Source organism: Salvelinus namaycush, chromosome 2, assembly GCF_016432855.1.
Source record: "Salvelinus namaycush isolate Seneca chromosome 2, SaNama_1.0, whole genome shotgun sequence".
In the NCBI taxonomy this organism is placed as follows: Eukaryota; Metazoa; Chordata; class Actinopteri; order Salmoniformes; family Salmonidae; genus Salvelinus; species Salvelinus namaycush.
In genome coordinates this window covers 5,139,756-5,271,554 of record NC_052308.1, presented here as the reverse complement: position 1 = coordinate 5,271,554, position 131,799 = coordinate 5,139,756, and the positions used below count along the sequence as shown (strand labels likewise).

Sequence of the window (131,799 nt, the reverse complement as noted above, 5' to 3'; positions counted from 1 at the left end):
AAAACCTAAAGACTCATCTTCAGTTAGATAGGAGGGAAACGTAGAAGATAGAAACCAAAGACTCATCTTCAGTTAGGTAGGAGGGAAACGAGACATAGAAACCTAAAGACTCATCTTCAGTTAGATAGGAGGGAAACGTAGAAAACCAAAGACTCATCTTCAGTTTAGATAGGAGGGAAACGTAGAAACCTAAAGACTCATCTTCAGTTTAGTAGGAGGGAAACGTAGAAACCTAAAGACTCATCTTCAGTTTAGATAGGAGGGAAACGTAGAAACCTAAAGACTCATCTTCAGTTTAGATAGGAGGGAAACGTAGAAACCTAAAGACTCATCTTCAGTTAGTAGGAGGGAAACGTAGAAACCTAAAGACTCATCTTCAGTTCAGGTAGGAGGGAAACGTAGAAACCTAAAGACTCATTCTCAGTTTAGATAGGAGGGAAACGTAGAAAACCTAAAGACTCATCTTCAGTTTAGGTAGGAGGGAACGTAGAAACCTAAAGACTCATCTTCAGTTTAGATAGGAGGGAAACTGTAGAAACCTAAAGACTCATCTTCAGTTTAGATAGGAGGGAAACGTAGAAACCTAAAGACTCATCTTCAGTTTAGATAGGAGGGAAACGTAGAGAAACCTAAAGACTCATCTTCAGTTTAGATAGGAGGGAAAACGTAGAAACCTAAAGACTCATCTTCAGTTTAGATAGGAGGGAAAGTAGAAACCTAAAGACTCATCTTCAGTTTAGGTAGGAGGAAACGTAGAAAACCTAAAGAATCATCTTCAGTTTAGAGAGGAGGGAAACGTAGAAAAACCAAAAAGACTCATCTTCAGTTTAGATAGGAGAGGAAACGTAGAAACCTAAAGACTCATCTTCAGTTTAGATAGGAGGGAAACGTAGAAACCTAAAGACTCATCTTCAGTTAGATAGGAGGGAAACGTAGAAACCTAAAGACTCATCTTCAGTTTAGATAGGAGGGAAACGTAGAAACCTAAAGAACTCATCTTCAGTTAGTGTAGGAGGGAAACGTAGAAACCTAAAGACTCATCTTCAGTTTAGGTAGGAGGGAAACTAGAAACCTAAAAAAATATCTTCAGTTTAGATAGGAGGGAAACGTAGAAACCTAAAGACTCATCTTCAGTTTAGATAGGAGGGAAACGTGAAGAAACCTAAAGACTCATCTTCAGTTAAGTAGGAGGGAAACGTAAAAACCTAAAGACTCATCTTCAGTTTAGATAGGAGGGAGGAAACATAGAAACCTAAAGACTCATCTTCAGTTTAGATAGGAGGAAAAGTAGAAACCTAAAGACTCCTCTTCAGTTTAGATAGGAGGGAAAAAGTAGAAACCTAAAGACTCATCTTCAGTTTAGGTAGGAGGGAAAAACGTAGAAACCTAAAGACTCATCTTAGATATGAGGGAAACGTAGAAAACTTAGAAACCGTAGAAACCTAAAGACTCATCTTCAGTTTAGATAGGAGGGAAACGTAGAAACCTAAAGACTCATCTTCAGTTTAGATAGGAGGGAAACGTAGAAACCTAAAGACTCATCTTCAGTTTAGATAGGAGGGAAACGTAGAAACCTAAAGACTCATCTTCAGTTTAGATAGGAGGGAAACGTAGAAACCTAAAGACTCATCTTCAGTTTAGATAGGAGGGAAACGTAGAAACCTAAAGACTCATCTTCAGTTTAGGTAGGAGGGAAACGTAGAAACCTAAAGACTCATCTTCAGTTTAGATAGGAGGGAAACGTAGAAACCTAAAGACTCATCTTCAGTTCAGGTAGGAGGGAAACGTAGAAACCTAAAGACTCATCTTCAGTTTAGATAGGAGGGAAACGTAGAAACCTAAAGACTCATCTTCAGTTTAGATAGGAGGGAAACGTAGAAACCTAAAGACTCATCTTCAGTTTAGATAGGAGGGAAACGTAGAAACCTAAAGACTCATCTTCAGTTTAGATAGGAGGGAAACGTAGAAACCTAAAGACTCATCTTCAGTTTAGATAGGAGGGAAACGAAACCTAAAGACTCATCTTCAGTTTAGATAGGAGGGAAACGTAGAAACCTAAAGACTCATCTTCAGTTTAGATAGGAGGGAAACGTAGAAACCTAAAGACTCATCTTCAGTTTAGGATAGGAGGGAAACGTAGAAACCTAAAGACTCATCTTCAGTTTAGATAGGAGGGAAACGTAGAAACCTAAAGACTCATCTTCAGTTTAGATAGGAGGGAAACGTAGAAACCTAAAGACTCATCTTCAGTTTAGATAGGAGGGAAACGTAGAAACCTAAAGACTCATCTTCAGTTTAGATAGGAGGGAAACGTAGAAACCTAAAGACTCATCTTCAGTTTAGATAGGAGGGAAACGTAGAAACCTAAAGACTCATCTTCAGTTTAGATAGGAGGGAAACGTAGAAACCTAAAGACTCATCTTCAGTTTAGATAGGAGGGAAACGTAGAAACCTAAAGACTCATCTTCAGTTTAGATAGGAGGGAAACGTAGAAACCTAAAGACTCATCTTCAGTTTAGATAGGAGGGAAACGTAGAAACCTAAAGACTCATCTTCAGTTTAGATAGGAGGGAAACGTAGAAACCTAAAGACTCATCTTCAGTTTAGATAGGAGGGAAACGTAGAAACCTAAAGACTCATCTTCAGTTTAGATAGGAGGGAAACGTAGAAACCTAAAGACTCATCTTCAGTTTAGATAGGAGGGAAACGTAGAAACCTAAAGACTCATCTTCAGTTTAGATAGGAGGGAAACGTAGAAACCTAAAGACTCATCTTCAGTTTAGATAGGAGGGAAACGTAGAAACCTAAAGACTCATCTTCAGTTTAGATAGGAGGGAAACGTAGAAACCTAAAGACTCATCTTCAGTTTAGATAGGAGGGAAACGTAGAAACCTAAAGACTCATCTTCAGTTTAGATAGGAGGGAAACGTAGAAACCTAAAGACTCATCTTCAGTTTAGATAGGAGGGAAACGTAGAAACCTAAAGACTCATCTTCAGTTCAGGTAGGAGGGAAACGTAGAAACCTAAAGACTCATCTTCAGTTTAGGTAGGAGGGAAACGTAGAAACCTAAAGACTCATCTTCAGTTTAGATAGGAGGGAAACGTAGAAACCTAAAGACTCATCTTCAGTTTAGATAGGAGGGAAACGTAGAAACCTAAAGACTCATCTTCAGTTTAGATAGGAGGGAAACGTAGAAACCTAAAGACTCATCTTCAGTTCAGGTAGGAGGGAAACGTAGAAACCTAAAGACTCATCTTCAGTTTAGATAGGAGGGAAACGTAGAAACCTAAAGACTCATCTTCAGTTTAGGTAGGAGGGAAACGTAGAAACCTAAAGACTCATCTTCAGTTTAGGTAGGAGGGAAACGTAGAAACCTAAAGACTCATCTTCAGTTTAGGTAGGAGGGAAACGTAGAAACCTAAAGACTCATCTTCAGTTTAGGTAGGAGGGAAACGTAGAAACCTAAAGACTCATCTTCAGTTTAGATAGGAGGGAAACGTAGAAACCTAAAGACTCATCTTCAGTTTAGATAGGAGGGAAACGTAGAAACCTAAAGACTCATCTTCAGTTTAGATAGGAGGGAAACGTAGAAACCTAAAGACTCATCTTCAGTTTAGATAGGAGGGAAACGTAGAAACCTAAAGACTCATCTTCAGTTTAGGTAGGAGGGAAACGTAGAAACCTAAAGACTCATCTTCAGTTTAGATAGGAGGGAAACGTAGAAACCTAAAGACTCATCTTCAGTTCAGGTAGGAGGGAAACGTAGAAACCTAAAGACTCATCTTCAGTTCAGGTAGGAGGGAAACGTAGAAACCTAAAGACTCATCTTCAGTTTAGGTAGGAGGGAAACGTAGAAACCTAAAGACTCATCTTCAGTTCAGGTAGGAGGGAAACGTAGAAACCTAAAGACTCATCTTCAGTTTAGGTAGGAGGGAAACGTAGAAACCTAAAGACTCATCTTCAGTTTAGATAGGAGGGAAACGTAGAAACCTAAAGACTCATCTTCAGTTTAGATAGGAGGGAAACGTAGAAACCTAAAGACTCATCTTCAGTTTAGGTAGGAGGGAAACGTAGAAACCTAAAGACTCATCTTCAGTTTAGGATAGGAGGGAAACGTAGAAACCTAAAGACTCATCTTCAGTTTAGATAGGAGGGAAACGTAGAAACCTAAAGACTCATCTTCAGTTTAGATAGGAGGGAAACGTAGAAACCTAAAGACTCATCTTCAGTTTAGATAGGAGGGAAACGTAGAAACCTAAAGACTCATCTTCAGTTTAGATAGGAGGGAAACGTAGAAACCTAAAGACTCATCTTCAGTTTAGATAGGAGGGAAACGTAGAAACCTAAAGACTCATCTTCAGTTTAGATAGGAGGGAAACGTAGAAACCTAAAGACTCATCTTCAGTTTAGATAGGAGGGAAACGTAGAAACCTAAAGACTCATCTTCAGTTTAGATAGGAGGGAAACGTAGAAACCTAAAGACTCATCTTCAGTTTAGATAGGAGGGAAACGTAGAAACCTAAAGACTCATCTTCAGTTTAGATAGGAGGGAAACGTAGAAACCTAAAGACTCATCTTCAGTTTAGATAGGAGGGAAACGTAGAAACCTAAAGACTCATCTTCAGTTTAGATAGGAGGGAAACGTAGAAACCTAAAGACTCATCTTCAGTTTAGGTAGGAGGGAAACGTAGAAACCTAAAGACTCATCTTCAGTTTAGATAGGAGGGAAACGTAGAAACCTAAAGACTCATCTTCAGTTTAGATAGGAGGGAAACGTAGAAACCTAAAGACTCATCTTCAGTTTAGATAGGAGGGAAACGTAGAAACCTAAAGACTCATCTTCAGTTTAGATAGGAGGGAAACGTAGAAACCTAAAGACTCATCTTCAGTTTAGATAGGAGGGAAACGTAGAAACCTAAAGACTCATCTTCAGTTTAGATAGGAGGGAAACGTAGAAACCTAAAGACTCATCTTCAGTTTAGATAGGAGGGAAACGTAGAAACCTAAAGACTCATCTTCAGTTTAGATAGGAGGGAAACGTAGAAACCTAAAGACTCATCTTCAGTTCAGGTAGGAGGGAAACGTAGAAACCTAAAGACTCATCTTCAGTTTAGATAGGAGGGAAACGTAGAAACCTAAAGACTCATCTTCAGTTTAGATAGGAGGGAAACGTAGAAACCTAAAGACTCATCTTCAGTTTAGATAGGAGGGAAACGTAGAAACCTAAAGACTCATCTTCAGTTTAGATAGGAGGGAAACGTAGAAACCTAAAGACTCATCTTCAGTTTAGATAGGAGGGAAACGTAGAAACCTAAAGACTCATCTTCAGTTTAGATAGGAGGGAAACGTAGAAACCTAAAGACTCATCTTCAGTTTAGATAGGAGGGAAACATAGAAACCTAAAGACTCATCTTCAGTTCAGGTAGGAGGGAAACGTAGAAACCTAAAGACTCATCTTCAGTTTAGATAGGAGGGAAACGTAGAAACCTAAAGACTCATCTTCAGTTCAGGTAGGAGGGAAACGTAGAAACCTAAAGACTCATCTTCAGTTTAGGTAGGAGGGAAACGTAGAAACCTAAAGACTCATCTTCAGTTTAGATAGGAGGGAAACGTAGAAACCTAAAGACTCATCTTCAGTTTAGATAGGAGGGAAACATAGAAACCTAAAGACTCATCTTCAGTTCAGGTAGGAGGGAAAGAGTGGAAATGAGGTAAGATAAGGGAGGTAAGACAATAAATAGGCCATAGTGGCGAAATAATTACAATTTAGCAATTAAACACTGGAGTGATAGATGTACAGAAGATGAATGTGCAAGTAAAGTTACTGGGGTGCAAAGGAGCAATTTTTTTTTATAACAATATGGGGATGAGATAGTTGGATGGGCTATTTACAGATGGGCTATGTACAGGTGCAGTGATCTGTGAGCTGCTCTGACAGCTGGTGCTTAAAATTAGTGAGGGAGATATGAGTCTCCAGCGTCAGTGATTTTTGCAATTCGTTCCAGTCATTGGCAGCAGAGAACTGGATGGAAAGGCGGCCAAAAAAGGAATTGGCTTTGGGGGTGACCATTGAAATATACCTGCTGGAGCGCGTGCTACGGGTGAGTGCTGCTATGGTAACCAGTGAGCTGGGCTTTACCTATCAGAGACTTGTAGATGACCTGGAGCCAGTGGGTTTGGCGACGAATATGAAGCAAGGGCCAGCCAACGAGAGCATACAGGTCGCAGTGGTGGGTAGTACATGGGGCTTTGGTGACAAAACGGATGGCACTGTGATAGACTGCATCCAATTTGCTGAGTAGAGTGTTGGAGGCTATTTTGTAAATGACATCGCTGAAGTCAAGGATCGGCAGGATAATCAGTTTTACGAGAGTATGTTTGGCAGCATGAGTGAAGGATGCTTTGTTGCGAAATAGGAAGCCAATTCTTGGATTTTGGATTGGAGATGCTGGACGGGCGAACAGGTGCGGGCAGTGATCAGTTGAAGAGCATGCATTTAGTTTTACTTGCATTTAAGAGCAGTTGGAGGCCACGGAAGGAGAGTTGTATGGCATTGAAGCTCGTCTGGAGGGTTTTTAACACAGTGTCCAAAGAAGGGCCAGAAGTATACAGAATGGCGTTGTTTGCGTAGAGGTGGATCAGAGAATCACCAGCAGCAAGAGCGACATCATTGATGTATACAGAGAAAAGAGTCGACCGAGAATTGAACCCTGTGGCACCCCCATAGAGACTGCCAGAGGCCCGGACAACAGGCCCTCCGATTTGACACACTGAACTCTATCTGAGAAGTAGTTGGTGAACCAGGCGAGGCAGTCATTTGAGAAACCAAGGCTGTTGAGTCTGCCGATAAGAATGTGGTGATTGACAGAGTCGGAAGCCTTGGCCAGGTCGATGAATACAACTGCACAGTATTGTTTCTTATCGATGGCGGTTAAGATATCGTTTAGGACCTTGAGCGTGGCTGAGGTGCACCCATGACCAGCTCTGAAACCAGATTGCATAGCGGAGAAGGTATGGTGGGATTCAAAATGGTCGGTGATCTGTTTGTTAACTTGGCTTTCGAAAAACCTTAGAAAGGCAGGGTAGGATAGATATAGAGTTGAAGTCAGAAGTTTACATACATTTAGGTTGGAGTCATTAAAACTCATTTTTCAACCACTCCACAAATGTCTTGTTAACAAACTATAGTTTTGGCAAGTCGGTTAGGACATCTACTTTGTGTATGACGCAAGTATTTTTTCCAACAATTGTTTACAGACAGATTATTTCACTTATAATTCACTATCACAATTCCAGTGGGTCAAAAGTTTACATACACTAAGTTGACTGTGCCTTTAAACAGCTTGGAAAATTCCAGAAAATGATGTCATGGCTTTAGAAGCTTCTGATAGGCTAATTGACATCATTTGAGTCAATTGGAGGTGTAACTGTGGATGTATTTCAAAACCCACCTTCAAACTCAGTGCCACTTTGCTTGACATCATGGGAAAATCTAAAGAAATCAGCCTAGACCTGTAGACCTCCACAAGTTTGGTTCATCCTTGGGAGCAGTTTCCAAATGCCTGAAGGTACCACATTCATCTGTACAAACAATAGTATGCAAGTATAAACACCATGGGACCACGCAGCCGTCATACCGCAGGAAGGAAGGAGACGCGTTTTGTCTCCTAGAGATGAATGTACTTTGATGGGAAAAATGCAAATCAATCGAAGAACAACAGCAAAGGACCTTGTGAAGATGCTGGAGGAAACAGGAACAAAAGTATCTATATCCACAGTAAAACGAGTCCTATATCGACATAACCTGAAAGGCCGCTCAGCAAGGAAGAAGCCACTGCTCCAAAACCGCCATAAAAAAAAGCCAGACTACAGTTTGCAACTGTACATGGGGACAAAGATTGTACTTTTTGGAGAATTGTCCACTGGTCTGATGAAACAAAAATAGAACTGTTTGGCCATAATGACCATTGTTATGTTTGGAGGAAAAAGGGGGACGCTTGCAAGCTGAAGAACACCATCCCAACCGTGAAGCATGGGGTTGGCAGCATCATGTTGTGGGGGTGCTTTGCTGCAGGAGGGACTGGTGCACTTCACAAAATAGATGGCAGGAAAATGATGTGGATATATTGAAGCAACATCTCAAGACATCAGTCAGGAAGTTAAAGCTTGGTCGCAAATGGGTCTTCCAAATGGACAATGACCCCAAGCATACTTCCAAAGTTGTGGAAAAATGGCTTAAGGACAACAAAGTCAAGGTATTGGAGTGGCCATCACAAAGCCCTGACCTCAATCCTATAGAAAATGTGTGGGCAGAACTAAAAAAGTGTGTGCGAGCAAGGAGGCCTACAAACCTGACTCAGTTACACCAGCTCTGTCAGGAGGAATGGGCCAAAATTCACCCAAGTTATTTTGGGAAGCTTGTGGATGGCTACCCAAAACGTTTGACCCAAGTTAAACAATTTAAAGGCAATGCTACCAAATACTAATTGAGTGTATGTAAACTTATGACCCACTGGGAATGTGATGAAAGAAATAAAAGCTGAAATAAATAATTTTCTCTACTATTATTCTGACATTTCAATTAAAAATCAATAAAGTGGTGATCCTAACTGACCTAAGACAGGTTATTTTTACAAAGATTAAATGTCAGGAATTGTGAGAACTGAGTTTAAATGTTATTGGCTAAGGTGTATGTAAACTTCCGATTTCAACTGTAGGTCTGTAGTAGTTTGGGTCTAGAGAGTCTCCCCCTTTGAAGAGGGGGATGACCGTGGCAGCTTTTCAATCTTTGGGGATCTCAGACGATACGAAAGAGAGGTTGAACAGGCTAGTAATAGGGGTTGCAACAATTTTGGCGGATAATTTTAGAAAGAGAGGGTCCAGAATGTCTAGCCCGGCTGATTTGTAGGGGTCCAGATTTTGCAGCTCTTTCAGAACATCGGCTATTTGGATTTGGGTGAAGGAGAAATGGGGGAGGCTTGGGCAAGTTGCTGTGGGGGGTGCAGGGCTGTTGACCGGGGTAGGGGTAGCCAGGTGGAAAGCATGACCAGCTGTAGAAAAATGCTCATTGAAATTCTCAATTATCGTGGATTTATCAGTGGTGACAGTGTTTCCAAGCCTCAGTGCAGTGGGCAGCTGGGAGGAGTTGCTCTTATTCTCCATGGACTTTACAGTGTCCTAGACGTTGACATGACCAATCCATTCGAAGCTACGGTTGGTATATCTTGATTTGACGTCATTTTATCTGTGGCCAATAACCTTGAGTCTTCTTGGATGGGCACTTCTAATGTAACTCTATGGCAGCACCCAAGGGGCTTGAATTGTCAAGCTCTACCTGTAGATTATGCGGTGACCTAGTGTGCCCATTCATGACAGAACACTGAGCCAATCACAGCGCGACTAGAGAACATTCCTCAATGCTCCATATTTTCCGCTGGCTGCCTCACCACCACAGAAAGCACTGAGCTAGTCTGAAACACCTGCATTTTGGAGCTGCCTTACTCAACACAGCAAAAAAGAGACCATGTTTGTTTGCAGCTTTATTAACTCAATCATTATGTTTTTTATTTTTTACATTGTTTGCAAACTGATACTGACACCTATTAATGCCAAAATAACATGCAAAACAGGCAAAAATAAATACAATTACACTAAACAGGTGGGGCTTAAACTCTGCCCCTTTTTACACTTCTTGCATTGCATTGGGTTTTGCACGAATGCTCTGACGTGTATCTTTTATATCCCAACTTTATAGAGTGATTAATACTCATCAAACATCAGCAATACAGATACACTTTGCTCCCTTTCCCATACGGGTCATTAGACGTGCATTAACTACTTCTGGAATTTTTTGCCTATGATATTGATTATCACTGTCCAACAGGACTCCAGTGATAACACCATACACCTCCTGGTTACTTTGTCTGCATCCACTTTTCCCAACGCCTTCTTCACCATCCTCGTGACTTCAAACGGGTTTTCCCAAATAAATCCATTCTAAGACTTCACTGTTGTCCACGCATCTTTCTCGCTAACGGTACTGGACGTGCTTTCAGCGTTTCGCTTCTAACGACACTTCTGCTTCAGCCATTTCCCCGGCGACCAGTCTGCCTAATACGTGCCCGGAACCTTAACATCGGAACCTTATTTTAATTGATTCTGGGGGTTCATAGGCGGGTGTTTCGGATTGCACTCAAACGTGACAACGATAACATAAATACTGTTGCGCCAATGTTATTGATGAACAAAAATGAGCACGAAGCAAGTCACCTGCAGGTGACTAATGGTTTTACTATTCCTTGAGTACGTTTCTTGCCTTGAGCTGTGTGATGTTTCCGGTCTTGCAACTAGGAAACGTTCGCTAGCTTCTTAGCTAGCTGGCTGGCTGGCTAGCCAACATTAGCTAACTCTTTGCCGTTGCTAGTTAGCTTCCTAACGTTAGCTTTGAAGCTGAGACCAGTCTGGTGCGATATATGAGAACATGCGGTAGTGTGTTGCTCAGATTGAACAAGTCCATGGATCACGCGATTGGTGCTTTTGTTTGCTAGTTAGCACTAAAGTGTAGCCTAGGCAGACGATAGTGGGCGCTAGATCTGCACTATAATGACCAGGATTGATGACGCCCGGTCGCCGGTTTTTATATAAATAGGCTGGACACATGACATTTTTAACAAAGCTTTTCACATAACTAGTTCATTGCATCCGCCGTGGAGCCCGGTTTCATAATATGACCATAATTCTCAGCTGTTTGCCGTACTTTTGAAGTAATCACGAAAAACAGGCCTTATTTTAGGGCATTTTCACCCTACCAGCTCCTATTAGTTATATTGAGCACCATGACACCAACTCTCCTTCTGAATGTACTATTCCCAGCCCATTGTTCTATGTCACAATGCCTGCTTCGCTATTGTTCGCAATCATGCTGACCACACCGCTCGCATCCACGAGCATTGCAAAATAAATTTAAACATGCATGTTATTCAATTATTGCGCCAATGAGCTCTGCTTTGCCAAGCACTAAAATAGAAGTCAGTTCTATTTGTGACGCTGAACTTGGTGCAAGTCCTGCCTCTCCCATCTCCTCATTGGTTTGTAGAAGCAGATACCCATGTGCCATCTCCTCATTGGTTATACCCACGTGGGTGATTGAAAGATGAACTAAGTTAGGTCGGTTGTCGTGGTAACTATGAAAGTTAGATGCCAATCGTCATATAAAGTCCAAAGAAGAAAAAGCCTTGAAGGAGGAATGATGACTAGAAACGATTCGGTTGTCCGTTTTATGTGTGGCTTAATTGTCGGAGTGGAGGACCTTGTGCATTTCAGGTAAAATAACAACTCAACGTTTATATCCCAGGACAAATTAGCTAGCAACAGCAAGCTAGCTAAATGGGACAAATTAGCTAGCAACAGCAAGCTAGCTAGCTAAATTGCCATACATTTTTAATGCTCTTCGACCTGTCCCCAAATTAATATAATTGGTTCAGAGTTTGTTTTGATATTTCAACCTGTGTGTCGTGATTGCGTTTGGTGTGGGGACAAAATCAATTTGCGAATGATGGCGCGTGACCGGATGTTGATTTTGTACCCCCACACCAGACATGATCAGGACATGCAGCTGTAAATATCAAAACAAACTGAACCAATTATATTCATTTGGGGAGAAGTAAAAAAGCATTAAACATTTATGGTAATTTAGCTAGCTAGCTTGCTGTTGCTAGCTAATTTGTCCTGGGATATAAACATTGGGTTGTTATTTTACCTGAAATTTGTTATTTTACCTAAAATGCACAAGGTCCTCTACTCCAACAATTCATCCACAGATAAAACGGTAAACCAAATTCCTTTCTTGTCATCTCTCCTCCTTTCTCAGGCTTTGGCAACCAACTTTACTAGAGGTCGACCGATTATGATTTTTCGATACCGATTTATTGGAGGACCAAAAAAAGCCGATACCGATTAATCGGACGTTTTATTTATTTATTTATATATATATATATATATATATATATATATATATATATATATATATATATATATATATATATATATATATAGTTGAAGTTGTAAGTTTACATTCACCTTAGCCAAATACATTTAAGATCCGTTTTTTCACAATTCCTGACATTTAATCCGAGTAAAAATTCCCTGTCTTAGGTCAGTTAGGATCACCACTTTATTTTAAGAATGTGAAATGTCAGAATAATAGGAGAGAGAATGAATGATAAATTGTTTAACTTGGGTCAAACGTTTCAGGTAGCCTTCCACAAGCTCCCCACAATAAGTTGGGTGAATTTTGGCCCATTCCTCCTGACAGAGCTGGTGTAACGGAGTCAGGTTTGTAGGCCTCCTTGCTCGCACACGCTTTTTCAGTTCTGCCCACAAATTTTCTATAGGATTGAGGTCAGGGCTTTGTGATGGCCACTCCAATACCTTAACTTTGTTATCCTTAAGCCGTTTTACCACAACTTTGGAAGTATGCTTGGGGTCATTGTCCATTTGGAAAATCCATTTGCAACCAAGCTTTAACTTCCTGACTGATGTCTTGAGATGTTGCTTCAATATATCCACATCATTTTCCATCCCCATGAGGCCATCTATTTTGTAAAAGTGCACCAGTCCCTCCTGCAGCAAAGCACCCCCACAACATGATGCTGCCACCCCCGTGCTTCACGGTTGGGATGGTGTTCTTTGGCTTGCAAGCCTCCCCCTTTTCCTCCAAACATAACGATGGTCATTATGGCCAAACAGTTCTATTTTTGTTTCATCAGACCAGAGGACATTTCTTCAAAAATTACGATTTTTGTCCCCATGTGCAGTTGCAAACCGTAGTCGTTTTTTTATGGCGGTTTTGGAGCAGTGGTTTCTTCCTTGCTGAGTGGCCTTTCAGGTTATGTCGATTATAGGACTCATTTTACTGTGGATACAGATACTTTTGTACCTGTTTCCTCCAGCATCTTCACAAGATCCTTTGCTGTTCTAGGATTGATTTGCACTTTTCTCACCAAAGTACATTCATCTCTAGGAGACAGAACGCGTCTCCTTCCTGAGCGGTATGACGGCTGCGTGGTCCCATGGTGTTTATACTTGCGTACTGTTGTTTGTACAGATGAACGTGGTACCTTCAGGCATCTGGAAATTGCTCCCAAGGATGAACCAGACTTGTGTAGATCTACAAAGTTTTTCCTGAGATCTTGGCTCATTTCTTTTGATTTTCCCATGATGACAAGCAAGGAGGCTCTGAGTTTGAAGGTAGGCCTTCAAATACATCCACAGGTACACCTCCAATTGACTCAAATGATGTCAGAAGCTTCTAAAGCCATGACATCATTTTCTGGAAATTTCCAAGCTGTTTAAAGGCAGTCAATTTAGTGTATGTAAACTTCTGACCCACTGGAATTGTGATACAGTGAAATAATCTGTCTATAAACTATTGTTGGAAAAATTACTTGTGTGATGCACAAAGTAGATGTCCTAACCGACTTGCCAAGACTATAGTTTGTTATCAAGAAATTTGTGGAGTGGTTGAAAAACGAGTTTTAATGACTCCAACCTAAGTGGCTGTAAACTTCCGACTTCAACTGTAGATGGCCGGGCGGGGGGGCGGGGGGGTTGTGGAGCCAGAGACAGCAGGGGTTCAAACTGTAGGTGTAAATCATTCTCTCTACTATTATTCTGACATTTCACAATCTTAAAATAAAGTGGTGATCCTAACTGACCTAAGACAGGATTTTTACTAGGATTAAATGTCAGGTATTGTGAAAAACGGATCTTAAACGTATTTGGCTAAGGTGTATGTAAACTTCTGACCACAACTGTGTGTATATATACAGTGGGGAGAAGAAGTATTTGATACACTGCCGATTTTGCAGGTTTTCCTACTTACAAAGCATGTAGAGGTCTGTAATTTTTATCATAGGTACACTTCAACTGTGAGAGACGAAAATCACATTGTATGATTTTTAAGTAATTAATTTGCATTTTATTTCATGACATAAGTATTTGATACATCAGAAAAGCAGAACTTAATATTTGGTACGGAACCTTTGTTTGCAATTACAGAGATCATACGTTTCCTGTAGTTCTTGACCAGGTTTGCACACACTGCAGCAGGGATTTTGGCCCACTCCTCCATACAGACCATCTCCAGATCCTTCAGGCTAGGCCACTCCAGGACCTTGAGATGCTTCTTACGGAGCCACTCCTTAGTTGCCCTGGCTGTGTGTTTCTGGTCGTTGTCATGCTGGAAGACCCAGCCACGACCCAATGCTCTTACTGAGGGAAGGAGGTTGTTGGCCAAGATCTCGCGATACATGGCCTCATCCATCCTCCCCTTAATACGGTGCAGTCGTCCTGTCCCCTTTGCAGAAAAGCATCCCCAAAGAATGGTGTTTCCACCTCCATGCTTCACGGTTGGGATGGTGTTCTTGGGGTTGTACTCATCCTTCTTCCTCCAAACACGGCGAGTGGAGTTTAGACCAAAAAGCTCTATTTTTGTCTCATCAGACCACATGACCTTCTCCCATTCCTCCTCTGGATCATCCAGATGGTCATTGGCAAACTTCAGACGGGCCTGGACATGTGCTGGCTTGAGCAGGGGGACCTTGCGTGCGCTGCAGGATTTTAATCCATGACGGCGTAGTGTGTTACTAATGGTTTTCTTCGAGACTGTGGTCCCAGCTCTCTTCAGGTCATTGACCAGGTCCTGCTGTGTAGTTCTGGGCTGATCCCTCACCTTCCTCATGATCATTGATGCCCCACGAGGTGAGATCTTGCATGGAGCCCCAGACCGAGGGTGATTGACCGTCATCTTGAACTTCTTCCATTTTCTAATAATTGCGCCAACAGTTGTTGCCTTCTCACCAAGCTGCTTGCCTATTGTCCTGTAGGCCATCCCAGCCTTGTGCAGGTCTACAATTTTATCCCTGATGTCCTTACACAGCTCTCTGGTCTTGGCCATTGTGGAGAGGTTGGAGTCTGTTTGATTGAGTGTGTGGACAGGTGTCTTTTATACAGGCAACGAGTTCAAACAGGTGCAGTTAATACAGGTAATGAGTGGAGAACAGGAGGGTCTCAATTAAACCGTGCCTATACGACCTGTTTGTCTGACTCTTGCCGTTTGATCATTCCAGTGACGCTGTCGGGTTCCAGAAAACATTCATATTTGGACATGAGAGAACGAAGAACAAATAATATAGCTATTTGATCATGTGCATTTTCAATCTGTCCTTGTCCTAGTCTGTAATCCCAACATGTTTCAAGCTGACCATCATTGTCCCTGTTCCTCAGAGCTCCAAGGTAACCTGCCTAAATGACTGTTGCCCTGTAGCACTCACATCTGTAATTATGAAGTGCTTTGAACGGCTGATCATGACACACATCAACAGCATCATCCCAGACACCCTAGACCCACTCCGATTTGCATTCCAAAGATGATGCAACCGCAGGTGCCCTTCACACTGCCCTCTCCCACCTGGACGAGGGGACAACTATGTGAGAATGCTGTTCATAGACTACAGTTCAACACTATGGTCCCTTCCCAGCTCATTACCAAGCTAGGAACCCTGGGACTGACCCATCCCTCTGTAACTGGATCCTGGACTTCCTGACGGGCCGGCCCCCGGTGGTGAGGGTAGGCAGCTACGCCATGTTGACCCTCAACACGGGGGCCCCTCAGGGGTGTGTGCCTAGTCACTTCCTGTACTCCCTGTTCACCCACAACTGTCTGGCCACTCAGGGCTCCAACACCATCATTTAAGTTTGCTGACGACACAACAGTGGTAGGCCTGATCACCGACGGCAATGATTCAGCCTACAGGGAGGAGGTCAGAGATTTAGCAGTTCCAGGACAACAACCTCTCCCTCAACGTCAGTAAGAGCAAGGAGCTGATGGTGGAGAGAGGAGAAAGAGGGGAGAGCCCGCCCCCATACACATCGATGGGGTAGTTGTGGAGCAGGTCGAGTGCTTTGAGTTTCTTGGCGTCCACATCACTAACGAACTAACATGGTACACACACACCCGCACCGTCGTGAAGAGGGCATGGCAGCGCCGCTTCCACCTCAGGAGGCTAAAAGAATGTGTCATGGGCCCTCGCGCCATTGAGAGCATCTTGACTGGCTTCATCACCGCTTGGATATGGCAAATGCATCATCCTTGACCGCAAAGAGAGGCAGGTAGCCTAGTGGTTAGAGCGTTGGACTAGTAACAGGAAGGTTGCAAGATCGAATCCCCGAGCTGACATGGTCAAAATCTGTCATTATTTTTTTGTGTGTCACTGGCCTACACTGGCACCACAATTTCAAAGTGTGTGTGTAGGGTTTGTATTTATTTTGACTATTTTCTACATTGTAGAAACAGTGAAGACATCAAAACTACGAAATTACACATGGAATCATGTGGAATTCTGTTATCTCCACCCGGCACAGCCAGAAGAGGACTGGCCACCCCTCAGCCTGGTTCCTCTCTAGGTTTCTTCCTAGGTTTTGGCCTTTCTAGGGAGTTTTTCCTAGCCACCGTGCTTCTACACCTGCATTGCTTGCTGTTTGGGGTTTTAGGCTGGGTTTCTGTACAGCACTTTGAGATATCAGCTGATGTACGAGGGCTATATAAATACATTTGATTTGATGTAGTAACAAAAAAGTGTTAAACAAATCAACATTTGTTTTATATTTGAGATTCTTCAAAGTAACCACCCTTTGCCTTGATGACAGCTTTGCACACGCTTGGCATTCTCTCAACCAGCTTCATGAGGTAGTCACCTGGAATGCATTTCAATTAACAGGTATGCCTTGTGAGTATAGAGACTAAGTGGAGTCGCAATTCAACAGCTTAGACACGAGACGTATGTGGCAGGGTCTTCAGACAATCACGGACTACAAAAGGAAAACCAGCCACGTCGCGGACACCGACATCTTGCGTCCGGCCAAGCTAAACACCTTCTTTGCCCGCTTTGAGGATAACACAGTTCCACCACGTCCACCGACGTGCCCCCACCGACGGGGCACGCTACCAAGGACTGTGAGCTCTCCTTCTCCCTGGCCGATGTGAATAAGAAGTTTAAACGTGTTAACTCTCGCAAGGCTGCCGGCCCAGAAGGCATTCCTAGCCACGTTCTCAGAGCATGCGCAGACCAGCTGGCTGGTGTGTTTTCTGACATATTCAATCTCTCCCTATCCCAGTCTGCTGTCCTCACATGCTTCAAGATGGCCACCATTGTTCCTGTACTCAAGAATGCAAAGGTAACTGAAATAAATGACTATCGCCCCGTAGCACTCACTTCTGTCATCATGAAGTGTTTTGAGATACTAGTCAAGGATCATATCACCTCCATCTTACTTGTCACTCTAGACCCACTTCAATTTGCTTACCGCCCCAACAGGTCCACAGACCATGCAATCGCCATCACACTGCCCTATCCCATCTGGATGAGGAATGCTGCTCATCATTAAGCTTGAGACCCTGTGTCTGAACCCCGCTCTGTGCAATTGGGTCCTGAACTTCCTGACGGGCCAACCCCAGGTGGTGAGGGTAGGTAACAACATCTCCACCCCGCTGATCTTCAACACTGGGGTCCCACAAGGGTGCGTTCTGAGCCCTCTCCTGTACTCCCTGTTCACCCATGACTGCGTGGCCAAGCACACCTCCAACTCAATCATCAAGTTTGCAGACGACACAACAGTGGTGGGCTTCATTACCAGCAACGACGAGACGACCAACAGGGAGGAGGTGAGGGCTCTGGGAGTGTGGTGTCAGGAAAATAACCTCTCACTCAACGTCAACAAAGGAAATGATCGTGGACTTCAGAAACAGCAGAGGGTGCACCCCCCTATCCACATCGACGGGACAGTAGTGGAGAAGGTGGAAAGCTTCAAGTTCCTTGGCATACACATCACTGACAAATGGAAATGGTCCACCCACACAGACAGTGTGGTGAAGAAGGCACAACAACGCCTCTTCAACCTCAGGAGGCTGAAGAAATTTGGCTTGTCACCTAAAACCCTCACTAACTTTTACAGATGCACAATTGAGAGTATCCTGTCGGGCTGTATCACTGCCTGGTACGCCAACTGCACAGCCCTCAACTGCAGGGTTCTCCAGAGGGTGGTACGGTCTGCACAACGCATCACCGGGGGCAAACTACCTGCTCGCCAGGACACCTACAGCACCCGATGTCACAGGAAGGCCAAAAAGGTCATCAAGGACAACAACCACATGCTACTGCCTGTTCACCCCGCTACCATCCAGAAGGCGAGGTCAGTAAAGGTGCATCAAAGCTGGGACCGAAAGACTGTTAAACAGCTTCTATCTCAAGGCATTCAGACTGTTAACCTGTTTGGGCTGCAGGGGCAGTATTGAGTAGCCAGATAAAAGGTGCCCATTTCAAACGGCCTCGTACTCAATTCTTGCTCGTACAATATGCATATTATTATTACTATTGGATAGAAAACACTCTCTAGTTTCTAAAACCGTTTGAATTATATCTGTGAGTAAAACAGAACTCATTTGGCACAAACTTCCTGACCAGGAAGTGGAAATTCTGAAAACTATGCTCTCTCTAGGTCCTGCCTATAAATGGGAATGATACGTATTAGTATACATGCACGTCATACACCTTCCCCTGGATGTCAAGAGGTGGTGAGAGAAGAAATGGGGTGTTTATGTTGGTCTGAAGTGGAATAACAGCTCTTGTAATGACGTGTCACCCATTTCCTGTTTTCAGGAAGGCGCGAGAAGGAACCTGGATTTGCCTTCTGATAAGCTGCCGTTATGGACGACTAATATCTCCGGCTTTGATTTTATTTGATACATGTGACCATATCATCGTAAAGTATGTTTTTTCAATATAGTTTAATCAGATTATTGAAATTTTTTCGGGAGTTTTGCCGTGTTCCGTTCTCTTCCGTTTGTTGACATGGAGAGCTTCGTGCCACTTGGCTAGTGTGCTTGCTAAATCGAGAGGGAAAGAGGCCGTTCTAAATCCAAACAACGATTGTTCTTGACAAAGGACCCCTTGTACAACATTCTGATGGAAGATCAGCAAAAGTAAGAAACATTTTATGATGCTATTTCATATATCTGTCGTACATGTGAACTAGTCGTTTGCGCCCAGCTTTTGGGTACTCTAGCTATACCGAAGCTGTATGTCGAAATGAAGTTATTTTTAGAATTCTAACACGGCGATTGCATTAAGAACTAGTGGATCTATCATTTCCTATACAACATGTATTTTTTAGTTATGTTTATGAATAGCTATTTGGTCAGAATATGTGTGTCAGAAAAAGTGTCAGAAAAAAATCCGGACGTTGTGGGAAAAAGTAGCTAAGTTAGCACAATGTATAACCATTGATTTCAGCTCTAAATATGCACATTTTCGAACAAAACATAAGTGTATGTATAACCTGATGTTATAGGACTGTCATCTGATGAAGAATATCAAGGTTAGTCAAAAATTATATATCTTTTACTGGTTTGTTACGATCGCTAACTTTTACTGCTGGGAAATGGCTTGTGTTTTTGGCTATTGTGGTAAGCTAATATAACGCTATATTGTGTTTTCGCTGTAAAACACTTAATAAATCGGAAATATTGTCTGGAATCACAAGATGCCTGTCTTTCATTTGCTGTACGTATTTTTCAGAAATGTTTTATGATGAGTATTTAGGTATTTGGCATTGGTGTCTGTAATTATTCTGTCTGCTTTCGGTGCAATTTCTGATTGTAGCTGCAATGTAAACTATGATTTATACCTGAAATATGCACATTTTTCGAACAAAACATAGATTTATTGAATAACATGTTATAAGACTGTCATCTGATGAAGTTGTTTCTTGGTTAGTTTGGTTGGTTCTTGGTTAGTTAGGTTGGCTTTGTGCATTATACCTGTGCTGTGAAAATGTCTGTCCTTTTTTGTATTTGGTGGTGAGCTAACATAAATATACGTGCTGTTTTCGCTGTAAAACATTTTACAAATTGGACATGTTGGCTGGATTCACAAGATGTGTACCTTTCATTTGCTGTATTGGACTTGTTAATGTGTGAAAGTTAAATATTTCTAAAAAATATATTTTGAATTTCGCGCCCTGCACTTGAAGTGGCTGTTGTCATATTGTGGGCGGCCTCGGGCTTGCAGCCAGAAGACGTTAAACAGCCACCACTAGCACAGAGAGGCTGCTTCTCGTCTACACAGACTTGAAATCATTGGCCACTTTAATAAATTGAACACTAGTCACTTTAATAATATCTCCACACCATCACTGCAGTCCCTGGTTCGAATCCAGGCTGCATCACATCCGGCCGTGATTGGGAGTCCCAATTGGCCCAGTGTCGGCTGTGGTAGGCCATCATTGTAAATAAGAATTTGTTCTTTAACTGACATGCCTAGTTAAATAAAGGTGTAAAAAAATATATACATAATTACTCATCTCATGCATTACTCATCTCATGTGTATATACTGTATTCTATACTATACTATTCTACTGTATCTTAGTCTATGCCACTCTGACATTGCTCATCCATATATTTATATATTCTTATTCCATTCCTTACTTAGATTTGTGTGTATTAGGTATTTGTTGTGAAATTGTTAGATATTTCTGCACAGTCGGAACTAGAAGCACAAGCATTTCGCTACAACCGCAATAACATCTGCTAGCCATGTGTATGTGACCAATAAAATTTGATTTGTTAAAAGTTAATTTGTGAAAAAAAATATTTTTATGCATGTGAGCCAATCAGTAGTGTTGTGTGACAAGGTAGGGGTGGAAGGTATACAGAAGATATAACTATTTGGTTAATGACTAAGTCCATATTATAGCAAGAACAGCTGAAATAAGCAAAGAGAAATGACATTCCATCATTACTTTAGGACATGAAGGTCAGTCCATCATTACTTTAGGACATGAAGGTCAGTCCATCATTACTTTAGGACATGAAGGTCAGTCCATCATTACTTTAGGACATGAAGGTCAGTCCATCATTACATTAAGACATGAAGGTCAGTCCATCATTACATTAAGACATGAAGGTCAGTCCATCATTACATTAAGACATGAAGGTCAGTCCATCATTACTTTAGGACATGAAGGTCAGTCCATCATTACATTAAGACATGAAGGTCAGTCCATCATTACTTTAAGACATGAAGGTCAGTCCATCATTACATTAAGACATGAAGGTCAGTCCATCATTACATTAAGACATGAAGGTCAGTCCATCATTACATTAAGACATGAAGGTCAGTCCATCATTACATTAAGACATGAAGGTCAGTCCATCATTACATTAAGACATGAAGGTCAGTCCATCATTACTTTAGGACATGAAGGTCAGTCCATCATTACATTAAGACATGAAGGTCAGTCCATCATTACTTTAAGACATGAAGGTCAGTCCATCATTACATTAAGACATGAAGGTCAGTCCATCATTACTTTAGGACATGAAGGTCAGTCCATCATTACATTAAGACATGAAGGTCAGTCCATCATTACTTTAAGACATGAAGGTCAGTCCATCATTACATTAAGACATGAAGGTCAGTCCATCATTACATTAAGACATGAAGGTCAGTCCATCATTACATTAAGACATGAAGGTCAGTCCATCATTACTTTAAGACATGAAGGTCAGTCCATCATTACTTTAGGACATGAAGGTCAGTCCATCATTACATTAAGACATGAAGGTCAGTCCATCATTACATTAAGACATGAAGGTCAGTCCATCATTACTTTAAGACATGAAGGTCAGTCCATCATTACATTAAGACATGAAGGTCAGTCCATCATTACTTTAAGACATGAAGGTCAGTCCATCATTACTTTAGGACATGAAGGTCAGTCCATCATTACTTTAGGACATGAAGGTCAGTCCATCATTACTTTAGGACATGAAGGTCAGTCCATCATTACTTTAAGACATGAAGGTCAGTCCATCATTACTTTAGGACATGAAGGTCAGTCCATCATTACTTTAAGACATGAAGGTCAGTCCATCATTACTTTAAGACATGGAGGTCAGTCCATCATTACATTAAGACATGAAGGTCAGTCCATCATTACTTTAAGACATGAAGGTCAGTCCATCATTACTTTAGGACATGAAGGTCAGTCCATCATTACTTTAAGACATGAAGGTCAGTCCATCATTACATTAAGACATGAAGGTCAGTCCATCATTACTTTAGGACATGAAGGTCAGTCCATCATTACTTTAAGACATGAAGGTCAGTCCATCATTACTTTAGGACATGAAGGTCAGTCCATCATTACTTTAAGACATGAAGGTCAGTCCATCATTACTTTAAGACATGAAGGTCAGTCCACCATTACATTAAGACATGAAGGTCAGTCCATCATTACTTTAGGACATGAAGGTCAGTCCATCATTACATTAAGACATGAAGGTCAGTCCATCATTACTTTAGGACATGAAGGTCAGTCCATCATTACTTTAAGACATGAAGGTCAGTCCATCATTACTTTAGGACATGAAGGTCAGTCCATCATTACTTTAAGACATGAAGGTCAGTCCATCATTACTTTAGGACATGAAGGTCAGTCCATCATTACTTTAGGACATGAAGGTCAGTCCATCATTACTTTAGGACATGAAGGTCAGTCCATCATTACATTAAGACATGAAGGTCAGTCCATCATTACATTAAGACATGAAGGTCAGTCCATCATTACTTTAGGACGTGAAGGTCAGTCCATCATTACTTTAGGACATGAAGGTCAGTCCATCATTACTTTAAGACATGAAGGTCAGTCCATCATTACTTAAGGACATGAAGGTCAGTCCATCATTACTTTAAGACATGAAGGTCAGTCCATCATTACTTTAGGACATGAAGGTCAGTCCATCATTACTTTAGGACATGAAGGTCAGTCCATCATTACATTAAGACATGAAGTCCGGTCCATCATTACATTAAGACATGAAGGTCAGTCCATCATTACTTTAGGACGTGAAGGTCAGTCCATCATTACTTTAGGACGTGAAGGTCAGTCCATCATTACATTAAGACATGAAGGTCAGTCCATCATTACATTAAGACATGAAGGTCAGTCCATCATTACATTAAGACATGAAGGTCAGTCCATCATTACTTTAGGACATGAAGGTCAGTCCATCATTACTTTAGGACGTGAAGGTCAGTCCATCATTACTTTAGGACATGAAGGTCAGTCCATCATTACTTTAGGACATGAAGGTCAGTCCATCATTACATTAAGACATGAAGGTCAGTCCATCATTACATTAAGACATGAAGGTCAGTCCATCATTACTTTAGGACATGAAGGTCAGTCCATCATTACATTAAGACATGAAGGTCAGTCCATCATTACTTTAAGACATGAAGGTCAGTCCATCATTACATTAAGACATGAAGGTCAGTCCATCATTACATTAAGACATGAAGGTCAGTCCATCATTACATTAAGACATGAAGGTCAGTCCATCATTACTTTAAGACATGAAGGTCAGTCCATCATTACATTAAGACATGAAGGTCAGTCCATCATTACTTTAAGGCATGAAGGTCAGTCCATCATTACTTTAGGACATGAAGGTCAGTCCATCATTACTTTAGGACATGAAGGTCAGTCCATCATTACTTTAGGACATGAAGGTCAGTCCATCATTACTTTAGGACATGAAGGTCAGTCAATCCGGAACAGTTAAAGTTCTTGAAGTGCAGTCGCAACAACCATCAAGCGTTATGATGAAACTGGCTCTCATGTGGACCGCCACAGGAAAGGAAGACCCAGAGTTACCTCTGCTGCAGAGGATACGTTCATTAGTTAACTGCACCTCATATTGCAGCCCAAATAAATACTTCACAGAGTTCAAGTAACAGACACATCTCAACAGAAACTGTTCAGAGGAGACTGTGTGAATCAGGCATTATTGGTCGAATTGCTGCAAAGAAACCACTACTAAAGGACACCAATAAGAAGAGACTTGCTTGGGCCAAGAAACACGAGCAATGGACATTTAGACCTGTGGAAAATCTGTCCTTTGGTCTGATGAGTCCAAATTTGAGATTTTTGGATCCAACCGTTGTGTCTTTGTTAGATACCGAGTTGGTGAACGGATGATCTCCGCATGTGTGGATCCCACCGTGAAGCATGGAGAAGGAGGTGTGATGGTGTGGGGGTGCTTTGCTGGTGACACTGATTTATTTAGATTTCAAGGCACCCTTAACCAGCATGGCTACCACAGCATTCTGCAGCGACACGACATCCCATCTGGTTTGCGTTTAGTGGGACTATCATTTTGTTTTTTAAACAGGACAATGATCCAAAACACACCTCCAGGCTGTGTAAGAGCTATTTCACCAAGGAGAGTGACGGAGTGCTGCATTAGATGACCTGACCTCCACAATCACCAGACCTCAACCCAATTGAGATGGTTTGGGATGAGTTGGACCGCAGAGCAAAGGAAAAGGAGCCAAGTCCTCAGCATATGTGGGAACTCCTTCAAGACTGCTGGAAAAGCATTCCAGGTGAAGCTGGTTGAGAGAATGCTAAGAGTGTGCAAAACTGTCATTAAGGCAAAGGGTGACTACTTTGAAGAATCTCAAATATAAGTCATATTTGATTAGTTTAACACTTTTTTTTGGTTACTACATGATTCCATATGTTATTTCATAGTTTTGATGTCTTCACTATTATTCTACAATGTAGAAAATAGTAAAAATAAAGAAAAACCCTTGAATGAGTAGGCGTGTCCACACTTGACGTGTGTGTGTGTGTATACACACACACTCACACGTTCAAGTTTGGGGTCACTTAGAAACGTCCTTGTTTTGGAAAGAAAAACAAATATTTGTCCATTTAAAATAACAGCAAATTGATCAGAAATATGGTGTAGAAATTGTCAATGTTGTAAATGACTATTGTAGCTGGAAACAGCAGATTTTTAATTGAATATCTACATTTATCAGCAACCATCACTCCTGTGTTCCAATGGCACGTTTATCATTTTAAAAGACTATTTGATCATTAGAAAACCCTTTTGCAGTTATGTTAGCACAGCTGAAAACTGTGGTGCTGGTAAAGAAGCAATAAAACCGTCCTTCTTTAGACTAGTTGAGTATCTGGAGCATCAGCATTTTTGGGTTCGATTGCAGGCTCAAAATGGCCCGAAACAAAACTTTCTTCTGAAACTTGTCAGTCTATTCTTGTTCTGAGAAATGAAGGCTATTCTATGCGAGACATTGCCAAGAAACTGAAGATCTCGTACAACGCTGTGTACTACTCCCTTCAAAGAACATCGCAAACTGGCTATAACCAGAATAGAAAGAGTGGGAGACCCTGGTGCACAACTGAGCAAGAGGAAAAGTACATTAGAGTATCTAGTTTGAGAAACAGATAACTCACAAGTCCTCAAATGGCAGCTTCATTAAATAGTACCCGCAAAACACCAGTCTCAACGGCAACTGTGAAGAGGTGACTCAGGGATGCTGGCCTTCTAGGCAGAGTTGCAAAGAAAAAGCCATATCTCAGACTGGCCAATAAAAATAAAGATTAAAATGGGCAAAAGAACACAGGCACTGGACAAAGGAACTCTGCCTAGAAGGCCAGCATCCTGGAGTCGCCTCTTCACTGTTGACGTTATAAGGAAATCCGTCAATGGAAATAGATTAATTAGGACCTGATCTATCGATTTCAAATCATTGGGAATACAGATACAGTTGAAGTAGGAAGTGTAAATACACTTAGGTTGGAGTCATTAAAACTTGTTTTTCAACCACTCCACACATTTCTTGGTAATAACTATAGTTTTGGCAAGTCGGTTAGGACATCTACTTTGTGCATGACACAAGTACTTTTTCCAATAATTGTTTACAGGCAGATTGTCACTTATAATTCACTGTATCACAATTCCAGTGGGTCAGAAGTTTACATACACTAAGTTGACTGTGCCCTTTATCAGTCTTTTATACTGATAACAAGTTCAAACAGGTGCCATTAATACAGGTAACGAGTGGAGGACAGAGGAGCCTCTTAAAGGAGGCTTACAGGTCTGTGAGAGCCAGAAATCTTGCTTGTTTGTAGGTGACCAAATACTTATTTTCCACCATAATTTGCAAATAAATTCATTAAAAATCCTACAATGTGATTTTCTGGATTTTTTTCCCTCATTTTGTCTGTCATAGTTGAAGTGTACCTATGATGAAAATTACAGGCCTCTCTCATCTTTTTAAGTGGGAGAACTTGCACAATTGGTGGCTGACTAAATACTTTTTTGCCCCACTGTAAATAGTGAAGAGAACAGGTCCCAAAATGGACTCCTGTGGTACACCTTTATGTAGTTGAAGAAATTCAGACTTTTGACTGAGATAACCAAGAACAAAATAGAATGACAAGCTTTTGACAGGTCCACAAACACAGCAGGACATTTCATTTTGGTATCTAAAGCATTGACAAGATCATTAAAGTGGTTGCTATATTAGTGCTTTGTCCAGGACTAAACCCTGATTGGTTTACATTCAAAATACAGTTTCCAGTACTGGCCGGTGGAAAGCCAGGTGGGTGGCAAGTGCTACACCGGGCCGCGGGAGAGTCCAAAAGAGTACATCCAAGGGGAGTTCAAGTTTGGCAGTAGTCCAAAAACATCCAAGACACAAAGTGGAAGGATGAAAGCAACAGTAGGCAGGCGTCTGCTCAGATAATGCCCCAGTGCAGGGTAAGGTGCCCAGGTATATTCACGTAGGCCTCGAGTTTCATAGACCTGTTTTGTATTTTTTATTTTATTTCACCTTTATTTAACCAGGTAGACCAGTTGAGAACAAGTTCTCATTTACAACTGCGACCTGGCCAAGATAAAGCAAAGCAATTCGACACAAACAACAACACAGAGTTACACATGGAATAAACAAAACATAGTCAATAATACAATAGAACAAAAGAAAACAAAAAGTCTATATACAGTGACTGCAAATGGGGAAAGTTAAGGGAGGTAAGGCAATAAATAGGCCATGGTGGCGAAGTAATTACAATATAGCAATTAAACACTGGAATGGTAGATGTGCAGAAGATGAATGTGCAAGTAGAGATACTGGGGTGCAAAGGAGCAAGATAAATAAATAAATACAGTATGGGGATGAGGTAGTTGGATGGGCTTTTTACAGATGGGCTATGTACAGGTGCAGTGATCTGTGAGCTGCTCTGACAGCTGGTGCTTAAAGCTAGTGAGGGAGATATGAGTCTCCAGCTTCAGAGATTTTTGCAGGTCGTTCCAGTCATTGGCAGCAGAGAACTGGAAGGAGAGGCGACCAAAGGAGGAATTGTCTTTGGGGGTGACCAGTGAGATATACCTGCTGGAGCGTGTGCTACGAGTGGGTGCTGCTATGGTGACCAGTGACCTGAGATAAGGCGGGGCTTTACCTAGCAGAGACTTGTAGATAACCTGTAGCCAGTGGGTTTGGCGATGAGTATGAAGCGAGGGCCAACCAACGAAAGCGTACAGGTCGCAATGGTGGGTAGTACATGGGGCTTTGGTGACAAAACGGATAGCACTGTGATAGACTGCATCCAGTTTGTTGAGTAGAGTGTTGGAGGCTATTTTATAGATGACATCACCGAAGTCGTGGATCGGTAGGATGGTCAGTTTTACGAGGGTATGTTTGGCAGCATGAGTGAAGGATGCTTTGTTGCGATATAGGAAGCCAATTCTAGATTTAATTTTGGATTGGAGATGCTTAATGTGAGTCTGGAAGGAGAGTTTACAGTCTAACCAGACACCTAGATATTTGTAGTTGTCCACGTATGCTAAGTCAGAGCCGTCCAGAGTAGAGGTCGACCGATTATGATTTTTCAACGCCGATACCGATTATTGGAGGACAAAAAAAGCCGATACCGATTAATCGGACGATTTTATTTAAAAAAAAAATATTGTTTTATATATATCATAAACACACACACACACATTTTTGTAATAATGACAACTGCAACAATACTGAATGAACAATGAACACTTTTATTTTAACTTTATATAATAGATAAATACACACACACACACACAGCTCTGAAGTGACAATGATACTGAAGAGTCTGCTTAGGAGACAAATACTCTCAACTGTTTGAATAAAAATAGAGTTTAAGTTACCTGTGATGAATGTTGAAAACAAAAACTGTCATTTCTATGTGCAGGAAATCCTATTTTAATAATGGGCATGGTAAGAATTGACGATCAAAGTGCGAGTCATAATTCCCATGACACCTTCTAGCAAAATCTGAAAAGCGGTTCCTTCATTTATTCCTTAGGATATTTTTAAATTCACTTCAAATAAGGTCTGTGTTTCGTGTAGGCTTACACCACCTTGCCAATTTTATAACTGTGTAGATATCCATAGGACAAGGTAACTCTGATCAATATTGGCTAAATATAAGCGAAGATCATTTTTTTTGTAGAGTGGATTTATGAAAATATGTTGACAAACGTTACCTTACCTGAGATTTACACGGGTATCAAAACGTCGAGGCGGTTTAAGCACGAAACACAGACCTTATTTGAAGTAGATCAAGACATTCTCTATGGAAGACATGAACGGTAAAATAACGAAGAAACCCCTGTCAAGTTCAGCCGCAAGTTATTACAGGAATTATAACGCATCGACTATTTCTCTCTAAACCATATACCTTTGACTAATCCGGAAACTATCACCTCGAAAACAAAACGTTTATTCCGTTCCGTATTTTATCTAACGGGTGGCATCCATGAGTCTAAATATTCCTGTTACATTGCACAACCTTCAATGTTATGTCATAATTACGTAAAATTCTGGCAAATTAGTTTGCAAAGAGCCAGGCGGCCCAACATGTTGCATATACACTGACTCTGCGTGCAATGAACGCAAGAGAAATGACACAATTTCACCTGGTTAATATTGCCTGCTTACCTGGATTTCTTTTAGCTAAATATGCAGGTTTAAAAATATATACTTGTGTATTGATTTTAAGAAAGGCATTGATGTTTATGGTTAAGTACATATTGGAGCAATGACAGTCATTGATTGATTGTTTTTTATAAGATAAGTTTAATGCTAGCTAGCAATTCACCTTAGCTTACTGCGTTCGCGTAACAGGCAGGCTCCTCGTGGAGTGCAATGTAATCAGTGTTAGAGCATTGGACTAGTTAACTGTAAGGTTAAGATTGGATCCCCCAAGATTGGATCCCCCGAGCTGACAAGGTTAAAAATCTGTCGTTTTGCCTCGTTCAGGGGTTCCTAGGCCGTCATTGAAAATAAGAATGTGTTGTTAACTGACTTGCCTCGTTAAATAAAGATTAAATAAAGGTGTAAAAAAAAATCGGCAAATCGGCGCCCAAAAATACCGATTTCCGATTGTTATGAAAACTTGAAATCGGCCATTCCGATTAATCGGTCGACCTCTAGTCCAGAGTAGTGATGCTGGACGGGCGGGCAGGTGCGGGCAGTGATCGGTTGAATAGCATGCATTTAGTTTTACTTGCGTTTAAGAGCAGTTGGAGGCCACGGAAGGAGAGTTGTATGGCATTGAAGCTCGTCTGGAGGGTTTTTAACACAGTGTCCAAAGAAGGGCCAGAAGTATACAGAATGGTGTCGTCTGCGTAGAGGTGTACCAGAGAATCACCAGCAGCAAGAGCAACATCATTGATGTATACAGAGAAGAGAGTCGGCCCGAGGATTAAACCCTGTGGCACCCCCATAGAGACTGCCAGAGGTCCGGACAACAGGCCCTCCGATTTGACACACAAATGTCTCCTTAAACTCTGTATGCAATATTGCACTATTTTCCAGCTACATGAAACAAAGGTAAACGGAGACCACAAAAAGCTTTTCAGCTACAAACACAGATCAAACAAAGACATGCTTGTCTCCATCTTGAAATGGGAGTGTGTATGAACCTAATCAGACTATATATCAGTTCTCAGAACATCCGGCCTGAATAAGCAGAAACCAAGGTATCATGACTAATCCACACGCTAGCTAGCTTGCTTATTCTGCTGTTTGTTTGTGTGTTGCTATGCAGGTATTTTCTCCATGGTGTCTGCCGAGAGGGGAATAGGTGCATGTTCTCTCATGACCTGACCACCAGTAAACCTTCAACCATCTGTAAGTTCTTCCAGAGAGGTGTGTGTGCCTACGGAGACCGCTGCAGGTAAGATCCAACATACTGACCACACTGATGGGCTGGAATGTACAGTTACTGTATGAGTTTTATGCTCATCTATAGTGTTCAATAAATGTGTTTATTATCATTGTGTGTGTTTTGACTGTCTGTGTTGTAGGTATGACCACATCAAGCCATCTGGAGGAGGAGGAGGAGGAGGAGGAGGGAGAGGTGTGCCCATGGACCTCCCTAACAGAAACCCCATCACTGCTGGGGCCTTCATCCCCCCTGGGGTGCCTAGACCTCTCGCCCCCACTGCACCCCAAGCCAGGCATCAGGGAGGGAAGAAACCGCTGGTGCTGAGAGATAGAGGTATGCACGGTGGAATCTCACTGCCACATTTACATGCAAACCAATATCCCATTATTATTCTGTTTTTTGAGTTGACGCTAGGACTGGGCGATATATCAAATGAATTTGATTCATTCAAATGTATGTTTTTGCGCGATATTCTAAATGCCTGTACCAAGAATCTAGGTTTTGTTCTTTTTCAGTTTTATGAACGTTTGTCCTCTTGTTCTCATGTTGTCTTTTTGGTCTTGTCTCGTTCGCTCCTTCTGTGCTGTGCATCTTCCCATTTACCCCAGAGATCTGTATATAATGACGAGATGCTCATGTCTCCGTTCTATCAATGGGAGTCGTCCCAAAGGCAGGACAAAATAAGCCCATAGAAAAGCATTGGCCTTATTTTGGACAGATTTTATCAAGAGTGAGACCTCTCGCTTTGCACCTTCCTCTATGGTTTACACACACCAAGCCCCTCCCCTTCCTCTCATGCCAACAAAGTTGAGAGATCACATCTTCCCCTCTGACAAAGCGGTTTCAACTCGCTAGTTGCATTTGAGGTTTGGTCCAACAGAATCAGCCATATCAGTCAACTTCTCCTCTAGTACAGCAAAATTTACTTTTCAACCCTTTTTGTCTCAACTACTCAAAATGCACGCAGAGCAGATACTCTTGTTTTAGTAGTATCAATGAACATTGATTATTACAAATTAATGCTCAGTTTGTCGCCCACAGCGTTGGGGTACCACTGTAATACTAGCTGCCTAGTCTGCAATAAGCATAAAACATAATTATATATATATTTTTATTGCTTTTTTTCCTGCATTATTTAACTTATTTTGTACATAATGTTGCTGCCACCGTCTCTTATGACTGAAAAGATCTTCTGGAAATCAGAACAGTGATTACTCACCTCCAACTGGATGAAGATTTCTTTCTTTTAAGTCCGACGCGAAGGAGCATTCGTCGGCGAGTGGGTAACCCGCCTCTACCATCCATTCTATTGGCCAACGTGCAATCACTGGAGAATAAACTGGATGATCTCCGCTTGAGACTATCCTACCAACGGACATAAAAAATGTAATATTTTATGTTTCACCAGTCGTGGCTGAACGGCGAACGGATAATATTATTTTGGTTTCCTGTGCATCGGCAGGACGGAACAGCTATGTCTGGTAGGACGAGGGGTGGGTGTGAAACTATTTGTCAATAACAGCTAGTCTACCAAGTGTTTTCCACACTATCTACCAAGAGTTTTCATCTATATTTTTCGTAGGTCGTTTATTTACCACCACAAACCGATGCTGGCACTAAGACCACACTCAATGAGCTGTGTAAGGCCATAAGCAAACAAGAAAATGCTTATCCAGAAGCGGCGCTCCTAGTGGCCAGGGACTTTAATGCAGGGGAACTTAAATCAGTTTTACCTCATTTCTACCAGCATGTTACATGTGTAACCAGAGGTAAAAAAAATCTAGACCACCTTTACTCTACACACAGAGACGCATACAAATCTGACCATAATTCTATCCTCCTGATTCCTGCTTACAAGCGAAAACTAAAGCAGGAGGTACCAGGGACTCGTCAGATGACGCGGATGCTACGCTACAGGACTGTTTTGTGGGCACAGACTGGAATATGTTCCAGGATTCATCCAATGGCATTGAGGAGTATAGCACATCAGTCATCGGCTTCATCAATAAGTGCATCGACGACGTCGTCCCCACAGTGACCGTACGCACATATCCCAACCAGAAGCCATGTATTACAGGCAACAGAGCTGCCACTTTCAAGGAGGGGGACACTAATCCAGACGCTTGTAAGAAATCCCACTATGCCCTCAGACGAACCATCAAACAGGCAAAGTGTCAATACAGGACTAAGATTGAATCCTACTACTGGTTCTGACGCTCGTCGGATGTGGCAGGGATTGTACACTATTACGGACTCCAAAGGGAAACGGACACAAAAACAACAAACCTTTCTGAACGTGATAATACCTTGACAAAGTTGTTAAATAGCATGTTAGTACATATTCTTTCAATATTTCGAATGTTTTAGAAAGTTCTGTTACGTACCTGTAATAGTAGAAAGAACGTACACAAGTTTACGTCTGCATAGGTCTGGCTTTTTCCTTTATTCTGAAGAATGGAGCGCATGCTTGGCCAGAACTTGCTGTTTCTCCTACTGCCACAGTGCAACAGCGCCATCTATTGGCCTGATGGACTAAAGCATGTTCTAAAGCATAATGACTAAAGCATGGACAAAAGCATAATGCTAAAGCATGTGGAATATACAATTTAGATTAAGACAAATACATACACAAATTAGTTAAAAATAATAAGGGGTGTCTGTTTATAGTGACTTTGTTTTCAACCTATTGCACCCACAAAGCTCATCACTAAGCTAAGGACCCTGGGACTGAATCCGCTCCCTCTGCAACTGGATCCTGGACTTCCTGACGGACCGCCCCCCAGGTGGTAAGGGTAGACGGCATCATTTCTGCCACACTGATCCTTAACACGGGGCCCCTCAGGGGTGTGTGCTTAGTCCCCTCCTGTACTCCCTGTTCACCCATGACTGCGTGGCCAAACACGACTCCAACACCATCATTAAGTTTGCTGGTGACACAACAGTGGTAGGCCTGATCACCAACAACGATGAGACAGCCTATAGCGAGGAGGTCAGAGACCTGGCCGTGTGGTGCCAGGACAACAACCTCTCCCTCAACGTGATCAAGACAAAGGAGATGATTGTGGACTACAGGAAAAGGAGGACAGAGCACGCCCCCATTCTCATCGACGGGGCTGTAGTGGAGCAGGTTGAGAGCTTCAAGTTCCTTGGTGTCCACATCACCAACACACTATCATGGTCCAAACATACCAAGACAGTCATGACGAGGACACGACAACACCTTTTCCCCCTCAGGAGACTGAAAAGATTTGGCATGGGTCCTCAAAACGTTATACGGCTGCACAATAGAGAGCATCCTTACCGGTTGCATCACCGCCTGGTATGGCAATTCCTCGGCATCCGACAATAAGGCGCTACAGAGGGTAATGCGTACAGCTCAGTACATCATAGGGGCCAAGCTTCCTGCCATCCAGGACCTACAGTTGAAGTCGGAAGTTCACATACACTTAGGTTGGAGTCATTAAAACTCGTTTTTCAACCACTCCACAAATTTCTTGTTAACAAAATATAGTTTTGGCAAGTCGGTTAGGACATCTACTTTGTGCATGACACAAGTCATTTTTCCAACAATTGTTTGCAGGCAGATTATTTCCCTTTCACTGTATTACAATTCCAGTGGGTCAGAGGTTTACATACACTAAGTTGACTGTGCCTTTAAACAGCTTGGAAAATTCCAGAAAATGATGTCATGGCTTTAGAAGGCTTCTGATAGGCTAATTGACATCATTCGAGTCAATTGGAGGTGTACCTGTGGATGTATTTGAAGGCCTACCTTCAAATTCAGTCCCTCTTTACTTGACATCATGGGAAAATCAAAATAAATCAGCCAAAACCTCCACAAGACCTCCACAAGTCTGGTTCGTCCTTAGGACAATCCAAATGCCTGAAGGTGCCACGTTCATCTGTTCAAACAATAGTACGTAAGTATAAACACTTTGGGACCACGCAGCCGTCATACCGCTCAGGAAGGAGACGCATTCTGTCTCCTAGAGATGAACGTACTTTGGTGCGAAAAGTGCAAATCAATCCCAGAACAACAGCAAAGGACCTTGTGAAGATGCTGGAGGAAACAGGTACAAAAGTATCTATATCCACAGTAAAACTAGTCCTATATCGACATAACCTGGAAGTCCTCTCAGCAAGGAAGAAGCCACTGCTCCAAAACCGCCATAAAAAGCCAGACTACGGTTTGCAACTGCACATGGAGACAAAGATCATACTTTTTGGAGAAATGTCCTCTGGTCTGATGAAACAAAAATAGAACTGTTTGGCCATAATGACCATCGTTATGTTTGGAGGAAAAAGGGGGAGCCAAAGAACACCATCCCAACCGTGAAGCTAACCAACCGTGAAGCAGGGTAGTTCAGGGTGGCAGCATCATGTTGTGGGGGTGCTTTGCTGCAGGAGGGACTGGGGCACTTCACAAAATAGATGGCATCATGAGGGTGGAAAATTATGTGGATATATTAAAGCAACATCTCAAGACATCAGTCAGGAAGTTAAAGCTTGGTCGCAAATGGGTCTTCCAAATGGACAATGACCCCAAGCATACTTCCAGAGTTGTGGCAAAATTGCTTAAGGACAACAAAGTTAAGGTTTTGGAGTGTCCATCACAAAGCCCTGACCTCAATCTCATAGAAAATTTGTGGGCAGAAGTGAATAAGCGTGTGCGAGCAAGGAGGCCTACAAACCTGACTCGGTTACACCAGCTCTGTCAGGAGGAATGGGCCAATATTCACCCAACTTATTGTGGGAAGGTTGTGGAAGGCTACCCGAAACGTTTGACCCAAGTTAAACTATTTAAAGGCAATGCAACCAAGTACTAATTGAGTGTATGTAAACTTCTGACTCACTGGGAATGTGATGAAAGAAATAAAAGCTGAAATAAATAATTCTCTCTACTATTATTCTGACATTTCACATTCTTAAAATAAAATGTTGATCCTAACTGACATAAGACAGGGGAATTTTACTCGGATTAAATGTCAGGAATTGTGAAAAATTTAGTTTAAATGCATTTGGCTTAGGTGTATGTAAACCTCTGACTTCAACTGTATCAATGATGTCGCTCTTGCTGCTGGTGATTCTCTGATCCACCTCTACGCAGACGACACCATTCTGTATAGTTCAGGCCTTTTGGACACTGTGCTAACAAACCTCCAAACGTGCTTCAACGCCATACAACACTCCTCCCGTTGCCTCCAACTGCTTTTAAATGCTAGTGAAACTAAATGTATGCTCTTCAACCAATTGCTGCCCGTTCTGACCTCGAATATGTGGACAACAACAAATACCTAGGTGTCTGGTTAGACTGTAAACTCTCCTTCCAGACTCACATTAAGCATCTCCAATCAAAAATTAAGTCTAGAATCGGTTTCCTATTTCGCAACAAAGCCTCCTTCACTCATGCTGCCAAACATACCCTCGTAAAACTGACCATCCTACCGATCCTTGACTTTGGCGATGTAATTTACAAAATAGCACCCAACACTCTACTCAGCAAACTGGATGCAGTCTATCACAGTGCCATCCGTTTTGTCACCAAAGCCCCATATTCTACCCACCACTGTGACCTGTATGCTCTCGTTGGCTGGCCCTCACTACATATCCGTCGCCAAACCCACTGGCTCCAGGTCATCTAAGTCTTTGCTAGGTAAATTCCCTGCCCTATCTCAGCTCACTGGTCACTATAGCAACACCCACCCATAGCACGCGCTCCAGCAGGTACATTGCACTGGTCATCCCCAAAGCCAACACTTACTTTGGCTGCCTTTCCTTGCAGTTCTCTGCAGCAATGAATGGAACGATTGCAAAAAATCTCTGAAGTTGGAGTCTTATATCTCCCTCTCTAATTTTAAGCATCAGCTGTCAGAGCAGCTTACCTATCATTGTACCTGTACACAGCCAATGTGTAAATAGCACACCCTACTACCTCATCCCCATATTGTTACTGTTGGGCTTCTTTTCTTGGGCTTCTATTTAATAATGAATTCTCAATGTGCACTTATAAATCATATCAATTTTAATCAAAATACAGCTGTAGACAGAAGTCAAGGATCAAACATACAAATTATTTCTCTTCTGAGTTCTGCAAAATAGGAAAAGTTGCTTTTAGTCAACCCCTAGTGATGTAACTGCCTACTTCAAAACCTTCTACTCATGAGACCAAGCCCATGCATATCAAATTAAAGTTTATTTGTCACGTGCTCCGAATACAACAGGTGTAGACCTTTCAGTGAAATGCTTACTTACAGGCTCTAACCAACAGTGCAAAAAAGGTATTAGGTGGACAATAGGTAAGTAGAAAAATTAAAACAACAGTAAAAAAGACAGTGAAAAGTAACAGTAGTGAGGCTATATATAGTAGAGGCTATATACAGTTTTATAAACTTGCAGGAGAGAACAATAGTTCCAGTGTTTTCTAAGGGCTCAGCAGTAATTTTCCACTCCCCAAGTTGCTTTTTAGTGGTATGTCTGACTAGTCTCTTATCTCTTTCACTCCCCTGCAGGGTCCTGTGTCTATGAATCTCTTTTATCCTTGAGGCGCTTTCTCACAGACACCCTGTTTTGACTGCAATAACTCACACATCTCTCAGACCATTTGTTATAAGAAGCAGAGACTAGAAAATAACTGTGGAACAATGTTACACCTTATAATGCATATATATATATATATATATTGCTAATCTGTAGTCCAGGACCCTATAAATGTAGTGGAGGAGGGGTCTTATAGCCCTTCCCCTTCTATTAATACAACATAAGCATAATCAGGGACTGCGGTTGAAAATTAGCCGGCTGGCTAAAACCGGCACTTTTACTGAAGCGTTGGTTAATGTGCACTGTCCCTGTAAAAATAAACTCAAACTCAATCAATTATTATAATACATCAAACATTTGGTGCAGCCCCTATCATGACCCCAAGGTGAGCCCATCATTACTTACCCTCTTGCTCTTTTTCACCCCAGTATCTCTGCTTGCACATCATCATCTGCACATCTATCACTCCATTATTAATGCTAAATTGTAATTATTTCGCCTCTAAGGGCTATTTATTGCCTACCTCCCGACTCTTCTACATTTGCACACACTGTTCATAGATTTTTCTATTTTTCTTTTCTATTGTGTTATGGACTGTACGTTTATTTATGTGTAATTCTGTGTTTTTGTCGCACTGCTTTGCTTTATCTCGGACAGGTCTCAGTTATAAATGAGAACTTGTTCTCAACTGGCCTACCTGGTTAAATGGCGTTGTGTGATGTTTTCATCTGATTGTTTTTAGCAGTTGATGTTCTTCTTTAATAACACAGAAAATCGGGGGAGGAAAACAGGTTTATTCAAATAGGACAAATCATTCTTGGAAGTAGATGGTAATTCTCCCCTGTCCTCAGTGATGCTCTCCAGTGATTCTCTCGTGTGGTTCTCTCCAGTGGTTCTCCCCTGTGGTTCTCTCCTGTGGTTCTCTCCTGTGGTTCTCCCCTGTGATTATCTCCACAGATCAAAGGGACAGGATCTAGTTTTATAACCCAGCCCTAGCCTGTGGGTGACCAATTAGAAGTCCTTGCAGTACAACTGAGTCAATGGCCAAATAACAAGTATCCTATTTCAGGCTCACTGTATAGACAAATTCCTCCCATGCTCTGACCCATTTGATAAATGATTCCCTATTACAGAAAAACCATTATTTCCAAATAATCGTTGAGTCTATTGACTTCTCGTCCTCTTGACCCCTCGTACTCTGTCTCTACGTTGTGTATTTATCTTCGAAATATTCTTCTATTTTCAAACAGATCACTTCAGAAAGTAGGCTACCTGTGCAGTTTGATCCACCATAGTAATTTAGCCTACTATCATTAATTTACTATAATTTAAATTAAGTTTCTGCTTATAATTTCCAACATTTGGTTGGCCATTTGTTTGTCAACTATAGTTAGATACATAGAAGAGAAGCTCTGTCTTGTTGCCTAGAAGACTAAATAAATGAGTCTTCACCAGATTGTCTTACATTGATCTAATGAATGTGTTTAGTAATCTAGTTAACACCTGTGAAGTTGACTTGTTTCCTTTAGGGACCGGGGAGAAAAAGCATTAACTCCAAAACAGTGGAAAGATTGTTCCTGTACAAAATGTCCCAATATCATCAGTTTGACCGGTTTTAAGGAAATGAAAAGCTGAGAACTAAGAAACACATTTCTGATAAGACTTCACACAGCCATGCAATCTTCATAGACAAACATTGGCAGTAGAATGGCCTAACTTAAGAGCTTAGTGACATGGCACCGTTATAGGATGCCACCTTTCCAACAAGTCAGTTCATAAAATTTCTGCCCTGCTTGAGCTGCCCCGGTCAACTGTAAGTGCTGTTATTGTGAAGTGGAAACGTCTAGGAGCTTCAACGGCTCAGCCGCGAAGTGTTAGGCCACACGAGCTCACAGAACGGGACCGCAGAGTGCTGTAGCTCGTTAAAATCGTATGTCCTCGGTTGTAACACTCAGTACCAAGTTCCAAACAGCCTCTGGAAGCAACGTCAGCACAAGAACTGTTCGTCGGGAGCTTCATGAAATTAGTTTCCATCGCCGAGCAGCCTAAGATCACCGTGTGCAATGCCAAACGTTGGATGGAGTTGTGTAAAGCTCGCTGCTATTGGACTCTGGAGCAGTGGAAACGCGTTCTCTGGAGTGATGAATCACGCTTCACCACCTTGCAGTATGACGGACAAATCTGGGTTGGTGGATGCCAGGAGAACACTACCTGCCCCAATGCATAGTGCCAACTGTAAAGTTTGGAGGATGAATAATGATCTGGGGCTGTTTTTCATGATTCAGGCCCCTTAGTTCCAGTGAAAGGACATCTTAATGCTCCAGCGTACAATGACATTCTAGATGATTCTGTGCTTCCAACTTTGTGGAAACAGTTTAGGGAAGGCCCTTTCCCCCATGCGTAAAGTGAGGTCCATATAGAAATGGTTTATTGAGATCGGTGTAGAAGAACTTGACTGGCCTGCACAGAGCCCTGACCTAAACCCCATTGAACACCTTTGGGATGAATTGGAACGCAGACTGAATTGGAACGCCGATGCTGTTGTGGCTGAATGGAAGCAGGTCCCCACAGCAATCTTTTTAATTGATTGAACTTTAATTTAACTTGGCAAGTCAGTTAAGAAGTCTTTATTTACAATGACGGCCTACCCCGGCCAAACCTTAACCCGGACGACGCTGGGCCAATTGTGCGCTGCCCTACGGGACTCCCAATCACGTCCGGTTGTGATACAGCCTGGAATCGAACCAGGGTCTGTAGTGACGCCTCTAGCACTGAGATGCAGTGCCTTAGACCGCTGCGCCACTCGGGAGCGATGTTCCAACATCTACAGTGGCTTGCGAAAGTATTCACCACCTTGGCATTTTTCCTATTTTGTTGCCTGGAATTAAAAATTATTTTTGGGGGGTTTGTATCATTTCATTTACACAACATGCCTACCACTTTGAAGATGCAAAATATTTTTAATTGTGAAACAAACAAGAAATAAGACAAAAAAACTGAACTTGAGTGTGCATAACATTTCACCACCCCAAAGTCAATACTTTGTAGAGCCACATTTTGCAGCAATTACAGTTGCAAGTCTCTTGGGGTATGTCTCTATAAGCTTGGCACATCTAGCCACTGGGATTTTTGCCCATTCTTCAAGGCAAAACTGCTCTAGCTCCTTCAAGTTGGATGGGTTCCACTGATGTACAGCAATCTTTAAGTTATACCACAGATTCTCAATTGGATTGAGGTCTGGGCTTTGACTTGGCCATTCCAAGACATTTGAATGTTTCCCCTTAAACCACTCAAGTGTTGCTTTAGCAGTATGCATAAGGTCATTGTCCTGCTGGAAGGTGAACCTCCGTCCCAGTCTCAAATCTCTGGAAGACTGAAACAGGTTTCCCTCAAGAATTTCCTTGTATTTAGCGCCATCCATCATTCCTTCAATTCTGACTAGTTTCCCAGTCCCTGCCGATGGAAAAACATCCCCACAGCATGATGCTGCAACCGCCATGCGATTGTGTTCTGTAGGGGTGGTGTTCTCGGGGTGATGAGAGGTGTTGGGTTTGCACCAGACATAGCGTTTTCCTTGATGGCCAAAAAGCTCAATTTTAGTCTCATCTGACCAGAGTACCTTCTTCCATATGTTTGGGGAGTCTCCCACATGCCTTTTGGCGAACACCAACCGTGTTTGCTTATTTTTCTTCTTTAAGCAATGATTTTTTTTCTGGTCACACTTCCGTAAAGCCCAGCTCTGTGGAGTGTACAGCTTAAAGTGGTCCTATGGACCGATACTCCAATCTCCGCTGTGGAGCTTTGCAGCTCATTCAGGGTTATCTTTGGTCTCTTTGTTGGCTCTCTGATTAATGCCCTCCTTGCCTGGTCCGTGAGTTTTGGTGGGCGGCCCTCTCTAGGCAGGTTTGTTGTGGTGCCATATTCTTTCCATTTTCTAATAATGGATATAATGGTGTTCCGTGGGATGTTCAAAGTTTTTTTTATAACCCAACCCTGATCTGTACTTCTCCACAACTCTGTCCGTGACCTGTTTGGAGAGCACCTTGGTCTTCATGGTGCTGCTTGCTTGGTGGTGTTGCAGACTCTGGGGCCTTTCAGACACGTGTGTGTATATGTATATATATATATATATATATATACACTGAGATCATGTGACACTTAGATTGCACACAGGTAGACTTTATTTAACTAATTATGTGACTTCTGAAGGTAATTGGTTGCACCAGATCTTATTTAGGGGCTTCATAGCAAAGGGGGTGAATACATATGCACGCACCACTTTTCCATTTTTAATTTATTTTTTGAAACAAGTAATTTTTTTAAATTTCACTTCACCAATTTGGACTATTTTGTGTATGTCCATTACATGAAATCCAAAAAAAAAAAAAAATTAAATTACAGGATGTAATAAACAAAATAGGAAAAAAAAAAAACGCCAAGGCGGATGAATATTTTTGCAAGGCACTGCAGGACACTTCCCAGAAGAGTGGAGGCATTTATAGCAGCAAAGGGGGGACCGACTCCATATTAATGCCCATGATTTTGGAATGAGATGTTTGACGAGCAGGCGTCCACATACATTTGGTCATGTAGAGTACTTTCTGCTTGCATAATAAGCCTCCTTGCTCGCACACGCTTATTCACTTCTGCCCACAAATTTTCTATGAGATTGAGGTCAGGGCTTTGTCATGGCCACCCCAATACCTTGACTTTGTTGTCCTTAAGCCATTTTGCCACAACTTTGGAAGTATGCTTGGGGTCATTGTCCATTTGGAAGACCCATTTGCGACCAAGCTTTAACTTCTTGACTGAGGTCTTGAGATGTTGCTTTAATATATCCACATCATTTTCCATCCCCATGAGCCATCTATTTTGTGAAGTGCCCCAGTCCCTCCTGCATCAAAGCCCCCCCACAATGTGATGCTGCCACCCCTGTGCTTCACGGTTGGAATGGTGTTCTTTGGCTTGCAAGCATCCTCCTTTTTCCATAACGATGGTCATTATAGCCAAACAGTTCTATTTTTGTTTCATCTTGCCAGAGGACATTTCTCCAAAAAGTACGATCTTTGTCCCCATGTACAGTTGCAAACCATAGTCTGGCTTTATTATGGCTGTTTTGGAGCAGTGGCTTCTTCCTTCCTCAGCAGCATTTCAGGTTATGTCGATATAGGACTCATTTTACTGTGGATATAGATACTTTTGTACCTGTTTCCTCCAGCATCTTCACAAGGTCCTTTGCTGTTTTTCTGGGATTGATTTGCACTTTTCTCACCAAAGTACGTTCATCTCTAGGAGACAGAATGCGGTATGACTGCTGTGTGGTCCCATGGTGTTTATACTTGCATACTATTGTTTGTACAGATGAACATGGTTCCTTCAGGTGTTTGGAAATTGTCCCAAGGATGAACCAGACTTGTGGAGGTCTACAATTTATTTTCTGAGGTCTTGGCTGATTTCTTTTGATTTTCCCATGATGTCAAGCAAAGAGGCACTGAGTTTGAAGGTTGGCCTTCAAATACATCCACAGGTACACCTCCAAATACATCCACAGGTACACCTCCAATTGACTCAAATGATGTCTATTAGCCTATCAGAAGCTTCTAAAGCCATGACATCATTTCCTGGAATTTTCCAAGCTGTTTAAAGGCACAGTCAACTTAGTGTATGTAAACCTCTGACCCACTGGAATTGTGATAAAGTGCATTTTGAAGTGAAATAATCTCTGTTAACAATTGTTGGAAAAATTACCTGTCATGCACAAAGTAGATGTCCTAACCGACTTGCCAAAACTATAGTTTGTTAACAAGCAATTTGTGGAGTGGTTGTAAAACAAGTTTTAATGACTCCAACCTAAGTGTATGTGAACTTCTGACTTCAACTGTATAGTTGTGTCTCAGATTTAAACCAATGGTTTTAGTATGTAGTTTGTCACTAGGAGGTGTCCATGTGATGCAGCCAGTAGTATGAATGGTGAATCCAGTATTCTGTGGCCTTGACTTGAAATGTCTCTCTCTGTTTGTGCTTGTGTGTTCCAGCCCTGGGGTGTGACAGTACAATGATGCCCTTCGGTGGGGGTGGCTCAGAGGCGGACTGTTGGACGGAGTACCATGACAACAGTGCCCATGCCAAACCTCCACACTCCTACCTGGATGCCATCAGGACCGGTCTGGAGTGTTCTGCCACGGCCGGCCCCTACCATGTCCCTGGCCCCCAGCCACAGCTCTGTCCCTACGCCGCTGCAGGACAGTGTAACTACGGAAACACCTGTCCCTATCTCCACGGTGATATGTGTGACATCTGCCGTCTGCAGGTGCTCCACCCACACAACCCTGAGCAGAGGAGAGCTCACGAGAAGGTAGGACCCATACTTTAACCCTAACCGTCACATGACCTCGATCAGAGGAGAGCTTACGAGAAGGTATGAGGCCACATGCTTCTGTAGTCTCTAATTACATGCATCTTTATGTTGATAGAAGTGTGTCCTATGTGGAGGACAATGGACAAGTCAAACAAAACTGTTGGCTGAAGAGGATACTGTTTTGGATATTAATAGGTACATGTATCACCCGCCTCTGTCAGATGTGTATGTTGGTGTTTGAGGCGGACATGGAGAAGGCGTTTGCAGCGCAGCACAGCCAGGACAAGGTGTGTTCTATCTGTATGGAGGTGGTTTATGAGAAAGCTGCTGCCTCAGAGAGACGCTTCGGGATCCTCTCTTCTTGCTGCCACACATACTGCCTCTCCTGCATCCGCCAGTGGCGCTGCGCCAAGCAGTTTGAGAACAAGTGAGTTGATAACTACTATAAACACCAAGCAGTTTGAGAACAAGTGAGTTGATAACTACTATAAACACCAAGCAGTTTGAGAACAAGTGAGTTGATAACTACTATAAACACCAAGCAGTTTGAGAACAAGTGAGTTGATAACTACTATAAACACCAAGCAGTTTGAAAACAAGATCATCAAGTGTTGATGGTTGCTAATATACACTGCTCAAAAAAATAAAGGGAACACTTAAACAACACAATGTAACTCCAAGTCAATCACACTTCTGTGAAATCAAACTGTCCACTTAGGAAGCAACACTGATTGACAATAAATTTCACATGCTGTTGTGCAAATGGAATAGACAAAAGGTGGAAATTATAGGCAATTAGCAAGACACCCCCAAAAAAGGAGTGATTCTGCAGGTGGTGACCACAGACCACTTCTCAGTTCCTATGCTTCCTGGCTGATGTTTTGGTCACTTTTGAATGATGGCGGTGCTTTCACTCTAGTGGTAGCATGAGACGGAGTCTACAACCCACACAAGTGGCTCAGGTAGTTCAGCTCATCCAGGATGGCACATCAATGCGAGCTGTGGCAAGAAGGTTTGCTGTGTCTGTCAGCGTAGTGTCCAGAGCATGGAGGCGCTACCAGGAGACAGGCCAGTACATCAGGAGACGTGGAGGAGGCCGTAGGAGGGCAACAACACAGCAGCAGGACCGCTACCTCCGCCTTTGTGCAAGGAGGAGCAGGAGGAGCACTGCCAGAGCCCTGCAAAATGACCTCCAGCAGGCCACAAATGTGCATGTGTCTGCTCAAACGGTCAGAAACAGACTCCATGAGGGTGGTATGAGGGCCCGACGTCCACAGGTGGGGGTTGTGCTTACAGCCCAACACCGTGCAGGACGTTTGGCATTTGCCAGAGAACACCAAGATTGGCAAATTCGCCACTGGCGCCCTGTGCTCTTCACAGATGAAAGCAGGTTCACACTGAGCACATGAGCACATGTGACAGACGTGACAGAGTCTGGAGACGCCGTGGAGAACGTTCTGCTGCCTGCAACATCCTCCAGCATGACCGGTTTGGCGGTGGGTCAGTCATGGTGTGGGGTGGCATTTCTTTGTGGGGCCGCACAGCCCTCCATGTGCTCGCCAGAGGTAGCCTGACTGCCATTAGGTACCGAGATGAGATCCTCAGACCCCTTGTGAGACCATATGCTGGTGCGGTTGGCCCTGGGTTCCTCCTAATGCAAGACAATGCTAGACCTCATGTGCCTGGAGTGTGTCAGCAGTTCCTGCAAGAGGAAGGCATTGATGCTATGGACTGGCCCGCCCGTTCCCCAGACCGGAATCCAATTGAGCACATCTGGGACATCATGTCTCGCTCCATCCACCAACGCCACGTTGCACCACAGACTGTCCAGGAGTTGGCGGATGCTTTAGTCCAGGTCTGGGAGGAGATCCCTCAGGAGACCATCCGCCACCTCATCAGGAGCATGCCCAGGCGTTGTAGGGAGGTCATACAGGCACGTGGAGGCCACACACACTACTGAGCCTCATTTTGACTTGTTTTAAGGACATTACATCAAAGTTGGATCAGCCTGTAGTGTGGTTTTCCACTTTAATTTTGTGTGACTCCAAATCCAGACCTCCATGGGGTTGATAAATTTGATTTCCATCGATCATTTTTGTGTGATTTTGTTGTCAGCACATTCAACTATGTAAAGAAAAAAGTATTTAATAAGAATATTTCATTCATTCAGATCTAGGATGTGTTATTTTAGTGTTCCCTTTATTTTTTTGAGCAGTGTACTATGGTAGTAGAGCTTCTACATAATAGTGAGGATGTGATAGTTGATTTACCACAGTATCCACCAGGGGGCTAATATAAAGGCTCACCTCCTGTTATTACTGTGTAATACTCTATCAGTTAATCATGTAACCCTGATCACTTCACAGAGTTTCAACAGGATGCCACTGTAGTTGCATTGTGGTACTCAGCAGTTATGAAGTAGCACAGAATGACTGGACATAGTATACAATGCTGTGGTTAACTGTGTGTCTCTGTCTGTGGTCAGGTCCTGTCCTGAGTGCAGAGTGGTGTCTGAGTTTGTCATCCCCAGTGGTTACTGGGTGGAGGACCAGGATGAGAAGAACAGACTGATAGAGGACTTCAAGTCTGGAGTCAGGTGTGTGTTATTCTATATATAGTACTGATGGACTTTTGACTGGTACACACACATATGCATGTATGTATGTATATATGTGTGTATGTATGTATGTATGTATGTGTATATATATATATATATGTGTGTGTGTGTACCAGTCAAAAGTTTGGACACACCTACTCATGAGTTTGAGTTTATTTTTACAGGGACAGTGCACATTAATCAGCGTTTCAGTAAAAGTGCCGGTTTTAGCCAACCGGCTAATTTTCAACCGCAGTCCCTGGGCAGGTTATTAAAAACAATTACAATACAGACAATCATTGAGCAGTGAGCACACGCAGAGCAACATAGAACAAGCAAGACATAGCATGCAGTCAGAGCAACATAGAACAAAAAGCATTAAGACAAAATTCATAAAAGCAACAAAGTGTTTCCACACCTCACAAGCTACAGACAACAGACAACATGGAAAGCAGCAATACACAGCTAGGGATTATGGTCACAAATATGATTGACCTTTAGCCATGTCTTCATGCATTTTGTGAAAGTGTGATAGGTGGTGCAGTTACGTGTGTCTGATGGCAGTGTATTCCAGACATGGGAAGCTCTCACAGAGAAATCAGATTGACTAAAGGTGCTTTTCCTTAGGGGAACTATACAGTCACCTCTCATGGCAGACCTTGTGGATCTGCTGCCATATGTTTGGGTTTTCTGTTTAACAAAAATACTGAGTGGAGGGGGAGCCAAGCCATTTAGGATCTTGAATACAAAACATGAGTCGGTGTATTGCACAAGATTTTCCCAACTCAGGAGCTCATGCTTTCTGAGGATGTAACAGTGATGATGGCTATTGGGCTTCCTATCAAGCACTTTGAAAGCCTGTTTGTAGACAGACTGAATAGGTCTTACTGTTGTACAGCAAGCTTGGGCCCAACTAGTCAAGCAGTATGTTAAGTGGGGGAGTATCACAGATTTGAAGTACAGTTTTTTTTACATCTGTAGTCAAACAATTTCGTATAAATCAGAAATTAGCTAGGTTGAATTTGGTTATTTGAATAACCTTTTTCACCTGCTTTTTAAAAGAGAGGTTGGAATCAAGTATGATGCCAAGGTGATGCCAAGGTACTTAAAATCAGATACCACCTGGAGCTTCTCCCCTGACACATAGACATCTGGCTCAGTAGCATCAGATACCACCTGGAGCTTCTCCCCTGACACATAGACATCTGGCTCAGTAGCATCTGATACCAGCTGGAGCTTCTCCCCTGACACACAGACATCTGGCTCAGTAGCATCAGATACCACCTGGAGCTTCTCCCCTGACACACAGACATCTGGCTCAGTAGCATCAGATACCACCTGGAGCTTCTCCCCTGACACACAGACATCTGGCTCAGTAGCATCAGATACCACCTGGAGCTTCTCCCCTGACACACAGACATCTGGCTCAGTAGCATCAGATACCACCTGGAGCTTCTCCCCTGACACACAGACATCTGGCTCAGTAGCATCAGATACCACCTGGAGCTTCTCCCCTGACACACAGACATCTGGCTCAGTAGCATCTGTTGCCCTCTTTGTGAAGAACATGCAAACAGTTTTTTTCACATTGAGATGCAAACACGAGTCACTGAGCCACTTTGTAACCTGGACCATTACAGTAGTGAGTCACTGAGCCACTTTGTAACCTGGACCATTACAGTAGTGAGCCACTTTAACCTGGACCATTACAGTAGTGAGTCACTGAGCCACTATGTAACCTGGACCATTACAGTAGTGAGTCACTGAGCCACTTTGTAACCTGGACCATTACAGTAGTGAGTCACTGAGCCACTATGTAACCTGGACCATTACAGTAGTGAGTCACTGAGCCACTATGTAACCTGGACCATTACAGTAGTGAGTCACTTTGTAACCTGGACCATTACAGTAGTGAGTCACTGAGCCACTTTGTAACCTGGACCATTACAGTAGTGAGTCACTGAGTCACTTTGTAACCTGGACCATTACAGTAGTGAGTCACTGAGCCACTTTGTAACCTGGACCATTACAGTAGTGAGTCACTGAGTCCCTTTGTAACCTGGACCATTACAGTAGTGAGTCACTGAGCCACTATGTAACCTGGACCATTACAGTAGTGAGTCACTGAGCCACTTTGTAACCTGGACCATTACAGTAGTGAGTCACTGAGCCACTTTGTAACCTGGACCATTACAGTAGTGAGTCACTGAGCCACTTTGTAACCTGGACCATTACAGTAGTGAGTCACTGAGCCACTTTGTAACCTGGACCATTACAGTAGTGAGTCACTGAGCCACTTTGTAACCTGGACCATTACAGTAGTGAGTCACTGAGCCACTTTGTAACCTGGACCATTACAGTAGTGAGTCACTGAGCCACTTTGTAACCTGGACCATTACAGTAGTGAGTCACTGAGTCACTTTGTAACCTGGTCCATTACAGTAGTGAGTCACTGAGCCACTTTGTAACCTGGACCATTACAGTAGTGAGTCACTTTGTAACCTGGACCATTACAGTAGTGAGTCACTTTGTAACCTGGACCATTACAGTAGTGAGTCACTGAGCCACTTTGTAACCTGGACCATTACAGTAGTGAGTCACTGAGCCACTTTGTAACCTGGACCATTACAGTAGTGAGTCACTGAGCCACTTTGTAACCTGGACCATTACAGTAGTGAGTCACTGAGCCACTTTGTAACCTGGACCATTACAGTAGTGAGTCACTGAGCCACTTTGTAACCTGGTCCATTACAGTAGTGAGTCACTGAGCCACTTTGTAACCTGGACCATTACAGTAGTGAGTCACTGAGTCACTTTGTAACCTGGACCATTACAGTAGTGAGTCACTGAGCCACTTTGTAACCTGGACCATTACAGTAGTGAGTCACTGAGCCACTTTGTAACCTGGACCATTACAGTAGTGAGTCACTGAGCCACTTTGTAACCTGGACCATTACAGTAGTGAGTCACTGAGTCACTTTGTAACCTGGTCCATTACAGTAGTGAGTCACTGAGCCACTTTGTAACCTGGACCATTACAGTAGTGAGTCACTGAGCCACTTTGTAACCTGGTCCATTAGTAGTGAGTCACTGAGCCACTTTGTAACCTGGACCATTACAGTAGTGAGTTACTGAGCCACTTTGTAACCTGGACCATTACAGTAGTGAGTCACTGAGCCACTTTGTAACCTGGACCATTACAGTAGTGAGTCACTTTGTAACCTGGACCATTACAGTAGTGAGTCACTTTGTAACCTGGACCATTACAGTAGTGAGTCACTGAGCCACTATGTAACCTGGACCATTACAGTAGTGAGTCACTGAGCCACTATGTAACCTGGACCATTACAGTAGTGAGTCACTTTGTAACCTGGACCATTACAGTAGTGAGTCACTGAGCCACTTTGTAACCTGGACCATTACAGTAGTGAGTCACTGAGTCACTTTGTAACCTGGACCATTACAGTAGTGAGTCACTGAGCCACTTTGTAACCTGGACCATTACAGTAGTGAGTCACTGAGTCCCTTTGTAACCTGGACCATTACAGTAGTGAGTCACTGAGCCACTATGTAACCTGGACCATTACAGTAGTGAGTCACTGAGCCACTTTGTAACCTGGACCATTACAGTAGTGAGTCACTGAGCCACTTTGTAACCTGGACCATTACAGTAGTGAGTCACTGAGCCACTTTGTAACCTGGACCATTACAGTAGTGAGTCACTGAGCCACTTTGTAACCTGGACCATTACAGTAGTGAGTCACTGAGCCACTTTGTAACCTGGACCATTACAGTAGTGAGTCACTGAGCCACTTTGTAACCTGGACCATTACAGTAGTGAGTCACTGAGCCACTTTGTAACCTGGACCATTACAGTAGTGAGTCACTGAGTCACTTTGTAACCTGGTCCATTACAGTAGTGAGTCACTGAGCCACTTTGTAACCTGGACCATTACAGTAGTGAGTCACTTTGTAACCTGGACCATTACAGTAGTGAGTCACTTTGTAACCTGGACCATTACAGTAGTGAGTCACTGAGCCACTTTGTAACCTGGACCATTACAGTAGTGAGTCACTGAGCCACTTTGTAACCTGGACCATTACAGTAGTGAGTCACTGAGCCACTTTGTAACCTGGACCATTACAGTAGTGAGTCACTGAGCCACTTTGTAACCTGGACCATTACAGTAGTGAGTCACTGAGCCACTTTGTAACCTGGTCCATTACAGTAGTGAGTCACTGAGCCACTTTGTAACCTGGACCATTACAGTAGTGAGTCACTGAGTCACTTTGTAACCTGGACCATTACAGTAGTGAGTCACTGAGCCACTTTGTAACCTGGACCATTACAGTAGTGAGTCACTGAGCCACTTTGTAACCTGGACCATTACAGTAGTGAGTCACTGAGCCACTTTGTAACCTGGACCATTACAGTAGTGAGTCACTGAGTCACTTTGTAACCTGGTCCATTACAGTAGTGAGTCACTGAGCCACTTTGTAACCTGGACCATTACAGTAGTGAGTCACTGAGCCACTTTGTAACCTGGTCCATTAGTAGTGAGTCACTGAGCCACTTTGTAACCTGGACCATTACAGTAGTGAGTTACTGAGCCACTTTGTAACCTGGACCATTACAGTAGTGAGTCACTGAGCCACTTTGTAACCTGGACCATTACAGTAGTGAGTCACTTTGTAACCTGGACCATTACAGTAGTGAGTCACTTTGTAACCTGGACCATTACAGTAGTGAGTCACTGAGCCACTTTGTAACCTGGACCATTACAGTAGTGAGCCACTGAGCCACTTTGTAACCTGGACCATTACAGTAGTGAGTCACTGAGCCACTTTGTAACCTGGACCATTACAGTAGTGATCCACTTTGTAACCTGGACCATTACAGTAGTGATCCACTTTGTAACCTGGACCATTACAGTAGTGAGTCACTTTGTAACCTGGACCATTACAGTAGTGAGTCACTTTGTAACCTGGACCATTACAGTAGTGAGTCACTGAGCCACTTTGTAACCTGGACCATTACAGTAGTGAGTCACTGAGCCACTTTGTAACCTGGACCATTACAGTAGTGAGTCACTGAGCCACTTTGTAACCTGGACCATTACAGTAGTGAGTCACTGAGCCACTTTGTAACCTGGACCATTACAGTAGTGAGTCACTGAGCCACTTTGTAACCTGGACCATTACAGTAGTGAGTCACTGAGCCACTTTGTAACCTGGACCATTACAGTAGTGAGTCACTGAGCCACTTTGCAACCTGGACCATTACAGTAGTGAGTCACTGAGTCCCTTTGTAACCTGGACCATTACAGTAGTGAGTCACTGAGCCACTTTGCAACCTGGACCATTACAGTAGTGAGTCACTGAGCCACTTTGTAACCTGGACCATTACAGTAGTGAGCCTCATTACAGTAGTGAGCCACTTTGAACAACCAGCTAACCTCATAGTAGAACAACATAATGCCAGCTAACCTCATAGTAGAACAACATAATGCCAGCTAACCTCATAGTAGAACAACATAATACCAGCTAACCTCATAGTGGAACAACATAATACCAGCTAACCTCATAGTAGAACAACATAATGCCAGCTAACCTCATAGTGGAACAACATAATGCCAGCTAACCTCATAGTGGAACAACATAATGCCAGCTAACCTCATAGTGGAACAACATAATGCCAGCTAACCTCATAGTAGAACAACATAATACCAGCTAACCTCATAGTGGAACAACATAATGCCAGCTAACCTCATAGTAGAACAACATAATTCCAGCTAACCTCATAACAACATAATACCAGCTAACCTCATAGTAGAACAACATAATGCCAGCTAACCTCATAGTGGAACAACATAATACCAGCTAACCTCAGAACAACATAATGCCAGCTAACCTCATAGTGGAACAACATAATGCCAGCTAACCTCATAGTAGAACAACATAATGCCAGCTAACCTCATAGTAGAACAACATAATACCAGCTAACCTCATAGTGGAACAACATAATACCAGCTAACCTCAGAACAACATGATGCCAGCTAACCTCATAGTGGAACAACATAATACCAGCTAACCTCAGAACAACATAATACCAGCTAACCTCATAGTGGAACAACATAATGCCAGCTAACCTCATAGTAGAACAACATAATGCCAGCTAACCTCATAGTAGAACAACATAATGCCAGCTAACCTCATAGTGGAACAACATAATGCCAGCTAACCTCATAGTAGAACAACATAATGCCAGCTAACCTCATAGTAGAACAACATAATGCCAGCTAACCTCATAGTGGAACAACATAATGCCAGCTAACCTCATAGTGGAACAACATAATGCCAGCTAACCTCATAGTAGAACAACATAATGCCAGCTAACCTCATAGTAGAACAACATAATGCCAGCTAACCTCATAGTAGAACAACATAATGCCAGCTAACCTCATAACAACATAATGCCAGCTAACCTCATAACAACATAATACCAGCTAACCTCATAGTGGAACAACATAATGCCAGCTAACCTCATAGTGGAACAACATGATACCAGCTAACCTCATAGTAGAACAACATAATGCCAGCTAACCTCATAACAACATGATACCAGCTAACCTCATAGTAGAACAACATAATACCAGCTAACCTCATAGTGGAACAACATAATACCAGCTAACCTCAGAACAACATAATGCCAGCTAACCTCATAGTGGAACAACATAATACCAGCTGACCTCATAGTGGAACAACATAATACCAGCTAACCTCATAGTAGAACAACATAATACCAGCTAACCTCATAGTGGAACAACATAATACCAGCTAACCTCATAACAACATAATACCAGCTAACCTCATAACAACATAATACCAGCTAACCTCATAACAACATAATACCAGCTAACCTCATAACAACATAATACCAGCTAACCTCATAGTGGAACAACATAATACCAGCTAACCTCATAACAACATAATACCAGCTAACCTCATAGTGGAAGAACATAATACCAGCTAAACTCATAGTGGAACAACATAATACCAGCTAACCTCATAGTGGAACAACATAATACCAGCTAACCTCATAGTAGAACAACATAATGCCAGCTAACCTCATAGTAGAACAACATAATACCAGCTAACCTCATAGTGGAACAACATAATACCAGCTAACCTCATAGTAGAACAACATAATGCCAGCTAACCTCATAGTGGAACAACATAATACCAGCTAACCTCATAGTGGAACAACATAATGCCAGCTAACCTCATAGTAGAACAACATAATGCCAGCTAACCTCATAGTAGAACAACATAATGCCAGCTAACCTCATAGTAGAACAACATGATACCAGCTAACCTCATAGTAGAACAACATGATACCAGCTAACCTCATAGTAGAACAACATAATGCCAGCTAACCTCATAGTGGAACAACATAATGCCAGCTAACCTCATAACAACATAATACCAGCTAACCTCATAGTAGAACAACATAATACCAGCTAACCTCATAGTGGAACAACATAATACCAGCTAACCTCATAGTAGAACAACATAATACCAGCTAACCTCATAACAACATAATGCCAGCTAACCTCATAGTAGAACAACATAATGCCAGCTAACCTCATAACAACATAATGCCAGCTAACCTCAGAACAACATAATGCCAGCTAACCTCATAACAACATAATACCAGCTAACCTCATAGTAGAACAACATAATGCCAGCTAACCTCATAACAACATAATACCAGCTAACCTCATAGTGGAACAACATAATGCCAGCTAAACTCATAGTAGAACAACATAATACCAGCTAACCTCATAGTGGAACAACATAATACCAGCTAACCTCATAGTAGAACAACATAATGCCAGCTAACCTCATAGTGGAACAACATAATACCAGCTAACCTCATAGTGGAACAACATAATGCCAGCTAACCTCAGAACAACATAATGCCAGCTAACCTCATAGTGGAACAACATAATGCCAGCTAACCTCATAGTAGAACAACATAATGCCAGCTAACCTCATAGTAGAACAACATAATACCAGCTAACCTCATAACAACATAATGCCAGCTAACCTCATAGTAGAACAACATAATACCAGCTAACCTCATAGTAGAACAACATAATACCAGCTAACCTCATAGTGGAACAACATAATACCAGCTAACCTCATAGTAGAACAACATAATACCAGCTAACCTCATAGTGGAACAACATAATACCAGCTAACCTCAGAACAACATAATACCAGCTAACCTCATAACAACATAATGCCAGCTAACCTCATAGTGGAACAACATAATACCAGCTAACCTCATAACAACATAATGCCAGCTAACCTCATAGTGGAACAACATAATGCCAGCTAACCTCATAGTAGAACAACATAATACCAGCTAACCTCAGAACAACATAATACCAGCTAACCTCATAGTAGAACAACATAATACCAGCTAACCTCAGAACAACATAATACCAGCTAACCTCATAGTGGAACAACATAATACCAGCTAACCTCATAGTGGAACAACATAATGCCAGCTAACCTCATAGTGGAACAAAATAATACCAGCTAACCTCATAGTAGAACAACATAATGCCAGCTAACCTCATAGTAGAACAACATAATGCCAGCTAACCTCATAGTGGAACAACATAATACCAGCTAACCTCATAGTAGAACAACATAATGCCAGCTAACCTCATAGTAGAACAACATAATGCCAGCTAACCTCATAGTAGAACAACATAATGCCAGCTAACCTCAGAACAACATAATGCCAGCTAACCTCATAGTGGAACAACATGATGCCAGCTAACCTCATAACAACATAATGCCAGCTAACCTCATAGTTGAACAACATAATGCCAGCTAACCTCATAGTGAAACAACATGATACCAGCTAACCTCATAGTGGAACAACATAATGCCAGCTAACCTCATAGTGGAACAACATAATACCAGCTAACCTCATAGTAGAACAACATAATGCCAGCTAACCTCAGAACAACATAATGCCAGCTAACCTCATAGTAGAACAACATAATGCCAGCTAACCTCAGAACAACATAATGCCAGCTAACCTCAGAACAACATAATACCAGCTAACCTCATAGTAGAACAACATAATGCCAGCTAACCTCATAGTGGAACAACATAATACCAGCTAACCTCATAGTAGAACAACATAATGCCAGCTAACCTCAGAACAACATAATGCCAGCTAACCTCATAGTGGAACAACATAATGCCAGCTAACCTCATAGTAGAACAACATAATGCCAGCTAACCTCATAGTAGAACAACATAATACCAGCTAACCTCATAACAACATAATGCCAGCTAACCTCATAGTAGAACAACATAATACCAGCTAACCTCATAGTAGAACAACATAATACCAGCTAACCTCATAGTGGAACAACATAATACCAGCTAACCTCAGAACAACATAATGCCAGCTAACCTCATAGTGGAACAACATAATGCCAGCTAACCTCATAGTAGAACAACATAATACCAGGCTAACCTCAGAACAACATAATACCAGCTAACCTCATAGTAGAACAACATAATACCAGCTAACCTCAGAACAACATAATGCCAGCTAACCTCAGAACAACATAATACCAGCTAACCTCATAGTAGAACAACATAATACCAGCTAACCTCATAGTGGAACAACATAATGCCAGCTAACCTCATAGTAGAACAACATAATGCCAGCTAACCTCATAGTGGAACAACATAATACCAGCTAACCTCATAGTAGAACAACATAATGCCAGCTAACCTCATAGTAGAACAACATAATGCCAGCTAACCTCATAGTGGAACAACATAATACCAGCTAACCTCATAGTAGAACAACATAATGCCAGCTAACCTCATAGTAGAACAACATAATACCAGCTAACCTCATAGTGGAACAACATAATGCCAGCTAACCTCATAACAACATAATACCAGCTAACCTCATAGTAGAACAACATAATGCCAGCTAACCTCATAGTAGAACAACATAATGCCAGCTAACCTCATAGTGGAACAACATAATGCCAGCTAAACTCATAACAACATAATACCAGCTAACCTCATAGTGGAACAACATAATGCCAGCTAACCTCATAGTGGAACAACATAATACCAGCTAACCTCATAGTGGAACAACATAATGCCAGCTAACCTCATAGTAGAACAACATAATGCCAGCTAACCTCATAGTAGAACAACATAATGCCAGCTAACCTCATAGTGGAACAACATAATACCAGCTAACCTCATAGTGGAACAACATAATGCCAGCTAACCTCATAGTGGAACAACATAATACCAGCTAACCTCATAGTGGAACAACATAATGCCAGCTAACCTCATAGTGGAACAACATAATGCCAGCTAACCTCATAGTGGAACAACATAATGCCAGCTAACCTCATAACAACATAATGCCAGCTAACCTCAGAACGACATAATGCCAGCTAACCGCATAGTGGAACAACATAATGCCAGCTAACCTCATAGTGGAACAACATAATACCAGCTAACCTCATAACAACATAATGCCAGCTAACCTCATAGTGGAACAACATAATACCAGCTAACCTCAGAACGACATAATGCCAGCTAACCTCATAGTAGAACGACATAATGCCAGCTAACCTCATAGTGGAAGAACATAATACCAGCTAAACTCATAGTGGAACAACATAATACCAGCTAACCTCATAGTGGAACAACATAATACCAGCTAACCTCATAGTAGAACAACATAATGCCAGCTAACCTCATAGTAGAACAACATAATACCAGCTAACCTCATAGTGGAACAACATAATACCAGCTAACCTCATAGTGGAACAACATAATGCCAGCTAACCTCATAGTGGAACAACATAATACCAGCTAACCTCATAGTGGAACAACATAATGCCAGCTAACCTCATAGTAGAACAACATAATGCCAGCTAACCTCATAGTAGAACAACATAATGCCAGCTAACCTCATAGTAGAACAACATGATACCAGCTAACCTCATAGTAGAACAACATGATACCAGCTAACCTCATAGTAGAACAACATAATGCCAGCTAACCTCATAGTGGAACAACATAATGCCAGCTAACCTCATAACAACATAATACCAGCTAACCTCATAGTAGAACAACATAATACCAGCTAACCTCATAGTGGAACAACATAATACCAGCTAACCTCATAGTAGAACAACATAATACCAGCTAACCTCATAACAACATAATGCCAGCTAACCTCATAGTAGAACAACATAATGCCAGCTAACCTCATAACAACATAATGCCAGCTAACCTCATAACAACATAATACCAGCTAACCTCATAGTGGAACAACATAATGCCAGCTAACCTCATAACAACATAATACCAGCTAACCTCATAGTGGAACAACATAATGCCAGCTAACCTCATAGTAGAACAACATAATACCAGCTAACCTCATAGTGGAACAACATAATACCAGCTAACCTCATAGTAGAACAACATAATGCCAGCTAACCTCATAGTGGAACAACATAATACCAGCTAACCTCATAGTGGAACAACATAATGCCAGCTAACCTCAGAACAACATAATGCCAGCTAACCTCATAGTGGAACAACATAATGCCAGCTAACCTCATAGTAGAACAACATAATGCCAGCTAACCTCATAGTAGAACAACATAATACCAGCTAACCTCATAACAACATAATGCCAGCTAACCTCATAGTAGAACAACATAATACCAGCTAACCTCATAGTAGAACAACATAATACCAGCTAACCTCATAGTGGAACAACATAATACCAGCTAACCTCATAGTAGAACAACATAATACCAGCTAACCTCATAGTGGAACAACATAATACCAGCTAACCTCAGAACAACATAATACCAGCTAACCTCATAACAACATAATGCCAGCTAACCTCATAGTGGAACAACATAATACCAGCTAACCTCATAACAACATAATGCCAGCTAACCTCATAGTGGAACAACATAATGCCAGCTAACCTCATAGTAGAACAACATAATACCAGCTAACCTCAGAACAACATAATACCAGCTAACCTCATAGTAGAACAACATAATACCAGCTAACCTCAGAACAACATAATACCAGCTAACCTCATAGTGGAACAACATAATACCAGCTAACCTCATAGTGGAACAACATAATGCCAGCTAACCTCTTAGTGGAACAACATAATACCAGCTAACCTCATAGTAGAACAACATAATGCCAGCTAACCTCATAGTAGAACAACATAATGCCAGCTAACCTCATAGTGGAACAACATAATACCAGCTAACCTCATAGTAGAACAACATAATGCCAGCTAACCTCATAGTAGAACAACATAATGCCAGCTAACCTCATAGTAGAACAACATAATGCCAGCTAACCTAAGAACAACATAATGCCAGCTAACCTCATAGTGGAACAACATGATGCCAGCTAACCTCATAACAACATAATGCCAGCTAACCTCATAGTAGAACAACATAATGCCAGCTAACCTCATAGTGAAACAACATGATACCAGCTAACCTCATAGTGGAACAACATAATGCCAGCTAACCTCATAGTGGAACAACATAATACCAGCTAACCTCATAGTAGAACAACATAATGCCAGCTAACCTCAGAACAACATAATGCCAGCTAACCTCATAGTAGAACAACATAATGCCAGCTAACCTCATAGTGGAACAACATAATGCCAGCTAACCTCATAGTAGAACAACATAATGCCAGCTAACCTCATAGTAGAACAACATAATGCCAGCTAACCTCAGAACAACATAATGCCAGCTAACCTCATAGTAGAACAACATAATACCAGCTAACCTCATAGTAGAACAACATAATGCCAGCTAACCTCATAGTGGAACAACATAATGCCAGGTAACCTCATAGTAGAACAACATAATGCCAGCTAACCTCATAGTGGAACAACATAATGCCAGCTAACCTCAGAACAACATAATGCCAGCTAACCTCAGAACAACATAATTCCAGCTAACCTCATAGTAGAACAACATAATACCAGCTAACCTCATAGTGGAACAACATAATGCCAGCTAACCTCATAGTAGAACAACATAATGCCAGCTAACCTCATAGTAGAACAACATAATGCCAGCTAACCTCATAGTGGAACAACATAATACCAGCTAACCTCATAGTAGAACAACATAATGCCAGCTAACCTCAGAACAACATAATGCCAGCTAACCTCATAGTGGAACAACATAATGCCAGCTAACCTCATAGTAGAACAACATAATGCCAGCTAACCTCATAGTAGAACAACATAATACCAGCTAACCTCATAACAACATAATGCCAGCTAACCTCATAGTAGAACAACATAATACCAGCTAACCTCATAGTGGAACAACATAATACCAGCTAACCTCAGAACAACATAATGCCAGCTAACCTCATAGTGGAACAACATAATGCCAGCTAACCTCATAGTAGAACAACATAATACCAGGCTAACCTCAGAACAACATAATACCAGCTAACCTCATAGTAGAACAACATAATACCAGCTAACCTCAGAACAACATAATGCCAGCTAACCTCAGAACAACATAATACCAGCTAACCTCATAGTAGAACAACATAATACCAGCTAACCTCATAGTGGAACAACATAATGCCAGCTAACCTCATAGTAGAACAACATAATGCCAGCTAACCTCATAGTGGAACAACATAATACCAGCTAACCTCATAGTAGAACAACATAATGCCAGCTAACCTCATAGTAGAACAACATAATGCCAGCTAACCTCATAGTGGAACAACATAATACCAGCTAACCTCATAGTAGAACAACATAATGCCAGCTAACCTCATAGTAGAACAACATAATACCAGCTAACCTCATAGTGGAACAACATAATGCCAGCTAACCTCATAACAACATAATACCAGCTAACCTCATAGTAGAACAACATAATGCCAGCTAACCTCATAGTAGAACAACATAATGCCAGCTAACCTCATAGTGGAACAACATAATGCCAGCTAACCTCATAACAACATAATACCAGCTAACCTCATAGTGGAACAACATAATGCCAGCTAACCTCATAGTGGAACAACATAATACCAGCTAACCTCATAGTGGAACAACATAATGCCAGCTAACCTCATAGTAGAACAACATAATGCCAGCTAACCTCATAGTAGAACAACATAATGCCAGCTAACCTCATAGTGGAACAACATAATACCAGCTAACCTCATAGTGGAACAACATAATGCCAGCTAACCTCATAGTGGAACAACATAATACCAGCTAACCTCATAGTGGAACAACATAATGCCAGCTAACCTCATAGTGGAACAACATAATGCCAGCTAACCTCATAGTGGAACAACATAATGCCAGCTAACCTCATAACAACATAATGCCAGCTAACCTCAGAACGACATAATGCCAGCTAACCTCATAGTGGAACAACATAATGCCAGCTAACCTCATAGTGGAACAACATAATACCAGCTAACCTCATAACAACATAATGCCAGCTAACCTCATAGTGGAACAACATAATACCAGCTAACCTCAGAACGACATAATGCCAGCTAACCTCATAGTAGAACGACATAATGCCAGCTAACCTCATAGTGGAACAACATAATGCCAGCTAACCTCATAGTGGAACAACATAATGCCAGCTAACCTCATAGTGGAACAACATAATGCCAGCTAACCTCATAACAACATAATGCCAGCTAACCTCAGAACGACATAATGCCAGCTAACCTCATAGTGGAACAACATAATGCCAGCTAACCTCATAGTGGAACAACATAATACCAGCTAACCTCAGAACAACATAATGCCAGCTAACCTCATAGTAGAACAACATAATACCAGCTAACCTCATAGTGGAACAACATAATGCCAGCTAACCTCATAGTGGAACAACATAATACCAGCTAACCTCATAGTAGAACAGCATAATGCCAGCTAACCTCAGAACAACATAATACCAGCTAACCTCATAGTAGAACAACATGATAACAGCTAACCTCATAGTAGAACAACATAATGCCAGCTAACCTCATAGTAGAAGAACATAATTCCAGCTAACCTCATAGTAGAACAACATGATACCAGCTAACCTCATAGTAGAACAACATGATACCAGCTAACCTCATAGTAGAACAACATAATACCAGCTAACCTCATAGTGGAACAACATAATACCAGCTAACCTCAGAACAACATAATACCAGCTAACCTCATAGTGGAACAACATAATACCAGCTAACCTCAGAACAACATAATGCCAGCTAACCTCATAGTAGAACAACATAATGCCAGCTAACCTCATAGTGGAACAACATAATGCCAGCTAACCTCATAGTAGAACAACATAATGCCAGCTAACCTCATAGTAGAACAACATAATGCCAGCTAACCTCATAGTGGAACAACATAATGCCAGCTAACCTCATAGTAGAACAACATAATGCCAGCTAACCTCATAGTAGAACAACATAATGCCAGCTAACCTCATAGTGGAACAACATAATACCAGCTAACCTCATAGTAGAACAACATAATGCCAGCTAACCTCATAGTAGAACAACATGATACCAGCTAACCTCATAGTAGAACAACATAATTCCAGCTAACCTCATAGTAGAACAACATAATGCCAGCTAACCTCATAGTAGAACAACATGATACCAGCTAACCTCATAGTAGAACAACATAATACCAGCTAACCTCATAGTGGAACAACATAATACCAGCTAACCTCAGAACAACATAATACCAGCTAACCTCATAGTGGAACAACATAATACCAGCTAACCTCAGAACAACATAATGCCAGCTAACCTCATAGTAGAACAACATAATGCCAGCTAACCTCATAGTAGAACAACATAATGCCAGCTAACCTCATAGTGGAACAACATAATACCAGCTAACCTCATAGTAGAACAACATAATGCCAGCTAACCTCATAGTAGAACAACATGATACCAGCTAACCTCATAGTAGAACAACATAATTCCAGCTAACCTCATAGTAGAACAACATAATGCCAGCTAACCTCATAGTAGAACAACATGATACCAGCTAACCTCATAGTAGAACAACATAATACCAGCTAACCTCATAGTGGAACAACATAATACCAGCTAACCTCTGAACAACATAATGCCAGCTAACCTCATAGTAGAACAACATAATGCCAGCTAACCTCATAGTAGAACAACATTATGCCAGCTAACCTCATAGTGGAACAACATAATGCCAGCTAACCTCAGAACAACATAATACCAGCTAACCTCATAGTGGAACAACATAATACCAGCTAACCTCAGAACAACATAATGCCAGCTAACCTCATAGTGGAACAACATAATGCCAGCTAACCTCATAGTGGAACAACATAATGCCAGCTAACCTCATAACAACATAATGCCAGCTAACCTCATAACAACATAATGCCAGCTAACCTCATAGTGGAACAACATAATGCCAGCTAACCTCATAGTAGAACAACATAATGCCAGCTAACCTCATAGTAGAACAACATAATGCCAGCTAACCTCAGAATAACATAATACCAGCTAACCTCATAGTAGAACAACATAATACCAGCTAACCTCATAGTGGAACAACATAATGCCAGCTAACCTCATAACAACACAATGCCAGCTAACCTCATAGTGGAACAACATAATACCAGCTAACCTCAGAACGACATAATGCCAGCTAACCTCATAGTAGAACGACATAATGCCAGCTAACCTCATAGTGGAACAACATAATGCCAGCTAACCTCATAGTGGAACAACATAATGCCAGCTAACCTCATAGTGGAACAACATAATGCCAGCTAACCTCATAACAACATAATGCCAGCTAACCTCAGAACGACATAATGCCAGCTAACCTCATAGTGGAACAACATAATGCCAGCTAACCTCATAGTGGAACAACATAATACCAGCTAACCTCAGAACAACATAATGCCAGCTAACCTCATAGTAGAACAACATAATACCAGCTAACCTCATAGTGGAACAACATAATGCCAGCTAACCTCATAGTGGAACAACATAATACCAGCTAACCTCATAGTAGAACAGCATAATGCCAGCTAACCTCAGAACAACATAATACCAGCTAACCTCATAGTAGAACAACATGATACCAGCTAACCTCATAGGAGAACAACATAATTCCAGCTAACCTCATAGTAGAACAACATAATGCCAGCTAACCTCATAGTAGAACAACATAATACCAGCTAACCTCATAGTAGAACAACATGATACCAGCTAACCTCATAGTAGAACAACATAATTCCAGCTAACCTCATAGTAGAACAACATAATGCCAGCTAACCTCATAGTAGAAGAACATAATTCCAGCTAACCTCATAGTAGAACAACATGATACCTGCTAACCTCATAGTAGAACAACATGATACCAGCTAACCTCATAGTAGAACAACATAATACCAGCTAACCTCATAGTGGAACAACATAATACCAGCTAACCTCAGAACAACATAATACCAGCTAACCTCATAGTGGAACAACATAATACCAGCTAACCTCAGAACAACATAATGCCAGCTAACCTCATAGTAGAACAACATAATGCCAGCTAACCTCATAGTGGAACAACATAATGCCAGCTAACCTCATAGTAGAACAACATAATGCCAGCTAACCTCATAGTAGAACAACATAATGCCAGCTAACCTCATAGTGGAACAACATAATGCCAGCTAACCTCATAGTAGAACAACATAATGCCAGCTAACCTCATAGTAGAACAACATAATGCCAGCTAACCTCATAGTGGAACAACATAATACCAGCTAACCTCATAGTAGAACAACATAATGCCAGCTAACCTCATAGTAGAACAACATGATACCAGCTAACCTCATAGTAGAACAACATAATTCCAGCTAACCTCATAGTGGAATAACATAATGCCAGCTAACCTCATAACAACATAATGTCAGCTAACCTCATAGTGGAACAACATAATGCCAGCTAACCTCATAGTGGAACAACATAATGCCAGCTAACCTCATAGTAGAACAACATGATACCAGCTAACCTCATAGTAGAACAACATAATACCAGCTAACCTCATAGTGGAACAACATAATACCAGCTAACCTCAGAACAACATAATACCAGCTAACCTCATAGTGGAACAACATAATACCAGCTAACCTCAGAACAACATAATGCCAGCTAACCTCATAGTAGAACAACATAATGCCAGCTAACCTCATAGTAGAACAACATAATGCCAGCTAACCTCATAGTGGAACAACATAATACCAGCTAACCTCATAGTAGAACAACATAATGCCAGCTAACCTCATAGTAGAACAACATGGTACCAGCTAACCTCATAGTAGAACAACATAATTCCAGCTAACCTCATAGTAGAACAACATAATGCCAGCTAACCTCATAGTAGAACAACATGATACCAGCTAACCTCATAGTAGAACAACATAATACCAGCTAACCTCATAGTGGAACAACATAATACCAGCTAACCTCAGAACAACGTAATACCAGCTAACCTCATAGTGGAACAACATAATACCAGCTAACCTCATAGTAGAACAACATAATGCCAGCTAACCTCATAGTAGAACAACATAATGCCAGCTAACCTCATAGTAGAACAACATAATGCCAGCTAACCTCATAGTGGAACAACATAATGCCAGCTAACCTCATAGTAGAACAACATAATGCCAGCTAATCTCATAGTAGAACAACATAATGCCAGCTAACCTCATAGTGGAACAACATAATACCAGCTAACCTCAGAACAACATAATACCAGCTAACCTCATAGTGGAACAACATAATACCAGCTAACCTCAGAACAACATAATGCCAGCTAACCTCATAGTGGAACAACATAATGCCAGCTAACCTCATAGTGGAACAACATAATGCCAGCTAACCTCATAACAACATAATGCCAGCTAACCTCATAGTGGAACAACATAATGCCAGCTAACCTCATAGTGGAACAACATAATGCCAGCTAACCTCATAGTAGAACAACATAATACCAGCTAACCTCATAGTGGAACAACATAATGCCAGCTAACCTCATAACAACATAATGCCAGCTAACCTCATAGTGGAACAACATAATACCAGCTAAACTCAGAACAACATAATGCCAGCTAACCTCATAGTAGAACAACATAATGCCAGCTAACCTCATAACAACATAATGCCAGCTAACCTCATAGTAGAACAACATAATGCCAGCTAACCTCATAGTAGAACAACATAATACCAGCTAACCTCATAGTGGAACAACATAATGCCAGCTAACCTCATAGTAGAACAACATAATGCCAGCTAACCTCATAGTAGAACAACATAATGCCAGCTAACCTCATAGTAGAACAACATAATGCCAGCTAACCTCATAGTAGAACAACATAATGCCAGCTAAACTCATAGTAGAACAACATAATGCCAGCTAACCTCATAGTAGAACAACATAATACCAGCTAACCTCAGAACAACATAATACCAGCTAACCTCATAGTAGAACAACATAATGCCAGCTAACCTCATAGTAGAACAACATAATGCCAGCTAACCTCATAACAACATAATGCCAGCTAACCTCATAGTAGAACAACATAATGCCAGCTAACCTCATAGTAGAACAACATAATACCAGCTAACCTCATAGTGGAACAACATAATGCCAGCTAACCTCATAGTAGAACAACATAATGCCAGCTAACCTCATAGTAGAACAACATAATGCCAGCTAACCTCATAGTAGAACAACATAATGCCAGCTAACCTCATAGTGGAACAACATAATGCCAGCTAACCTCATAGTAGAACAACATAATACCAGCTAACTGTTCTCAGGAATGGATTACACTGGAGATAACTTTTTCTTTTTTTTCGAAATTCCTGATTCTACCGGGATTATGTTGGAGAGGCTTCCATTATCGAACACCCTCTGTGTTTTTAGAAAAATAACTATTTATCCACATTATAGCAGGGGGTGTGAAGCCATAACACATTATAGCAGGGGGTGTGAAGCCATAACACATTATAGCAGGGGGTGTGAAGCCATAACACATTATAGCAGGGGGTGTGAAGCCATAACACATTATAGCAGGGGGTGTGAAGCCATAACACATTATAGCAGGGGGTGTGAAGCCATAACACATTATAGCAGGGGGTGTGAAGCCATAACACATTATAGCAGGGGGTGTGAAGCCATAACACATTATAGCAGGGGGTGTGAAGCCATAACACACAAGTTGCTTCTGCAGCAGACTGATAGATAATGTCAAAAGCTGCACTGAAGTCTAACAAAACAGCCTCCACAATCATTTTATCATCAATTTCTCTCAGCCAGTCATCAGTCATTTGTGTAAGTGCTGTGCTTGTTGAATGTCCTTCCCTATAAGCGTGCTGAAAGTCTGTTGTCAATTTGTTTACTGTGAAATAGCATTGTATCTGGTCAATCACCATTTTTCCCCCAGAAGTTTACTACGGGTTGTTAACAGGGTAATTGGTCAGCTATTTGAGCCAGTAAAGGGGGCTTTACTATTCTTGGGTAAATGAATGACTTCATCTTCCCTCCAGGCCTGAGGGCACACACGTTCTAGTAAGAAGATGTGGCAAATAGGAGTGTCAATATCGTCTGCTATTATCCTCAGTAATTTTCCATCCAGATTGTCAGACCCCAGTGGCTTGTCATTGTTGATAGACAACAATAATTATTTCACCTCTCCACACAGACTTTACAGAATTCAAAGTACATTTCTTGTCTTTCATAACTTGTCTCTCATCCTTAAGTTTGTTTATCTTGCCAATTGAAAAAGTCATTAAAGTAGTTTGCAATATCAGTGGGCTTTGTGATGAATGAACCATCTTTTCAACCGATCGCTGCCCGCTCCCTCCCGCCCGACTAGCATCACTACTCTGGACGGTTCTGACTTAGAATATGTGGACAACTACAAATACCTAGGTGTCTGGCTAGACTGTAAACTCTCCTTCCAGACTCATAATAAATATCTCCAATCCAAAATGAAATCTAGAGTCGGCTTCCTATTTCGCAACAAAGCATCCTTCACTCACGCTGCCAAACATACCCTCGTGAAACTGACTATCCTACTGATCCTCGACTTCGGCGATGCCATTTACAAAATAGGTTCCAACACTCTACTCAGCAAACTGGATGCAGTCTATCACAGTGCCAATGCTATTCATTGACTACAGCTCAGCGTTCAACACTATAGTACCCTCACAGTTCATCACTAAGCTAAGGATCCTGGGACTAAACACCTCCCTCTGCAACTGGTTCCTGGACTTCCGGACGGGCCGCCCCCAGGTGGTGAGGGTAGGTAGCAACACATCTGCCACGCTGATCCTCAACACTGGAGCTCCCCAGGGGTGCGTGCTCAGTCCCCTCCTGTACTCCCTGTTCACCCACGACTGCATGGCCAGGCACAACTCCAACACCATCATTAAGTTTGCAGACGACACAACAGTGGTAGTGATCACCGACAACGATGAGACAGCCTATAGGGAGGATCTGGCCGGGTGGTGCCAGAATAACAACCTATCCCTCAACGTAACCAAGACTAAGGAGATGATTGTGGACTACAGGAAAAGGAGGACTGCGTACGCCCCCATTCTCCAAGTCTTTGCTAGGTAATGCTCCGCCTTATCTCAGCTCACTGGTCACCATAACAACACCCACCCGTAGCACGCACTCCAGCAGGTATATCTCACTCCCCAAAGCCACACCTCCTTTGGCTGCCTTTCCTTCCAGTTCTCTGCTGCCAATGACTGGAACAAATTGCAAAAATCGCTGAAGTCTGTGACTTTTATCTCCCTCACTAACTTTAAACATCAGCTATCTGAGCAGCTAACCGATCGCTGCAGCTGTACATAGCCCATCTGTAAATAGCCCATCCAATCTACCTACCTCATCCCCATATTGTTTTTATTTACTTTTCTGCTCTTTTGCACACCAGTATTTATACTTGCCCATCATCTGCTCATCTATCACTTTAGTGTTAATTTGCTAAACTGTAATTACTTCGCTACCATGGCCTATTTATTGCCATACCTCCTCACGCCATTTGCACACACTGCATATAGACTTTTTCTACCGTATTATTGGCTGTATGTTTGTTTACTCCATGTGTAACTCTGTGTTGTTGTTTGTGTCACACTGCTTTGCTTTACCTTGGTCAGGTTGCAGTTGTAAATGAGAACTTGTTCTCAACTAGCCTACTTGGTTAAATAAAGGTGAATTTTTTTTTTCTAATTAATTCATTATGGAGCCGAGTTGGCTTTTTTCTCCCCCCCAAAATGTAATTTAAGGTGCCCAAGGCTTTTTACTATCATTCTTTATATCATTTATCTTTATTTCATAGTGTAGTTTATTTTTATTTAGTTTAGTCAAATTATTTCTTAATTTGCAGTACACTTGCCAATCAATTGGGCTGCCATACTTAATTGCTGTACCTTTTGCCTCATCCCTCTCAAACATACAATTGTTCAATTCCTCATCAATCCAAGGGGACCTCTTATACACTATATTAGACCCAGCCTTTTGAACTTTGGTTTTCCTAGATATGGCTATTATATTGTGATCGCTACATCCTATGGATTTGGATACTGCTTTTATGCAAATTTCTGCATGTGATCAATACATGTTGATGATTTAATTCCTGTGATGTTTGTAACTACCCTGGTAGGTTGACTGACAACCTGATCCAGGTTGTAGGCACTGGTTACAGTTTGAGGTTTTTTCCTGAGTGGGCAGTTTGATGAAAAGCCAGTCAATATTGAAATCACCCAGAAAATATACTTCTCTGTTGATATCACAGATATTATCAAGCATTTCACACATGTTATCCAGATACTGACTGTTATCACTTGGTGGTCTATAGCAGCTTCCCACCAGAATGGGCTTTAGGTGAGGCAGATAAACCTGTAGCCATTTTACTTCAACAGTATTTAACATGAGATCGTCTCTAAACGTTACATGAATGTGGTACTGAATATAGACCGCAACACCGCTCTAGTTGGCATTTCTGTCTTTTCGGTAGATGTTATAACCATGTATTGCTGCCACTGTATCATCAAAGGTGTTATCTAAGTGAGTTTCAGAGATCAGAATATGAATGTCATCTGTGCTCAGCCCTCTCCTGTGCTCCCTGTTCACCCATGACTGCGTGGCCATGCACGCCTCCAACTCAATCATCAAGTTTGCAGACCACACAACAGTAGTAGGCTTGATTACCAACAACGACGAGACAGCCTACAGGGAGGAGGTGAGGGCCCTCGGAGTGTGGTGTCAGGAAAATAACCTCTCACTCAACGTCAACAAAACAAAGGAGATGATTGTGGACTTCAGGAAACAGCAGAGGGAGCACCCCCCTTATTGACGGGACAGCAGTGGAGAAGGTGGAAAGTTTTTTTTTTTTTTAAGTTCCTCTGCGTACATATCATGGACAAATTGAAATGGTCCACCCACACAGACAGTGTGGTGAAGAAGGCGCAGCAGCGCCTCTTTAACCTCCGGAGGCTGAAGAAATTTGGCTTGTCACCGAAATCCCTCACAAAATGTTATAGATGCACAATTGAGAGCATCCTGTCGGGCTGTATCACCGCCTGGTACGGCAACTGCACCGCCCGCAACCACAGGGCTCTCCAGAGGTTGGTGCGGTCTGCCCAACACATCACCAGGGGCAAACTAGGGGCAAACTGTGATATACTGGCAACAAAAGTGAGTACACCCCTAAGTGAAAATGTCCAAATTGGGCCCAATTAGCCATTTTCCCTCCCCGGTGTCATGTGACTCGTTAGTGTTACAAGGTCTCAGGTGTGAATGGGGAGCAGGTGTGTTAAATTTGGTGTCATCGCTCTCACACTCCCTCATACTGACTGGTCACTGGAAGTTCAACATGGCACCTCAAGGCAAAGAACTCTCTGAGGATCTGAAAAAAAGAATTGTTGCTCTACATAAAGATGGCCTGGGCTATAAGAAGATTGGCAAGACCCTGAAACTGAGCTGCAGCACGGTGGCCAAGACCATACAGCGGTTTAACTGGACAGGTTCCACTCAGAACAGGCCTCGCCATGGTCGACCAAAGAAGTTGAGTGCACGTCCTCAGCGTCATATCCAGAGGTTGTCTTTGGGAAATAGACGTATGAGTGCTGCCAGCATTGCTGCAGAGGTTGAAGGGGTGGGGGGTCAGCCTGTCAGTGCTCAGACCATACGCCGTACACTGCATCAAATTGGTCTGCATGGCTGTCGTCCCAGAAGGAAGCCTCTTCTAAAGATGATGCACAAGAAAGCCCGCAAACAGTTTGCTGAAGACAAGCAGACTAAGGACATGGATTACTGGAACCATGTCCTGTGGTCTGATGAGACCAAGATAAACTTATTTGGTTCAGATGGTGTCAAGCGTGTGTGGCGGCAACCAGGTGAGGAGTACAAAGACAAGTGTGTCTTGCCTACAGTCAAGCATGGTGGTGGGAGTGTCATGGTCTGGGGCTGCATGAGTGCTGCCGGCACTGGGGAGCTACAGTTCATTGAGGGAACCATGAATGCCAACATGTACTGTGACATACTGAAGCAGAGCATGATCCCCTCCCTTCAGAGACTGGGCCGCAGGGCAGTATTCCAACATGATAATGACCCCAAACACACCTCCGAGACGACCACTGCCTTGCTAAAGAAGCTGAGGGTAAAGGTGATGGACTGGCCAAGCATGTCTCCAGACCTAAACCCTATTGAGCATCTGTGGGTCATCCTCAAACGGAAGGTGGAGGAGTGCAAGGTGTCTAACATCCACCAGCTCCGTGATGTCGTCATGGAGGAGTGGAAGGTCTCTAACATCCACCAGCTCCGTGATGTCGTCATGGAGGAGTGGAAGGTCTCTAACATCCACCAGCTCCGTGATGTCGTCATGGAGGAGTGGAAGGTCTCTAACATCCACCAGCTCCGTGATGTCGTCATGGAGGAGTGGAAGGTCTCTAACATCCACCAGCTCCGTGATGTCGTCATGGAGGAGTGGAAGGTGTCTAACATCCACCAGCTCCGTGATGTCGTCATGGAGGAGTGGAAGGTGTCTAACATCCACCAGCTCCGTGATGTCGTCATGGAGGAGTGGAAGGTCTCTAACATCCACCAGCTCCGTGATGTCGTCATGGAGGAGTGGAAGGTCTCTAACATCCACCAGCTCCGTGATGTCGTCATGGAGGAGTGGAAGGTCTCTAACATCCACCAGCTCCGTGATGTCGTCATGGAGGAGTGGAAGGTCTCTAACATCCACCAGCTCCGTGATGTCGTCATGGAGGAGTGGAAGAGGACTCCAGTGGCAACCTGTGAAGCTCTGGTGAACTCCATGCCCAAGAGGGTTAAGGCAGTGCTGGAAAATGATGGTGGCCACACAAAATATTGACACTTTGGGCCCAATTTGGACATTTTCACTTAGGGGTGTACTCACTTTTGTTGCCAGCGGTTTAGACATTAATGTCTGTGTGTTGAGTTATTTTGAGGGGACAGCAAATTTACACTGTTCTACAAGCTGTACACTCACTACTTTACATTGTAGCAAAGTGTCATTTCTTCAGTGTTGTCACATGAAAAGATATACTCAAATATTTACCAAAATGTGAGGGGTGTACTCACTTTTGTGATATACTGTATATACTGTATTCTATACTATCATTTGCAGCTTAGTCTATGCCACTCTGACATTACTCATCTCATGTGTATATACTGTATTCTATACTATTCTACTGTATCTTAGTCTATGCCACTCTGACATTGCTCATCCATATATTTATATATTCTTATTCCATTCCTTACTTAGATTTGTGTGTATTAGGTATTTGTTGAGAAATTGTTAGATATTACTTGTTAGATATTACTGCACTGTCGGAACTAGAAGCACAAGCATTTCGCTACACTCACAATAACATCTGCTAACCATGTGTATGTGACCAATAACATTTTATTTGATTTTAATTTATTGACTTCATGTTTTTAGCACTTTTCTGGGTTGCTTGATTGTTTTTAATGGTTTACTGGGAAGCTTTTCAGAGCTAGACTTACTCATGTTATTTACATTGGAGCTGATAGTGCAGGGTGAGCTGCATAAGGTGGTCTTCCTACTATTGCACACCGCCTCAGTGCTAACAGTAACTCTGGTTTATAGACTCATGATTACTGTTCCAATAGCTGTAGGATAAACAGAGGTATTCCGTGCAATTAGGGGCACATAAATTATGTTACTTACATTGTGTTTGTCAATGCCCCTAAGATCAGGTACATTTGATGCAGGCTTATGACGACTCATTGTCACAATGGTAGGGATTAACTGAGCTGGTCTTGGATCATTGAAAAGTAATTTTCTTCCTTCTGCGGTTAGCCATGTAAATACTTTGACCAGGATGCTGGTCCCTAACTCTAACCCAGTGTCCTGTTCTCTCCTGTCCTGTTGTCTTCCTTCTGCAGTAAGAAGGCGTGTAAATACTTTGACCAGGGTCGGGGAACCTGTCCGTTTGGAGGGAAGTGTTTCTACATGCATGCTTACCCCGACGGAACGCGAGCCGAGCCGGACAAACCCCGCAAGCAGCTGGGCTCTGAGGGGAACGTGAGGGTACGACATTTCACTACTACTATCATTACTCAATGACTCTGCTCTGATACTACTATCATTACTCAATGACTCTGCTCTGATTAGACATCACTACTACTATCATTACTCAATGCCTCTGCTCTGATTAGACATCACTACTACTATCATTACTCAATGACTCTGCTCTGATACTACTATCATTACTCAATGCCTCTGCTCTGATTAGACATCATTACTACTATCATTACTAAATGACTCTGCTCTGATACTACTATCATTACTCAATGCCTCTGCTCTGATACTACTATCATTACTCAATGACTCTGCTCTGATTAGACATCATTACTACTATCATTACTCTGACTCTGCTCTGATTAGACATCACTACTACTATCATTACTCAATGCCTCTGCTCTGATACTACTATCATTACTCAATGACTCTGCTCTGATACTACTATCATTACTCAATGACTCTGCTCTGATTAGACATCACTACTACTATCATTACTAAATGACTCTACTCTGATACTACTATCATTACTCAATGACTCTGCTCTGATACTACTATCATTACTCAATGACTCTGCTCTGATACTACTATCATTACTCAATGACTCTGCTCTGATACTACTATCATTACTCAATGACTCTGCTCTGATACTACTATCATTACTCAATGACTCTGCTCTGATACTACTATCATTACTCAATGACTCTGCTCTGATACTACTATCATTACTCAATGACTCTGCTCTGATACTACTATCATTACTCAATGACTCTGCTCTGATACTACTATCATTACTCAATGACTCTGCTCTGATTAGACATCATTACTACTATCATTACTCTGACTCTGCTCTGATACTACTATCATTACTCAATGACTCTGCTCTGATACTACTATCATTACTCAATGACTCTGCTCTGATTAGACATCATTACTACTATCATTACTCAATGACTCTGCTCTGATTAGACATCACTACTACTATCATTACTCAATGACTCTGCTCTGATACTACTATCATTACTCAATGCCTCTGCTCTGATTAGACATCATTACTACTATCATTACTCTGACTCTGCTCTGATACTACTATCATTACTCAATGACTCTACTCTGATACTACTATCATTACTCAATGACTCTGCTCTGATACTACTATCATTACTCAATGACTCTGCTCTGATACTACTATCATTACTCAATGACTCTGCTCTGATACTACTATCATTACTCAATGACTCTGCTCTGATACTACTATCATTACTCAATGACTCTGCTCTGATACTACTATCATTACTCAATGACTCTGCTCTGATACTATTATCATTACTCAATGACTCTGCTCTGATACTACTATCATTACTCAATGACTCTACTCTGATACTACTATCATTACTCAATGACTCTGCTCTGATTAGACATCATTACTACTATCATTACTCAATGACTCTGCTCTGATACTACTATCATTACTCAATGACTCTGCTCTGATACTACTATCATTACTCAATGACTCTACTCTGATACTACTATCATTACTAAATGACTCTGCTCTGATACTACTATCATTACTCAATGACTCTGCTCTGATACTACTATCATTACTCAATGACTCTGCTCTGATACTACTATCATTACTCAATGACTCTGCTCTGATACTACTATCATTACTCTGACTCTGCTCTGATACTATTATCATTACTCAATGACTCTGCTCTGATACTACTATCATTACTCAATGACTCTGCTCTGATACTACTATCATTACTAAATGACTCTGCTCTGATACTAATATCATTACTAAATGACTCTGCTCTGATACTACTATCATTACTAAATGACTCTGCTCTGATACTACTATCATTACTCAATGACTCTGCTCTGATACTACTATCATTACTCAATGACTCTGCTCTGATTAGACATCACTACTACTATCATTACTAAATGACTCTGCTCTGATACTACTATCATTACTCAATGACTCTGCTCTGATTAGACATCACTACTACTATCATTACTCAATGACTCTGCTCTGATACTACTATCATTACTCAATGACTCTGCTCTGATACTACTATCATTACTCAATGACTCTACACTGATACTACTATCATTACTAAATGACTCTGCTCTGATACTACTATCATTACTAAATGACTCTGCTCTGATACTACTATCATTACTAAATGACTCTGCTCTGATACTACTATCATTACTCAATGACTCTGCTCTGATACTACTATCATTACTCAATGACTCTGCTCTGATACTACTATCATTACTCAATGACTCTGCTCTGATACTACTATCATTACTCAATGCCTCTGCTCTGATTAGACATCACTACTACTATCATTACTAAATGAGACTGCTCTGATACTACTATCATTACTCAATGACTCTGCTCTGATACTACTATCATTACTCAATGACTCTGCTCTGATACTACTATCATTACTCAATGACTCTGCTCTGATACTACTATCATTACTAAATGACTCTGCTCTAATACTACTATCGTTACTCAATGACTCTGCTCTGATACTACTATCATTACTCAATGACTCTGCTCTGATACTACTATCATTACTCAATGCCTCTGCTCTGATACTACTATCATTACTCAATGCCTCTGCTCTGATTAGACATCACTACTACTATCGTTACTCAATGACTCTGCTCTGATACTACTATCATTACTCAATGACTCTGCTCTGATTAGACATCACTACTACTATCATTACTCAATGACTCTGCTCTGATACTACTATCATTACTCAATGACTCTACTCTGATACTACTATCATTACTAAATGACTCTGCTCTGATTAGACATCATTACTACTATCATTACTCAATGCCTCTGCTCTGATTAGACATCACTACTACTATCATTACTCAATGACTCTGCTCTGATACTACTATCATTACTCAATGACTCTGCTCTGATTAGACATCACTACTACTATCATTACTCAATGACTCTGCTCTGATACTACTATCATTACTCTGACTCTGCTCTGATACTACTATCATTACTCAATGACTCTGCTCTGATACTACTATCATTACTCAATGACTCTGCTCTGATACTACTATCATTACTCAATGACTCTGCTCTGATACTACTATCATTACTCAATGACTCTGCTCTGATACTACTATCATTACTCAATGACTCTGCTCTGATACTACTATCATTACGAAATGACTCTGCTCTGATACTACTATCATTACTCAATGACTCTGCTCTGATACTACTATCATTACTCAATGACTCTGCTCTGATACTACTATCATTACTAAATGACTCTGCTCTGATACTACTATCATTACTAAATGACTCTGCTCTGATACTACTATCATTACTAAATGACTCTGCTCTGATACTACTATCATTACTCAATGACTCTGCTCTGATACTACTATCATTACTGAATGACTCTGCTCTGATTAGACATCACTACTACTATCATTACTAAATGACTCTGCTCTGATACTACTATCATTACTCAATGACTCTGCTCTGATTAGACATCACTACTACTATCATTACTCAATGACTCTGCTCTGATACTACTATCATTACTCAATGACTCTGCTCTGATACTACTATCATTACGCAATGACTCTACTCTGATACTACTATCATTACTAAATGACTCTGCTCTGATACTACTATCATTACTCAATGACTCTGCTCTGATACTACTATCATTACTCAATGCCTCTGCTCTGATACTACTATCATTACTCAATGCCTCTGCTCTGATTAGACATCACTACTACTATCATTACTAAATGACTCTGCTCTGATACTACTATCATTACTCAATGACTCTGCTCTGATACTACTATCATTACTCAGTGACTCTGCTCTGATACTACTATCATTACTCAATGACTCTGCTCTGATTAGACATCACTACTACTATCATTACTCAATGACTCTGCTCTGATACTACTATCATTACTCAATGACTCTACTCTGATACTACTATCATTACTAAATGACTCTGCTCTGATTAGACATCATTACTACTATCATTACTCAATGCCTCTGCTCTGATTAGACATCACTACTACTATCATTACTCAATGACTCTGCTCTGATACTACTATCATTACTCAATGACTCTGCTCTGATACTACTATCATTACTCAATGCCTCTGCTCTGATACTACTATCATTACTCAATGACTCTGCTCTGATACTACTATCATTACTCAGTGACTCTGCTCTGATTAGACATCACTACTACTATCATTACTCAATGACTCTGCTCTGATACTACTATCATTACTCAGTGACTCTGCTCTGATTAGACATCACTACTACTATCATTACTCAATGACTGCTCTGATACTACTATCATTACTCAGTGACTCTGCTCTGATTAGACATCACTACTACTATCATTACTCAATGACTCTACTCTGATACTACTATCATTACTAAATGACTCTGCTCTGATTAGACATCATTACTACTATCATTACTCAATGCCTCTGCTCTGATTAGACATCACTACTACTATCATTACTCAATGACTCTGCTCTGATACTACTATCATTACTCAATGACTCTGCTCTGATACTACTATCATTACTCAATGCCTCTGCTCTGATACTACTATCATTACTCAATGACTCTGCTCTGATACTACTATCATTACTCAATGCCTCTGCTCTGATACTACTATCATTACTCAATGACTCTGCTCTGATACTACTATCATTACTCAATGACTCTGCTCTGATACTACTATCATTACTCAATGACTCTGCTCTGATACTACTATCATTACTCAATGACTCTGCTCTGATTAGACATCACTTCTACTATCATTACTCAATGACTCTGCTCTGATACTACTATCATTACTAAATGACTCTGCTCTGATACTACTATCATTACTCTGACTCTGCTCTGATACTACTATCATTACTCAATGACTCTGCTCTGATACTACTATCATTACTCAATGACTCTGCTCTGATACTACTATCATTACTCAATGACTCTGCTCTAATACTACTATCGTTACTCAATGACTCTGCTCTGATTAGACATCATTACTACTATCATTACTCAATGACTCTGCTCTGATACTACTATCATTACTCAATGACTCTGCTCTGATACTACTATCATTACTCAATGACTCTGCTCTGATACTACTATCATTACTCAATGGCTCTGCTCTGATACTACTATCATTACTCAATGGCTCTGCTCTGATACTACTATCATTACTCAATGACTCTGCTCTGATACTACTATCATTACTCAATGACTCTGCTCTGATACTACTATCATTACTAAATGACTCTGCTCTGATACTACTATCATTACTCAGTGACTCTGCTCTGATACTACTATCATTACTCAATGACTCTGCTCTGATACTACTATCATTACTCTGACTCTGCTCTGATACTACTATCATTACTCAATGACTCTGCTCTGATACTACTATCATTACTAAATGACTCTGCTCTGATACTACTATCATTACTCAATGACTCTGCTCTGATACTACTATCATTACTAAATGACTCTGCTCTGATACTACTATCATTACTCAGTGACTCTGCTCTGATACTACTATCATTACTCAATGACTCTGCTCTGATTAGACATCACTACTACTATCATTACTCAATGACTCTGCTCTGATACTACTATCATTACTCTGACTCTGCTCTGATACTACTATCATTACTCAATGACTCTGCTCTGATACTACTATCATTACTCAATGACTCTGCTCTGATACTACTATCATTACTCAATGACTCTACTCTGATACTACTATCATTACTAAATGACTCTGCTCTGATACTACTATCATTACTCAATGACTCTGCTCTGATACTACTATCATTACTAAATGACTCTGCTCTGATACTACTATCATTACTCAATGACTCTGCTCTGATACTACTATCATTACTCAATGACTCTGCTCTGATTAGACATCACTACTACTATCATTACTCAATGCCTCTGCTCTGATTAGACATCACTACTACTATCATTACTCAATGACTCTGCTCTGATTAGACATCACTACTACTATCATTACTCAATGCCTCTGCTCTGATTAGACATCACTACTACTATCATTACTCAATGACTCTGCTCTGATACTACTATCATTACTCTGACTCTGCTCTGATACTACTATCATTACTCTGACTCTGCTCTGATTAGACATTTCACTACTACTATCATTACTAAATGACTCTGCTCTGATACTACTATCATTACTAAATGACTCTGCTCTGATTAGACATTTCACTACTACTATCATTACTAAATGACTCTGCTCTGATACTACTATCATTACTCAATGACTCTGCTCTGATACTACTATCATTACTCAATGACTCTGCTCTGATTAGACATCACTACTACTATCATTACTCAATGACTCTGCTCTGATACTACTATCATTACTAAATGACTCTGCTCTGATTAGACATTTCACTACTACTATCATTACTAAATGACTCTACTCTGATACTACTATCATTACTCAATGACTCTGCTCTGATACTACTATCATTACTCAATGACTCTGCTCTGATACTACTATCATTACTCTGACTCTGCTCTGATTAGACATCACTACTACTATCATTACTCAATGCCTCTGCTCTGATTAGACATTTCACTACTACTATCATTACTCAATGACTCTGCTCTGATACTACTATCATTACTAAATGACTCTGCTCTGATACTACTACCATTACTCAATGACTCTGCTCTGATACTACTATCATTACTCAATGACTCTGCTCTGATACTACTATCATTACTCAATGACTCTGCTCTGATACTACTATCATTACTAAATGACTCTGCTCTGATACTACTATCATTACTCTGACTCTGCTCTGATTAGACATTTCACTACTACTATCATTACTCAATGACTCTGCTCTGATACTACTATCATTACTAAATGACTCTGCTCTGATACTACTACCATTACTCAATGACTCTGCTCTGATACTACTATCATTACTCAATGACTCTGCTCTGATACTACTATCATTACTCAATGACTCTGCTCTGATACTACTATCATTACTCAATGACTCTGCTCTGATACTACTATCATTACTCAATGACTCTGCTCTGATACTACTATCATTACTCAATGACTCTGCTCTGATACTACTATCATTACTAAATGACTCTGCTCTGATACTACTACCATTACTCAATGACTCTGCTCTGATACTACTATCATTACTCAATGACTCTGCTCTGATACTACTATCATTACTCAATGACTCTGCTCTGATACTACTACCATTACTCAATGACTCTGCTCTGATACTACTATCATTACTAAATGACTCTGCTCTGATACTACTATCATTACTCAATGACTCTGCTCTGATTAGACATCATTACTACTATCATTACTCAATGACTCTGCTCTGATACTACTATCATTACTCAATGACTCTGCTCTGATTAGACATCACTACTACTATCATTACTCAATGCCTCTGCTCTGATACTACTATCATTACTAAATGACTCTGCTCTGATACTACTATCATTACTCAATGACTCTGCTCTGATTAGACATCACTACTACTATCATTACTAAATGACTCTGCTCTGATACTACTATCATTACTCAATGACTCTGCTCTGATACTACTATCATTACTAAATGACTCTGCTCTGATACTACTATCATTACTCAATGACTCTGCTCTGATACTACTATCATTACTAAATGACTCTGCTCTGATACTACTATCATTACTCAATGACTCTGCTCTGATACTACTACCATTACTCAATGACTCTGCTCTGATACTACTATCATTACTCAATGACTCTGCTCTGATACTACTATCATTACTCTGACTCTGCTCTGATACTACTATCATTACTCAATGACTCTGCTCTGATACTACTATCATTACTCAATGACTCTGCTCTGATTAGACATCATTACTCAATGACTCTGCTCTGATACTACTATCATTACTCTGACTCTGCTCTGATACTACTATCATTACTCAATGACTCTGCTCTGATACTACTATCATTACTAAATGACTCTGCTCTGATTAGACATTTTACTACTACTATCATTACTCAATGACTCTGCTCTGATACTACTATCATTACTCAATGACTCTGCTCTGATACTACTATCATTACTCAATGACTCTGCTCTGATACTACTATCATTACTCAATGACTCTGCTCTGATACTACTATCATTACTCAATGACTCTGCTCTGATACTACTATCATTACTCAATGACTCTGCTCTGATACTACTATCATTACTCAATGACTCTGCTCTGATACTACTATCATTACTCAGTGACTCTGCTCTGATACTACTATCATTACTCAATGACTCTGCTCTGATACTACTATCATTACTCAATGACTCTGCTCTGATTAGACATTTCACTACTACTATCATTACTCAATGACTCTGCTCTGATACTACTATCATTACTCAATGACTCTACTCTGATACTACTATCATTACTCAATGACTCTGCTCTGATTAGACATCATTACTACTATCATTACTAAATGACTCTGCTCTGATACTACTATCATTACTCAATGACTCTGCTCTGATTAGACATCACTACTACTATCATTACTAAATGACTCTGCTCTGATACTACTATCATTACTCAATGACTCTGCTCTGATACTACTATCATTACTCAATGACTCTGCTCTGATTAGACATCACTACTACTATCATTACTCAATGACTCTGCTCTGATACTACTATCATTACTCAATGACTCTGCTCTGATTAGACATCACTACTACTATCATTACTCAATGACTCTGCTCTGATACTACTATCATTACTCAATGACTCTGCTCTGATACTACTATCATTACTCAATGACTCTGCTCTGATACTACTATCATTACTCAATGACTCTGCTCTGATTAGACATCACTACTACTATCATTACTCAATGACTCTGCTCTGATTAGACATTTCACTACTACTATCATTACTAAATGACTCTGCTCTGATACTACTATCATTACTAAATGACTCTACTCTGATACTACTATCATTATTCAATGACTCTGCTCTGATACTACTATCATTACTCAATGACTCTGCTCTGATACTACTATCATTACTCAATGACTCTGCTCTGATACTACTATCATTACTCAATGACTCTGCTCTGATACTACTATCATTACTCAATGACTCTGCTCTGATTAGACATCATTACTACTATCATTACTCTGACTCTGCTCTGATACTACTATCATTACTCAATGACTCTGCTCTGATTAGACATCATTACTACTATCATTACTCTGACTCTGCTCTGATACTACTATCATTACTCAATGACTCTGCTCTGATTAGACATCATTACTACTATCATTACTCTGACTCTGCTCTGATACTACTATCATTACTCAATGACTCTGCTCTGATACTACTATCATTACTCAATGACTCTGCTCTGATACTACTATCATTACTCAATGACTCTGCTCTGATACTACTATCATTACTCAATGACTCTGCTCTGATACTACTATCATTACTCAATGAATCTGCTCTGATACTACCATCATTACTCAATGACTCTGCTCTGATACTACTATCATTACTCAATGACTCTGCTCTGATACTACTATCATTACTCAATGACTCTGCTCTGATACTACTATCATTACTCAATGACTCTGCTCTGATACTACTATCATTACTCAATGACTCTGCTCTGATTAGACATCACTACTACTATCATTACTCAATGACTCTGCTCTGATACTACTATCATTACTCAATGACTCTGCTCTGATTAGACATCATTACTACTATCATTACTCTGACTCTGCTCTGATACTACTATCATTACTCAATGAATTTGCTCTGATACTACCATCATTACTCAATGACTCTGCTCTGATACTACTATCATTACTCAATGACTCTGCTCTGATACTACTATCATTACTCAATGACTCTGCTCTGATACTACTATCATTACTCAATGACTCTGCTCTGATACTACTATCATTACTCAATGACTCTGCTCTGATTAGACATCACTACTACTATCATTACTCAATGACTCTGCTCTGATACTACTATCATTACTCAATGACTCTGCTCTGATACTACTATCATTACTCAATGACTCTGCTCTGATACTACTATCATTACTCAATGACTCTGCTCTGATACTACTATCATTACTCAATGACTCTGCTCTGATACTACTATCATTACTCAATGACTCTGCTCTGATACTACTATCATTACTCAATGACTCTGCTCTGATTAGACATCATTACTACTATCATTACTCTGACTCTGCTCTGATACTACTATCATTACTCAATGACTCTGCTCTGATACTACTATCATTACTCAATGACTCTACTCTGATACTACTATCATTACTAAATGACTCTGCTCTGATTAGACATCATTACTACTATCATTACTCAATGACTCTACTCTGATACTACTATCATTACTCAATGCCTCTGCTCTGATTATACATCATTACTACTATCATTACTCTGACTCTGCTCTGATACTACTATCATTACTCAATGACTCTGCTCTGATACTACTATCATTACTCAATGACTCTGCTCTGATACTACTATCATTACTCAATGACTCTGCTCTGATTAGACATCACTACTACTATCATTACTCAATGACTCTGCTCTGATACTACTATCATTACTCAATGAATCTGCTCTGATACTACTATCATTACTCAATGACTCTGCTCTGATACTACTATCATTACTCAATGACTCTGCTCTGATTAGACATCACTACTACTATCATTACTAAATGACTCTGCTCTGATACTACTATCATTACTAAATGACTCTACTCTGATACTACTATCATTACTCAATGACTCTGCTCTGATACTACTATCATTACTAAATGACTCTACTCTGATACTACTATCATTATTCAATGACTCTGCTCTGATACTACTATCATTACTCAATGACTCTGCTCTGATACTACTATCATTACTCAATGACTCTGCTCTGATACTACTATCATTACTCAATGCCTCTGCTCTGATTAGACATCATTACTACTATCATTACTCAATGACTCTGCTCTGATACTACTATCATTACTCAATGACTCTGCTCTGATTAGACATCATTACTACTATCATTACTCTGACTCTGCTCTGATACTACTATCATTACTCAATGACTCTGCTCTGATTAGACATCACTACTACTATCATTACTCAATGACTCTGCTCTGATACTACTATCATTACTCAATGACTCTGCTCTGATACTACTATCATTACTCAATGACTCTGCTCTGATACTACTATCATTACTCAATGACTCTACTCTGATACTACTATCATTACTCAATGACTCTGCTCTGATACTACTATCATTACTCAATGACTCTGCTCTGATACTACTATCATTATTCAATGACTCTGCTCTGATACTACTATCATTACTAAATGACTCTGCTCTGATACTACTATCATTACTCAATGACTCTGCTCTGATACTACTATCATTACTCAATGACTCTGCTCTGATTAGACATCACTACTACTATCATTACTCAATGACTCTACTCTGATACTACTATCATTACTAAATGACTCTGCTCTGATACTACTATCATTACTCTGACTCTGCTCTGATACTACTATCATTACTAAATGACTCTGCTCTGATACTACTATCATTACTAAATGACTCTGCTCTGATTAGACATCACTACTACTATCATTACTCAATGACTCTGCTCTGATACTACTATCATTACTCTGACTCTGCTCTGATACTACTATCATTACTCAATGACTCTGCTCTGATACTACTATCATTACTCAATGACTCTGCTCTGATACTACTATCATTACTCAATGACTCTGCTCTGATTAGACATCATTACTACTATCATTACTCTGACTCTGCTCTGATACTACTATCATTACTCAATGACTCTGCTCTGATACTACTATCATTACTCAATGACTCTGCTCTGATACTACTATCATTACTCAATGACTCTGCTCTGATACTACTATCATTACTCAATGACTCTGCTCTGATACTACTATCATTACTCAATGACTCTGCTCTGATACTACTATCATTACTCAATGACTCTGCTCTGATACTACTATCATTACTCAGTGACTCTGCTCTGATACTACTATCATTACTCAATGACTCTGCTCTGATACTACTATCATTACTCAATGACTCTGCTCTGATACTACTATCATTACTCAATGACTCTGCTCTGATACTACTATCATTACTCAGTGACTCTGCTCTGATACTACTATCATTACTCAATGACTCTGCTCTGATACTACTATCATTACTCAATGACTCTGCTCTGATACTACTATCATTACTCAATGACTCTGCTCTGATTAGACATCACTACTACTATCAATACTCTGACTCTGCTCTGATACTACTATCATTACTCAATGACTCTGCTCTGATTAGACATCATTACTCAATGACTCTGCTCTGATTAGACATCATTACTAAATGACTCTGCTCTGATACTACTATCATTACTCTGACTCTGCTCTGATACTACTATCATTACTCAATGACTCTGCTCTGATACTACTATCATTACTCAATGACTCTGCTCTGATACTACTATCATTACTCAATGACTCTGCTCTGATTAGACATCACTACTACTATCATTACTAAATGACTCTGCTCTGATACTACTATCATTACTCAATGACTCTGCTCTGATACTACTATCATTACTCAATGACTCTGCTCTGATACTACTATCATTACTCAATGACTCTGCTCTGATACTACTATCATTACTCAATGACTCTGCTCTGATACTACTATCATTACTCAATGACTCTGCTCTGATACTACTATCATTACTCAATGACTCTGCTCTGATACTACTATCATTACTCAATGACTCTGCTCTGATACTACTATCATTACTCAATGACTCTGCTCTGATACTACTATCATTACTCAATGACTCTGCTCTGATACTACTATCATTACTCAATGACTCTGCTCTGATACTACTATCATTACTCTGACTCTGCTCTGATACTACTATCATTACTCAATGACTCTGCTCTGATACTACTATCATTACTCAATGACTCTGCTCTGATACTACTATCATTACTCAATGACTCTGCTCTGATACTACTATCATTACTAAATGACTCTGCTCTGATTAGACATTTCACTACTACTATCATTACTCAATGACTCTGCTCTGATTAGACATCACTACTACTATCATTACTAAATGACTCTGCTCTGATACTACTATCATTACTCAATGACTCTGCTCTGATTAGACATCATTACTACTATCATTACTCTGACTCTGCTCTGATTAGACATCACTACTACTATCATTACTAAATGACTCTGCTCTGATACTACTATCATTACTCAATGACTCTGCTCTGATTAGACATCACTACTACTATCATTACTCAATGACTCTACTCTGATACTACTATCATTACTCAATGACTCTGCTCTGATACTACTATCATTACTCAATGACTCTGCTCTGATACTACTATCATTACTAAATGACTCTGCTATGATACTACTATCATTACTCAATGACTCTGCTCTGATTAGACACTACTACTATCATTACTAAATGACTCTGCTCTGATTAGACATCATTACTACTATCATTACTCAATGACTCTACTCTGATACTACTATCATTACTCAATGACTCTGCTCTGATACTACTATCATTACTCAATGACTCTGCTCTGATTAGACACTACTACTATCATTACTCAATGACTCTGCTCTGATTAGACACTACTACTATCATTACTCTGACTCTGCTCTGACAACACTATCACCACTCGGTTCGATACTGAGACCAAAACAGTTGCGTTTGTGACCGTTTTTCTTTGGCAGTGCGACACAGTTTTAATTGGTCGCAAGGGTGCCAGTGAAAAAAATGTACCTGGTCATGTTCGTTTTTGGTTCACAATTAGCATTTTTTATTATCATGATTTATTCAAACAGTAATGTTTAATTGACCAATAAGCCAGCATTCTGAAGAAGCAACAACGGCATGGCCCTTTCTGTTTGTGTGCAGTGTGCGTAGGGCCTATATGTCTACCACCGTGTAGCTGCTAGCAATGCTAATGATAGCCCAACAGTCTTTGAGTAGAAGGAAAGGCAATTTAAAAGGTAACTACAAAGTAGCAGATGCCTACCTGGCAGAATCATGATTATTTGCATCAATCGAGTGGCCATTTGTTTTGAAAACTCAATCACAAGTGCACTACAGACATACTGTCCATAAGCTCATCTTTCCCTAAAGTACATTTGAATTAAATTGCTAAAATGATGTAGCGGAATTATCAGACTCCTGTCTACACAGACATAAATGTAATAATTCAGAATAGGCTACTATACCATGATTTGGTCACAGAGAATCATTAGCTTCTTTAAAAGGAATAAGCTATGGATTGTTTTAAATTGCATTGCCTACAGTCAGAAGGGCCCACAATTTGTTAAGTTGCGTCGGTCAGTAAAGAGGCCCCGCCAGGCATTTCGCAATATTTCATCATAGTTTGGAAAGCAAATAGCTATTACTGTAAAGAATGAGAAACACTGTCTTTTGCAGTTATTCAAATTCTAGACTTAATTGACTGAACAGTATAGCCTGTCTTATTGGCTATACAGCAGAGAGTATTATCCTTATCCCCAGTGAGTGCACATATTCACTCTTTATCATTGTTGGGTCAGTACCACTTAAATGTGTTTTTGGACATAAAGTGTATTAGAATTGCATGATTCGGAAAGTATTCATCTCCATTTACATAATATTCAATAATATTTACATAATATTCAGTCCCTTTAGTCAGTACTTTGTTGAAGCACCTTTGGCAGCAATTACAGCCTTGAGTCTTCTTGGGTATGATGCTACAAGCTTGGCACACCTGTATTTGGGGAGTTTCTCCCATTCTTCTCTGCAGATCCTCTCAAACTCTGTCAGGTTGGATGGGGAGTGTTGCTACCCAGCTAATTTCAGGTCTCTCCAGAGATGTTCACGTCTGGTCTCTGGCTGGATCACTCAAGGATATTCAGAGACTTGTCCTGAAGCCACAATCTTGGATTCATCAGACCAGAGAATCTTGTTTGTCATGGTCTGAGAGTCCTTTAGGTGCCTTTTGGCAAACTCCAACTGGGATGTTATGTGCCTTTTACTGAGGAGTGTCTTCCGTATGGCCACTCGACCATAAAGACCTGATTGGTGGAGTGCCGCAGAGATGGTTGTCCTTCTGGAAGGTTCTTCCATCTCCACAGAGGAACTCTGGAGCTCTGTCATTGTGACCATCGGGTTCTTGGTTATCTCCCTGAGCAAGGCCCTTCTCCCCCGATCGCTCAGTTTGGCCGGTCGGCCAGCTATAGGACTTGTCTTGGAGGTTCCAAATTTCTTCCATTTAAGAATGATTGAAGTCACTGTGTTCTAGGGGACCTTCAATGCTGCAAAAAAATGTAGTACCTTTCCCCAGATCTGTGCCTCGACACAATCCTTTCTCGTAGCTCTACGGACAATTCCGTTGACCTCATGGCTTGGTTTTTGCTCTGACATGCACTGTGTCATGACTCTCCTGTGAGGATCCAAAGGATCAGGTTACAGTGTATCAGCTCTACAGAACTCTCTCTCCCACAGAGGGGGGAGATGGATTGGGATGGGGGTTTTATGACACCTCACGCCCATTGTAAATTGTAAGGCAGTAGATGATTCCTTTGTGCTCTAGCATGGGAGACTGGAATGTCTTTGTGCCTTTTATGTAGAGTGTACAGCCCAAAACTACCACATCAAACAATGGACACGGGGACACTATATTTCATCCTTTTGAATGCTGGTCATGATAAGAGATGGAATGTGAAATTAATTTTGTGATGCCATTAAAAGTTAAATGAAGACGTTATGCCAAACATTAACTTGAAGAGTTTTCATAATGTTTACATACTTTACGTTGTGTAGAAAATATCCAGATTAAAGAGTGTTTTTGTGACGATGAGACTGTGATTTTAGTTGTCAATCAGATCATAGTAAATTGTGATACCTTGCCTCGTAACTAGCTATGCCCCAGGGAACCCAGAGAGCCTGCCAGCAAGACGGAAACACCTCTTTCTACCCGAGGGTATAAAGCATTTTAGTTAAGAATTAGCATACCAGACTAGGATGACCACGCGCTGCAGCCGAGGTCTGTAATTAGTCACGACCCTAAAACGCAACACGAGGTTGAAGACAAATAATACCTCTTAACAATCAATGCTACTGTTAAGTACTGTATCTACAAAGGTGAATTTAAGCAGGGCCATCTGGCTATTCTCTTCAAGTCATTGTTTGTCTACTCTGCTTTCATCCCCACGCTGGGATCAGCTACATGGCTGATTAGCCGTCCTCAGAAGACCACTCTTCCAGAACAAGGAAACAGACAACTAAGGGAAAGGACATTGTGACATCTTGTGGACAATCAGTCACTTACACCTGAGAACGAAGGAGACGGCCATCCAAAGAACAAGGCCTACGTCGAATCTCTCTCACTAAGCGGAACTTGGCCCACGAAGGCCTGGACCCAACAGAGATAACCAACGGAGACTTTCAACACGTAAATACATGCATTACACTTCTTACCCATAAGAGCGGCAGTTCGGGGCAAGGTATTAGGGATAAACTAAGCGTTGTTTACAAATGTATCCAAGTGTTATTTCTTTCTCACTCTCTTTCTCTTTAAATCTCCATCTTGTGTAACACGTGTCGTATTGTGTTGGTCCGCTAGGGACTTGTTGTCATCGTATTAAGTTTCTAATCAATAACCTATACCGTGTATGTGTATCTTTATGTTATCATTTAGCTTGTTAGTAAATAAATAATCAAATCAATTTGTGTGGTACGAAATGATCAATGAGACCCGGGTTTGTGCAGATTTACGGAGTCAGTGACATTCAGAATGAGACTGATATGAGGAAATGATTGATTGATGACTGGTATGATATTAATATGTTCTTGAGTTAATTCGGGAAACGGTAACTCATTAAACAAACTTTTCCAGTGGTGCCCCAGATTCCTAATGATTGAATTGTTACATGATTCATTTAATCGGGTAATAATTAAACATTAGGTAATTATTTGATGAATATCATGTCATCACATTAATGATAGTCTTTTAACTGTGGAACCTTATATAGACAGGTGTGTGCCTTTCCAAATCAAAACCAATCAATTAATTTTTCCACAGGTGGACTCCAAGTTGTAGAAACATCTCAAGGATGATCAATGGAAACAAGATGCACCTGAGCTAAATTTCATGTCTCATAGCAAAGGGTCTGAATACTTATCTAAATAAGGTATTTTTTTTATTTTTAATACATTTGAATTCATTTCTAAGCCTGTTTTCGCTTTTTCATTATGGGTTATTGTGTGTAGATTGATGAGGGGGGAAAACATATTTTAGAATAAGACGTAACAACATGTGGTAAAAGGGAAGTGGTCTGAATAGTTTCTGAATGCACTGTACCTGATATAGCCTAGGACTACTCTACGCCACTACCTACTCAGCCAACAGTGAGTTATATTATTAGGCTCAATTAGGACTATCCAATCTAATTATCACATTAGTAATTGTAGGCTTTCTTAGTCTGCAAATGTGATGATAGATGCATGGAATGCTTTATTATAAAGGTGCAATTTTATGGGTTAGTGTTAATGACTGCTCTGATAAGACTATCACCACTATTTTTTATTTATTTAACTAGGCAAGTCAGTTAAGAACACATCTTTATTTACAATGACTGCCTACCGGGGAACAGTGGGTTAACTGCCTTGTTCAGGGGCAGAACGACAGATTTTTACCTTGTCAGTTCGGGGCTTCGATCCAATAACATTTCGGTTACTGGCCCAACGCTCTAACCACTAGGTCATTACTCCGAGATGGTGCCAATGTTAACACAATGTATACATCACTACCATAATGCTAATACTGAACCTCTATACAACACTACCAGGATGCTAATCCCAAAATGGCGCTCAATCCCAAAATGGCACCGACAGAGGGCTGCCTTACTTCTAGTCCTTAGGAAACTTTGCATTATGTTGTTTATTTATGTATTATTTCTTACATTGTTAGCCCATAAATCTTAAGTGTTAATACATACAGCCGTGAAGAACTATTGGATATCAGAGTAACGTCAACTTACCAGGAATATGACTTTCCCGAAGCGGATCCTTTGTCCGAACCACCCAGGGCATTTGCACTGATTCCAGAGGCTGACCCAAAACAACGCCACCAGAGAAGAGGTAGAGGGAGCAGTCTTCAGGTCAGACTTCGGAGGCGCGCACACCACCCACCGCTTCCGAGTATATTACTCGCTAATGTCCAGTCTCTAAATAACAAGGTAGACGAAATTAGGGCAAGGCTTGCATTCCAGAGAGACATCGGGGATTGTAACTTCCTCTGATTCACGGAAACATGGCTCTCTCGGGATATACTATCGGAGTCGGTACAGCCACCTGGATTTTTTGTTAGTCATGCCGACAGGAATAAACATCTCTCCAGGAAGAAGGGCAGGTTGTATGTTTCATGATTAACAACTCATGGTGTAATTGCAACAACATACAGGAACTCAAGTCCTTCTGCTCACCCGACCTAGAATTCCTCACAATCAAATACCAACCGTATTATCTCCCAAGAGAATTCTCCTCGGTTATTGTCGCAGTCGTGTATATCCACCCTCAAGCCGATACCACGACGGCCTTCAAGGAACTTCACTGGACTTTATGCAAACTAGAAACCATATATCCTGAGGCTGCATTTATTCTAGCTTGGAATTTTAACAAAGCAAATTTGAGAACAAGACTACCTAAATTCCAACAGCGTACTGACTGTAGCACTCACGCCGGTAAAACACCGGATCACTGCTGCTCTAACTTCTGCGATGCATACAAGGCCCTCCTCCGCCATCCTTTCGGGCAAAACTGACCACAACTGCATTTTGCTCCTCCCTTCCTATAGCCAGAAACTCAAGCAGGATGTACCCGTGCTCAGGACTATTCAACGCTGGTCTGACCAATCGGAATCCACGCTTCAAGATTGTTTTGATCATGCGGACTGGGACATGTTCCGGGTAGCCTCAGAGAATAATATCGACGTATACGCTGATTCGGTGAGGGAGTTTATAAGGAAGTGTATAGGAGATGTTGTACCCACTATGACTATTAAAACCTACCCTAACCAGAAACCGTGGATGGATGGCAGCATTCGTGCAAAACTGAAAGTGCAAACCACAGCATTTAACCATGGAATGATGACTGGGAATATGGTTGAATACAAACAGTGTAGTTACTCTCTCCGCAAGGCAATCAAACAAACTAAATGTTAGTATAGAGACAAGTGGAGTCGCAATTCAACGGCTCAGACACGAGATGTATGTGGCAAGGTCTACAGACAGACTACAAAAGGAAAACCAGCCACATCACGGACACCGACGTCTTGCTTCCAGACAAACTAAACAGCTTTGCCAGCTTTGAGGATAATACACAGATGCGGCCCACTACCAAGGACTGTGGGCCCTCCTTCTCCATGGCCAACGTGAGTAAGACATTTAACTGTGTTAACTCTCGCAAGGCTGCTGGCCCAGACGGCATCCCTAGCCGCTTCCTCAGAGCATGCGCAGACCATCTGGCTGGTGTGTTTACGGACATATTCAATCTCTCCCTATTCCAGTCTGCTGTCCACACATACTTCAAGATGGCCACCGTTGTTCCTGTACCCTAGAAGGCAAAAATAACTGAACTTAATGACTACTGCCAATTAGCTCTCAATTCTGTCATCATGAAGTGCTTTGAGAGTTAAGGATCATATCACCTCCACCTTACCGGTCACTCTCTAGACCCACTTCAATTTGCTTACCACCCCAATAGGTCCACAGACAATGCAATCGCCATTACACTGCACACTGCCCTATCCCATCTGGACAAGAAGAATACCTATGTAAGAATGCTGTTCATTGACTACAGCTCAGCATTCAACACCATGGTACCCTCCAAGCTCATCATTAAGCTTGAGGCCCTGGGTCTCAACCCCGCCCTGTGCAATTCGGTCTTGAACTTCCAGGTGGTGAAGGTAGGAAACAACATCTCCACTTCGCTAATCCTCAACACTGGGGCCCCACAAGGGTGCGTGCTCAGCCCCCTCCTGACCCATGACTGCGTGGCCATGCACGCCTCCAACTCAATCATCAAGTTTGCAGATGACACTACAGTGGTAGGCTTGATTACCAACAATGACGAGACCGCCTACAGGGAGGAGGTGAGGGCTCTCGAGGTGTGGTGTCAGGAAAACAACCTCTCACTCAACGTCAACAAAACAAAGGAGATGATCGTGGACTTCAGGAAACAGCAGAGGGAGCACCCCCCTATCCACATCGACGGGACAGCAGTGGAGAAGGTGAAACGTTTTTTTTTTTAAGTTCCTCTGCGTACATATCTCGGACAAATTGAAATGGTCCAACCACACAGACAGTGTGGTGAAGGCTCAACAGCGCCTCTCCAACCTCAGGAGGCTGAAGAAATTTGGCTTGTCATCTAAAACCTTCACAAACTTTTACAGGTGCACAATCGAGAGCATCCTGTCGGGCTGTATCACAGCCTGGTACGGCAACTGCACTGCCCTCAACCGCAGGGCTCTCCAGAGGGTGGTTCGGTCTGCACAACGCATCACTGGGGGCAAACTACCTTCCCTCCAGGACACCTACAGCACCCGATGTCACAGGAAGGCCAAAAAGATCAAGGACAACAACCACCCGGGCCACTGCCTGTTCACCCCGCTATCATCCAGAAGGCGAGGTCAGTACAGGTGCATCAAAGCTGGGACAGAGAGACTGAAAAACAGCTTCTATCTCAAGGCCATCAGACTGTTAAATAGCCATCACTAACAGAGGCTGCTGCCAACATACAGACTTGAAATCATTGGGCACTTTAATAAATTGATCACTAGTCACTTTAATGCCACTTTAATAATGTTTACATATCTTGCATTGCTCATCTCCATATGTATATACTGTATTTTATACCATCTATTGCGTCTTGCCTATGCCGCTCTGTCATTGCTCATTCATATAATTATATGTATATATTCTTATTCCATTCATTTAGATTTGTGTGTATTAGGTATTTGCTGTGGAATTGTTGGATTACAGGTCAGATATTGCTGCACTGTCGGAACTAGAAGCACAAGCATTTTGCTACACTCACAATAACATCTGTAACATGTTTATGTGACCAATAGCATCTGCTAACTATGTGTATGTGACCAATAACATCTGCTAACCAAGTGTATGTGACCAATAACATTTGCTAACCAAGTGTATGTGACCAATAACATTTGCTAACCAAGTGTATGTGACCAATAACATCTGCTAACCAAGTGTATGTGACCAATAACATCTGCTAACCAAGTGTTTTTAAATGTAACCTTTATTTAACTAGGTCAGTTAAGAACAAATTATTATTTACAATGATGGCCTACTAAAAGGCAAAATGTCTCCTGCGGGGACAGGCAAAAAAAGAAACGTCAACTGCGTTTATTGTCAGCAAACTTAACATGTGTAAATATTTGTATGAACATAAGATTCAACAACTGAGACATAAACTGAACAAGTTCCACAGACATGTGACTAACAGAAATGGAATCATGTGTCCCTGAACAAAGGGGATCAAAATCAAAAGTAACAGTCAGTATCTGGTGTGGCCACCAGCTGCATTAAGTACTGCAGTGCATTTCCTCCTCATGGACTGCACCAGATTTGCCAGTTCTTGCTGTGAGATGTTACCCCACTCTTCCACCAAGGTATCTGCAAGTTCCCGGACATTTCTGGGGGGGAATGGCCCTAGCCCTCACCCTCCGATCCAACAGGTCCCAGACGTGCTCAATGGGATTGAGATCCCGGGCTCTTCGCTGGCCATGGCAGAACACTGACATTCCTGTCTTGCAGGAAATCACACACAGAACGAGCAGTATGGCTGGTGGCATTGTCATGCTGGAGGGTCATGTCAGGATGAGCCTGCAGGAAGGGTACCACATGAGGGAGGAGGATGTCTTCCCTGTAATGCACAGCGTTGAGATTGCCTGCAATGACAACAAGCTCAGTGCCATGATGCTGTGACACACCGCCCCAGACCATGATGGACCCTCCACCTCCAAATCGATCCCGCTCCAGAGTACAGGCCTCGGTGTAACACTCATTCCTTCGACGATAAACGAGAATCCGACCATCACCCCTGGTGAGACAAAACCGTGACTCGTCAGTGAAGAGCACTTTTTGCCAGTCCTGTCTGGTCCAGCGACGGTGGGTTTGTGCCCATAGGCGACGTTGTTGCCGGTGATGTCTGGTGAGGACCTGCCTTACAACAGGCCTACAAGCCCTCAGTCCAGCCTCTCTCAGCCTATTGCGGACAGTCTGAGCACTGATGGAGGGATTGTGCGTTCCTGGTGTAACTCGGGCAGTTGTTGTTGCCATCCTGTACCTGTCCCGCAGGTGTGATGTTTGGATGTACTGATCCTGTGCAGGTGTTGTTACACGTGGTCTGCCACTGTGAGGATGATCAGCTGTCCTTCCTGTCTCCCTGTAGCGCTGTCTTAGGCGTCTCACAGTACGGACATTGCAATTTATTGCGCTGTCCACATCTGCAGTCCTCATGCCTCCTTGCAGCATGCCTAAGGCACGTTCACACAGATGAGCAGGGACCCTGGGCATCTTTCTTTTGGTGTTTTTCAGAGTCAGTAGAAAGGCCTCTTTAGTGTCCTAAGTTTTCATAACTGTGACCTTAATTGCCTACCGTCTGTAAGCTGTTAGTGTCTTAACGACCGTTCCACAGGTGCATGTTCATTAATTGTTTATGGTTCATTGAACAAGCATGGGAAACAGTGTTTAAACCCTTTACAATGAAGATCTGTGAAGTTATTTGGATTTTTACGAATTATCTTTGAAAGACAGGGTCCTGAAAAAGGGACGTTTCTTTTTTTGCTGAGTTTAGGACAAAACACACATCACGACCAGAGACAACACAACACTACATAAAGAGAGACCTAAGACGATAACAAAGCAAGGCAGCAACACATGACAACACAACATGGTAGCAACACAACATGGTAGCAGCACAAAACATGGTACGTACATTATTGGGCACAGACAACAGCACAAAGGGCAAGAAGGTAGAGACAACAATACATCACACAAAGCAGCCACAACTGTCAGTAAGAGTGTCTATGATTGAGTCTTTGAATGAAGAGATTGAGATAAAACTGTTCAGTTTGAGTGTTTGTTGCAGCTCGTTCCAGTCGCTAGCTGCATTGAACTGAAAAGATGAGTGACCCAGGGATGTGTGTGCTTTGGGGACCTTTAACAGAATGTGACTGGCAGAACGGGTGTTGTATGTGGAGGATGAGGGCTGCAGTAGATATCTCAGATAGGGGGGAGTGAGGCCTAAGAAGGTTTTATGAATAAGCATCAACCAGTCGGTCTTGCGACGGGTATACAGAGATGACCATTTTACGGAGGAGTACAGAGTGCAGTGATGTGCCCTATAGGGTGCATTGGTGGCAAATCTGATGGCCGAACGGTAAAGAACATCTAGCCGCTTGAGAGCACCCTTACCTGCCGATCTATAAATGATATCTCCGTATTCAAGCATGGGTAGGGTGGTCATCTGAATTAGGGTTAGTTTGGCAGCTTGGGTGAAAAAGGAGCGATTACGATAGAGGAAACCAAGTCTAGATTTAACTTTAGCCTGCAGCTTTGATATGTGCTGAGAGAAGGACAGTGTACCATCTAGCCATACTCCCAAGTACTTGTATGAGGTGACTACCTCAAGCTCTAAACCCTCAGAGGTAGTAATCACACCGGTGGGGAGAGGGGCATTCTTCTTACCAAACCACATGACCTTTGTTTTGGAGGTGTTCAGAACAAGGTTAAGGGTAGAGAAAGCTTGTTAGACACGAAGAAATCTTCGTTGTAGAGCATTTAACCCAAAATCCGGGGAGGGGCCAGCTGAGTATAAGACTGTATCATCTGCATATAAATGGTTGAGAGAGCTTCCTACTGCCTGAGCTATGTTGTTGATGTAAATTGGGAAGAGCGTGGTGCCTAGGATGGTGCCTTGGGGTACTCCCTTGGTGACAGGCAGTGGCTGAGACAGCAGATTTTCTGACTTTATACACTGTACTCTTTGAGAGAGGTAGTTAGCAAACTAGGCCAAAGACCCTCAGGGATACCAATACTCCTTAGCCGGCCCACAAGAATGGAATGGTCTACCATATCAAAAGCTTTGGCCAGGTCAATAAAATAGCAGCACAACATTGCTAATACTGAACCTCTATACAACACCAACATGATGCTAATACTGAACCTCTATACAACACTACCGTGATGCTAATACTGAACCTCTATACAACACTACCATGATGCTAATACTGAACCTCTATACAACACTACCATGATGCTAATACTGAACCTCTATACAACACTACCGTGATGCTAATACTGAACCTCTATACAACACTACCGTGATGCTAATACTGAACCTCTATACAACACTACCGTGATGCTAATACTGAACCTCTATACAACACTACCATGATGCTAATACTGAACCTCTATACAACACTACCGTGATGCTAATACTGAACCTCTATACAACACTACCGTGATGCTAATACTGAACCTCTATACAACACTACCGTGATGCTAATACTGAACCTCTATATAACACTACCATGATGCTAATACTGAACCTCTATACAACACTACCATGATGCTAATACTGAACCTCTATACAACACTACCGTGATGCTAATACTGAACCTCTATACAACACTACCGTGATGCTAATACTGAACCTCTATACAACACTACCATGATGCTAATACTGAACCTCTATACAACACTACCGTGATGCTAATACTGAACCTCTATACAACACTACCGTGATGCTAATACTGAACCTCTATATAACACTACCATGATGCTAATACTGAACCTCTATACAACACTACCGTGATGCTAATACTGAACCTCTATACAACACTACCATGATGCTAATACTGAACCTCTATACAACACTACCATGATGCTAATACTGAACCTCTATACAACACTACCGTGATGCTAATACTGAACCTCTATACAACACTACCATGATGCTAATACTGAACCTCTATACAACACTACCGTGATGCTAATACTGAACCTCTATACAACACTACCGTGATGCTAATACTGAACCTCTATACAACACTACCGTGATGCTAATACTGAACCTCTATACAACACTACCATGATGCTAATACTGAACCTCTATACAACACTACCGTGATGCTAATACTGAACCTCTATACAACACTACCGTGATGCTAATACTGAACCTCTATACAACACTACCGTGATGCTAATACTGAACCTCTATACAACACTACCGTGATGCTAATACTGAACCTCTATATAACACTACCATGATGCTAATACTGAACCTCTATACAACACTACCGTGATGCTAATACTGAACCTCTATACAACACCAACATGATGCTAATACTAAACCGGTACAAAAATGTAAGTAGTTGCTGTTAATTCTCCTGTGTTGTCTTGTAGTTCCTGAACTCTGTCCGTCTGTGGGACTTCATCGAGGAGCGTGAGCAGCGCAGTGTTGCCCAGCCGCAGGAAGACGAGGTCAGCGAACTGAGAGAACTCTTCATGCAGATGTCTGGTCCAGGAGGGGAGGAGAGCAGTGCAGTGTCTGCCCAGCCCTGAGCCCTCAACCTGGGGCCCTAACTACCCGTTACCCAGGCCCCAGCACTCTGACCAACGGCTCATATCAAAATGCAAACATACATACGACACTGGACAATAAAATGTACTCACTAGTAAGCCTTTCATGTTGATGGTTTCAGGCTTTTTTAAATGATATTTTTACTCATGGTACATTTGTGTGGAAAATAACATAGTAAATCTGTACATAGAGCTGTAATGGTTCTGTTACAGAAGCTGCTATATTTTCCGAATATGTTTTAGATAATTTATCTCTGGAAGGCTTTTTATATGAATGGGGTAGACATCTATAGAATGAACTCTAAGGTCATAGTTTTCAAGTACAGTGAAATGCCTTTACTTTATTTTCTTTGGATCTATAGAATCAGTTTGAGGTTGTATAGATAGATAGAGCTATGTAATGATAGATCAGACAGCCTCTCAGCCAGGCCACAACATGTGTTACAGGTAGGTCACATATAGACATTTTTAAAAGAAACAAAACGTTGAATTCAAAGCAATGCACCCAGGGGCTCTATTCAAGCTGGATTGCTGAAGTGATAGGAATTACTTTCATTTTCGATTGAGCCGACTTATTCAGTGTTCACCGTGAATGCGGTCTCTGCTAACGCAGTAACATTGGCTTTAAATTTAAATCACGCTGTAACGCTGAACTTCCACGATACGGATTGAATAGAGCCCCAAGTCTGTTTCATACTCGATGTCCATGAAATTATGGTGTGTTAATTTAGAGGCTTTTACATTTACGTTGCAACTAGTTCCTTCTATAGGAACTATTTAGTGTTGATGGATGCTCACATTATGAGGTGTAGTGACTTTATCCTTTTAATGGTATAAAATGATGTTGACCTTATTATCCTACATCATTCATCTATAGTAAGAGCATAAAGCAGGCCCTGGGTGATCTATCAGCCTGTAGAGGTGCAGAGGAATGAGCTCCTACCAGTAGTCCTCTCTATTATCTAATGTATTGTGTGAAGCTGCCTGGGGAGACTCAACTATAGTGTTTAGATAATATTATGCTACAGTGTTTAATGTATATTCTGTGGGAAATCAGAATCACTATGTTGGCTTTTATTTATCCAATTTCTTTTCAGTTTGAATGATTATTTCCAATTAGTTTTTCAATAGCAGCAGTCCGTTCATTCAATAAAGAAAATGTTTGACAGCAGAAGAATAGGAGTGTTTTTTCACCTCCCTTTAACCGAGGGGTTAATGGATTGAGAAGAATAGGAGTGTTTTTTCACCTCCCTTTAACCGAGGGGTTAATGGATTGAGGCCAGACGATATAGTACTGCTATATATCCTGCAGTTCACAACCCTGGTTGTGCGGCTGGAATGGTGTGGGTGGGTGTGTAGTAGTTTTTGTGTTTTCTGTTGGCCACCGATTCCAACCCGAGTTAAGCACGCATAAATGGAACGTAATTCCCTTTTTATGCGCTTTTCTCTATGTGTAGACCTTGAACTTAAGCATGATTATAGCATGCTATTCACCTGCTAATTGTTCTGGGTGGAGATCTAAGAAATGGTGTTGCTATATTCTGACCTTGACTTAATTCACAGACGCGCGAGGAAACCATGAATAAGGTGGAGCCAACCTTCCGGGTCCAAGTGGAAAAAGCATCTCCTTTCTTCGATAGAAATAGCATTCTCCATGCACTGTAATTTATAAATGGATGAGATCTATTGAAGAACTAGGTAAATGAGTCATCTGTTTGGAGTAGGGGATTGTAAATACACATGAACTGTTTTACATGACTTTTCCTTATGATCCCTTGAGATGAATGCGAAACCAGTTATATGGAAGCAAAGTGAAAGTCCTATCAACATGACATGTATTGTGACTCCTTTTCCACAGTGAAGTAGGCTATAAATAGCTGTGTCGATATTCAGAGTTTTAATTGTGTGCCCTCAATTTGCTTGGATGAAATTTGGAGACCCAAGCTATAGTCTTCTGTAGGGCTGAACCCAAGCTATAGTCTTCTGTAGGGCTGAACCCAAGCTATAGTCTTCTGTAGGGCTGAACCCAGGCTATAGTCTTCTGTAGAGCTGAACCCAAGCTATAGTCTTCTGTAGAGCTGAACCCAAGCTATAGTCTTCTGTAGAGCTGAACCCAGGCTATAGTCTTCTGTAGGGCTGAACCCAAGCTATAGTCTTCTGTAGAGCTGAACCCAAGCTATAGTCTTCTGTAGGGCTGAACCCAAGCTATAGTCTTCTGTAGGGCTGAACCCAAGCTATAGTCTTCTGTAGAGCTGAACCCAAACTATAGTCTTCTGTAGAGCTGAACCCAAGCTATAGTCTTCTGTAGGGCTGAACCCAAGCTATAGTCTTCTGTAGGGCTGAACCCAAGCTATAGTCTTCTGTAGGGCTGAACCCAAGCTATAGTCTTCTGTAGAGCTGAACCCAAACTATAGTCTTCTGTAGAGCTGAACCCAAACTATAGTCTTCTGTAGAGCTGAACCCAAGCTATAGTCTTCTGTAGAGCTGAACCCAGGCTATAGTCTTCTGTAGGGCTGCAAGCTATAGTTTTCTGTAGAGCTGAACCCAAACTATAGTCTTCTGTAGAGCTGAACCCAAGCTATAGTCTTCTGTAGAGCTGAACCCAAGCTATAGTCTTCTGTAGAGCTGAACCCAGGCTATAGTCTTCTGTAGGGCTGAACCCAAGCTATAGTCTTCTGTAGGGCTGAACCCAAGCTATAGTCTTCTGTAGAGCTGAACCCAGGCTATAGTCTTCTGTAGAGCTGAACCCAAGCTATAGTCTTCTGTAGAGCTGAACCCAGGCTATAGTCTTCTGTAGAGCTGAACCCAAGCTATAGTCTTCTGTAGAGCTGAACCCAAGCTATAGTCTTCTGTAGGGCTGAACCCAAGCTATAGTCTTCTGTAGAGCTGAACCCAAGCTATAGTCTTCTGTAGGGCTGAACCCAAGCTATAGTCTTCTGTAGGGCTGAACCCAAGCTATAGTCTTCTGTAGAGCTGAACCCAAACTATAGTCTTCTGTAGGGCTGAACCCAAGCTATAGTCTTCTGTAGGGCTGAACCCAAGCTATAGTCTTCTGTAGGGCTGAACCCAAGCTATAGTCTTCTGTAGAGCTGAACCCAAACTATAGTCTTCTGTAGAGCTGAACCCAAGCTATAGTCTTCTGTAGAGCTGAACCCAGGCTATAGTCTTCTGTAGGGCTGCAAGCTATAGTTTTCTGTAGAGCTGAACCCAAACTATAGTCTTCTGTAGAGCTGAACCCAAGCTATAGTCTTCTGTAGAGCTGAACCCAAGCTATAGTCTTCTGTAGAGCTGAACCCAGGCTATAGTCTTCTGTAGGGCTGAACCCAAGCTATAGTCTTCTGTAGGGCTGAACCCAAGCTAGAGTCTTCTGTAGAGCTGAACCCAAGCTATAGTCTTCTGTAGAGCTGAACCCAGGCTATAGTCTTCTGTAGGGCTGAACCCAAGCTATAGTCTTCTGTAGAGCTGAACCCAGGCTATAGTCTTCTGTAGAGCTGAACCCAAGCTATAGTCTTCTGTAGAGCTGAACCCAAGCTATAGTCTTCTGTAGGGCTGAACCCAAGCTATAGTCTTCTGTAGAGCTGACTCTGCCAAGTTGATGTATACACTTCAGAATGTTTTAATTATATACCTGGGCTTTTCTCAGTTTTATTTTACAATTTGTGTCATGTTAAAAATTAGACATTATTGCGAGCCACCGTCAGTAATACCAACATACATTTACAGTGCATTCTGAAAGTATTCAGACCCCTTGACCTTTTCTACAATTAGTTGTGTTACAGCCTTATTCTAAATGGATTAATGAGGATTTTTTTAAATTTAATCTACACACACTACCCAATATGACAAAGCGAAAACAGGTTTTTAGAAATATGTATTTATTTACATAAGTATTCAGACCCTTTGCCATGAGGCTTGCAATTGAGCTCAGGTGCATCATGTGTCCAATCAATCAATCACATTTATTTATAAAGCCCTTTTTACATCAGTCGATGTCACAAAGTGCCATACAGAAACCCAGCCTAAAATCCCAGCAAGCAATACAGATGTAGAAGCACGGTGGCTTGGAGAAACTCCCTAGAAAGAAACCTAGAGAGGAAACAGGCTCTGAGGGGTGGCCAGTCCTCTTCTGTCTGTGCTGCGTGGAAATTATAACAGTACATGGCCAAGATGTTCAAACATTCATAGATGACCAGCAAGGTCAAATAATAATAATTACAAAGGTTGTAGAGGTTGCAACAGGTCAGCACCTCAAGAGTAAATGTCAGTTGGCTTTTCAAAGCCGAGCATTCAGAGTTCGAGACAGCAGGTAAGGTAGAGAGAGAGAGTCGGAAACAGCAGGTCCGGGACAAGGTAGCACGTCCAGTGAACAGGTCAGAGACTGCCAGGCAGTCCTGAGGCATGGTCCCAGGGCTCAGGTAAAAGCACAGACCCCACAACACTAGAGGGATATCCGCAAACCACCAACTTACTACCCTGAGACAAGGCTTAGTATAACCCAGGAAGATCTCCCCCACGGCTCGATCTTCCTGTACGCCAACCTGGCACCCCTCCTACGGGCAGCATGGAAGAGCACCAGTAAGCCAGTGACGCACCCCTCCTACGGGCAGCATGGAAGAGCACCAGTAAGCCAGTGACGCACCCCTCCTACGGGCAGCATGGAAGAGCACCAGTAAGCCAGTGACGCACCCCTCCTACGGGCAGCATGGAAGAGCACCAGTAAGCCAGTGACTCAGCCCCTGTAATAGGGTCAGAGGCAGATAATCCCAGTGGATAGAGGGGAACCGGCCAGGCAGAGACAGCAAGGGCGGTTCGTTGCTCCAGAGCCTTTCCGTTCACCTTCACACTCCTGGGCCAGACTACACTCAATCATATGACCCACTGAAGAGATGAGTCTTCAATAAAGACTTAAAGGTTGAGACGGAGTCTGCGTCTCTCACATGGGTAGGCAGACCATTCCATAAAAATGGAGATCTATAGGAGAAAGCCCTGCCTCCAGCTGTTTGCTTAGAAATTCTAGGGACAATTAGGAGGCCTGCGTCTTGTGACCGTAGCGTACGTGTAGGTATGTACTGCAGGACCAAATGGGAGAGGTAGGTAGGAGCAAGCCCATGTAATGCTTTGTAGGTTAGCAGTAAAACCTTGAAATCAGCCCTTGCCTTAACAGGAAGCCAGTGTAGGGAGGCTAGCACTGGAGTAATATGTAATATGTTCAACATAGGAGGGCCAAGCACAGGAAGCAGCTCTTTCAGTAGTTTAGTTCAGTCATAGAGATATCTACCACAATATATCACATTAATGGTCCCTTCCACCACCTGGTGGACAGAAAGAACAGCTGCATTTATCCATTTCTAACAGAACAAGTTAGTCATTGTAAATGGAGGAGTCAGTAATACAGATACATTAGTGGAACGATTTAGCACATCTTTATTTATTGACATTTATGTACAGGTAACATTACTATGGTACCAAGGGTCACTGGGTCATATTGATCATGCAAGGCAGTACTGCATACGGACCTACAATACATTATCAATGATTCATTATTACAAAATAAACTCCTGGATGACTCACATACAGTAACGGTACAATACAACATTTACAAAGCATTAAACAAGATGTTAGATGGCTTTAAGTTGAAATAAGCTGACAGGTTGGTAGAACTGCTGGACACCAAGGTGTTTACAGGACAGTTGATCTGAAACGTTATTGAAACTGACTGGTTCTGGTGTTGGCTTGACAACGAGTGGTCGGATACCTTAAATTAAGTTCTGACTGATTAAAGGAGAGGTCTGACTGATTAAATAGTGGTCGGATACCTTAAATTAAGTTCTGACTGATTAAAGGAGAGGTCTGACTGATTAAATAGTGGTCGGATACCTTAAATTAAGTTCTGACTGATTAAAGGAGAGGTCTGACTGATTAAATAGTGGTCGGATACCTTAAATTAAGTTCTGACTGATTAAAGGAGAGGTCTGACTGATTAAATAGTGGTCGGATACCTTAAATTAAGTTCTGACTGATTAAAGGAGAGGTCTGACTGATTAAATAGTGGTCGGATACCTTAAATTAAGTTCTGACTGATTAAAGGAGAGGTCTGACTGATTAAAGGAGAGGTCTGACTGATTAAAGGAGTGGTCGGATACCTTAAATTAAGTTCTGACTGATTAAAGGAGAGGTCTGACTGATTAAAGGAGCAGTCTGGAATCTTAAAGGAGAGGTTTGACTGAGTTAAAGGAGGGGTCTGACTGATTAAAGGAGGGGTCTGACTGATTAAAGGAGGGGTCTGACTGATTAAAGGAGGGGTCTGACTGATTAAAGGTGGGGTCTGACTGATTAAAGGAGGGGTCTGGAATCTTAAAGGAGAGGTTTGACTGAGTTAAAGGAGGGGTCTGACTGATTAAAGGAGGGGTCTGACTGATTAAAGGAGGGGTCTGACTGATTAAAGGAGGGGTCTGACTGATTAAAGGAGAGGTCTGACTGATTAAAGGAGGGGTCTGACTGATTAAATAGAGGTCTGACTGATTAAATAGAGGTCTGACACCTTAAAAGGAGGGGTCTGACTGATTAAAGGAGAGGTCTGACTGAGTTAAAGGAGCGTTCTGACAGATTAAAGGAGAGGTCTGACTGATTAAATAGAGGTCTGACACCTTAAAGGAGAGGTCTGACTGATTAAATAGAGGTCTGACTGATTAAATAGAGGTCTGACACCTTAAAGGAGAGGTCTGACTGATTAAATAGAGGTCTGACTGATTAAATAGAGGTCTGACACCTTAAAGGAGAGGTCTGACTGATTAAAGGAAAGGTATGCTTGTATGTATGAGTCCACAGCCACAACGAGGTATTATTATTAAACAACTGTTAATGATGAAGAACGTACTGCAGATATCTGTACTACACAGGAAGTACATATGGTGATACAGGAGTCAGGGGTCACCAATCACAGTCACTAATCTGAAATAAAACATCACATTGAGGCTACAACATCCAGAGGGTAACATCAACTCAACACAAACATCCATTCTGCTCCACAACACCTACTGATGGAGCCGTCATCTTCATGCATTAGAACGTCATATATATCTCCTCCTCCTCACACACTGACCGAGGGCCAAGCTTCACGCAGGTAGCTAGCTACAGGTAGTTACAGGTAGCCGGCACTTTGACATCATCACACTCAACTGGCCAATTGAGTCCTCAGAGACACAGAGGCAGGGGATGGAGGCGGGACTTGGGAGTTATACAGTTACACACAGTTAATCTCAGACTGGGTCACGTTTATGTCAATGAAGTCATCTGCCAATCCTAGAGCATGTGGGAGAGGACTAATCAGAGAAGAGGCTGGCGAAGGACTTTCGGATGTTCCGGATGGTCTCGGCCTTGGCTTCGTCCTCTCCGCCCGCCGAGGAGCTGGTCGAGCTGGAGCGGAAGAACGATGCATCTCCCAACGCGCTGAAGGCATTGGTTAGGGACTGGGACTTACTGAAACACACAGAGACATAACGTTAACTCTACCCTTAACCCCTAACCTGGTCAGGGACTGGGACTTACTGAAACACACAGAGACATAATGTTAACTCTACCCTTAACCCCTAACCTGGTCAGGGACTGGGACTTACTGAAACACACAGAGACATAACGTTAACTCTACCCTTAACCCCTAACCTGGTCAGGGACTGGGACTTACTGAAACACACAGAGACATAACGTTAACTCTACCCTTAACCCTTAACCTGGTCAGGGACTGGGACTTACTGAAACACACAGAGACATAATGTTAACTCTACCCTTAACCCCTAACCTGGTCAGGGACTGGGACTTACTGAAACACACAGAGACATAATGTTAACTCTACCCTTAACCCCTAATCTGGTCAGGGACTGGGACTTACTGCTGAGACAGAGACATCACATTAAACCTGACCTTAAACCATGAAGCTAACCTGGTTAGGGACTGGGATTTACTGCTGAGACAGAGACATTACATTAAACCTGACCTTGAACCCTAACCCTAAAGCTAACCTGGTTAGGGACTGGGATTTACTAGAACAAACACACAGTACATCAGGGCTCTGACAACATTATCACCATGTCATCCTTTTTGTTTAATGTAGCTAAAGCTCTTACTTCAGCAGTGGATGGCCCTTGGGTGCAGGCTGTTCTTCAACTGGAGGCTGAGCTTCAGCTGGGGCTGGGGCTGAGACTGGGGCTGGGGATGAGACTGGGGCTGGGGATGAGGCTGAGACTGGGGCTGGGGCTGAGACTGGGGCTGGGGATGAGGCTGAGACTGGGGCTGGGGATGAGGCTGGGGCGGGGGCTGAGACTAGTAGTGGGGATGAGGCTGAGACTGGGGCTGAGCCTGGGGCTGGGGATGAGACTGGAGCTGGGGATGAGGCTGGGGATGGGAATGAGGCTGAAACTGAGACTGGAGTAGGCTCTGGAGCAGGCTCAGGGGCCGTGGCAGTGCCAGTGGAGGACATGGGCATCATAATAGGGGTGGGGTCTGGGTGAAAGTCTGGGGAAAGGACCATTGGTGGCTGAGCTTTAGCTGGAGACTGGGGCAAGAAAGGGGACTGCACCCTCCCAGGAGACCTCTTTGGGGACAGGGACTGCCCTGGTGCTCTGGATGAAGACACAGCATCAGGACTGGGCTTCAGGCCAAGGGGGGGAAGGGGGGTCTGGGGTTTGGGCTGGATCAGGGGCTTGGAGTTGCGACGTACAGGAGGTATAGGCTTGGGCCTGGGAGGCAGTGGGGGCAGCTCTGCTGGCTTCCCTGGGGGAGGGGCTGCTGATGGAGACACCTGAGGCTGGGGCTGGGGCTGCTGTGTAGTGGGGGCAGGGGGTGGAACTGGGGGTGAGACAGGAGCAGGGGTCGGGGATAGGGCTGGGAGTAAGGCAGGTGCTAGGCTGGAGGTTGGAGCTGAGACAGGGGCAGCAGCTGGGGCTGGGGGTGAGAGGGGGGCAGGGACTGAGACAGGGGCCAGGATTGGGGATAGGACTGGGGCTGAGACATGGGCTGGGGCTGGAGCTGAGGGTGAGACAGGAGCAGGGACTGAGACAGGGGCCAGGGTTGCGGATAGGACTGGGGCTGAGACATGGGCTGGGGCTGGAGCTGAGGGTGAGACAGGAGCAGGGACTGAGACAGGGGCCAGGGTTGCGGATAGGACTGGGGCTGAGACATGGGCTGGGGCTGGAGCTGAGGGTGAGACAGGAGCAGGGACTGAGACAGGGGCCAGGATTGCGGATAGGACTGGGGCTGAGACATGGGCTGGGGCAAGGGCTGGAGCTGGAGCAGGCTTTTGCACCGGGGAAGGGATAGGCTTTGGTACTTGAGCAGAGGTCGTCTTTACCACCGCAGGAGGGGGTGGCTTTGGTGGAGGGGAAGAGGATTGCTTTTGCACTGGGGCAGGGGCTGGCCTAGAGACTGGAGCAGAGTATGGTTTTGCCACTGGAGTGGAGGCTTGCTTTTGAATGGGGATGGTGGCCACTCTTAAAACCGGAGGGGGGGCTGGCTTTGGCGGAGGGGACACCTTGGGGGCTAACTCTGCTGGAGGCTCCACACTCTGTGGTTGAGTGTGCTGGGCTTGCACTGCACCCCCTAAAGGTAGGACACAGAACAGTATCATGTTATAATACATACTGGAAAATACAATACAAAACACAAAATAAAGAAAAACCCTATATGTGTTACCGTACTATGTATTACCGTACAATGTATTACCGTACAATGTATTACTGTACAATGTATTACTGTACAATGTATTACTGTACTATGTATTACTATATGTATTACTGTGCTATGTATTACTGTACTAAGTATTACTGCAATATGTATTTTTTCACTTTGTATTACTGTATGTATTACTGCACTATGTATTCTGAACTATGTATTACTGCACTATGTATTACTGTACGTATTACTGCACTATGTATTACTGCACTATGTATTACTGTACGTATTACTGCACTATGTATTACTGCACTATGTATTACTACACTATGTATTACTGCACTATGTATTACTGCACTATGTATTACTACACTATGTATTACTGTACGTATTACTGCACTATGTATTACTGCACTATGTATTACTGCACTATGTATTACTACACTATGTATTACTGTACGTATTACTGCACTATGTATTACTGCACTATGTATTACTACACTACGTATTACTGTACGTATTACTACACTATGTATTACTGTACGTATTACTGCACTATGTATTACTGCACTATGTATTACTACACTATGTATTACTGAACTATGTATTACTGAACTATGTATTATTGCACTATGTATTACTGCACTATGTATTACTACACTATGTATTACTGCACTATGTATTACTGCACTATGTATTACTACACTATATATTACTGCACTATGTATTACTACACTATGTATTACTGCACTATGTATTACTACACTATGTATTACTGCACTATGTATTACTACACTATGTATTACTACACTATGTATTACTACACTATGTATTACTACACTATATATTACTACACTATGTATTACTGCACTATGTATTACTACACTATGTATTACTACACTATGTATTACTGCACTATGTATTACTACACTATGTATTACTGCACTATGTATTACTGCACTATGTATTACTGCACTATGTATTACTGCACTATGTATTACTGCACTATGTATTACTACACTATGTATTACTACACTATGTATTACTGCACTATGTATTACTGCACTATGTATTACTACACTATATATTACTGCACTATGTATTACTACACTATGTATTACTACACTATATATTACTGCACTACGTATTACTACACTATGTATTACTACACTATGTATTACTGCACTACGTATTACTGCACTACGTATTACTACACTATGTATTACTACACTGTGTATTACTACACTACGTATTACTGCACTACGTATTACCGCACTATGTATTACCACACTATATATTACTGTACTATGTACTACTGCACTATGTAGAACTGTACTACGTGTTACTGCACTATGTATTACTACACTATATATTACTGCACTGTGTATTACTACACTACGTATTACTCCACTATGCATTACTCCACTATGCATTACTCCACTCTGCATTACTCCACTCTGCATTACTCCACTCTGCATTACTCCACTCTGCATTACTCCACTCTGCATTACTCCACTCTGCATTACTCCACTCTGCATTACTCCACTCTGCATTACTCCACTCTGCATTACTCCACTCTGCATTACTCTACTCTGCATTACTCTACTCTGCATTACTCTACTCTGCATTACTCCACTATGCATTACTCCACTATGCATTACTCCACTATGCATTACTCCACTATGCATTACTCCACTATGTATTACTCCACTATGCATTACTCCACTATGCATTACTCCACTATGCATTACTCTACATTACTCCAATATGCATTACTCTACATTACTCCACTATGCATTACTCTACTCTGCATTACTCCACTATGCATTACTCTACTCTACATTACTCCACTATGCATTACTCCACTATGCATTACTCTACTCTGCATTACTCTACTCTGCATTACTCCACTATGCATTACTCCACTATGCATTACTCTACTATGCATTACTCTACTATGCATTACTCCACTATGCATTACTCCACTCTGCATTACTCCACTCTGCATTACTCTACATTACTCTACTATGCATTACTCCACTATGCATTACTCTACTATGCATTACTCCACTATGCATTACTCTACATTACTCTACTATGCATTACTCCACTCTGCATTACTCCACTCTGCATTACTCCACTCTGCATTACTCCACTCTGCATTACTCTACATTACTCTACTATGCATTACTCCACTCTGCATTACTCCACTATGCATTACTCCACTCTGCATTACTCCACTCTGCATTACTCCACTCTGCATTACTCTACATTACTCTACTATGCATTACTCCACTCTGCATTACTCTACTATGCATTACTCCACTATGCATTACTCTACATTACTCTACTATGCATTACTCCACTATGCATTACTCTACATTACTCTACTATGCATTACTCCACTCTGCATTACTCTACTATGCATTACTCTACTATGCATTACTCTACTCTGCATTACTCTACTCTGCATTACTCCACTATGCATTACTCTACATTACTCTACTATGCATTACTCCACTCTGCATTACTCCACTCTGCATTACTCCACTCTGCATTACTCTACTCTGCATTACTCTACTATGCATTACTCCACTATGCATTACTCCACTATGCATTACTCCACTATGCATTACTCTACATTACTCTACTATGCATTACTCCACTCTGCATTACTCTACTATGCATTACTCTACTATGCATTACTCCACTCTGCATTACTCTACTCTGCATTACTCTACTATGCATTACTCCACTATGCATTACTCCACTATGCATTACTCTACATTACTCTACTATGCATTACTCCACTCTGCATTACTCTACTATGCATTACTCCACTCTGCATTACTCCACTCTGCATTACTCCACTATGCATTACTCCACTATGCATTACTCTACATTACTCTACTATGCATTACTCCACTCTGCATTACTCTACTCTGCATTACTCTACTATGCATTACTCCACTCTGCATTACTCTACTATGCATTACTCTACATTACTCTACTATGCATTACTCCACTCTGCATTACTCCACTCTACATTACTCTACTATGCATTACTCCACTCTGCATTACTCTACTCTGCATTACTCTACTATGCATTACTCCACTATGCATTACTCAACATTACTCTACTCTACATTACTCCACTCTGCATTACTCTACTATGCATTACTCTACTATGCATTACTCCACTATGCATTACTCTACATTACTCTACTATGCATTACTCCACTCTGCATTACTCTACTATGCATTACTCTACTATGCATTACTCCACTCTGCATTACTCTACTATGCATTACTCTACTATGCATTACTCCACTATGCATTACTCTACATTACTCTACTATGCATTACTCCACTCTGCATTACTCCACTCTGCATTACTCTACTATGCATTACTCCACTATGCATTACTCCACTATGCATTACTCTACATTACTCTACTATGCATTACTCCACTCTGCATTACTCTACTATGCATTACTCTACTATGTATTACTCCACTATGCATTACTCTACATTACTCTACTATGCATTACTCTACTATGCATTACTCCACTATGCATTACTCTGCATTACTCTACTCTGCATTACTCCACTGTGCATTACTCCACTATGCATTACTCTACATTACTCTACTATGCATTACTCTACTATGCATTACTCCACTATGCATTACTCCACTATGCATTACTCCACTCTGCATTACTCTACATTACTCCACTATGCATTACTCCACTATGCATTACTCTACATTACTCTACTATGCATTACTCTACTATGCATTACTCTACTATGCATTACTCCACTATGCATTACTCTACATTACTCTACTCTACATTACTCTACTATGCATTACTCCACTCTGCATTACTCCACTCTGCATTACTCCACTCTGCATTACTCCACTCTGCATTACTCTACATTACTCTACTATGCATTACTCCACTCTGCATTACTCCACTATGCATTACTCCACTCTGCATTACTCCACTCTGCATTACTCCACTCTGCATTACTCTACATTACTCTACTATGCATTACTCCACTCTGCATTACTCTACTATGCATTACTCCACTATGCATTACTCTACATTACTCTACTATGCATTACTCCACTATGCATTACTCTACATTACTCTACTATGCATTACTCCACTCTGCATTACTCTACTATGCATTACTCTACTATGCATTACTCTACTCTGCATTACTCTACTCTGCATTACTCCACTATGCATTACTCTACATTACTCTACTATGCATTACTCCACTCTGCATTACTCCACTCTGCATTACTCCACTCTGCATTACTCTACTCTGCATTACTCTACTATGCATTACTCCACTATGCATTACTCCACTATGCATTACTCCACTATGCATTACTCTACATTACTCTACTATGCATTACTCCACTCTGCATTACTCTACTATGCATTACTCTACTATGCATTACTCCACTCTGCATTACTCTACTCTGCATTACTCTACTATGCATTACTCCACTATGCATTACTCCACTATGCATTACTCTACATTACTCTACTATGCATTACTCCACTCTGCATTACTCTACTATGCATTACTCCACTCTGCATTACTCCACTCTGCATTACTCCACTATGCATTACTCCACTATGCATTACTCTACATTACTCTACTATGCATTACTCCACTCTGCATTACTCTACTCTGCATTACTCTACTATGCATTACTCCACTCTGCATTACTCTACTATGCATTACTCTACATTACTCTACTATGCATTACTCCACTCTGCATTACTCCACTCTACATTACTCTACTATGCATTACTCCACTCTGCATTACTCTACTCTGCATTACTCTACTATGCATTACTCCACTATGCATTACTCAACATTACTCTACTCTACATTACTCCACTCTGCATTACTCTACTATGCATTACTCTACTATGCATTACTCCACTATGCATTACTCTACATTACTCTACTATGCATTACTCCACTCTGCATTACTCTACTATGCATTACTCTACTATGCATTACTCCACTCTGCATTACTCTACTATGCATTACTCTACTATGCATTACTCCACTATGCATTACTCTACATTACTCTACTATGCATTACTCCACTCTGCATTACTCCACTCTGCATTACTCTACTATGCATTACTCCACTATGCATTACTCCACTATGCATTACTCTACATTACTCTACTATGCATTACTCCACTCTGCATTACTCTACTATGCATTACTCTACTATGTATTACTCCACTATGCATTACTCTACATTACTCTACTATGCATTACTCTACTATGCATTACTCCACTATGCATTACTCTGCATTACTCTACTCTGCATTACTCCACTGTGCATTACTCCACTATGCATTACTCTACATTACTCTACTATGCATTACTCTACTATGCATTACTCCACTATGCATTACTCCACTATGCATTACTCCACTCTGCATTACTCTACATTACTCCACTATGCATTACTCCACTATGCATTACTCTACATTACTCTACTATGCATTACTCTACTATGCATTACTCTACTATGCATTACTCCACTATGCATTACTCTACATTACTCTACTCTGCATTACTCTACTATGCATTACTCTACTATGCATTACTCCACTCTGCATTACTCTACATTACTCTACTATGCATTACTCCACTCTGCATTACTCTACTATGCATTACTCCACTCTGCATTACTCTACATTACTCTACTATGCATTACTCCACTCTGCATTACTCTACTATGCATTACTCCACTCTGCATTACTCTACATTACTCTACTATGCATTACTCCACTCTGCATTACTCTACATTACTCTACTATGCATTACTCCACTCTGCATTACTCTACTCTGCATTACTCCACTCTGCATTACTCCACTATGCATTACTCTACATTACTCCACTCTGCATTACTCTACTATGCATTACTCCACTCTGCATTACTCCACTCCGCATTACTCCACTCCGCATTACTCTACTATGCATTACTCCACTCTGCATTACTCTACTATGTATTACTCCACTCTACATTACTCCACTATGCATTACTCCACTCTGCATTACTCTACATTACTCTACTCTGCATTACTCCACTCTGCATTACTCCACTATGCATTACTCCACTATGCATTACTCCACTATGCATTACTCCACTCTGCATTACTCCACTATGCATTACTCCACTATGCATTACTCCACTATGCATTACTCCACTATGCATTACTCCACTATGCATTACTCCACTCTGCATTACTCTACTATGTATTACTCCACTATGCATTACTCCACTATGCATTACTCCACCATGCATTACTCCACTCTGCATTACTCCACTCTGCATTACTCCACTATGCATTACTCTACTATGTATTACTCCACTATGCATTACTCCACTATGCATTACTCCACTATGCATTACTCCACTCTGCATTACTCTACTATGCATTACTCCACTCTGCATTACTCCACTCTGCATTACTCCACTATGCATTACTGTACTATTGAACAAGTAACCCTCATTGAGTCTTGTATTAATCCACATCCTTGTTCAAGACATAGATTACATGGCACAGTTCTAAGCAATCTTGTATCTAGACCATTTCAAGCCAACCCCATGGTTATTTCATATAGAGTGTTAACTACTGATCATAGCAGTTCGAGACTCCACCTGATCTGAAATCCCGTATCTGTGTTCCTGAACTGATTCATGTATATTTCAGAAGTTTGATTTTAAAAATGGATCTCATTGTAATTCTGTCTTCTCAAACTAACTCAGCCATTTTGATAATTACTGAGACTTGGTTAAAAAAAGTCTGTGCCAGACTCTCTGTGTGTCTGAATGGATAAAATGTTTATAGATCTGGCATTGGGGGAGGTGGGGGTGTCACCATATTCATAATGAACAACTTGAATGTTGCTGTTTGAGTTTCCACCTCTGTCCCAAGCAATTTGAGTGTCTTGTCCTAAATATGGGCCTTAGTAATAATGCCCAACTAACGTTAGTGGGAGTTTATCACCCTCCCTAGGCCCTCCCAATTGCTCTTAGCAAATTGTCTGACTTGCTGTCTAACTATGCTAAATCAGAATTACTAATATTGGATGATCTTAACCTGGATTGGTTGATGCCAATATCAGATAGACGGAAATATATTTGTACCGAGGTAAATTTAACTCAACTGATAACTAAACCAACCCGCCCCAACTTAACAGATTTAAAAAAAACAGATAAAAATACACCGGGGACTGTAAAGCAACGCAAACATATGCAAAGACACATGCATACACACACATGATTACATACGCACTATACACACACGTACACATGCATACACACACATGATTACATACGCACTATACACACACGTACACATGCATACACACACATGATTACATACGCACTATACACACACGTACACATGCATACACACACATGATTACATACGCACTATACACACACGTACACATGCATACACACACATGATTACATACGCACTATACACACAAAGACACATGCATACACACACATGATTACATACGCACTATACACACACGTACACATGCATACACACACATGATTACATACGCACTATACACACAAAGACACATGCATACACACACATGATTACATACGCACTATACACACAAAGACACATGCATACACACACATGATTACATACGCACTATACACACACGTACACATGCATTTTGTGTTGTAGATATGTTGTAGTAAAGTAGGGCACACATCTAATGTGTTGTGAAATCTGTTGTGAATGTATTGTAATGTTTTTAAATTGTATAACTGCCTTAATTTGGCTGTACCCAGGAAGAGCCTTGGCAGGAACTAATGGGGATCCATAATAAACCCCAGGAAGAGCCTTGGCAGGAACTAATGGGGATCCATAATAAATCCCAGGAAGAGTAGCTGCTGCCTTGGCAGGAAGTAATGGGGATCCATAATAAACCCCAGGAAGAGTAGCTGCTGCCTTGGCAGGAACTAATGGGGATCCATAATAAACCCCAGGAAGAGTAGCTGCTGCCTTGGCAGGAACTAATGGGGATCCATAATAAACCCCAGGAAGAGTAGCTGCTGCCTTGACAGGAACTAATGGGGATCCATAATAAACCCCAGGAAGAGTAGCTGCTGCCTTGGCAGGAACTAATGGGGATCCATAATAAACCCCAGGAAGAGTAGCTGCTGCCTTGGCAGGAACTAATGGGGATCCATAATAAACCCCAGGAAGAGTAGCTGCTGCCTTGGCAGGAACTAATGGGGATCCTTAATAAACCCCAGGAAGAGTAGCTGCTGCCTTGGCAGGAACTAATGGGGATCCATAATAAACCCCAGGAAGAGTAGCTGCTGCCTTGGCAGGAACTAATGGGGATCCATAATAAACCCCAGGAAGAGTAGCTGCTGCCTTGACATGAACTAATGGGGATCCTTAATAAACCCCAGGAAGAGTAGCTGCTGCCTTGGCAGGAACTAATGGGGATCCATAATAAACCCCAGGAAGAGTAGCTGCTGCCTTGGCAGGAACTAATGGGGATCCATTATAAACCCCAGGAAGAGTTGCTGCTGCCTTGGCAGGAACTAATGGGGATCCATAATAAACCCCAGGAAGAGTAGCTGCTGCCTTGGCAGGAACTAATGGGGATCCATAATAAACCCCAGGAAGAGTAGCTGCTGCCTTGTCAGGAACTAATGGGGATCCATAATAAACCCCAGGAAGAGTAGCTGCTGCCTTGTCAGGAACTAATGGGGATCCATAATAAACCCCAGGAAGAGTAGCTGCTGCCTTGGCAGGAACTAATGGGGATCCATAATAAACCCCAGGAAGAGTAGCTGCTGCCTTGGCAGGAACTAATGGGGATCCATAATAAACCCCAGGAAGAGTAGCTGCTGCCTTGGCAGGAACTAATGGGGATCCATAATAAACCCCAGGAAGAGTAGCTGCTGCCTTGGCAGGAACTAATGGGGATCCATAATAAACCCCCAGGAAGAGTAGCTGCTGCCTTGGCAGGAACTAATGGGGATCCATAATAAACCCCAGGAAGAGTAGCTGTTGCCTTGGCAGGAACTAATGGGGATCCATAATAAACCCCAGGAAGAGTAGCTGCTGCCTTGGCAGGAACTAATGGGGATCCATAATAAACCCCAGGAAGAGTAGCTGCTACCTTGGCAGGAACTAATGGGGATCCATAATAAACCCCAGGAAGAGTAGCTGCTGCCTTGGCAGGAACTAATGGGGATCCATAATAAACACCAGGAAGAGTAGCTGCTGCCTTGGCAGGAACTAATGGGGATCCATAATAAACCCCCAGGAAGAGTAGCTGCTGCCTTGGCAGGAACTAATGGGGATCCATAATAAATACAAATACAAAACACCCTGAAAAATCAACTCTTTTGGATATTATTTTGACATCACAAGTACAGTATAAAGCCAATGGAATCAGTGACCATTGTCCCATTTCCTGCATTAGAGATACGCATTATTATAAAGAGAAATTTTAGAACTTTCAATGAGCAAAATGTCCTGGTTGACCTGGGGATGACCTGGGGAGGGTGTGTCTTCTATCTCTGATTCAGATCCTTAAATGTTTGACCTCTCTGTTTACCTCTGTTGTAGATAAGCATGATCCATATAAGAGATTAAGGATAAAGGACAGATCTAACCCATGGTTCACGTATGAATTGTCTAAAAGATTTCCTGTAAGAAACTTATTTTGGGCTAAGGCTAGATTGACAGATTGAATTGTGTATCTGAGAGTGGTGGAAATCCAGTTCAATTCTTGAAAGTGGTCAAATCTTTGATAAATGACCTAGTTAACAACCATCCGATTTCTAAACTATCATGCCTTGCAAAAATATTAGAAACACTGGCAAACTCTCAGCTAAGAACTTTTTAAACTTCAAATGATATTGTTAATGAGCACCAGTCTGGTTTCAGACCTGGACACACCACTGTTTCAGCTGCTATGCTTGTCTTACATTTTATATTAAATTACTTAGATCATAGGAATCACTGTACTGACATATTTATAGACCTATCCAAGGCTTTTGATACTGTCCACCATCCCCCACTCATTCAAAGGTTGTCTGAAATGGGCCTCGAACAGGTTTCTTGCAAGTGGTTTGGGAACCGTCTGTCAGATAAGGCACAATGTGTGCATTCTGATCGTGTCAAGTGAAGTTTCCTCTATATTACTCAAGGTGTCTTGCAGGGATCGATTTTGGGACCTGTCCTCTTTACTAATTAGATAAATAATGTTAGTCTATCTGCAAAAACCTGTAACATTCATCTGTATGCAGATTACACTGCTATGTACGCTGCTGACCAGGCTATGTTGGAGCTGAAATCTGATTTTGTTGCCTTGCAGAAAGTCCTGGTTGATTTAAAATGGGTACTTAATGCAGGAAAAACTAAATGTACGTTGTATTCTAATTCTCATAGAAATATTTCAGATGTCTTCAACATGGATGGTTCTTTCTTTACTTTGCAGACTATTGTCCCCATGGGGACATCTTGTAGCAGTAACATGTACAAGTTTAAAGTTTTAATACAGTAGACAACAAATTGACAATACAAAATTCATAACAGTTACAATACAGTGCACTTTTGCGTGCGTCCTCCGAAACACGACCCTGCCAAGCCGCACTACTTATTTACACACTCCTCGCTTAAACCGGAAGCCAGCTTACCAATGTGTCGCAGGAAACACGTACACCTGGCGACCGAAGTAAGCTTGCATGCGCCTGGCCCGCCACAAGGAGTCGCTAGAGCCCGACTCCTTGGGACAAGGACATCCCGGCCGGCCAAACCATCGCCTAACCAGGACGACACTGGGTCAATTGTGTGCCGCCTCATGGGTCTCCCGGTCATGGCCAGCTGTGAAACAGCTTGGGATCAACCCCGGGCCTGTAGTGACACCTCGAGCACTGTGATGCAGTGCATTTGACCGCTGCGCCACTCAGGAGGCCAGCCTGAGATTTCTAACTGGCCAATCACTTGGCCTGAACCTGAGTGGTTTCTACAGCAACACCATTACGGTCTAGGATGTAACGTAAACAACCTTGAGATTGGCGCCGCTGTCCGGGGTTCTTGGTTGGCTCTGCCACTTCCTTCTGAAACAGACAGAGACATAGACAGACATCATGACAGGTAGCACGGGTATAGTTACATGGTGGAATAGCTCAGGTATCAGGTAGAACGGGTATAGTTACATGGTGGAATAGCTCAGGTATCAGGTAGCATGGGTATAGTTACATGGTGGAATAGCTCAGGTATCAGGTAGAACGGGTATAGTTACATGGTGGAATAGCTCAGGTATCAGGTAGCACGGGTATAGTTACATGGTGGAATAGCTCAGGTATCAGGTAGCACGGGTATAGTTACATGGTGGAATAGCTCAGGTATCAGGTAGCATGGGTATAGTTACATGGTGGAATAGCTCAGGTATCAGGTAGAACGGGTATAGTTACATGGTGGAATAGCTCAGGTATCAGGTAGCACGGGTATAGTTACATGGTGGAATAGCTCAGGTATCAGGTAGAACGGGTATAGTTACATGGTGGAATAGCTCAGGTATCAGGTAGCACAGGTATAGTTACATGGTGGAATAGCTCAGGTATCAGGTAGCATGGGTATAGTTACATGGTGGAATAGCTCAGGTATCAGGTAGCATGGGTATAGTTACATGGTGGAATAGCTAAGGTATCAGGTAGAACGGGTATAGTTACATGGTGGAATAGCTCAGGTATCAGGTAGCACAGGGATAGTTACATGGTGGAATAGCTCAGGTATCAGGTAGAACGGGTATAGTTACATGGTGGAATAGCTCAGGTATCAGGTAGAACGGGTATAGTTACATGGTGGAATAGCTCAGGTATCAGGTAGCACAGGTATAGTTACATGGTGGAATAGCTCAGGTATCAGGTAGCATGGGTATAGTTACATGGTGGAATAGCTCAGGTATCAGGTAGCACAGGTATAGTTACATGGTGGAATAGCTCAGGTATCAGGTAGAACGGGTATAGTTACATGGTGGAATAGCTCAGGTATCAGGTAGCACAGGTATAGTTACATGGTGGAATAGCTCAGGTATCAGGTAGCATGGGTATAGTTACATGGTGGAATAGCTCAGGTATCAGGTAGCACAGGTATAGTTACATGGTGGAATAGCTCAGGTATCAGGTAGAACGGGTATAGTTACATGGTGGAATAGCTCAGGTATCAGGTAGCACGGGTATAGTTACATGGTGGAATAGCTCAGGTATCAGGTAGAACGGGTATAGTTACATGGTGGAATAGCTCAGGTATCAGCAACATAATCAGCAGTACAATACAGGTCTGTGACAGCAGTAACACATATTTAAGATTGATTACAGTTTTTCTGGATTGCTAAGACACTTTTAATGAACTGGGGTCAACTTGATCCCCATCAGAACCTAATGAGCACAACAGTATTATTTTTAGCTAAAGTGTAAGCAATTTCTCATTGCTTTCACACACAATGCAAACGCTAAGCACATTTTTGCAAAACAGTAAACACTCCAAAAAACGCAAAAGCTGATACAAATGACTCCCATGAATGTGAAGCTCTTCAGCGCATGTACAAAACTTATTTGCACAATTGTTCAATCAGACCTTATTCATGCATAAAAGAGGCCACCTCTGAATTGCTTTTTGCAAGAATGGACCAAGTAAGAGGCCAAGGGCAAGGACAAAGGAGAGGTAGAGGGGCCCATAGAGGACAAAGGAGAGGTAGAGGGGCCCATAGAGGGCAAAGGAGAGGTAGAGGGGCCCATAGAGGGCAAAGGAGAGGTAGAGGGGCCCATAGAGGGCAAAGGAGAGGTAGAGGGGCCCATAGAGGACAAAGGAGAGGTAGAGAGGCCCATAGAGGACAAAGGAGAGGTAGAGGGGCCCATAGAGGGCAAAGGAGAGGTAGAGGGGCCCATAGAGGACAAAGGAGAGGTAGAGGGGCCCATAGAGGACAAAGGAGAGGTAGAGGGGCCCATAGAGGGCAAAGGAGAGGTAGAGGGGCCCATAGAGGACAAAGGAGAGGTAGAGGGGCCCATAGAGGGCAAAGGAGAGGTAGAGAGGCCCATAGAGGACAAAGGAGAGGTAGAGGGGCCCATAGAGGGCAAAGGAGAGGTAGAGGGGCCCATAGAGGGCAAAGGAGAGGTAGAGAGGCCCATAGAGGACAAAGGAGAGGTAGAGAGGCCCATAGAGGACAAAGGAGAGGTAGAGGGGCCCATAGAGGACAAAGGAGAGGTAGAGGGGCCCATAGAGGACAAAGGAGAGGTAGAGGGGCCCATAGAGGGCAAAGGAGAGGTAGAGGGGCCCATAGAGGACAAAGGAGAGGTAGAGAGGCCCATAGATGACAAAGGAGAGGTAGAGAGGCCCATAGACGACAAAGGAGAGGTAGAGGGACCCATAGAGGGCAAAGGAGAGGTAGAGGGACCCATAGAGGTCACGACATCAACCCAATTGAGAAGGTTTGGGATGAGTTGGACCGCAGAGTGAAGGAAAAGCAGCCAACAAGTGCTTAGCATATGTGTGAACTCCTTCAATACTGTTGTAAAAGCATTCCAGGTGAAGCTGGTTGAGAGAATGCCACAAGTGTGCAAAGCTGTCATCAAGGCAAAGGGTTTACCACTATTTTGGTTACTACATGATTCCATATTTGTTATTTCATAGTTTTGATGTCTTCACAATTATTCTACAATGTAGAAAATAGTACAACTAAAGAAAAACCCTTGAATGAGTAGGTGTGTCCAAACTTTTGACTGGTACTGTATATATTTGATAAACATTTTTGGGGCCTTACTGCTATTAGCCCATACAAACACAGAGAATAACTTATATTCGCTACATGGAACAACAGATAGTCCCCCCCCAAAAATCTAAAGGAAGTTTGTTCTGAAGTGTCTTTCCTATATCTGAGAGATATAAGATCAAGAAACATTTGTCAGTTTTCTTCACATGTATTTAACCCCATTTTTTTTTTAGCACTAAACAGTCTCCATATACATATACAGTGCCTTCAGAAAGTATTCAGACCCCTTGATTTCTTCCACATTTTGTTGCGTTACAGCCTCATTCTAAAATGGATTAAATAAAAAAGAATCCTCATCAATCTACACACAATACCCCATAATGACAAAAGGGAAACAGGTTTTTAGAAATTTTGTCAAATGTATAAAAAACGTATTTACATAAGTATTCAGACTCTTGAGTATCAACTTCAACTTGATTGGAGTCCACCTGTCGTACGTTTAATTGATTGGACATGATTTGGAAAGGTACACATCGGTCTATATAAGGTCCCACAGTTGACAGTGCATGTCAGGGCAAAAACCAAGTCATGAGGTAGAAGGCATTGTCTGTAGAGCTCCGAGACACGATTTTGTCGAGGCACAGATCTGGTGAAGGGTACTAAATATTTGCAGCATTGAAGGTCCCCAAGAACACAGTAGCCTCCATCAATCTTAAATGGAAGAGGTTTGGAACCACCAAGACTCTTCCTAGAGCTGGCCCGCCCAGCCAAACTGAGCAATCGGGGGAGAAGGGCCTTACTCAGGGAGGTGATCATGGTCACTTTGACAGAGCTCTAGAGTTCCTCTGTGGAGATGGGAGAACTTTCCAGAAGGACAACCATCTCTGCAGCACTCCACCAATTAGGCCTTTATGGTAGAGTGGCCAGATGGAAGCGACTCCTCAGTAAAAGGCCCATGACAGCCCACTCTGAGTTTGCCAAAAGGCACCTAAAGGACTCTCAGACCATGAGAAGCAAGATTCTCTAGTCTGATGAAACCAAGATTGAACTCTTTGGCCTGAATGCCAAGCGTCACATCTGGAGGAAACCTGGCACCATTCCTATGGTGAAACATGGTGGTGGCAGCATCATGCTGTGGGGACGTTTTTCAGCAGCGGTGAATGGGAGACTTGATCGAGGCAAAGATGAACGGAGGCGAATGTTCACCTTCCAACAGGACAACGACCCTAAGCACACAGCCAAGACAACACAGGGGTGCTTTTGGGACAATTCTCTGAATGTCCTGAGTGGCCCAGCCAGAGCCCAGACTTTTCAGGAGAGACCTGAAAATAGCTGTGCAGCAAAGCTCCCCATCCAAGACCCGATGCTGTATTTGCTGCCAAAGGTGATTCATCAAAGTACTCAGTAAAGGGTCTGAATACTTATGTAAATGGATTATTTCTGGGTTTGTTTATTTGATAAATTAGCAAACATTTAAAAAAATCTGTTTTTGCTTTGCCATTATAGGGTATTGTGTGTAGATTGATGAGGGGAAAAACTATTTAATACATTTTAGATTAAGGCTGTAACGTAACAAAACGTGGAAAAAGTCAAGGGGTCTGAAAACTTTCCGAAGGCACTGTGTACTTCCATGAATTTTATTCAACTGGTACTGGGGGACCTTCAGATGAGTGTTGTGAGGCCTGTGGGTATCCTAGAGCAAAACAACCGACACGTGTTTGTGAGAGTCTCACCTTTCCACAAAGGGAAAAGCTCAAACCATTCGGACGCTACAGACGATTTTGTGGAATATCTAATGGTCTGACAAACACAACTTTTACCGTGGAAGTGCGACATCGGCAGATGTGGTGGATTGAGACACAGACACATCCAATTAAAAAAACAGATATCTCTAGCTTAAACTGACAGATTTTTATGAGAATTGTTGTATTACGCTAATTTGATTTTTGCGGGAGCCCAGACATCGACTATAGGGGTGTAATGCATTTTGCAAATTAAGTGGGTTATTTTGGCCACTGTGTTTCAGTTTGGGGCTGCGTGTTAATTGCGTTGAAAAAGTGGATTCTGATTGGACAAATGTGCTCAAGCAATTGAGAAATGTAACATATAAGGCTGTTGACAAATAAAGACAAACATGACAGAATATACAATGAGGAGGGACTGATAATGAGTCTCCCCACCAGGGGGCGCCATGAGCAAAGACAAACTGTTCTGAAAACTACATGACAGCAAAGATCAAACTTCATGTGCATTTCACTCCTCACATCTTTAACCTGCAACTCAGATATAGTGTCTATTGAGGGATGCAGATACACAGTAGTGATAGCTTCCTTACCGGTCTCTGGACAGGACAGTGATAGCTTCCTTACCGGTCTCTGGACAGGACAGTGATAGCTTCCTTACCGGTCTCTGGACAGGACAGTGATAGCTTCCTTACCGGTCTCTGGACAGGACAGTGATAGCTTCCTTACCGGTCTCTGGACAGGACAGTGATAGCTTCCTTACCGGTCTCTGGACAGGACAGTGATAGCTTCCTTACCGGTCTCTGAACAGGACAGTGATAGCTTCCTTACCGGTCTCTGGACAGGACAGTGATAGCTTCCTTACCGGTCTCTGGACAGGACAGTGATAGCTTCCTTACCGGTCTCTGGACAGGACAGTGATAGCTTCCTTACCGGTCTCTGGACAGGACAGTGATAGCTTCCTTACCGGTCTCTGGACAGGACAGTGATAGCTTCCTTACCGGTCTCTGGACAGGACAGTGATAGCTTCCTTACCGGTCTCTGGACAGGACAGTGATAGCTTCCTTACCGGTCTCTGGACAGGAGAGCGTGCGGCCGTCCTTGGCTGAGCCTGGTTCATCTTAGTCAGCACCAGATCAGAGATGAGCTGCCTGTCCTCTGCCTGGTGCTCTCCGATCAGCTGCATGGAGGAACCCACAACCTGGCAACCCAAAGGCACAGTATACAGCAGTTAGAACTACAACCAACCTGGCAACCCAAAGACACAGTATACAGTCATGGCCAAAAGTTTTGAGAATGACACAAATATACATTTTCACAAAGTTTGCTGCTTCAGGGACTTTAGATATTTTTGTCAGATGTTACCATGGAATACTGAAGTATAGTTACAAGCATTTCATAAGTGTCAAAGGCTTTAATTGACAATTACATTAAGTTGATGCAAAGAGTCAATATTTGCAGTGTTGACCCTTCTTTTTCAAGACCTCTGCAATCCGCCCTGGCATGCTGTCAATGAACTTCTGGGCCACATCCTGACTGATGGCAGCCCATTATTGCCTAATCAATGCTTGGAGTTTGTCAGAGTTTGGAGTTTGTGGGTTTTGGGGCTACCAACCAGTGCTCCCGCACATTAGCTAACCGGGCTATCTGCATTGTGTCCCGCCACCCACCAACCCCTCTTTTACGCTACTGCTACTCTCTGTTTATCATATATGCATAGTCACTTTAACCATACCTACATGTACATACTACCTCAATCAGCCTGACTAACCGGTGTCTGTATGTAGCCTCGCTACTGTATATAGCCTGTCTTTTTACTGTTATTTTATTTATTTACTTACCTATTGTTCACCTAACACCTTTTTTGCACTATTGGTTAGAGCCTGTAAGTAAGCATTTCACTGTAAGGTCTACACCTGTTGTATTCGGCGCACGTGACAAATAAACTTTGATTTGGTTTGTCCACCCGCCTCTTGAGGATTGACCACAAGTTCTCAATGGGATTAAGGTCTGGGGAGTTTCCTGGCCATGGACCCAAAATATCGATGTTTTTTCATCCCCGAGCCACTTAGTTATCACTTTTGCCTTATGGCAAGGTGCTCCATCATGCTGGAAAAGGCATTTTTCGTCACCAAACTGTTCCTGGATGGTTGGGAGAAGTTGCTCTCGGAGGATGTGTTGGTACCATTCTTTATTCATGGCTGTGTTCTTAGGCAAAATTGTGAGTGAGCCCACTCCCTTGGCTGAGAAGCAACCCCACACATGAATGGTCTCAGGATCCTTTACTGTTGGCATGACACAGGACTGATGGTAGCGCTCACGTTGTCTTTTCCGGACAAGCTTTTTTCCGGATGCCCCTAACAATCGGAAAGGGGATTCATCAGAGAAAATGACTTTACCTCAGTCCTCAGCAGTCCAATCCCTATACCTTTTGCAGAATATCAGTCTGTCCCTGATGTTTTTCCTGTAGAGAAGGGGCTTTTTTGCTGCCCTTCTTGACACCAGGCCATCCTCCAAAAGTCTTTGCCTCACTGTGCGTGCAGATGCACTCACACCTGCCTGCTGCCATTCCTGAGCAAGCTCTGTACTGGTGGTGCCCCGATTCCGCAGCTGAATCAACTTTAGAAGACGGTCCTGGCACTTGCTGGACTTTCTTGGGCGCCCTGAAGCCTTCACAACAATTGAACCGCTCTCCTTGAAGTTCTTGATGATCCGATAAATGGTTGATTTAGGTACAATCTTACTGGAAGCAATATCCTTGCCTGTGAAGCCCTTTTTGTGCAAAGCAATGATGACGGCACGTGTTTCCTTGCAGGTAACCATGGCTGACAGAGGAAGAACAATGATTCCAAGCACCATCCTCCTTTTGAAGCTTCCAGTCTGTTATTCGAACTCAATCAGCATGACAGAGTGATCTCCAGCCTTGTCCTCGTCAACACTCACACCTGTGTTAACGAGAGAATCACTGACATGATGTCAGCTGGTCCTTTTATGGCAGGGTTGAAATGTAGTGGAAATGTTTTTGGGGGATTCAGTTCATTTGAATGGCAAAGAGGGACTTTGCAATTAATTGCAATTCATCTGATCACTCTTCATAACATTCTGGAGTACATGCAAATTGCCATCATACAAACTGAGGCAGCAGACTTTGTGAAAATTAATATTTGTGTAATTCTCAAAACTTTTGGCCACGACTGTACATCAGTTAGAACTAGAACCAACCTGGAGTCCGGTAACAGTAAATGGAGTCCGGTATGGAGTCTGGCAGAATAAATAGTGGGGGTACTATGGAGTCCGGCAGAATAAATAGTGGGGGTACTATGGAGTCCAGCAAAATAACTAGTGGGGGTACTATGGAGTCCAGCAAAATAACTAGTGGGGGTACTATGGAGTCCAGCAAAATAACTAGTGGGGGTACTATGGAGTCCAGCAAAATAACTAGTGGGGGTACTATGGAGTCCAGCAAAATAACTAGTGGGGGTACTATGGAGTCCAGCAAAATAACTAGTGGGGGTATGCTGTTCTGGTAAAATATGAGCCTATCACAATTACGAGACAGAGGCGCAAGCAGACAATAGTGGAAGCATCAATTCATTCTACAGGCTTAAGCCTAATGACAATGGCAGAATGGCATTACAATACACTAGGTGTTTTATAACAGACGTCTTTTTCCATTCATCTAATTGCAGCTACACAGTGTTGGGGTTTGGATGATGAATTATTTTGTGAGGGAACGGGTAGCCTAGGCTACAGGAGCACCTTTTTTAAGTGATTGTTTGACAATTAGATGTAAACATCATGACAGGTTATGTTTTTTGCCACATTAAAAGGCATAGTCCATAAGGCTAAGGAAGCTAAGCTTTCCCTAAAGTAAATTGAACTAAATTGGCAAAATGATATAGCCTAATTAGCTTACTCCAGTCTATACCGAAATAAACACAATTATTCAAAATAGGCTACTACACCAGAAAGCATGATTTGGCTACAGAGGATCATTAGCTTCTTTTATTTATTTATTTGTTGTGGATTGTTTTAAATCGCATAGCCTAGTAGTCGGAATGGCCCGCAGTTTGGGCAGCATGTGCAGCAAATACCAAATAGATGATTTTTGAGTTACAACTGTCAGTGAAAAGAAGAGAGACCCAGCCAGGGATATCGCAATATTTAAAAATACAATCGCAGAAAAACAGTTTAGAAAGCAAATGGCTATTGCTGTAAAGAGATGACAATGAAAAGACTCCAATCTGTCTTTTAGTTATCAAAATTATGAACTTATTGAGCAAACAGTATCCTAAATGAATGGCACTAGCAGAGAACATCAGCCATATCCCCGGTGAGTGAGCATATTCACTGTCTTTCTTATTAGATTCAACAAGATCCCTGAGAGGCAGTACTAAGGGCGGGTGGGTATGGCTAGTGCCATGTCACAGAGTTCAGTAGGGTTATAGTAGCTGGAAAGAAACTGTTCTTGAGCCTGCTAGTGAGGGAACGTAAAGACCTGTACTGCCTGCCTGATGGTAGGAGGGAAAACAGTTTGTGGCATGGATGTGAAGGGTCCCTGATGATGCCTCGCGCCCTACGCAGACACCGCTTGCGCTGGAGGTCTACGATGGCAGGGAGCACCAGTGATGTGCTGTGCTGTTTTCACCACCCGTTGCAGCGTCTTCCGGTTGCCCACGGAGCATCCGGCAAACCACACGGTGGCGCAGTTAGTCAGAATGCTCTCGACCGTGCAGCGGTAAAAGTTCACCAGGATCTTGGGAGACAGGCGGGCCTTCTTCAGCCTCCTCAAAAAGTACAGGCGCTACTGCGCCTTTTTGGCCAGGGTTGAGGTGTTGAGGGTCCAGAAGAGAAGAAGAGGTCATCGGAGATGTAGACACCCATGAATTTGAAGCTGGGCATACTCTCCACCTCAGTGCCATCAATGAGAACTGGGGCGTGGCTGCAGCTTTTAGACTTCCTTTTTTACTTTCACCTACGACTGCGTTCCTGTACACGGTTCCAACACCACCGTCAACTTCACTTCCTCAACCCTGAACCTGTACCACAGGGCTGCGTGCTGAGCCCCCTCCTGTACTCCCTCTTCACCTACGACTGCGTTCCTGTACACGGTTCCAACACCACCGTCAACTTCACTTCCTCAACCCTGAACCTGTACCACAGGGCTGCGTGCTGAGCCCCCTCCTGTACTCCCTCTTCACCTACGACTGCGTTCCTGTACACGGTTCCAACACCACCGTCAACTTCACTTCCTCAACCCTGAACCTGTACCACAGGGCTGCGTGCTGAGCCCCCTCCTGTACTCCCTCTTCACCTACGACTGCGTTCCTGTACACGGTTCCAACACCACCGTCAACTTCACTTCCTCAACCCTGAACCTGTACCACAGGGCTGCGTGCTGAGCCCCCTCCTGTACTCCCTCTTCACCTACGACTGCGTTCCTGTACACGGTTCCAACACCACCGTCAACTTCACTTCCTCAACCCTGAACCTGTACCACAGGGCTGCGTGCTGAGCCCCCTCCTGTACTCCCTCTTCACCTACGACTGCGTTCCTGTACACGGTTCCAACACCACCGTCAACTTCACTTCCTCAACCCTGAACCTGTACCACAGGGCTGCGTGCTGAGCCCCCTCCTGTACTCCCTCTTCACCTACGACTGCGTTCCTGTACACGGTTCCAACACCACCGTCAACTTCACTTCCTCAACCCTGAACCTGTACCACAGGGCTGCGTGCTGAGCCCCCTCCTGTACTCCCTCTTCACCTACGACTGCGTTCCTGTACACGGTTCCAACACCACCGTCAACTTCACTTCCTCAACCCTGAACCTGTACCACAGGGCTGCGTGCTGAGCCCCCTCCTGTACTCCCTCTTCACCTACGACTGCGTTCCTGTACACGGTTCCAACACCACCGTCAACTTCACTTCCTCAACCCTGAACCTGTACCACAGGGCTGCGTGCTGAGCCCCCTCCTGTACTCCCTCTTCACCTACGACTGCGTTCCTGTACACGGTTCCAACACCACCGTCAACTTCACTTCCTCAACCCTGAACCTGTACCACAGGGCTGCGTGCTGAGCCCCCTCCTGTACTCCCTCTTCACCTACGACTGCGTTCCTGTACACGGTTCCAACACCACCGTCAACTTCACTTCCTCAACCCTGAACCTGTACCACAGGGCTGCGTGCTGAGCCCCCTCCTGTACTCCCTCTTCACCTACGACTGCGTTCCTGTACACGGTTCCAACACCACCGTCAACTTCACTTCCTCAACCCTGAACCTGTACCACAGGGCTGCGTGCTGAGCCCCCTCCTGTACTCCCTCTTCACCTACGACTGCGTTCCTGTACACGGTTCCAACACCACCGTCAACTTCACTTCCTCAACCCTGAACCTGTACCACAGGGCTGCGTGCTGAGCCCCCTCCTGTACTCCCTCTTCACCTACGACTGCGTTCCTGTACACGGTTCCAACACCACCGTCAACTTCACTTCCTCAACCCTGAACCTGTACCACAGGGCTGCGTGCTGAGCCCCCTCCTGTACTCCCTCTTCACCTACGACTGCGTTCCTGTACACGGTTCCAACACCACCGTCAACTTCACTTCCTCAACCCTGAACCTGTACCACAGGGCTGCGTGCTGAGCCCCCTCCTGTACTCCCTCTTCACCTACGACTGCGTTCCTGTACACGGTTCCAACACCACCGTCAACTTCACTTCCTCAACCCTGAACCTGTACCACAGGGCTGCGTGCTGAGCCCCCTCCTGTACTCCCTCTTCACCTACGACTGCGTTCCTGTACACGGTTCCAACACCACCGTCAACTTCACTTCCTCAACCCTGAACCTGTACCACAGGGCTGCGTGCTGAGCCCCCTCCTGTACTCCCTCTTCACCTACGACTGCGTTCCTGTACACGGTTCCAACACCACCGTCAACTTCGCAGACGACACCACAGTGGTAGGTCTGATCAGTGACAATGACGAGTCAGCCTACAGGGAGGAGGTCAAGCACCTGGCTGCATGGTGAGCTGATAACAACCTGACCCTCAATGCAAAGAAAACCAAGGAGCTCATTGTGGATTACAGGAATAAAGGTCTTTATTAGTTTATGGGTGGTGACATTGTTGATGCAGATGTTGATGTAATCCAGAACAGAAGAAGCATATGTTTCAATGTCCGTATGGGAGTCAAGTGTGGCCTGAGTGGCAAACAATCTCCAGTCTGTGTTTAAACTGGCTGGCTTCCGGGTTAAGCATGCAGTGTGTCAAGAAGCAGTGCGGCTTGGCAGGGTCATGTTTCAGAGGATACATGGCTCTTGACCGTCGCCTCTCCCGAGTCCCCAATTGGGGAGAAAAAGGGGTAAAAGGTATTGCAAAGCTATTGCATGTTAAAAGTGATATGACAAATCTTTACCTGGCCAAGGATACTGGGCCCACAGAGATCACATATGACAAATCTTTACTAGTCCTAGGAAACGCCCACAGAGATCACATATGACCAATCTTTACTAGTCCTAGGAAACTGGGCCCACAGAGATCACATATGACCAATCTTTACTAGTCCTAGGAAACTGGCCCACAGAGATCACATATGACCAATCTTTACTAGTCCTAGGAAACTGGCCCACAGAGATCACATATGACCAATCTTTACTAGTCCTAGGAAACTGGGCCCACAGAGATCACATATGACCAATCTTTACTAGTCCTAGGAAACTGGCCCACAGAGATCACATATGACCAATCTTTACTAGTCCTAGGAAACTGGCCCACAGAGATCACATATGACCAATCTTTACTAGTCCTAGGAAACTGGCCCACAGAGATCACATATGACCAATCTTTACTAGTCCTAGGAAACTGGCCCACAGAGATCACATATGACCAATCTTTACTAGTCCTAGGAAACTGGCCCACAGAGATCACATATGACCAATCTTTACTAGTCCTAGGAAACTGGCCCACAGAGATCATATAGTTGAAGTCGGAAGTTTAGGAAGGAAGGAGACGCATTCTGTCTCCTAGAGATGAACGTAGTTTGGTGAGAAAAGTGCAAATCAATCACAGAACAACAGCAAAGGACCTTGTGAAGATGCTGGAGGAAACAGGTACAAAAGTATCTATAACCACAGTAAAACGAGTCCTATATCGACATAACCTGAAAGGCCGCTCAGCAAGGAAGAAGCCACTGCTCCAAAACAGCCATAAAAAAGCCAGACTACGGTTTGCAACTGCAAATGGGGACAAAGATCGTACTGT

General features: G+C 42.2%; 1 protein-coding gene across 1 annotated transcript; it reads left to right on the top strand.

Annotated features, from left to right (window-relative positions):
* The first annotated feature begins 10,182 nt into the window (after positions 1-10,182).
* Positions 10,183-99,482, top strand: LOC120058184 (probable E3 ubiquitin-protein ligase makorin-2). The gene is made up of 8 exons (XM_039006672.1): positions 10,183-10,277; positions 30,022-30,150; positions 30,281-30,474; positions 42,714-43,033; positions 43,258-43,463; positions 45,522-45,632; positions 72,259-72,403; positions 98,139-99,482. The coding sequence occupies exons 1-8, from the start codon at positions 10,252-10,254 to the stop codon at positions 98,295-98,297; spliced, it is 1,290 nt and encodes a 429-aa protein (XP_038862600.1). The 5' UTR covers positions 10,183-10,251; the 3' UTR covers positions 98,298-99,482.
* The last annotated feature ends 32,317 nt before the right edge of the window (positions 99,483-131,799 follow it).

What these genes read in the sequence shown, in the direction of transcription:
- LOC120058184 (XM_039006672.1), top strand. Translation starts at nt 10,252, where the DNA reads ATGAGCACGAAGCAAGTCACCTGCAG. An exon ending in GCCTACGGAGACCGCTGCAG is followed by an intron (nt 30,151 to 30,280) that starts GTAAGATCCAAC and finishes TCTGTGTTGTAG; the next exon opens with GTATGACCACATCAAGCCAT. An exon ending in GCTGGTGCTGAGAGATAGAG is followed by an intron (nt 30,475 to 42,713) that starts GTATGCACGGTG and finishes TGTGTGTTCCAG; the next exon opens with CCCTGGGGTGTGACAGTACA.